Source organism: Arvicanthis niloticus, chromosome 12 (assembly GCF_011762505.2).
Source record: "Arvicanthis niloticus isolate mArvNil1 chromosome 12, mArvNil1.pat.X, whole genome shotgun sequence".
NCBI classification, from domain to species: domain Eukaryota; kingdom Metazoa; phylum Chordata; class Mammalia; order Rodentia; family Muridae; genus Arvicanthis; species Arvicanthis niloticus.
In genome coordinates, this window is record NC_047669.1 from 49,342,078 (window position 1) to 49,486,256 (window position 144,179).

The 144,179-nt window shown below is 36.9% G+C and overlaps 1 protein-coding gene and 1 pseudogene across 3 annotated transcripts; both read left to right on the forward strand.

Annotated features, from left to right (window-relative positions):
* Nucleotides 1-20,913: 20,913 nt before the first annotated feature.
* Nucleotides 20,914-72,227, forward strand: Vgll3 (vestigial like family member 3). Of its 3 annotated transcripts, none has more exons than XM_034515649.2 (4): nt 20,914-21,588; nt 33,791-34,076; nt 45,377-45,895; nt 66,458-72,227. In XM_034515649.2, exons 1-4 carry the CDS (start codon nt 21,463-21,465, stop codon nt 66,499-66,501), a joined length of 975 nt encoding a protein of 324 aa, XP_034371540.1. In that variant the 5' UTR covers nt 20,914-21,462; the 3' UTR covers nt 66,502-72,227. The 3 variants fall into 3 exon arrangements, with proteins under 3 accessions (XP_034371540.1, XP_034371541.1, XP_034371545.1); XM_034515650.2 differs by having other exon boundaries at nt 33,794-34,076; XM_034515654.2 differs by having other exon boundaries at nt 20,915-21,588; nt 33,959-34,076.
* Nucleotides 72,228-138,841: 66,614 nt separating this feature from the next.
* On the forward strand, nt 138,842-139,827 carry LOC117717630 (diphosphoinositol polyphosphate phosphohydrolase 1 pseudogene; annotated as a pseudogene).
* The last annotated feature ends 4,352 nt before the right edge of the window (nt 139,828-144,179 follow it).

The window sequence follows — 144,179 nt, forward strand, 5'->3', positions numbered from 1 at the left end:
TTATAGGTGAAAGGATACTGAGGATCCTATTTTAAGAGATAGTCAGGTCTGTTTCTTTAGTCTTCAGCATCTTCATTTGAAAATCAAGTACATTTATTATTAGAGCATACAGTGCTAACAGTTTATGAACTAACCCAGGCCTCAGTGTTTTGTTACCCTTTATCACAATGACATTCTAACAATATGTAAAAATTGCTCTTGTTTATTGCTTGCAGACACTACAGCTTTATAACAATGAGATTCATACAGCCTCCATTAAACAGCCACAAGAGCATATCTATCATCCATCTATCTGTAAAATTAATTTGGCCCACCTTTATGAATCAAACATATGTGGACCAATAGTCTACTGATTCTCTCTTATCCCTTAATCATGTTTGAAGCCCTTTTGGTTCTTATGACGGTATAGGTGATGTAACAATGTAAGATTCTAGTATTGTAATGGCACACAAATTTCAAAAAGAGATCTAAGATTGAATTTTAACTTTCAAACTTTGAATCTAATCTGAAGATGCAGATCCTGGGTAAATCACTGTAAGGCACTTCTGAAATTATTCAAAAGGAATTAAATTGGCAGAAAAATCCAGCATTAACATTCAGATTCTGTAATGCGACTCTTTCCAAAGTCAGAGCAAAAGTGTGCCCCAAGGCTATCTCCACAAGTCCAGAGGAAATATGAGCTGAGTCACACTTTCGTCAAAAAATTTCATCTCTCAAGATGTTCTACATTAGTGTTTTTGGAAAGAGAAGGAAGGAAAGAAAGAAGGAAGGATGTAAGGAAGAAGAGAGGAGCGAAGATGGGAGGAAGGGGATGAAAAACAGACAAAAAAATAATTGGTAGCAAATGTGGTAACCATGGAAGAGCAGCTTAAATCTCTAAGCTAAAAGAATTCACTTCTTGAAAGTAATGATTAAAAAGCCAAGAATACCATAGGAAATGGCTACACATATAAAGACTGATAATGTAATCTAAAAAGGCATATCTAAGGTATTCTACATAAGTATTTGTTTTAAAAGGCATGTGTAAGGTATCGTACACAAGTCTTTATCTCAGCCCGTGTACTGCCTTATACCAAGCCCTTTATAAACTGGTCTAACAAGCCCTAAAAACATATGCGTGATATATTGATTAATCACACAAAATAAACATTAAACTAAAATATACAAACTGAAGAGTGTTGTTCCATGCCTCAAAACTATTTGTAGAATTAGGCAGTACAATTATGACTACATGCATTTGTTTTTAGTTTTTGAATTATTTCTTTCTCTCTCACCTCTCTTTATATATTTTTATATTAATACACAGCAACATTCATTTTTTGTCTCATTCTACCTAAGTGTATGCCAGCTTATTTTTGGAAACCTGGCAAAAAAAAATAGATCATTTGATGAATATGGAGATTATACATACAAGAAACCAGACCTCACTTACTGAAACCAAAATTTAAGACATAAGGCAGCATTCATTTTGTGCAGCTATAGTCCTATCTCTGTCCAGGGACAGCAACATAGCCCAGGAATGACTTCTTTCTGTTTTACTCGTGAGCTAGTTTTTCCATTGTACATTTATTCCACAACTAATAAAGCAGAGCAGATCCACTTTTTTTAATGTCCTGCCAACGAACATACTGCTAAAAACAAGTATGAAATAATTCTTTTTCACAGAGAATTAGTTTTTGCCATGAAGTTTATCCAAGTTGGGCCAATTAAGCTTACACTGGAGAACTTCAGTTTGGTATAAAGTAACATAGATGTCTCTAAGATTTCTTCTTATTTCAGAGATCAATACATAGATCAGTCACGATGGTTCAATGGATAAAATGCTTGCTATACAAGCCTGGGAACCTGAGTTTGGATCCCCAGCAGCCATGTAAATGCTTAGTGGGAATAGTGGTCCGAGAGTAACCCTACAGTAAAGGAGACAAATAAAGGGGATCCCTAACCATCTAGAGAGTTAGCCAAATTAATAAACTCTGAGGTTGACACAAAGATCCTGCCATAAAAAATGATTGAGAGAGCAATTGAAGACATCTGACATCAATCTCAGACCTCAAAATATAAGTACATACACATGCAACAACACACATGAAAATAAGTATACACACACACACACACACACACACACACACACATTATGTCATTAGATGCTATGATGTGTAAGTTCACAGTCTTAAATCTCAGTCAGCTTTTAAAGGTCTATAGATGGAGTGCATTGCAGTCAAACTCTTTAAAGTTTAATTTTAGATTTATTTATATTTTCATGTGTCTGACTGCTTTATCTGAATGTATGCATATGTACAATGTGTGTTCCTGGTAGCCATAAGGGTCAGAAGAAGAGTATGAGATCTGCTAAGACTGGAGTTACAGACAGTTATGAGCTGCCATATCAAACCTGGGTCATCTGCAAGAATGAAACTCAGTCAGCTAGTGCAAATACTGATATTTTTGGATACTGATATATCTGTAGATACATAACGCTTTGTTTTTGTCTTGAATATAGCTTAGCTTACTTTTGCTAGTGCGTGTGATATTTGGGAGCGCTGACTTCTTGCTGTGCTAATAGGATAAAAGAAATATAAAGCATGTCTGTATGATATATTGATATATATGTATATGCGTGTGTGTCTATGTGTTTGTGTGAGTTTGTTTGTGTATGTATGTGTCTGTGTGTGTGTTTGTGTGTGTGTCTATGTGTGTTTGTATGTGTGTGTATGCGTTTCTCTGTGTGTGTCTGTGTGTGTCTGTGTGTGTGTCTGTGTGTGCATACTGATGCTTATAAGAAAACTAGTATGCTTTAGGTGACTCATTCAGAAAGCTGTAGGAATAGGATTATATTAAATTATTGCATTGATTCTAACTCTTTAAAATCAAAATCAGTTGAGGACCACTTAATGTTGCTTATTGTGCAGCTATGGTAGGCAGTCATAGTAACTTTTCCTACCACCTTCGCTACTGTATATAGTAGAGTAACTAGCATCCAGTATCTACTTCATGAATATATACCCATGGCTACATAGGCGTAAACAAATATAAAAAGAAACTTTACATGTAACAAATGCATTCTGCTGCTTGACATTTCCTGAAAAAAAAAATTAGGTACTTCTACATGAAAAATCCAATTATGGAGCAATTTTTATAGGAAAGTCCTATTTAATATGAAATTAAAAAGTAAGAATAAGCTCTAAAAAATAAAAAAAACATAAACGGTTAGTGAATGACTATTTGATATTTTAGGATGTTCATCTTTCATGTCTTCCTTGCCTTCCAGAGATGGCTTAGAAATCTGGCTACTTTTATTATGTTTTACTCTAGAGAATGAAAATGGTAATGTTATCTCCACCTTACTTAATGAACTAAAGTTTGATTCTTTAATATTAACCATTTTATCCCCATAACACTCATGTTTCTATGTGGTTTAATAAATGTTTATAAATATAATTTTAATAAAAATATTACTTAGTTCTTCGAGAATTATATACAATGTATCTGGTTAATAATCACCACTCTTCCCCAACACCCTCTAGACCCACCCATAGTTATGGAACCCATCCATCTTTGTCTCTTTTTTGGTTTTATTTTCTCAACCCATTAAGCCCAGTCTGTATTATTCATATGTTCTTGGATAAATGGACTTCCATTGGAGCATGGTTAATGAACCAGCAGCCATGCCCTTAAAAAAAATTGACTCTGCTGTTCCAAATACTTATATAATTATTTCCCTTATCTAAGGTATGAAGACCTCATTAAACCATAAGAGTAGCCACACCATGTTGACGCCTTTCTTCTAAGCTTCCTGTTAGTTTTTAATGGCATGTGATTTGGCCCCTCATATTATGTCAGCTAAAGAAGGTAACATGGCCTTATTTTCTCATGATTTAAATGCTAGAGAGTCCAACTGCTCTTGACCTTCATATTATATAATGAGAATTCCAAGTCACCAGCAAGGAAGTTGCTGAATTGCCCTGTGATAACCTTTGTTCCTTCTGTCTCACTCTGTAACCTTTCCTCCACTTAGGCCTTCTAGCCTTTAGATCGGCCTTACCCCCAGGCAAAGTGGCAGCTGGAGGCTGGAGAATAAAAACACCAGATTCCTGACTTTTATGCTTTAAAAAAATGTAGAAGGTTACTTGAAAATCAGGTTTTCTTTGCCTTAAAGGGATAAGAATTCTCAGGGGCCTGAAGATATGGGAGAGAGTTGGAAGGGAAGTAGATTCCTGGTGCTAAAGAAAACTTAGGAAATAGTCTCCTCCTAAGATTCCCCTTGGAGGAGTCAGTTCCTCCCAACTCAGTGGAGCATTAGAAGTTCTTTCTAGAAGAAATTTGATAGGATTCAATGTTTGCACCCCTTTGCCCCAGCTTCTGTGTAGTAGTAGCCTAGGAAGACCCAGGAGCAAAGAAAACCTATAATTTCTAGGTTAACCCTAATTTTTTTAAGTTTACCCAAGGAAATTGAGCCAACTTGGAGTTGACTGAGTTAGTTAATACTTTATGCCTTCAAGAAATATAGATTGCATAATAGAGAATACTTAAAGATTACATCAATTTCTTTTTGTTTTGAGGACATGGATTAACAATATTCTGACACTAATTGGTTATTATTTATCCAGTAATATGAAGACATTAATTTAAATATGTACATTTAATGACCATTTTATTTGACTTCATTTTTAAGTGGCATGACCCAAAGCTTTAGCATAAAAGAGAATACAAAAGATTTGATAGTGCATTGTGATTCTCTAGATGTAAATAAAAGACATTGCAATCCAATGATTCTCAAATTTTGATGTGCATGAGGACCAGCATGAGACTCATTGACCTGGACCCCTGAGATCTCTCAGACACTGGACAACCAAGCAGGCAGCATACACCAGCTGAGGTGAGGCCCCTGACACATATAGAGCAGAGGACTTCTGGGTCTGAGTTCAGTCCTAACCCTCAAGAGATTGGAGGCCCCAGGGAGTTTAGAGGTCTGGTTGGGTGAGGGGTGGGGACATCCCTGTGGAGACAGGGGTGTGGGGAGAAGGTGTGGGATGTGGAACAGTCAAATGGTGGACTGGAGGGGGGAATAAAATCCAGAATATGTATGTATAAATAAATAAATAAATAAATAAATAAATAAATAAAAGATTAAATTTAAAAAATCATCCAGAAAAAAATTCTCAAGTGGAAACACATATTTGCCAAATTCAGTCTGAGATTATCTACTTATCCCTTATAACAATGATTTATTTATTTGTACTTTGTATGAATTGGTGTTTTTTTTTCTGTATGTATTTCTGTGTGAGGGTATTGGATACTTTGGAGGTGGAGTTACAGACAATTGTGAACTGCCATGTGGTGCTGGAAATTGAAGCAGTTTCCTCTAAAGAAATAGTGCTCTTAACAGCTGAGCCATCTCTCCAGCCATGGGATTATCTACTTCTTACCTATAGAATAATAATACTCTAGGACTACAGTCCACACTTTAAGAAGCAATATTTTAATTAACAATTATTACTTAATATCACATTTCACATTGCCCCAGAACAGATTCCCCATTTCTTCTCTCCCATCTGTTCACATCAAGTTTCTCATATTCTCAGCCTATCTACAGCTGACAATGTTATGACCTGATTATCAAATATCTGAAATTACTTTTAGGTTTTGAAAAATATATTGGTTATTATCCATACAGTGCATGGTGTGCTTCGAGGAAAAAAACTATAAACACAGTTCAGCCTTTGAGAATTTATAAAATTTTAATTTCACAGAGTTGGCAGCTCAGATGTCGCTATTTCGGTTATTTATTTTTAAGAAAAAAATAAAATTTATGTTTGGAAACTACAAGTAAATGAACTAGCAAATGTTGAAGGAATAGAAGTATGGTTTTATCCTTAAGTAAGATTTGCAGTTTGTGTTGTTTTGGGGTTGAAGATGTGATATTGCAGGGTATTGTCATGTTCCTCTGGTAAAGTCCATTCTCATCTGGAGTGTGGAAGATCACTGCAGAGTTAAAACAAAGGTATAGACAAGAAATTGAAGGTCCTTATTGTACAACAGGCAAAATGACCTGGATCAACCTAAACTATATGTCAGTTTTCTTTACGTCTTCCTTAAAAGAAATATGCACACTGGATAAGAGCTATGTTGTGGAAACAGATTTCCCAAGTGGAGAATGGTGAACAAATCATTTCCTGAGTGGATAATGTTAAAAAATTACATAGCACCTCTATTTTCTAATCTGTATAATGGTGATAATTATTGCTTTCATCTAATGAGGTGCTGTGAAGAGGAGATGAGTTCAACTGTGTAAAGCATGCAAGGCTTACCTAGAATATTGTGGGCCCTTCGAAGGTTAATTATGATTCTTTTAAAGCATCATCATTAATGCTCTCATGCTTGAGAATGTCTTGTTCAAGATAATATGATGGTTGGATAATCTCAGTGAGTTTGCCCTTTACTGCACTACCAGAATGAACCTGAGTTTGCAATGAACAAGATTCTAACCTCTGAATGACGAATTGCTATCATTCATGTATATTTTCTTTAAGTCTTTCAAATTTTATATCTTCAAGTTGTGCTAGGAACTTCCTTATATTAAGGAGGTTACTGTCATAAATGCCACACAGGATTAAAAATTAAGAACCATTATGCCAAACACCTTAATATTGACATTATTCTAAAGGAAAAGAATATGTTTCTAATGTCTTATAAAATTTCTTCACCAAAGACTAAAATTAGCCAGAATATAATATCATATAAAGTTGACATAAAAAGTGCTTAGCACCCTTGTTCTTATTTGGAGGAAAGAGACCAAAGCAAGAACATTAAAAACCATTTATGGACTAAAATTTCCACAGCCTTCACTGATTAGACATCATAGCTAAATTTAAATTAAACGTGGCAGGTTTACACTCTTTACCTATCATTGGTGCTGTGTGAGTCACTAACAAAGTATTTAACTCTGCCTTTTTCCTCTTGGAATTTATCTTTTCATAAGGGGGGCAATTATTATAATTGAAATGATAAGAACAACATAAAGAACAATAGCAGTAATTGCATACAATTAAGTGTCTAAATATAAGGTGCAGGCAATAGAGCATATGATTATATAGAGGAAGTCTATTTTCCAATATTGAGATTCGTTGCTACAGAAGGTAAGACTTAAAATGGACCATTGGAAGTAGGTGGGTGTTGAACATCTACCAGTTACCTAAAGGCAGGGGGACAGTACTGTTAAAACCTCTGTCCTATTTTTATAGTGAGAATGAAGTGGGTAGCTGGAATGCAATTAAGTTTTAGGATTCAAAGATGCATGCCCACTTAATTTTATAAAGCAAACAAACAAATACACCTGAAAATAGGTACAAAAGTTATTTGTTTTCCACAAAAGTTACTGGATTTCAAAATAGCTTTAAGAAGTTTTCTCTAAACACAAAGTCTTATTTATGCTTACCAAATATATTTTTGCATGTCTTTTCTATGGAGCAACTGATATACCTAATATTTCATTTGTTTGCTTGTTTAATTTCAATACATCCCCACTGCAGTTTTCCTTCCCCAATTCCAGTTGTCCACCGTATCCCATCTCTCCTCTTTCACAGAGCCACTTTTCCTCCATTTCTCTAGTTGGTTTGAAACTTTGGGGTGATTATAAGTTGTTTAAATTTTTCTTAGAATTTTGATTTCTCTCTCTGTTCTCTGCTGACACCTTTTGTGTACAGTTAGTCCTTGTGTCACCTTGCCCATTGGGCTGATGACAATCTTTGTGGGTAGCTTTCCTCTCTGCTTTCTCTCTTTGAATGACAGCAGCACAGACCTTTGGCTTCATTTATTCTAAAATATTTAAATCAAATTATAAAACTAATGTATTAAAAATGAGAAAGAAATTCAAACCAGATCCCTCTGGCTGCTGTGACTTATTAGTTCAATTGGTCTTTGTCTGTGGCTAGTTAGCCCAGTGGGTTAGAACACAGTGCTAATGATGCCAAGATCAAGGGTTTAATCCTCCCTGGCTTACTTAGCCTTGTTCCATTCCACAGGCAGAACCAGGTTCATACCCAGCCCAAGCTTCATCTGGACATATTCCACGTGTCAGAGGCAGACATCAAGACTGTCAGTGAATTAGCCAAGATGTGTCTTTACTAACAAAGGAACAAGGAACAAACTTGTGGACATGTAATTAAAGATTTATTACATAGGTTAAAAATAACTTGATTTTTTACTCACAGGTAAGTTAATTCATATGTAAGCTTTTGACTGCACATGGAAAAAATGAAGACATCCAAACATTCATTAGATGGAGTTGAGATTTTAAATGTGCTGAGGTTTGACCTGTTGCTACCTATTGCAATGTTAAATACTGAGCCCCCAAGGTCTGCTTGCCTCAGGTATGACAAAATCCTCACACACAGCAAGTGATGCTATGTAGCTTTGCTCATTAATTTAAAACTAGTGGTTAAATAAAAAAGCCAACAGCTTCTAGCTGGGCAGAAGAGAGGTAGGTGGAACTTGGTTTGCCAGAAGAGGACAGCAGAAGGGTGAAAAGAGAAGATGCCTTGGGGTAGATGAATACTGAGAACATGGCCACAAGGGCTAGCCAGTTGGAGTAAGAATGTCCCAGGCAGAATGTGTCAAGTTATATCAGGGAATTATTGACCGGAGAATAGACAAAATAGCATAAAGTATTGATATCTGCTCAGCTTTCATGCTTTAAGGCTTATTATAAATGTAATTATTTGGGAGCTAAATTATCAAAGGTAGGAAAGAAACTTTCAATTAACATTTACCATATGTAATGGCTATTCCTGGTTGTCAACTTGACTATATCTGGAAGAACTACAATTCAGAATTAGACGGCTCACTTGTGATCCAGATCTTGAGGCCGGGAGATACAAGTTTCTTACCTGAATCTTGGCATGGAGATCTTGAGGCATAGTGGCTATGAATCCCAGGCGGCTCAAGCAAAGAGATCTCTGAGTTCAAGATTGGCCTGTGACAAAACAAGTTGCAGACCCAGTCATGGTAGTACAGACCATTAATCTGGGTCACACCTTCTTCTTCTAGAGACCCACATTAGGACATTGGAAGAAGAAAGATTCACTCTTCTTTGCCTGCTTGCATTTATTGCCAGCACATCTGTTGGATCTACTAGCCGTGTGAGACTGAGCACCTATTAGATCCTTGGCTCTCCCATTTACAGCTGTCCATTGTTGGGGAGTTGAACTACAGACTGTAATTTGTCATCATAACAAAATCCCATATTGTGCTGTATAGAGACCATCCATAAGTTCTGTTCCTCTAGAGAACCCTGCCTAATACACCATAAAATAAATGTATTTTAATTGTGCAATTATTCAATCAGGTTAATCCATATAGCCATCTTCTTACTCTTCACTTGCCTTAGTAGCACCTTGATATTCTTTTACCTTAGATAACAGAATCTTCTGTTATTAAATAGGAGATTTAATAACAGAAGGTTTAATAATAGAAAATATAAATAAATGTATTTACACTTAATAGAAATAATAATTTGTGTTTTATGAAAATGCTTCAGTAATATAGAGGTACTAAGGAAAGATGAGAGTAAGTCTTGGCGGAGCATCCAATGAGTCAGTGACAGGGTGAAGTGCTACTAATTGCTATGTGCTTCTTTTGGGAGAGCCAGCATTGTTTATTAGTCCACACTGAGGCTCCAGTACTATTACTGTGATAGAAATCACAAAAATACTGTTTTTAATAGAATTACAATCTACATATTGGTAACTACAAAAGAGTAAAATGAAGGATTTGAATCTATCATTCTTTAGTCTGGATTCCTATTTGGCCTTCTTACATTATGCCTTGATCTTGTAATTATGGTGTGATTTCATAATTTGCAATTTTAATTAACATATAGTTCCTAAATGTAAACAGATACTTCATCTGGCAATCAACCCAACAAAAAATTCTTTTCAATATTAGATGTTATATCATGTGCTGTACGTGTGGGAATACAATATATATTTATTCAGTTCATTTTCATAAAATGAGGAAGATTTCAATGTTGACTTAAAATAAATATGCAATAAGCCCCCAAAATAAAACTGATTTGCAAAAGAAATTAAAATTATAATTTAGAATATGTATGACTTTATGACTTCATTTACTTTAGTTATTAATTTCTGAGACTATGTAAAATGCATTCTTACAAGTCATCAACTATGACTAACATACTGGACTTGAGGCATTGTCTAAGTTAAGTGGAAAAGTGATTTAAAGATGACAGAAATTTCTTAAGAATATAAACTAAGATGAGAAAAGACCAAACACTATATCTAAAGTTTAAGTACATGAAAAATTTATGAGAAACTAAGGAAGACTAGAAAACATGTCAACAAGCAGAATAAGGCAAGAAAATGTCAGGGAAGTATATCAGTGGAAGATAAACTTAAAGAGAGATTACTCTTTGATATGAATATTTGTGAAGCATCCATTTAGATTGGGTTAAAACGATGAACCTTGTGTTTGTTTGCATGTCCATTACTGTTCACATTACACATTTGCTAGTGAGATAACATAGAAAAATAAATGGAAAGGGTGAAAGTGAACAAAATTGAATTCGAAGGATAAGAGAAAGGTAAAGAAGACAGAGACAATCTTTGCACAAGGACAGAAAGAAATCAATGAAGTGTATTAGTTGCTAGACATTAAAAAGGTCACTTGAGACATATGGTATGAAGGAAAATGGAATAGCCTAACTACTTTACATGTGAATTTTTGTCTCTCAGTCATTGTTGCAATTTCACCACTCTTGGACTAGGCAATTGGCAGTACCTCTAAGCTTCAGAGTTCTCCTTACTAGATTTTTTTCTTTGTGCCTACCCATGGTCATCACTATATTGGGACTTTCTCTGCCCCTCCAGCAATATGAATGACATAGAAGCCTATTAATATTTTTTAAGCTTAGGCCTTTTGCCAGGCAGTCTCCTGACTATTCTAACCTGACCAATCCTGGCACTATGTCCCACCATGTGGCTAGGTCTACCTTTCTGCTCCTCTCTGGCCTGTCCATTCACCTTCATATCTTCTGGTTGAATCTTGTAACCAACCTTTGTGTGTGTGTGTGTGTGTGTGTGTGTGTGTGTGTGTGTGTGTGCTGTTCTCATGAGAGTTGTGTGCAGTGTATCACTCCTCATTTTGTCAAATCTTTCTCTGATTTGTCACTTTGTCTGCCCCTCAATTAAACATCACTTTCAAAGATGGCTGCTTCCTTTTACAAACTAACCTTACCTACATTGTTCTGTGTTAAAAGTTTGTACTAAGGGTCTATCTACATTCTAGTTAGAGAAATTAAAGGTGCATCTATATTCCAGCTGGAGGGAATAAAGGTGTGCTCTAAGGGCATGTCTGCATTCCTGCCAGATCACACAGATCTAGAAAGTCTTTGGATGTTAGCCCTCACCAGACCAGCTATGTTGCTGGATTAAAATTCTTTTACATCTTCCTCCTTTCCAATTAAGCTAAAAATTGCACACAATTTAACCACTACAACAGAAACAATTATCAATACTACAAACTTAAGAGTCCAAATATCCTTATGAAGATCCATCAGCCATTTAAGAAATCATCCTCCATAACTGCAGTTCTGATCATCTATCCTTCAGAAAATGACCAATTCTCTATCACTGTTCTTCAGTTTGCCAGTCTGATGAATGATTTGTCCTTTTCCAGCCAGTTTGGGAACTGTGCCCATGGAGGGGCTTAGCTATCTTTGTTGTCTACATTGCTGCCCTTTCTCTCTTCCTTCCTTGAGTCAGGTCTTTCATGTAGAAGCTTCTCTTATTCAGATCAGACTTTATCAATTTTGATGGAATTCATATTGTTTCATCACTTATAGAAATATAAACAAAACCTCTTCCCCAAAGTTCCCTGACCTCCATTCTGATGTTAAAACATCTTTAAAGTATACTAGTTGATATAATTCAGATTTTTTTTTCCTACAATCCAGTGTCTTTGGGCTAATCTTATTCACTCTTTCAGTTTATCAAGGTACAGTTAGATCTTTATGAATTCACACATAAACTAGACACTTAGGCACTTGCATTTTATGCCCGGGCTTCTCATCCATTTAAACACAGAAACAATCGGGCCATATTACATAAGATGTCAGTATACCATGTCTCCAATACCTAGTTTAGTTTTCTCTAGTTATTCTATGGATTGCTGACAGGAAATGTTCTGGTTCATGTTATTTGATGCTGGGTTACAAATGAACTACTGTAGGGGGTTTCCTGTGGGTCAGGGATTACTTCTCATATCTTTGTCTTCAAGGCCTACCCTTACTATAACTTCTACAAATCTAGGAAGGCTGAGTTCCTCTAGAAAAGTCTCTAGGAATGCCTTGTCTACAATCCATTTACAAATGACCTCATCTCTCACAGTCAAAGGCGTGGACATTTTGATATCAAGCATTATTGGCATTGCTTGTCTAATTACGTAGTGATCATTAGGATGAATATCAGCAGTAGTTCTAATCTACTCCCCCGTGGGTACTGATTGTGTTATAACTAAGAACTTTTCTATAGTCTGCATTTGTATTTTCAAAAACCAAAGTTTCCATTAATACCTGTTTAGTATCCAGACCTGATATTGCCCTGCTTATAGCAGATGTTAATCATGTAAGAAGTCAATAAAAGTCTGTCTGGGCTCCTCATAATCTTTATGAAGGACCTTTTTAACTCGTTCTTCTACCTTATCTCTCTAAAATCTTCAAACATACATTATATAATGATAGAGTCATCAAATTGTACCTTATATAAGCTAATTGACCTTCACCTAACAATATTTTTCATGATATTAACACCTTTAGCCCTATTAATACTTTCCATAATTGGAGCTTCTCCTGGCAATCATGTCAGCCATTGTAATTAAGTGCCAACTTCCAAGTACAGCTGCTGCTAAATCTTTTCGGTTTGGGAGGTATAATCCTGTTTTGAGTAGCTCAGATATTTAACACCTGTATCACATAAAATGAATGCATTTCATAAGTTACTATTGATTATTTAAATGTTTAAGATCTTGTTTTTTAACAGGATTCTAATATAGTTGTTCATTTTGTGAATTTTTATCATTTTCTGGCATTTGTTCCTGGGTAACTAGGAAAGGCAGTGGTGTGTGTGAGGGGTGTTGCCTTTCCTTAACTTCATTAAGAGGTGGCACGTACATTCAATGGGCTGTGTCTCTTTGATCCTTAACTTCATTAGGTACTATTGGTTCACAATGAAGTATTTCCTGCTCTCCTTTGTCTTTTGTCTCTCAAGCCTCGTACTATCATAACCAGTTTGTTTTTTATTGTACAACTATCTCTTCAGCCCTTTTGGAGAAGAAGCATATAAAGACTGCAATTGAAAGTAGGGAGGGGTTTACTCTAGTGGCCACAGTTGTAATAAGTACTGCCATGACATTTTCAAGTAATAATTCTATCCCCTCAACTCCTACCCATTTCTTTAAGGGGTCTGAAATGGGGTTTCCCATGCAAGAAAAGCCTGTCTATCTAATTAAAATTGTCTGTTGGATTGGATTACTGTGATTTGCTGCCCCAAGGGAGGCTTTCTTGCTCTGGGTTCTATGCTTCTAACACTTCTGAGTCTCCTGGGTCCCTCTGGGCATGCAGCTAAACTCTAATATTTGATACTTCCTCTGGAGTTGATCCTGGGAGAATTTCTCCTTTGCAGCTTCTGGCAGATGTCTCCTGTCCTCTGTGAAGTTTCTATGATATGTCCTCTGCTTTCTGAAACACTGGTAGGCTTTTTTCTTCTACAATCACTTTGGGTACCAGATGTCAATATAACATTTACTTTCTCTGATAAAGAGATAAGATGAGAGCAATATCCATGCCATGTGAACACAGGACTTGGGCTGAGCCCAGAGTATTTCCTTCTCTGCTCTAACTATTCCTAGGACTAGGCTTGGAAGCTTCTAGCCTTGCCAGTTTTAAATGTAACTTTTATTCATCAGATATAATTGTCATCTTAAAGGTTTATTGCTGAATAAGCTAACTCTTTTCTGAACTTTGGCTGTCTGGATCAACTCAGCTGTTCTGGCTTAAAATCCTTTCCAAGCTGACTAATTTAAACTGGGTTCTCTCAGCTTCAGACTAAACTGCTCTGCTTAGCCTTAAACTAACTTAGAAAATCTTCTGGCTTCTTCTCGCTTTTTCTGGCTTCACCTGCAACCTGTATCTGTAAAACTGTTTTTGTAAAACTTCCCTTTGATCTCTGTCTGACTGTCTGTCTGTCTGTCTGTCTGTCTGACTGTCTCTCTCTTTCTGTCACTCTCTCTGTCTCTGTCTCTGTTTCTCTCTGTCTCTTTGTGTGTGTGTGTGTGTGTTGCTCTTGTGAGAGTTGGACATATCCTGACCTGACTCATTATGTCAAATCTTTTTCTGATTCATCATTTTGTCTTCCCCTCAACATCACTTTCAAACATGGCTGCTTCCTTCTAGAAACTAACCTTACCTTCATTGTTAGGGATTAAAGGTATGTACTACAGGGATGTCTGTATTCCAGCCAGATCACATAGACATAAGATCTTCGAATGTGATCCATTGCTAGAGCAGCCATGTTGCTTGATTAAAATTTCTCTACACATCACTTCAAGTATGTCTTGACCCATGAAACTATTATATTATTTTTATACTGCTGCTATAACCATTTACATAAAACATAGTGACCTCAAACAGTGCACGATTTCTTATTTCAGAGGGAAGAAGTATAGAACTTCTGTTCATCATTGGTGTCCATGTTTTAGCCTTTTCAGTGTTTACAGGACTCTTATAATCTGGTTCTCGAGTCCATTCTGTCCTCACAGTTAGTGACTACATGCAGAGTGTGGTTTTTTTTTTCTTACTTTTTATGAATATGACACTCACTCTGATCTCCCTCTTTTGAGGCTCTTGGTAATTATATTGGTCCTCCATAGATGTTCAAGATGGATGCTCTTATTTTGGGTTCTATTAATTTGCAGGCTAATTTATTTACAATTTTAACTCCTTTTTGCTATGTTAAATGATATTCTCTAGCCAGATGTGGTATTAATAAGCCTGAAGACCTAGGCAGGAAGATATTATATTGCAAACCTATATGAGCTGTTTAGTAAGGCTCTGGTTATCATTACTCAGGCAAAATGCTCCCCTACCTTGAATGTCAATTGATCCCAAGAGATATTGGGGAAATCCAGTACAACCTATCCCTTCTGAAATTTGCTTGAAGATTTATCTCATTAAGTTCCAGCTAAAATTATTCCTAGAAATTTAATAAAGATCAAAATTATATGTTTCCTGCATCCCCCCCCCCCGAAGTAAGAAATATTTATGGCTATTTGGGATCTTTGATGAGCACTTCAGTGGCTGGATTGTAGAACACATAGGAAGATTTAGATAGATGGGTTGAGATTCTACATCAAGACTCAAAGTGAAGAGGAGGTAATAGTGCATACAGATGGTGATGAAACAAAAGGTAAACTATGCAGAGCATTATTAGCTTATCAGTCTCTATGATCAAGTTATATCCATGGTTCTTTATCTAATTATGGCACCTGTATATAATAGTGATGAGAATCAGTGCCCCGGTGCCCAGGCTGCATTCTCTCTTCTGAATGACTCACTGATACTAAATGTTATTGGCTTACGTATATCTTAAGCCATTATTTATACAGAAATCTGACAGAGGAGCTCTTCTTTGTAATGTATTTATTTTTTTATGTGTTTTCATGAGTGAAAATGTCTGAATATGTATGGTCATCTGTAATGTATGCAGGCATACAAATTATACCCATTTGTTTATTTAGGTATCTCATTGTAGGATGATGGGAAGCAGTTGAACCAAGCACTCAGAGTTTTAGGCCTCTTCCTCTCTCAATTCTGTCCCCAGTCTCCTAGAAGACCTCCATCAGATCATTTGCTTGTTTATTTGTGAAACAAACTGTTTTAAACTCACGACTCTTAGTACTCTTTAGCGGGAATCACCCTGTGTTTTTTATTAACAAACCAATGAAGGCTGCGGCTTTAGTTATTATTTTTCTCTCTCGTTTCTTGGTCCATACGTTGTCTAGAATCTAATTCTGGACAGAACTTTGCCAGGTCTGGCTTGTCCATGTAAGGGACAGTATGACATAGTTTCTTGACTCTAGAACAGAGCTAGCAGGGCATGGGCCTTCACAAGTATTGATGGTTGTTGTGGGTGTAAGGCTGGTTTGTATAATAGTATATATATATTTCCATGTTCCTCCTTGAAAGAATGTCCTCTCTGCCAAGGTTGATGATTTCGTGATTATCAGAGATAGCACAAGTCAGGGAAGACAAAGGTGTGTCTATGTCGCAGCAAAATGGTAGAATGCTGTGACGTTCAGGACAGCCCATAAAGCTGTGGGAAGGAACTCTGAAAACATGAGTTCAAAAATATATAATTTCTTAACTATGTAAAACATAAAGATGCAATATAAATTGTATAAGGAGCTTCAGAGTTCTAAAGGAACAGAGGCAGCTACACTATGAGCTAGCTTGTCAAAAAGATACTAAGGAAGGAAGTAAAGAGATTTAGGTGATTATAAGGCAAGATCTCACTAGCTAAATTTTTATTGTTTATGCTTACAAAGTCAAGTAGATTCCTGAGTTCAAGGTCAGCATGAGATTGAAGGAGTTTACGTCCAGGCTCAGGTGTGGTAGGAATAGTAGTTTCCCCCAGCTATCTTATTGTCTATGTCTGTGCTTGCTGTTTCTTTGTAAGAACCAAGGTGCTGGTGTCATGGGATGCTGATTCATGGGATAATCCAAACAGAGCCTGTGGTAATGACTGAAGATATGTAAATAAAATCTGGGCTTTTGATATGCAAGGGATGAGCTATCCAGAGAGTTTTTAGAATAGCAAGAGAAAGTTGTCTCCAGCAGAGCAGAACACAGTGAGCAGTCTGAAAAGCTGTCTTGATCTTGAGCAGGAGAGAGTGATAGAGAGAGAGAGAGAGAGAGAGAGAGAGAGAGAGAGAGAGAGAGAGAGAGAGAGAGAGAGCGCACAGTCTAGAAAACAGAACATAGGCCATCAACTTGGAGCCACAATTTGACTTCAAGTTGTTTGGTTCACTCCTCCCAAACGTGTCATCTCTCAGGAACCTCTCTCGAAGCCAAGGCTGGTCCTTGGCAGAACTTAGATTTATATACATTTTCTTTGCTATCACTGCAGAATAGAAATAAAATATCATTAAAAATTATTTCCTTGTAAGAATATTTGTCAAACACTTCCAGGCCGTGTGTGACCTTTTATTAGTATCAAAAAGTATTCTTTACTGTTATGAATGTTCGTAGTACTGTCTTCTGTCTTCCTTAGTTTTCTATTGCAGTGAAGAGACACCATGACCTATGCAACTCTTTTTTTTTTTTTTTTTTGAAACAGGGTTTCTCTGTGTAGCTCTGGCTGTCCTGGAACTCACTCTGTATGTAGACCAGGCTGGCCTCGAACTCAGAAATCCATCTGCCTCTGCCTCCCAAGTGCTGGGATTAAAGGCATGTGCCACCACTGCTTGGCACCAATGCAACTCTTATAAAAGAAAGCATTTAATTGGAAGCTTACTTATAGTTTCAGAGTTTTAGTCCATTGTCATCATTTTGTCATCATGGGAGCATGACAGCATACAGGCAGGCAAGAAGCTGGAGCAGAAGCTGATAGCCACATCTACAGACCAAGGGACAGGCTAGGCTTGTCTTGGTCTTTTGAAACCCCAAAGCCCAATCCTGGTGACATATTTCCCACAGCAAGGCCACATCTCATAATCCTTCTAATTCTTTCAAAAAGTTCTACTTTATGGTGACTAAACATTCAAACATTAGGACAATATGAGGACCATTCTTCTTTAAACCACCTACACACAAAAGGACATGGAAGACACAGCAGTTTGGAATTTATCCTGGCTTCATATCCTTAGTAAAAACATACACTGAACACCTTGAAAATCTTAATTTTAAGGTAAAGAAGTCAATCAATTCTAGTAATTATCGTGTGGAAGAGACAGTTATTAAGTACATCATTTTGAAAAAACTAGATACAGTAGTGAAGTAAAAGTTGTCTAACAAGACAGTAGTGAAGTAAAAGTTGGAGTTGTTAAGATTGTTGGACAGGATGTCTGACCTTGGGGGGGGGGAGGCTGTCCTTGAATGCTAGCTTTAGTGACTTGCTCTCCTTGATCTTAAGATCTCTCACAATCCAAGGAATTTCCCACTTTGCTTACAATAGGAAACTTGAGCAGTTTGATACCGAGTTCCACAGTACAGTCTTCAATGATCCCATGTGCCCTCTAATCTTTTACTAATTTATAAATTATTCTAAGAGACTTGTTTGTCTTGAATACCTTGCACAATAGATACTTATTAAGCCAACTTTAACATTTTGGAATTCAGAGATAAAACCCTCGTGTTCCTGCACTGAAACAGCCATGGTTGTGATGGGGAGACTTTAAAAGTCATCAGCATCGAGGATTTTAAGATACAAACCCTTTACAAACTCGGAAGAGTTAGCAAGTGAGGAACATTGATGTGTATTGGTGGTGCTGGGTTCTGTTGATTTCTGAAAGGAAATGGTGGTAATAGACGATATAAAGCTCTTTCTTAACTTTATTTTTACTATTTTTTGAGGTTATAACATAATTACATTTTCTTCTTCCCTCAAATACCTCCCATATGCTCTTCCCAGTTCTCTTTTCTTTCAAATTCATGGCCCTTTCTTCCACTAATAGTTATTTCATATATATATATATATATATATATATATATATATATATATATATATATATATATGTTAGCTCAGTCCACATGATTTTATTTGTATGCTTTCAAGGCTGACCATCTGGTACTGGCCAGCTAGTCTGTGTGCTCTTCCCTAGGGAAGACCACCTGTCCTGAATTCCCCTCACCCCCACTTTTCTCATTTGCCAATGATTGTTTGTGTATGGATGAAACCTCGTGGATTTTTCCCCATCCACTTTGGCTTATCCATTGGTGTCACCCTTGCTCAGCTCCCGTTTATACAATCATGCTGGTGAGACTTTATGGGTGCAAACTTTCTGATCATCATACTCTTACAATCTTTCTGCTCTTTCTTCTGAAATGTTCCCCAGCCATAATTGTGCGACTGTTTTATAGACTTATCTACAGCTATTGGAGAAGACTCTACAACTTCTAATTTACTAAGCCAGCACAATCTCTAAAAACAATCTATAAAAATTTGTCCTTGTACATTTAGATAAGTATAGTCTTCATCCAGCATCAAGGAAACTTCTTTTGTGACACATGAAAACCATTACAGAAAACCACAACTTATCCAAATGCAGAAAGTTGTATGAATGCAGGTGAAGGTAGCACATTCAAGTGATGCAGGTGTCAGAGTTGGAGGGTTATAGAATTGGGACTATGGCATGTGAGAAACTACTTTAAAAATGTCAGACAAAGCAACAAGGCTCTGGCTAAATCATCATTGAAATATGTATCCTGAAGAATGGATCTGAAGATGTTTGACTATGGGGCTGAATGCATAGCTGGACAAACTTGGGTTTACAGCAATAGATGTAAGCAGAAGCATTAGAAGAAGTGTAAATTTTAGGATATACTGAAGGTTAAGACCAGATGTGGGCAATGTGAGAAGCAGGAATGTTGGGAGTTTCCCAGTTCAGCTGGGAGGTGGAGTTTTATTATCTGTGACAGACACCCATAGAGGAAGCTCAGGTTGGAATGTGGGTAGATGGATGCTCTTATGATTCTGTACCTCTCAGAACTGCCTGGAGAGTGGCTGTAACCGATAAGTGTAGATCACAGGAAAAGGCTCTAACCAGAGTATATCAGCTTGGGACAAAGGAGTCATAATCATATAAAGCAAGTTCTTCTGTATCTCCTTGATAGGAGTAGTCTTCTACCAGAAAGAGTACAGTTTAAAATCTGAACTACATAAACTCGTAATAATCGTATTTTAAGATTTGGCTGATCAAATAATAAATGTATGAAGAAATCTCATTATGCCATAACAAAAAACCCGACACAATCATTATAGTTTGTGTGAGTGTAAGGGAGATATAGCCATGCACACACCTATACTTGCATATGTCGCCTCTTTAAAGAACTGTCCCCCAAAACAGAGGTGGTCCTGGTGGGAGGGTGTAATGGCTTCAAAGTATGAGCTTTGGTGTGTGTGTATGTGTGTGTGTCTGTGTTTGTGTCTTTATTGAAAAAAATTCTGTTTGTCAGAGAGGTAAAGGTTGAGTTAGATTTGATGATTATACTGGAGTATAATTATATTCTTAAAAATAAGTTTTTGTTTCATCTTGTAGAAGATTTTAAGCTATTTGCATATAAACAACACATTTAAATGGTAGTTAAATGGGTAGTCAATTATTTTCTCTGGCTGCATTCAAACCAGCTGGCAAAGGTCAGAAATGATATAACTACATCCCGCCAGGATGACAAGCCACCAAGATGTGTCTTTTAAGTGAAGATGTTGCAAGGAAACAAGTATTGTTAGCCTGTGGGTACTTCAAAGGCACTGTTAACTTTCACTTAGGTTTATTTTTAATGAAGGAACGAGTTCCATATTTTTCCCCTGGCCTGTTTTATAACTCTCTTCATTTACACTTGGCCTTCCTATAATCTGGTTCTAGCATCATCGGAGTTGATGCTCTCTGAAAAAGCTCCCAGAACTTGGGCAACTCTGGCCAGGCCGCCAGGTGACCGAGACTGGGTGGGGACCGGCGGAGTTTTGAGGGCGCGGAGCCTCTCGCATACCAATCTCCTCCCACCAGCATCTCTCGCCTGGAGGCGGAGAGGGCTGCAAACTTCGCTCCAATCCGCAGCCGCCCTCCCCAGGGTCCCCCTGCTGGGCGACCCGCCCGCTGTGGACCTGAGTTGGTGGAACTTTTCTGATAAACTGCTCCTGAGAGCTGGGGAGGCAAGCTCCCCGCCTCCCCACATTCCGGCTACCCTGCCCCCGCCTCCCGGTCCTCGCCCAGCCGCCCGCGCTGGTGATAGGACGAGTCCCGGGTGTGCATTGTGTGTATGCAAAGCACCGCTCCGCTCCTGGGGCGGCTCTAGCGGGGACCGGGCTGCAGCAACGGCTGGCGGCGCGGAGTACGCTCCCCTCTCGGATGCGGCAGCCTGAGTCTGAGCCCAGCGCTGTCATGCTCCTGCCGCGGGGCGGGCTGCAGCGTCGCCCCGTCGCTATATAAGCGTGAGGAGAGGGGGCACCCGGAGGGGCTGAAAATGAAGGTGCCCGCGCATGGGCCGCCGCTGATTGCCAACCCCTCCCGAGCTCGCTCCCGTCGCGGAGCCCGAGGCCGCCGAGGACCCGCCTCAGCCGCAGTAGCAGCTGGTTCAGCGACGCGGACGGCAGCTGCGGCGGCGGCGGTGGCGCCCCTCGCGCTAGCGCTTAGAGCAGCGGCGGCGACTCCGGGGCCGCCGCTGGCCCCGCTGCCATGAGTTGTGCGGAGGTGATGTATCACCCCCAGCCGTATGGAGCGCCCCAGTATCTGCCCAACCCTGTGGCAGCTGCAACCTGCCCTACAGCCTGCTATCATCCGGCTCCCCAACCTGGCCAGCAGGTGAGTCACCGGCCGAGCAGCCTTCCGGGGGCGGGGACGAGGGGCACCGGGTATCGGTGTCAGGCTCACACGGGTCCCGAGGCGTGAAGGATGCTTTAGGATTTGCTGAGAACCATAGGAAGAAAAAGACACTCCCGGAAGGGCAGAACTGAGCATGGCTGGGCTGGGATCTCTGGAAAGGCTTTACCTGGCCGGGGGCTTATTTAAGCTGTGTCACCTGGACTCAGAGACTGTTGCTCCCAGCTGCGCTGGTCCTTAGGACTCAGTTCCCTGAAGCTCACAAAAGGCATCTATCTTAGGACTGTGTGAGTAAACTTTTAACTCAAATACTTTGGTTTCCTTGGGCGAGTAGAATATTCCAGCCTTTTCTGGAGTAAGTGGCGGAAGTGTGCGACTGAGATAGCAGAGGTTACTTGAACAGGGAGCTCAAGTAGGGACCGGGTCTGGGACTTTTAGGGTGGGACACTGGTCGGGTGTAAGGCACATTTGGTGTTTCTAGAATTTATCCATCGCTTTTCTCCCTGCGGCTGTGATTTAGATGGAGATTCTCAAAAGGCTTTTCATTCACTTTCTATTCCTAACAAAGCAGAGAGCCAGTTGGTGTTCATCAGTGGACTTGTGTTTCTTAGCCCAAAGGTAGCCAGGAGTATCTGCATGCCTGGGCCCCACCCAGCCAAGAGAATGGAAATGTTGTTTAAAAAAAAAGGACCTGACAACTAGGAGACGATGAAAGTAGACACTGAAAAAACTAGCCACTAGGAATTCTTGAGATTACTCTGTGGCCACATAGCAAGTGCACCAAAATGTAGTTAAAACTATGTTAAAAACAGTAAAACGTGCCTGTGACAAGGGGCTATACTGAATCCGGGATTAGAGTAGGCTAATTTTATTGAAACTTAAAAATATGGCTAGATGTAGTTAGAAAATAGTGATTTACAGGATTCTTCAGACTTGTTTTTCATTTCTTAGGAACTGTATGTTTTATTCTGGCCTTCAGGGTTTGACCCTTGGAGCAATCTGACCTTTGAATTTCTATTTTTCCTTTGCCCCTGTCCCTTTTCTTGGAATATAGGGCTACGTTTTGGGAAGGAGACTACTGCTCTGAGATTTAGTGGCTGTCAGATTCAGCTAACTCCGAAAGGGTACAAGTCCAGGATTCACCATTAAACAGCCCCATCTTCATGTAGACCAATGAGACACAAGACAAAAGAGCCCACTTCCTTACTACTATTTATTATTCCTTTTAAAATTAGACAGCTTTACCGCTTTAAAACAAAATTACCTTTGATGGGGAAAGCAGGTTTTTTTTTTTTTTTTTTTTTTTTTTTTTTTTTTTTTTTTTTTTGTATTTTGTGGTCAAGAGTGAGTGGCAAACAAAAACATTTTGACTGATCTTGTTTTCTTTGACGTATACAAAATAGTACTGTCGTAGGTTCAATCCAGGCAAAGAGACCTTGGGTACTGCTTCAGCTCTTATGCTATAGAGGCCTTCAATTATCAGTCAGAGTGTGGATGAGCAAGAGACTTAGATGTTTCTAAATATTCAGAGAGATCACTTTCTCTCCTGAAAAGTAAGGAATAGTAGGTGTTGTGTGTATGGTAGTCTCTTATGGAATTGTAAATTTAATTCCATTGAAATGAGTCTGTAGTAGAGGTCGGCATAGTAATTCTCCTTTAGCAAGAAAAATCAAAGGCTGTATTAGACAAATTAAAAATCATTAATCATGAAAGCTAGTTTTCAGTGTGAACTGTCTATGTGTGCTTTATCTCAGTTTTCAATAGACCTATGTTCGAACCCCAAATTCCATTCTTTTGCTAAAACTATCAACAAGCTGACGAAGGAAATAAGAATAAAGCAGAGAAAGAGCCTAACTGTCTGTTGTGAAGTTTCACGAATGCTCAGCTTCTGCTATATTCTGAGCTGCTAAACACGTCCTTTACGTAATGCCTGAGTCTGCTGTAAGGATTTAGTGGAGAGGTGTACATGGAAATTTGCACACATCTCTCATTAAATTGGTTTATTTGATATTTAAATTTTCTCTAGTACATACACTATTTGACTGTTATTGGACTAAAGAGACTTGACAGCATCATTACTGTTCTTCTACTGTCAGGACTTATTTTGATGACCTATATTTTCTATTGGAAAAAAGAGTAAGTCAGGAAATTCTTATCAGCCTGACAGCATTTTTAGACTATGCAGTGCGTGGGTGAAGTGGACCTAATATTGACTTGGCCCTAATGCAGTCATCTGAGAATACGTATTTTTGTTGTTTTTGCATTCCGTAAAGTTTTATCATTATTATCCATGAAGGTTGTTTGCTTGGTACATGGGATGTGACCCCTAATGGCATTTTGCTTGGGAGACAAAAGTGAGGGCTACATCTCTTACTGCATTAAACAACAACCACCACAACAATAAAAACAACTTAATTTGTTGAGGAGGAAGAAAAATTGAAACATAAAAGGGACAGTAATCCAAAAAACATTGACTGTGGTCATTCATGAAATAATGATGCCAGGACATTGACATTTTCGGCTGGGACTTCTGCATTCAATGGCAACAATGTATCCCTTAGATGTTCTCTCTCCTCAAAAGTGGGGATCTTAAGTACTTGTGTGTTTGTTTTTACTTTTTCTGGAAGGCAAGGGGATGGAATGCAGGGTCTCACAAGTGCTAGGCACTCAGCCTACCAGTAAACTATACACACTCCTAGCTCTGAAGGTCTCATATGTTAGTTTATCAAAAGCTCATTATAAGCATGGGGTTCATTTTTCCTCTCTGATTTTTTTTTTATTTTTAGGAATGAAAAGAATTTATTTTCTAGCCATATGTTCTATCAGCTTTTCTGCTAAATCTAAAAGTTTGAAGCATAGATTTTTTTTTGAACATATTGTATGTGTTGGCAGGTAGTAGATGAGTGTTTAAAAAACACCAATAAGCTACATATAAATGCCACACTATAGTGTACTAATCCAGTTTAACCAATCAAACTAATCTGCAGTGTCTGAAGAGTACATTTATAATCCTTGGAATTAATTCCTAGAAATTGTGTGCTGGGCTTAAATCTTACAGGGAGCTTTACAGAGGCAGAATTTAGTGAGAGGTTCTGTCAGCTTAGTCCTCAGCCTCACCATCTCTCCATAACCTCTGGACAGCCCTCCTCCATCTCTCTCTGGGAGAAGTCTTGACTCAGTCTCAGTACATGCTCTGAGGCTGATGACACTGCAGAACGTGAGCAGAAAGGAATGTGCTTGTATTCTACTAGTGACAGTAGGAAACAGCACAAAGTTTCGAAATACGACGTGTCAGGAAAAATTGAGGGCAACAATATGAAATCATAAGATTCTCTTCATACCCAGTGGACTTCTCATCTGAAATGCAGACGGTCTGTTGTCTAAATCCTCTCCCATATTAAGAATGTTAAAATCAGGAGGTCACTTAAAGTCAAGCTTTCAGACCTACACGGTTTTAGAAGAGATGACAGAGAGAACAGTAGCTGAATTTCCATGTCTATATAGATTTTAGTGGTCACCGTCATCTTCCTATAAGTTAGAACATGTTTACTCTGTCTTCTTTAAGGGTAGGAGCTATGTGAAAAAAAAAAAAAGTTTCTTTGATAGGCAAGATTCCAATGATGCTTGTCAAGAGTTTTCAAACTCATTGTCTGTTCTCTGTTACCTTGGTGAAGTTTTAAAATGACTCTGAGATTCTGTTTCTGACATGGGAAAATTCTAGGGGATAGGAAACATATTATAAATGGGAAAATACAGATCCATGGGGTTGAAATTCCTGGCTAAAATTTCTGTGCTGATTGGTAACAGAATAAGGACCAGCAGATCTCCTTTCCTGGAGTAGTGTCATTGTACCATGTCATGCAGTTTCCCAGACCTTTTTTGTCTCCTCATTATACAACAGGTTATTATTTTTTTGTCTTTGCACCCCAATCAGCTTTTTTGATAAGAAAGATGAATATGCAGTAGATTCTTTGGCCTTGGGGCTTGATATTCTTTCCAAGTCTTGGGTAGTGTACTTTTTTTTTTCCCCTTAAGTTTAAAAATTTCAATGCCTCTTTGCAAGCAGTTGTGTTAGGCTAATGACTTTTGCTCTCTATGTACTCTTAAAGAAGTTGTGTATCTACTTAGAAAATGAACATTTGTTTATTTAAAATAAAATGCAACCAATGGCTTAAACAGTCACATTTATGTGTCTTAGATTTCATTAGTGTTCAGATATAAGATTAGATTTATTCGGAGGTAAGATCTCAGTTTTAATCTAAATAGTTCCATTGCCCAGTCAAATTATTTAAGGCAGAGGATTTAATTGTCTTGAAACCGTAAGCAGGGTCTTAAGTATATTTGTAAGGATTTATACAGAACTTCTTTGAAAAAGAACAGCCTCTCTAATTCCATGTTACACAAATTACTTGATGGCAAAGACTTGAAAGCTTAGGTTTTCCACTGTCTCCTGTTCCTAGTGACTTCTCAGCAAAAAGAAGTCCAGGACAGAAATAGTTAAGCTTAAAAGTAAGCAAACTATTGACAGAGCAGTGATTTACCATGGAGATCACAATGATGCCAGAGAGGACCGGACTGAAATCTTCAGAGTCTCACAGAGCAAGCATGTATTCACCTAGAAGTCAGGCCAGCAGGAGGTAGTACCACCAGAAATTTAAGGGAATGGATTTGACTGATGTGCAAAAAGCACCCGTCTTACCGAGTATTTGGTAGACCCTCCCCACAGCTTGAGATGATGCAGAGAGAACGAACACCAAGGGACACGGTGTTGGAGCAGTAGCCCAGCTGCTTTGCTTTACCATCTCGTCCCACTACCACAGGTGAGACACTAAACTAACCCCACTGACCATCTGCAGAAAGAGAATTTTCCAAGATACAAAAGCAATTATGAGCATGACCTGCTAGGGCAGGTCCCAAAGTAAAACTGTCAGGTAGAGGACTGTCATCTAAACCATGTTCCTGAATTGGATCTCCTCCCCAAAGGTCCTGTTTCCAGTGACCTTCTTCATTTTAAAATCTCAGAATGTATACAACCAGCAATAGATTTAAGGGGAGGAAAAAAAGGTATTGTCTCCAGAAGAAGGTTCCAATATTTTCATTTGAAAACCTAGTACTCCGTAGTAGATGAGATTCAGTTGACAGACTGTGAAGGCAATCATCCAGGGCAAAGCTCTGCCTGCTCTGAGCTTTTCAAAATGCACCGCTTTAAGCAGCTGGTTTTATGCTTTGTCGACTCATTTAGACCGACCCAGAAAGTGCCTTGAACCGCTAGACCTACACAGCTGTTGTTAGAACAACTCATAAATGCCATATTTGTAGATAGCTCAGTGGATTCCAGATTAATGCCAGTAATTTACAAGTGTAGTCTGAACTGGGGGAACCTAACTATTTTTTTTACTCCGTCTCCCAAAGATGAGCAGAATGAGATGATGACCTGAACTCAACAAGTGTCTTTTCTTCTTCCATCTCTACCGTTCCTTGAGGGCTGGGGGAGGTCTGCAAAGATGTATTCATCTTTTCTTGTTTATGTGGAGATAGATAAAAGAAGCACCATAGCTAATTCCGAGGAACTGAGCTGGAGGACCCACAGCTGGAAGTAAATCAGGCTTCTGTGCTCTGTAGATTTGGAGTTGTGGCCAGTATCCTGTAAAATCGGAAGAGGTGGCCAATACAGGAAACCAAATCAAATGGGAATATATCTAAGATACAACATGTTGCTGATATAAAGATTACACATTGCAATTATATGCATATGTATTTATTATGAGACCTATAGGTTAATGGAGTCAGTATTCCCTCTCTTCAGAAGTGGAAGCCAAGGGCTACTGCATTCTGTTACTTGCTACTGAGATTCATGGACTTAGTTTTGGTCAAGTGTTCTTTGTCACATTGGTTTCTAGCATTGTTTTCCTAAATAAACCTCCATAGAGAGTTGAAATTAATTCTGAGTTAGCCTAATGTTATTGCTTTGCTTGTCTTACTTGCAAAGTTCGGAATACTAGACACTCAGAAAAATAATACAGTTTACTACAGTCATAATCCACAGGGGAAGTCTCTATTTATTGCCTCCCTAGCAAGGCATTTCCAAGTATGTGAACAGATTCAGTTCTGGCCCTGGCTGAACCTTTCATTCTGTACATCTAAATATTTGCAAAGTCATGGACACAATGTATGAATGTATGAATGACAAATAATTGTAATAGAGGTTGTATCTTAAGTCTAACTAAGAGATAATACAAATATACCAGAAATTTATACAAGGGAAACTTGTTTCATTCAAAGTAGTCTCTTTGAGAAATAACACATTCCCTAATGATGTGATCATAGTTTAAAACATTTTGGGAATGCAAATTTTGAAATTGCTTCTCAGCCTGTGGCACATTTTTCTTGAACATTGTAAAAGTTAGAAAATTTTCATTCTTGAGGGAGGTAGGTTAGATTTTTTATAATGAGTAGATTTATTTGGAAGCTATGTGTTTCAACTCTATCTTGTTGAGTAACGATGTATTTTTGATTGCTCTTCTCTGCTATTAAGAAAATAATTGAAAAAGAAAATAAGCAAATATAACAAACACAGCATCCTGAAGTATGACTGACTTCTTTAGAAACTGACTGTTCACATACCCAAAATAGGATTTACAGAAAAATTAGAAACAAGTGCAGTATATATCAGACATATCTATATGTCTACAGTCTACTTAGCCATAGAAGTTCATTGTCATCTAGAAGTATATATATATTTTAAGGTCATTATATTACTTAGTAGATGTTGTTATGTTTAAGCTAAAGTTATCTTTCTTTTGTGGTATGAGGGATCAGATCCAGAGCCTCATGTATGCTAGGCAAGGGCTCTAGTTCCATCTCAGGCTCACCCATAGTTCTATTTCTAGGTTCCTAAGGTTGTAAATAATTGTGGACTGTTCTCATCACAAGATGCCATATTGTTGGCTTCAATTTGTTTCTTCAGTCAAAATAATCATTGTATAGCAACTCAAGCACACTGGCATGTTTTCTCAGCATATGCTTTGTAGACAGAAACAGGTTCTAATTCATAACTGTTAGTAGTCAACTGATCCTAGCTAAGGAAAGAAGTTTTTGCATATGCAAATAGAGAGAAATCATTCTGGGAAGTATTTGTATATAGGAGAAAATTAAGTGAAACAAAAGCTGTTGTTCTCATGAGATGGTACTGACCTTTAAGCCTCATGACCTAGATTCCATCCTTGTCCTTCCACCAGCTCCTTTAGGAGGTCAGAGAACATCCGAGTAAAAGCTATGGTACACATTCCTGAAAATACACACATGTACACATATATACACATAAACACACAAACACACACACAGACACACATAGAAACACGCAAAAACACATGCACACATGCTTAGACACACACAAATAAATAAATGTTTGAAATTTTAATATAACGAGAGATGTTCTGTGGCATATTTTCTTTAAGCTAATTGAACTACATATTTCCTTATATGCCCAGAGATCTCTGAGATATTTTAAAGTAACTCTTCTATAAGTAAATTCTAAAATCATGATAAAAGATCATTGGGTTGGTTTTATGAACTTAATGCTTTTGAAATAGACTAGTCATTCAAACCTTCACCCCTTTTCCCTCTCTCCCTCCCTACCTCTCTTCCTGTCTTCTTCTCTTTCTCCTCCCTCTTCCTTCCTGCCTTCCTCCCTTCCTGCACCTTCCTGCCTTCCTGTCTTCCTTCCTTCCTTCTTTCCTTCCTTCCTTCCTTCCTTCCTTCTTTCCTTCCTTCCTTCCTTCCTTCCTTCCTTCCTTCCTTCCTTCCTTTTTCCCTTCTGTCTGTCTTTCCTTCTTTCTTTCTTTCTTTCTTTCTTTCTTTCTCTCTCTCTTTCTCTCTTTCTTTCTTTCTTTCTTTCTCTCTCTCTTTCTCTCTCTCTTTCTTTCTTTCTTTCTTTCTTTCTTTCTTTCTTTCTCTCTCTCTCTCTCTCTCTCTCTCTCTCTTTCTTTCTTTCTTTCTTTCTTTCTTTCTTTCTTTCTGTTTAACACAAAACAGTCACTTCATTTAAAATAGTTAGGAGAACTTTTGCCTTTTTCAGATCATTTTTCTAAAATATCTAGTGACTTCAGGGATTCATTAAAATAGTTATCTTTCCTTAGGATGAAACTTTCCACACATACACAATAAGCATTTGGTATTTTGTGGCTTAAGCCTTAGGGAGTTAGTGGTATTTGGCTCCTGACCTGGAAGTCTTTCTCCTGTCAGACAAAATCCTTTCCCCTGTACATTCCTGTTGATGTTGGTTTCTGCTGGGCTGATAGCAAACACTGAGGTGATCACTAGGGTTTGCATTGCCTAAGCCAACTTTTCTTCATTCTTGTACCTTTCATTTTTGTGAGCTGGCCTTAACTCTAGCTAGTAACCCCTTGCTTGCTTCACCAAACTGGTATCTTTTGGAGGGGAGAAAATGGCTTCTACTGAGCAGTGTGTATTACCCAAACCAAATTGTCATGTGTGTTGCTGTGTGTGTGTGTGTGTGTGTGTGTGTTATATAGGTGTGGCTGTGTATGTGTGATGAAATGATTGTTGATATACATGTGTATAAGGGGATGCTGGGTTGTGTGCTTAGGTGTGTGTGGAGGCCAAGAGGTTGAGTTTGACTGTGTTGCTCCATTGTTTCCCACCTTAAACAGTGAGGTGGGGTATATTACTAGAACCCAGAGCACACATATTTGGTATTCACCTGGGGTCTTCTGTTACTGCTTCCCCAGTGCTTGGATTAGAGGCTGGTTCCTAAGCCTATCCAGTGTACTGGGGACCCAAATTCAGCTTGGCAAGTGGTTTTCTCATTGAGCTATCTCTATAGACCCAGCTCATGGTTCTTAAGAGCTTTCAGTGACTTTTTTGTTTGTTTTGTATTTTAAAAAAATTCTTCACAATCTTGTAAGAAGAATACAGTTACTGATCTGATATTTGGATATATTATAGAAAGTGATTGCATTTGGAAAAATATACGAATTAGGTGACATTTTTGTTTTGATTCTGCACATTTATGTTCTGACACTTTGATATTTAATCTCCACTTTTAGATTTTTTTTTTCCAAAAAAAAAAAAAAAAAAAAAAAAAAAAAGCAATCCTAGGGGGAGTAGCATGAAAGAATCAAAGTCCAAGAGCATATAGAATTTAGCCAAAGATAAATAGGTTCAAAGAACAGGCAGGAAGCACTGGTGTCATAAGTGGTTGGTGCTCAAGTCTGAGAAGTTAGATTATGTGATATCAGCATGGAAGCCACATGAAGCAGCTTAAAGGATGTGTTTCTGTTTCCTTCTAGCCTCCTCCCTGCTGCTCCTTAAATTAAAACACTTATGCATATTCAAACTTAGCAGTCTTGGTAATTATCAGGCCATTTGTATACTTTAAAATTCGTACTTCAACTGGTGGTATTTCAAGGCTAAGTATATGTCAGAAATGTAAATATTCAGATAGTCTTACTATAGTTTATGAAAACTAGAGCAAAATATGAGGGAAAGTATAAGTAGAATTCTAAGTATTTGTATGACTCTTGTTAGTACATCATAGGCTCGGTTTTGACTAAACTAGAGGTATCCACAGTGTTAACAGGATATTTTGTCATGTAGAGTTGTACAAGGAGAGATATGTTTTCTATGTATGAAATATGAATGCAGAGCATCAATGAGTGAATCAACAAAGGAAAGATGTTTACAAATGAGATGAATGATAGTTCTTTTTATATAAGACAGCTTATTCTTTTCCTCACTCCCTATGGATAAGTATGTGATTTTAAATATGGATGTATGTGTAGTCAGCCATTCCATAGTTAGTAGAAAAAGCCCCGCTGAATTATGCAGAATTGACAAAACTGTACAACCATAAAATGAAAATCTATTGTTTAAATACAACTGCCAGCAATTAATCTTGAGATGGCTTGTGGTGCTTATCACCTATCACTTATCACAAAGCTATTTTGTATTTATGTTAGGTTTTATAAAGTTTGTTAAGATTTTTGCATATATTTAATTTACTTAAGATGCAATTGTTGTTAATTGGCTGTAAAAGAAACCCTTTCCTTTATTTGGGTAATTAACATAAATGTTAAAAAGTAAAGATAAAATAAAGGTATAGAAGAGGTTGGGCAAACACACCCGCATTAGTCTCATGGGCAATGATGATCACTCTGAACACAGAAACTACTCTGGGGATCAGCTTCGCATTGATTTCAGTATGAAGTGATCTTTCAAATAAGCCAGAATAGTCAGGACAGAGTTATGCATAGTTATATCCATTTAAGGTTTTTAGTAAATATTCATGCACCCAGAAAAATAGCACTGTTATTTGAAGAGTAAATTATAGTGTTTGTTTAATTTTATAAATGAAATTAAAAACTAAAAGTTATTTAGCTCAGTTCCTCCATTTACATAACGTATATTTTAATGTGGTATTTTGCTATTGAAGTCAAATTCGAACAAAAGCAGATTACAAGAAGTATAACCAGACACCATTATAACTACCTGTTCATTAATAAGAAACCTTCCTTCACATGGACTAAATGATCTACTTGTAAGAAAACACTAACCACATGGACACAAATATTAAATAAAAAATGGCAAATATATTTTTAAATAACATCTCCCATGTATTCATCAGTCATGTATCATGTGTCCATTTCTGCAACCACCTGGAATAAGAATCATATAGTTGTTGCTAGAAGAAAATGATAGATTGATTAAAGATAAACTTATGATTTGTGGTTATTGGTTCCAAACCTAGTAATTACATAAGAAACATTAAATGGGAGTTATATAGTGATAACATATGTAAAACTACTGAGGATTTCACAATTATCTGGCTTTGCTATTCAGACTTATTTTTCCAGCATGTATAATTTTTTTACAGAAATAATAACAAAATGATATGATAAGATATTGAATTAAAAAATTGAATTTTGTTGTTATGTTATTCATAGAGAATATTTATGTGGTCAACCAGAGTCTATTCTTATATATTATTCACAGAGAAGTTGTTGTCATTATATACTCAGTGAAAATGTTTGGAAAAATTGAAAAGCTGATGTAATAAAAATAGCAATTAGCTGCCAAATTTCCATTCAGTAAAACAAGGTTGATCATGGTTATTTGGAGACTCCCCCCCCCCCATACTCGAGATTGCTACCTTGTCTCCCAACATGGCTGTACAATATATGTCTACACGTGTTACTTTCTTTGCATTGTCTTCACCAGACATATTCTTTGTGACTATTGCCAGCTTACTTCACTTCTCTGTACCTCAGTTACATTGTCTTTTAGAAACATGCAGCTATAATAACCAAGTTATAGATATAAAAATCAACTCCAGTCATATAGGTGAGGTTTTAGGACACTTTTTTGGGTAATATATAAATGATTACTGTAGGTATGACCTTATGTTGAAATACTTTAAGATATCCAACTCTGCTCATTGTTGTTTGAAGAGCTAATCCTTGCTAGCATTTTGTTGTATTTTCAGTAAGCCACAGTAAACTGTTTCTCCCCCTCTATGATAATAGTAGTGAGTGGAACATAGGAAAAACATGGTCCATGCAAAATGGATCTTCACACAGACTTAGTCTGTCATTTTAGTTTGATGTTTGAGAAATGAGTTCAGCACATCTGCCAAATCCTTTCATAAGATGGTGCATTCCTGTTTTTATTTTAGTTTATTTCATTTATGAAATGCTTTGTTTTTCCTCTCCACCCTTCCCTGGACAGTTAACGCTCATGTCTCCTGCACTGTCCTAAAGTAGAATGTAGTTAAATGTACATTAAACGTTTAAAGTACATAAAAATTGAGCCTTAAAAAAAACCCAAAGGGAATCTGTCACATTTTTAAAAAGTTATTCATTTAGTATATTTGTGTTTAAAAAACAAACAAACAAACAAACAAAAACTCTGTCTGACACTCTGAAATTATACAATTTGATAATAGCCCTCTCTCTTTGCCAAATTTGGAATAACAGGCTTTTTTTTTCTTAGTGTGGGAGGGAGGCAACTGGTTTGGGGAACGGAAAGATGGAATAAAACAGATGAAGGAGAATCAGTTTGCAAACATATGTTAATATTTAGATTCTGTTTTTTAAATGAAAAGTTAACTAGTTAATGCTTTGTCACAAACTGTCTTTGATACTATGTTTTGTTTATTCTATCCCAGAAGAAGTTAGCGGTATACAGCAAGATGCAGGACTCTCTGGAAGTCACGCTTCCCAGCAAACAAGAGGAGGATGAGGAGGAGGAGGATGAGGATGAGGAGGAGGAGAAAGACCAGCCTGCCGAGATGGAGTACCTTAACTCTCGCTGTGTCCTTTTCACTTATTTCCAGGGAGACATTGGGTCAGTAGTGGATGAACACTTCTCAAGAGCTTTGGGCCAAGCCAACACCTTGCATCCCGAATCTGCCATTTCAAAAAGCAAGATGGGGCTAACCCCCCTATGGCGAGGTAAGAATTTGAGAAAGCAGATGCCCTTTGGAGCACGCCATTTCGCAACTGCTTCTACCATGCTCCAGCTGGAAGCCTGCCCCTGGAGAACGGATATCCACTTGCTTTTTAATTTTTAAGGACAGCAAGGAATTTCTTTCAGACAAACAGCTGGATCGGTTTTGTCACATGTGGAATGCAGGGTTGGAAAGGATGCAGTCACACCCCTTAAATTCCTCATGGAAAAAGCAGTGATACAAGTGGCCCCAGTTTATAGTGGCCAGACTGAGCTCGAAGCTTCATTCCTAAAGCTCCCTCCCCCACCTTCCCCGTGGACCAGTGTGGATCTGTGGATCTTTAAATAATAGGTGTAAGCTTCTAAACATATATTCTAAAAGCTTATTCTTGTTCACTCCACTAGGTTACCCGTGATGACATAGCTGAGTTCTGATTCTGACCCAGGAAAACAGAATTCGAAAGCTGCCTGTGTTCTCTTAGTGGGTTTCTGTCTACTGAACTTCCACAGGGTACACACCTCTCATAGGTAGTAACTCTGTGACTTAATGCCAGTATTGGTACCTCAGTAAACAAAAAGCTCCAGATTGAATGGATTCTTTATTTCCTTCTTTGCGGTGAGCAGAGAGACTTTCATGTTCTAGTTTTAGAGAGTCAGTGGGTGAGTGACATGTTAGACAAGGCTGGAGAGGAAAAATAGTGCAACCCATTTAGGACAATTTCAGTGAAATGTATTATATGCAAATACTGTGTTCCAAGCTCACCTGGTTCCAAGAAGTGTCCAGTAAAATTGATTACAACTATAGGCCTCAAAAGAGAACCTTTTAGAAAGCAATGTTCTGGTCCCTCATCCTAGCTCTATGGGGTGAGAAACTGGTGTGGGTTAATTTGTGTTTACTTAGTGTTGGCTGGCCAGGTAAACAGAATCTGGCTCAAGTTGGCGAATCAGTGACATGGTTGTCTTGGCTTGTGAGGCCTCTATAGAGTCAGAATACCTGCAGGAAGGTGGCGGGAATTACAAGTCACAACTGTCCTGGGTGGTACCTATGACAAGGAAAGACTCTCCACCTGCAGAAGGGTCTTGTGATCTGTGACTAACGACTCACGTCATTGTCACAGGCACGGCTGTGCTGTTGCACAAGAGGACCTCAGCTGACACTGCTGGCCCTTATCTACAGTTAGACTCCTCTTCTTCCTGCTCATGTTTCATTTTGTCATTCTCTCCTTCCTTCCTACTGCCCCTTCTTTCTTCTATTTCTCTCTTTCTCTTTATTTCCCTCCTTTCTCTATTCCCTTTGCTTCCTATCAAATGTATTCAATACTTAGGAGTCATTATAAAAGGGAGAGGTAATAGAATGTAAGCTCAAAGAGAGCCTTGGGATAAGTCATCCACGTGACTCTTGCTTAATTGATGAGTATGTCCTGTGAACTTTGCACAGGAACAGAGAGCCCTTGAGAGCTCTCTCAAAGAGTCAGAAAGAGGCAATATCTTATTTGATAATTCATGAGAAGGAATGTGAATAATTTGATGAAATTGAGAAAAATTCCATGAATCAGATGGTTTTAGGTAATCAATTTTATGTATAATATAATTAATCACATCCATATAAATTAGTTACAGGAGAGTAATAAGTACAATGGTTCCTTGTTCAGAATACTGGCTTATGTAATCCTGAGATGATCTAGGCTGGAAAGGAGAAAGTAGGGCCACAAATTATCTGGAGCTGACCAACATCTATAGTGCCAAAGCCAGAAGACTTTTAACATATGTATAATTACTGTAAAACAGTTCAACTGTTCTATGTAGAAATGAGAACAACCAGAAGAAAGCATTGATTAGCTCTCTCATTTTTATACAGAAAGGAAGAATGGCAGTCATGTTTTTATTTTTTTATTGGATATTTTCTTTATTTACATTTCAAATGTTATCTTCTTTCCTGCCCCTCAAACCTCCTATCCTATCCCCCCTCCCTGCTTCTTTAAGGGTGTTCCCCTACCCACCCACTCCTGCCTTCTCCTACACTGGGGCATTGAGCTTTCACAGGATCAAGGGCCTCTTCTCCCGCTGATGCCCTACAAGGCCATCTTCTGCTACATATGTGGCTAGAGCCATGGGTCCCTCCATGTGTACTCTTTGGTTAGTGGTTTAGTCCCTGGAAGCTCTGGGGGATCTGGTTGGTTGATATTGTTGTTCTTCCTATGGGGTTGCAAACCCCTTCAGCTCCTTTAGTTCTTTGTTAGCATTGTCTTGGTATCATCTTAAATTTGGCCTTCCCATTTATCTGCTGACTCATTAATTGACTTTGACACAAATGTCTCCTAAGCATATACTATATATGCTGTGTAAATTTCAAGGAACTTTGTTCTACATTCATGGAGTTACTAATAGTAGAGATGGAATAAACAAGAATGTAATAAGTGACATGTGAGAATTTACTCTACTGAAAGTGATTTACTCTACTGAAAGCCTTCACAAAGATAGTTACAGAGGCCTGAAGGTAATGAGGGCGTTCAACATGTGATTTTCTGGGAAACTGACCTACACAGAAGGAATAGCTAGTGAAAGCATCCTAAAGATGAGAGAAACTTATAATGTGCACTGAGAAAGAAGTATGGTCATATATGTGGAGTAGTATGTCCACCCAATGTCTCATGTCTTTTTGTCTCTTGCCCTGCAAAATCTAAAAATACTATATCTATTTATTTTACATTGATTCCCTCAGTACACAAAGTAGCACTTTTCTATGTGAATACTCAAAGATAATAATTATAATTCAGTGACTAAGAGATGGAAGTATGTGCATGAAGTTCATTCCATGTATCGAATATTTTTAAAAAGTCTTCAAAAGAGCATTTTAAAAAATTAATTGGTTGTATGAAGTCTTTGAGTGCAGTTTCCTTCCTTTCCTACCTCTCTTTCTCCCATCCTCCCTCCCTCCCTCCCTCCCTCCTTCCCTCCCTCCCTCCTTCCTTCCTCTCCTTTCCTCCCTCTGCTGCTCCCTTTCTTCTTTTTTCAGTTCTTCAACTGTATATGTTTTTCTGGCAAATGTGTACACGTATCTGTTGGTGCATGGGCCTGTGTATCTGCATGTAGAGGTCAGACATTGAATTTGGGTGCCCTGTTTTATCAAGTTCTGTCATATTCCCTCATGACAGAGCTTCTGTCTAAATCTGGAGCTGCACTGACAGCCAGCAAGCCCCAGCAATCTTCCTGTCTGTGCAACAATGCTGAGGTTATAGGTGGGCATATTGGCTGCACTCGTATTTAAAATTAATTCACAGGATCAAGTAATTGTTGATATCGCTAATTCTGCAAATTTGGAAAATGTCAAGTGGATTGTCTATTTTCTATTCATAAACTAATGGTGCTATTGTTGCCTCTAGTTACAAATTGTTTTTCAAATCAACATTAAAACTTGACTAGAATTTATGGGAAAACCACAAATGTAATTAAAAGTATAGAAACTTTCTTAAGTATAATGATTGAGATTCACATATCCAGTGAAATGAATTTGTAATAAGTCAATATTAATTGAAAAAGCTACATATAATTAGACGAGTCAGTTTCCGTTTTTTTTTTTTAATTTATTCATTTTATTATTTTTTTAAAAAAGATTTATTTATTTATTTTATGTATGTGAGTACACTGTTGCTATCTTCAGATACACCAGAACAGGGCATCAGATCCCCTTACAGATGGTTGTGAACCACCATGTGGTTTCTGGGAATTGAACTAAGGACCTCTGGAAGAGCAGGCAGTGCTCTTAACCGCTGACCAGTGCTCTTAACCATCTCTCCAGTCCCAGTATCCAGGTTCTATTCATTATGGATTTTGCTCCTCATCTTATTCCTTGATATTTGAAATGTCATGTTGGAGCAGCAACTTAAAATCTCTGTGAGGAGTGGGGCCTGCGGATTCTCTCCCCATCTGAACTGACTGGGTTGATCATATATAGGTCTTGTACAGGTAGCCACAGTTAATATGGGTGCATGTGTGCAATAGCTATACCTATGCTCTGAGGGTAGTATTTCATAGCACATCTCTCCATCACTAGCCTCTGACATTCTTTCTTTTCCCTCTTCTGGAAATTTCTTTACCTTTGGTAGAGTACGAGGTTGCTAAGAATACCCCACTTAAGGCAAAGCATTTAGTACTTTGACCAGCTCTTTGACCAGTTCAAACATTCATTTTATTGACTGTAGTGAACTCCAGTCTCTAGTCAGATCAAGTTTATATCTTCCCCAATGACTCACCAAAGCTATGTTCCTAGTTGCCTTTCTTGCTTGGAAATGAACTTTATAACCATAATGGAATATCTCCTAAAGTTCACATATTGGTTTTTCAATTTTAGAAATGGAAATGAGTTTATATTCTCTTATACACATACCCTGGTCTGCAAGCATAGCAGAGTATCATTAATAGTATCAAGGGTTGTCTGTGTCCCAGGGGATGAGTCTCAAGTTGGGCCAGTTCTTGCTTGGTCAATCAATGTTTCATCTTTATCCCTTGTAGTTTTAGCATGCTTCAGTGGGTGGCCCCATACACATACATACATGGATAGTCCTTGGTGTTCTCTTACATGGTACCAAGGGTTTGACCTAACTGGGACAGAGAAGAAATGAAGAAAATACAGATGTGTACAGAAAAACTGGGGTTTTGAGGGTCTAAGCTCTCAGATGGAGAAGCCACAGCATCCCGGAAGCTTGGTGTATTTATTGCACACGGTTGATGAGGGAGGTCACGGTGTTACTGCATACAGCTGCACAAGAAGTTAGGCTTATCTAATCTTTGTTGGAGTCTCGGTAGGGGAAAAGTCAGTCTTCAGGCTATGAACGTCAAGGAAGGAGAATGCTATAGTGCACATTTTTGACACATACATCCGCATCTGCACACACAGTAGAGAACAGCTTGCCATTTCTTTGAGCCCCACCCAGGGAAGGCTTTGACATTTTCAAAAATTAAGGCACTCTGGTCTTTTACATGGCTGAGCTCATATCAAGAACAGACATTCACTCAGGACTTCACAGACTCCATATACGCACTAGTTGGGTTTGTTAGGCTAGCCAAAGAAGACAAAGAATTTGAGAGACAGAGAAGTAGTTATGTGAAGAGTTGGCTGGGCCGAGGCAGAGATGAAAATGTGGTAAATACAGTGTGGTCCTGTATGCAATTCTAAAGTTTAAAATTAAAATAAAAAAGAGCTAAAGATTAAAAAAAAATCTCTTCATATGCTCGATACTACTCACAGAAAAGGGTTATTATAAGTAATGAGTAGATGCATACATGAATGATTTCATGCCGAACTGGAAGCAGTATAATCACTAAGGCAGATGCCTTTTCTTTTCCATAGATATCCCACTTACTTGGCAGATGGAAAACGAATGTTGAGTTTTTATCTAAAAACTGTTTTTTTTTTTTCTAAAAGCTCATATTTGCAGCACAAAGCAATGTCTAGGATATAGTAAGGACTGAAGGCTCTTGATAATGTTAATGGCATGGTTTTGAAAGAAACTGCTGGCCACACCACCTGCATTAAACACTCTGGCATGTAGCATAAATTTATTATAATCTACTGGTGTGTGACATATAAAATCACAACTGAACTATGTTTGAATAATATATTTTCATAGTCAATCTTTAGACAAATCGTGCATATCTGCTAAGAGATCAATAGTTACAGCTGAATTGAATTCTTCTAGATAGGGCTGGGAAATGTCTTTTGAGATGCGCAGCTGTTAGGAAAACAGTGACGGGGACAACAGTTTTGCACCTTATTTTGGTACAATATTTTGGGAGAAGCATCTAGAATGAAATATCAGTTTCAGATACATTCATGCTTTGGTTTTTATGGAAAGTGTGTGTGTGTGTATGTCACTGTATGCATGTGTATATGACTGTGTATGACTGTGTATCTGAGAGACTATGCCTGTATGTGTGAGTGCATGTGTTTGTGTGTGTGACTGAATGTGTGTGTGTATATGACCATGTGTGTGTGTGACTGGGTGAGTGAGAGACTGTACCTGTATATACATGTGACATTGTATGTGTGACTGTGTATGTGTAACAAGAAGCCATAGTAGGGCAGTTATCCCAATTAAAAAACAGGATTTAAAGCAATTTCTGCCATTTATTTACTTTTCTTATGCTTTCATAAATAAATGTATCTGTCTGTTAGATAATACAACTGAGGTCTACTTGGAAAACTCAGCCATATTAGAAAGACCTCTCAAAATGAATAGCACAGGTTAAGCAGAGCAAAGAAAAAAAGGAAAGAAGGGATATATCCTGAGGTGTTTGGTCAGGAATAAAGTTTCTGAACAGACTTTTCATGGAGGCCCTGGAGGCTGCTGCTTCCAGGAAGTTGGAACAGTAAGTGAGAGGAGATGAGGCCTGACTCACCTCATGATAGTGCCCCAAGGGTTAGCTGCGATTGCAGTCATGAGGCCAATTTTGAGCAGTGCTGCAACAAACTCCCTAGAGGACAACCTTTGGATGGAATGACAGAAAAGAATGGAACACATTTCATTTCTTTTCTCACCTGGCAATTGCTTTTTATAGGAAGCAGAAGAATCACGGAATGGGTCTTAAAAGTATTAAGAACCTACAGATTAAGAATTGAGTTTAAATAGTGTTCTTGCTTTTTTCTTCCTTTTTTAGTCCTCCTCCTTCTCCTCCTCCTCCTCCTCCCCTCCTCCTCTTTCTCCCCCTCCTCCTCTTTCTCCTCCTCCTCCTCTTTCTTCTCCTCCTCCTTCTCCTCCTCTTTTTCCTCTTCTTCCTCCTCCTCCTCTTCTTCCTCCTCCTCCTCCACCTCCTCCTCTTTCTCCTCCTCCTCCCCCTCCTCCTCTTTCTCCTCCTCCTCCTCTTTCTCCTCCTCCTCCTCTTCATCCTCCTCCTCTTCTTCCTCCTCCTCCTCCACCTCCTCCTCTTTCTCCTCCTCCTCCCCTCTCCTCTTTCTCCTCCTCGTCTTCCTCCTCCTCCTCCTCTTCTTCCTCCTCCTTCTCCTTCTTCTCCTCCTCTTCCTCCTCCTCCTCCTTCTTCTCCTCCCCTTCTTTTTCCTCTTCCTCCTCCTCCTCCTCCTCTTCCTCCTCCTCTTCCTCCTCCTCCTCTTCTTCTTCTTCCTCCTCCTCCTCTTCCTCCTCCTCCTCCTTCTCCCCTTCTTTTTCCTCTTCCTCCTCCTCCTTCTCCTCCTCCTCTTCCTCCTCCTCTTCCTCCTTCTCTTCTTCCTTACTGAGGCAGGGTCTTGCTCCTAGCTCTGCTCACCTGGTGGACACACTTAGTCCAAGTTTTTAGAGAACTTGAGGACTCCACTACCTGGCTCCTCTTCCTGAGTACTGAATTCAGAGGCATGAACCCCAATGCTCTAAATAATGTTTTCTTTAGTGTGAATTTTAAAAGAAAACTATATTGGATACTAAGGTTTTTCATCTGTATTTGCTCTAAGGATGTGTCAGCAGAACATTATTACAGATAATTTATGGTGGCATTTCTTTGTTTTATTTTTCACTTAATGTCATTTTTATTATTTAAAAAAATTAAAATTTGAATCTTTCCTAAATTGTTTCACAGTTTTTGCCCCTTCCCTCTCTGGTATGTAGGGTTGCTATAAAAAGCACCCTAGTGTTGTGCAATTCGAAAAAGAACTTAGATCTGAAATATCTAAAAAGAACACTTGGCTTCTGGAATCTATGGCTAGCTTTTCTGTTTCTTTATGAAACAAAAATTTCCCTGAAAGTCAGATGTGACATTATTTGGCATACTTTGGAAAGACTGTATTGGATAACATATCAATTTCACCTCATTGTCCGTTTTTATAAATAAATGTGTATGTGTTCCTAAAAGTGAACTCAACAAAATCATATTTAGGTCATTTTGTATGTACAAGACTATCAGTATTGTCACCATCTGAATGCTAATATTATATGAATGTTGAGGAATGATGGCTCTGGAATCCTAGTGGAGTCAGTCTTAACATTATCTAGTTCCGAGTCATCTCCACTAACCTTAAAGGTAACGTTACGTGGAAATAGCTCCTGCAGCTCTTCATCCGCTTTCTTATCCACCAAATGTGGCTGTGATTAAGTACTCATAAGCAAAAAGTCACATAATGAAAAAAAATTTACATACATATGAAATAAGCGTGCTGGTTCTCCAACACGAAGCACAGTGTAGCATCTGTTTCTCTGTGTCACATTTTTTTTCTTTAAATAAGCAAATACCAAAGAGTGATCCTGAATCATAGATTTTTTTCATGAACATATTTTCCATTCAATATTGTTTCACTTACTTGTAAAATTCAGTATTGTTTGTTGAAAAGGGCCATGTAGATCCCTACAAACTTTGTATTAATCTCAGGAGACCCTTTGCCAACTGGGAAAATATTAAGTTGCTTTTAATATATTCCCCTTGGGGAATTTTAAAGAGTGGTTCAATTTTTAGACAGTGTCTTTTAAAAAGTAAAGTTCTTCATTCAATGATAATATGTTCACTTATCACAGTAGAGTACTTCATGTAAAGGACAATAATATTTTGGTAGGGAATATATTCAATATGTGAATTTGTGTGTGCATATTTACAATGCTTATACAGTTATAGAATAAGAATAGATCCATCTTGATACAAATCAAGAGGAAGATATACAGATAAGTGGAATACTATCTCTGTACTTTGTACAGTTTCCTCAAAAGGCTCAATAAGAAGAACTTGTGTCCCTGACACATCTTTGTGTATCAGGGGTTGTCAGTTTTTATATTCAGATTCTGGTTGTACCAGGAGACACAAATTAAGAGCAGAATGAAGGATTTCATACCAAAGATGGTAGGTGTGTCAACAAAGTGGAAGATTGGTGCCTGGCAAGCTGCCCTACAATGCTCTCACGGCTGATTCCTAAGTACTGTCTTTTAACCAGTGGTGAGCGTTCCCAAAGAGTAATTCATTTAAGAGCTTTCTGGGAATGGCCGAAGGCTTCAGCAACCTTTCTCTCCTTTTCTTTCTTGAAGAGCATTGTTTTATAGATTTATTCAAGGGTTCTGAGATCCATAGTAATGCTGAGGAGATGAATTTGAAACTGTGGGTCCCTGATCATAGGAAGAAGGAGTGAATCATGCTACCACTGGTGCAGATCTGACAGAGAAAGAATGGATGTTTTTCATGCTCTCATAATACCAAAATCATTAGGGAACTTAGACAAGATGTCGGACTATGACAGAGATAGACTGATTTGGTTATTAACCCCATGATACACATGGCAGGTGATTCAGGTAACTTATATTGAGGTAAGAAAAACATGTTCATGTCCTGGAAGCATATGAAGTAATTAAATATATATAAGCATGCTAGATTAAATATTTCTATCAAAGAACACCTCTTAGGATATCCTTTGTTCAAAAGAAAAATCTAGATTCTTTTATTCTGCAGAACCTGGCCTAAACATATCAGTGCATACTCACAAGTAAAGCCTCTTGCAACCTTATGTCCAATTTTAACATAAATAATTAGTAGCATATTTCCCAGAATGAAAAATATTGAGGAAGATGTGTGTTATTAATTAGGTATATGAATTAAAGTGTATGAATTAAAGTAAGTTATTTTTATTTTAATGGAAGAAATGACAAAGAAGAGATCAAGAAGTCCTTTTATGACTACAATATGAGAAAAGACAAGTCTGTAATAAAAGTGAAGATTTCACAGGGCAGAGATTATATAAATACACATTATTATAAGAAGGCATCTATTGTGTGGACAGAGACCTTTCTAAGTACAGGTCTGAGTTGGTCATTCTCTAGATTAAATAGTTCTTAAGATCCCTTGGATACACATTATAATTGACTTCAATTCTCTGGCCAGAAAAACCATACTACTCTGAGTCTTTCATATCTCCATAGTCAGTCAGTCAGTCTGTCTGTCTGTCTGTCTGTCTCTCTCTCATTTCTCTCCTTTCCCCTTTCTCTTTCTCTCTGGCTAAATTTTGCCTATTGAATTTTATTGCTTAAATGCTACTGATGTTGGTTACTATTGTGGTGTTTGGGTGCCTTTGTGTAGACTGTGTACATATGTTCATATTTTGCCTTGTATTCCTTCAACCTCGAACTCTACCTCACCTCTTCATAGGCTTACCTCCTATTCAGCTAATCTAATTCAACATGGTTATCACATTTCCAGCTCTTGAAAACATCTTCACAGGTTGTCTTCCTTCCCTGTGTTCTTCCTGATTGTGATCAACAGTGACAGCTATGTGTGAATGTTAGATTTCTCTATGTCTAACCCAAAGTAGTTCACCCATAAATGTTGAGGTGATAAAGACACTGAGTTGAGGGTGCTGATGAAGTAGAGAGGGTCCTCCTTCCTTTCTTGTTTCAGTGTGTGCACTCTAGTTGTCTATAAGATCTACAGATCCTGAAAAGTACAACTCAACCTGGACCTATGTTATTTATCGCTTCTAGAGACTCTCTAAGTCAAGGTGATTAGGTTGTCATCCAAATTGTTCTCTCTTGTAGTCATTGTGAAGTCTACTGTCCTTTGTCCACTGAGGCACAGTCCAGAGTCTTAATTGGTCTCTCTTATGGCAATTATGAAATCTACTCCCCTTTGACCATTGAGGCAGGCTATCTGGTTTTGAAGAGTAAGCATATGCTTGCCAAATCTTGAACTTTTGCCTGTCTCCATTTTCTTATGGGACTAGAGTGAGAATCAGATGAGCTCATGAGTGGCCTTCAGGAGATGTTGGACATTTGGCTACTCTCATTAAATATTAACCATCGTTACTTCCAAGACCACACTATGAGTCTAGGTTTACTCAAAAGTAAGAAAATAAAATATATTCTTTTTCATGATCCTTGATATGGTGAGGACAATTGTATATAATCTTGCTATAGTTTCTTACTTCTGGCATTGAAATGTTATGTTTAAATAAAAATTGGTTTGGTATTTAAAAGAAGTAAAAATATATTCAATCTACACATACCCCATCAGTGGCACACATGTTAAACAGAAATCTATAGCAATGACCTCTGTTTAGAACTAAGAGCCACAAGGATCCCAAGAGGAAATGAAGATTTACAGTTATTAACTTGATGTAAAAACTGGGAGAGCAGAAACCCAGGAAGCAAATTCAGGGGACTCTTCTCAGAACTTTGAATCTTGTCCCATTGCCCTGATACAGGACCCCAGATGTTAGCCCAGTATCAGATCATTGGAGAGAGAAAAAGTGGATGGTAATCCACTTGCTTGTAAAATACTACTGGACAAGCAAAGGCAATCAAACCCAGAACAATATCTTATGTAAATAACGTGTTTTCTGTCTTCTCAGACAGCTCAGCTCTTTCAAGCCAGCGGAGTAATTTCCCAACTTCCTTTTGGACCAGCTCTTATCAGCCCCCACCTGCGCCCTGTTTGGGGGGAGTTCATCCTGACTTCCAAGTCACTGCACCCCATGGCACCTTTACAACAGCAGACCCCAGCTCTTGGCCAGGACATGGTCTTCATCAGACTGGCCCTGCCCCACCCCCTACTGCTTCTGAATCTTGGCACTATCCTCTGGCATCTCAGGTGAGCCCGTCCTACAGCCACATGCATGACATGTACATGCGGCATCACCATCCTCACGCTCACATGCATCGCCACCACCACCACCACCCAACTGCTGGCTCTGCCCTGGATCCCGCGTATGGGCACCTGCTAATGCCATCAGTGCGTGCCGCTAGGATTCCTGCTCCCCAATGTGACATCACAAAAACAGATCTGACTACAGTCACCACTGCTACCTCAGCATGGGCCGGAGCCTTTCATGGGACAGTGGACATCGTGCCAAGTGTGGGCTTCGATACAGGTAAGCAGACAGATTTTCTCCTCTCTAGAGAAAGAAGAAAATGTTGAGACATCATTTTTGGAAGATATTTGTTGTAATAGGTTTCTCTTGAAGCTAATATGCTTGTAGAACAGAGCCATTTTGCAATAATCCCTGCATTCCTGTGGAAAGGAGAATGACTAGTTCGTGAAAGCTTAGCCTGAGAAAAGTCTCAGCACTTTTCTCTCATCTGCTTTGTGGGGAATCTGTTCCTTTGAACATAATCCTCTCATACCTTATGTTTACAAATAACTCACCCCCTCTGTAAATCTCCCATGACTCTGCACTCTATACCATGTGTTCTGCCCAGTAGATTTCAAACGTAGTGGTATGCTTCAGTTATGCATTGTAAAACAGATTGTTTTTTGGAATGTGGTCTACAGACCAGACTTTTGAAAAATAAATAGGGACCATATTTTAAGAGTAGACTTTTTTTTCTCTCTCTCTTTTTTCTTTGTCCTGTCTTTGTTTTCTTTCCCTTTTCTTCCTCTTCCTACATTCTCTGGTTTAAGTACCAGAGAACATCAATGAGTACTGTAAAGTTAATATTCAAAATACTTAGAAGTAGAAGTGAATATGTATATATACATATTAGAATAATATAAATATAATATATATTATAGAACACATGTCTCTGTAGTTTGCTGGTCCTGAAGATCATGGTGCTGGCACTTCAGGTGTCATTGTTGTCCCAAACCCATCTTAGCTTCTGGTTGAGTCTATGGTGGAGACTAGGTTTTCTCTCTCGGTGAAGAGTGTGCTATGGGCCTAAGCATCACGGGCTAGCCTTTGTCAGTTGTAATGTTTTAACAGAAAAGTTAAGCTGAAGTCTTTCAGTGTCAGGAGCCTAGATATTGTTGGGGTCTCAGTATAGTAGCTGCTATCCTGAGATATGTCAGTTGGAAGGGTTCCTGTGTTTCACCTCTGTGGCCTCTGGGGAGTCAGAGTAACTGTGCTCCTAATAGGCAAGGAATGATTTCTCCTTCGGGTGTTCTGTCAGTAATAAGAAGAAAATGGGCATGATTCCTTGTTGCTTTCTGTTAATCTTTGCTTATTTTTTGTACTTGTAAAATTGGTAATGAGTCTGGATCAAATAATTTTTTCAGAATTCTAAATTGAAATAGTTTCATAAAGATGAAAAACCAGGTTCTTAGCTATGGAAGGTACACAAGAGGCTTTTGTTCCACTGAAATGTCTTGAGAGGATCTCCTTAGGCTTATTAATCCACAATAACATTTACTGAGCATTTACTATATGCAATTAGTAGTTTTGTCTTTCCATTATATATGTATGTCAACATATTAGTATATATGTATATTACACATAATTTTTTTTATGTTAACATATAACCCCTAACTAGAATTTCAAATTTCCCAAATTTATCTTTGTACTTGCTCCAAGAGATTGATAAACTAGACACTTTGTGGTTATCCATGCAGTCAGAGTACCAGTGGTGTTAGCAAGCAAGGCAGTAAACGGTGTTACAATGATTACTAGGGAAGGGAAGTTTCCCTATTGGATGTACAAAGGCTTCTCAGTGTAAGCTTAGTAATTAATAATAATTATGATTAATGACTAGTCTATGTTTGCACCCAACTGGAAAAACAAAGCACCCACACAGATTAAGATCAACTATTGGCATAATCATTGGAAGTCTCTGGTTAGACTAATCTCCACAATAAACTTTTTATTATCTTGAACTAAATGTACATGCAGCAGCAGGGAAAATTTGGACTCCAGAGAATCTTCCTATAATCATTTCTATCACACTTCAGAGTGCCTTGATTATAAAAAAGAATGACACTTGCTATAGGTGCTTCTGACAAGAATGACTGAAGGCACAGCATAGTGTGTTTATCTTGCAACAGGTTGTAAAAGAAGCGCCAGCACCTCTTGCATGGGCCAGTGATGAGAGAGTAGAAGATACTGAGTCTTAGTAATCATTTTCCAGTCTGAAATTCAGACATAATATCAAATGCCACATTGAAACCCCAACTGGAAGAGCATGACAAGCATCAGTTTTTACAGGAAACAGCCTTTGGGCCAGTTTTCAGATAATGTTTTAGGGGATCATATTTTTGGTATGAGAAAGATCCTCGAGCCAAGGGGTTAGCTTTCATATTTTAGCATTTACAAGTTCTTGGTTGTGGCTTGTCGCTGGGAAAAGGGACATGACACTGGATAAGATGTCTTTGTTCATTTGAAGCTAATTACCAGAGCGAACAGTTTCTGAGAGAATCTTGAGGTAATAATAGGAACAGATAGGTAACAATAGGAAACAGATGTTTCCATGTAAAATTCTAAAGCAAGGAGTGACTTTTACCAGGTCAGAACATTTTCCCAAATCTAGGTATCTGAGCTGACAAAATGTAGGTAATTATCATCTTTCATTAGATGAGAAGTAAACGAATTTAACTACTTCAAGAATAGTTTGATTAAAAATATATAGTAGCTTCACCTATAAGGGAAGGGACTTGGGATTGCTGTCACAATATTTTTTGTAATAGTTTTCTCCTGAAGCTAATATGCTTATAGAAGTGAGTCAAGGGTATTACCTCTGTATGTTAGTGGAGAGCCTGAGTTTGGAGTCAGAATGCTCATTTTTCTAACTCAGCTTGGTCCATAAAATAAAGCAGTATGGACATTGAACAAGGTGCTTTATCTTCTTCACCTATAAAATATGAAACAAGTCAGTTCTACAAAGGTGCAAACCCAGGTTGGTACTGTAATTTCTATTTAACTAAAACCAAACTTGGTTTTTAACTTTAAAAGTTATTGCTTAGTTATAATTCAGAAAAGCATATGCTCCATTTTAATAAATATGATTCAGTAGTTCTTAGTTATTTACCATCTTGTGTAATAATCTTTAACGCCTAATTCCAGAACACTCTAACCTCTCAGTAAGAAGCTGTTTACTTGTTAAAGTGTACTCCCTATTTACTCCCACTCTACATTCTTGATAACTATTTATTTACTTGAAGCCTCTACGAAGTTACCCTTTCTCTTCACTGAAGCCAAATAGAATCCTACATATGGCTTCTTTCACTTAACATGGGGGTATCAAGAGTCATCCAAATTATATGTGCATAGAATTCCTTTTTTTTAAGGAGTGGATCTTATTTTATTGAATGAAAGCATATTTTTAATTCCATATTCATTAGTTGAAGGAAATTTGATTTAATCTAATATTTGATTCAGTATGATTAAATGATAAATTAATAGTGTTAAATAAATTAAATTTAATGTGATAGCTATTACTGTAAGCTAGCATGTACAAATGTTTGTGACTATATTTTTAAATCTCTTGACAATATATCTTGTGATGTTGAGATAATCTCACTTAAAACTTTTATGTTGCTTAAAAACTAATTTACTATGATTGTAATAATTTTGTTTTAGAGTATATTTCAGAATTTAAATTAATGATCACATATCATAATAGAGTTCTGAGGTTGGTAGGTATAATTCTTCCCTAAGAATAAAATTAATTTCCTTATTTTTCCGAAGTGATGAACTCCCTCAAGGATGGTCATTTGTGTACGTAATTTAAAGTTTGCATTGTTAGAGTTGTGCACATTTATATGTCCCTAAAGTTTGTGTTGCTGTCACACTTGACTTACTCGTGACCTACTCTCCTTTCTGTGGAACAGGTTTTACATACGTACATGCTGATACAATCACAAGTGACCCGTATCTGCCCTCCTTGCAAAGATCCCAAAGACTGTTAGGAATCTTACATTGGCTTTTCCCCTTTCTATTGGTAGTTTAAAAAATGGGTTCTGCAAGTCCTGTGGGAACTGTACTCTCATAATGTAGGCTTGACTAAAAACAAGATCAATGGTCAAATGAGCTTTTCTGACAGAGTATTCTGTGACTCTCTTAGAGATCACCATTAATTTCAACAATTTGAAAGCTTTTATCTGTTCTTCAGTAAATATACATGGTAAGTTTTGTACAGGAGGAGAATTTTACATTTTGCTCTTTTAGGACCCTGCTGAGTTTTAAGCATACTTTTCTCAGAATATGCTTTGAAAAACTCACTTTCCTTAACTTTTTCCTCGTGTTATAAATGTCAAAATTGTTTTGATTTCCATGAAAAACTGTGAAGGTGTATAAGGTAAGAAGAGTAGTTAGGTTGAGGATAATATGTAATTGTTAACCATGAGAAGAAAGGAAGATGAACATCAAGCAAACTCAGAACTGAACTGGGTTTCTGCGTGCAAGGAGTTAAATGTGGGAATGTTTGGATTTGTACTCTCACACATACATATTAATGCTCAAAGTGATTGCAACTGTGTGCATTGTGTTATCAGACATACATAGGATCACACTAAGTATTTCTAATCTTCTCACCTTTTTCCCATATTGATTCTCATATTTCTGTGGAATCCATTCTAACTTATAGTTCTTATTCATAATTTACCTAGTTTAAGATGTATAATTTTGTAATCCACAGTCTTGATTTTTCTTCATTAGCAAAGCTAATGAGGCATTTTTATTGAAATATAAAGCTAACTTCGTTTGTAGCTTTCTTGTAGTTCACTACATTTGAACTTACCAAAAGTAAAAGGAGTTTTGCTTTGTGATGAAGCTTCTCTATAAACACAAGCTGTTCCTGGCTTCAGCTTGTGTTCCTCTGAAGATCCCCAGATTTATTTCTCTTACAAGACCTCATGTTATTTCTGCTACAAGTTTGTTATGATTTTGTTTTTTACTAAGATGAATGTCAAATGCCGTGTGTGTGTGTGTGTGTGTGTGTGTGTGTGAGAGAGAGAGAGAGAGAGAGAGAGAGAGAGAGAGAGAGAGAGAACGAACAAGTGACCTAACATTAAAATTCAAAAGAAAATAAAACAACATTCTGTACCACATCATATGTTCATAAAATCTGATATGTATGAAAAGTAATAAAAACATGTTGATGTTATTCTGACTTCTTAAGAAATACATCTAAAGACAAACATAAATTTATATAAGCTGCCACTAAACATTTGGATTCAGTAAGAGACTCTTTACATGAGCCTTCTCTAAACTATAATGATTGCTAAAATTTGCTTCATTTCTTACTAACCAAGATATTATGGATTTCATATCAAGATTGTACATCACAAGATATTAAGGTGTTGCCTGGTAGAGAAGCAAAATCATTCTAAATGTTGGAGACACAGATTATTTGTGAAATGAAGGCTTTGAAGTTTCAAAAAACACAGAAAACTATATTTCTATTCCTCCATTAAGATATTGAGGCATAAACTGTATGATTTCTAAAGAAACTTTCTGGGGGTCAGAGTGATGGGTCCTTTGGGTAAAGGAAATTTGCCCAATGACTAACATCACAGAAGGACTGACCCCAGTCCCCAAAGTCCATTGGCCTCATGTCATGCTTTTTCTGCTGTTCTCTTTTAGTCTCCAGGGGCACTGTATTCACATGTACTAACCCACATACAATCATACATGTACATACACTAAAAAATAAACCTGGATGTCTTTAATCCCAGCACCCAGGAAGCAAAGCTGGTGGATATCTGAGTTTGAAACTAGCTTCATCTATACAGTGACTATCAGGTCATCCAGGGCTACAAAATGAACCCCATTGCAAAACAATTTTTTTTTTTAAAGAAAACCTGGAAATAATTTCTTTGAGTGCATAAGTTTACATATAGGTAGAGAATACTGGGTACCATTGGAAAATAGTAAACAAATGTTTTTGATTATTTCTCTTCAGAGGGACTAAAGCTGATAATGTTTTTTTTTTTTTTTTTAAACATTGAACATAGGTTCAGGTTCAATGTCTAGCATCATCTTAGTCCTCCATTCCTGCTGAATTGTCACTTAGTCTATAGTGTTCCTTTTGAATAGACTAAACTATGTCCCTGATTAAGGTTATGATAGTCAGTACTAAAGGGTTGCTTTGCCATGACATGAATTGTTAAAGCATATCTTTGTTTTTATAAAAGACAGAGAATAGAAAGCTAGGATGTAAACAGTTTATAAGAACGAATGAGAAAACTTCCATCTACTGAAGAAATGGGGGGAATCAGGTTGTAGTTTTCTGATTCCAATCCATACTGTAAATTTTACATCTGTAGATTACATCCTGAAATCTATGCTTACTTGGTGGCAATTGGTAGTCATCTGCTGAAAACCCAGGCTACAAAGATTGGATAAATGTCTCTGAAATGACCTATTAATTTCACCTAGCCACATTAAAATATTATTAACTCTAGTCTAAATGTAAATTAGCTGTAATTTATATCTAATAACTTTAAAAAAAATTCCCATTTATAAAAATTGGCTAAAGAAAGCCAAGCATTTCTCATCCAAGACCCGTGAGTATCTGTTGATAGTGCAGTGTTTTATTCAAGGCCTCACAGTTAAGAAGGGATGTTGCAAGTTTGGAGAGGAATTGTCAAGGAGACACAAGAGTCATCCTTATATCTCAATTAAAACACAGAGGCACCATGATAATTTTACCTTAGACCATAGAAAACACCAAAGAGACAAGTAATATAGATGCTTCCTTTAAAACATTCACTCTTCTTCCTCTCTTCCCAAGAAACATATTAACCAGTTGAATTCTGAATGATTAGGAACACACTGATACTTTTATTAATAGTAATGGTAATTTTTACAAATGATTAGCAGGAAATTATGAGATTTTCTTCTGTTTTATCAAAAAAAATTAGTATTTATAAATGTTTCCTCTCAGCATAGAGAATAAGTAAACCAAATTTTGATATAGAAATCAACCTGAACTATATGGTTTCTAATGACTTTAATAACATTTACTAATATTTACTATTTATAGTATTGGATATTTACATTGTTGGTGTTATTTCAATTAAGGTAGCTAAAATGTCACAAATATGCATGTAGATTTTCTAATTACAATGGGCAGAAAGCTTTCAAATACAGCACAGTGAATGCTGTGTCTGGACTCTTATTTTGAAATTTATTTTTATTTAGTAACAGTAAGAAGATTAGTGATCATCAACTCATCATATCCCATTTCTACAAAGCTGTTTTCTTCCTTTTTGGCATATGCTGTAACCTTATTTTTCACTGAAGAGGGGGAAATCATTACATATATGTTTAAAAGGATATTTACACCCTCTTGAGTGATATGGTTGTGTTACGCACAAATCCAGTGTCACAATTTTATGACCAGAAGGCCAATGGCAACCATCTTTGATGTATGTGAAATATTAGGATGCATGCTAAATACAGCCAAATAATGAAGTCTGCATGAAAACACACAGGATGGAGAACCAGAGAGAACACATGCAAACATAGTACAGCCCTGTAGGCTTCACAAACCCAATCTGGAATTCTGTAAACCCTTAATGAAGCTTCTACCTATCTCATAGGAGTAAACACTACATTCATACTCTTTCCTGGACTTCCCTTTCCAGAAGAATCTCACAAAGTCACATGTTCCAATTGCAGAATTCACTTTAGACTTTCTTCCTCTTATATCACATGTGATTGGGAATCTTCGGGAAGAACTTTGATCATTAGAGAAAAACAATTTGCATACAATATGGGTAATCATGCATTTGTAACTTTGAAGCCTTGCAAAAGCCAACTTGATTAAGGGAAAGTTCTGTTCTTCAAAGATATAGCTGTTAGAAAAGTAAAGAATTGTAGTCTTTTAGAAAGCTATCCTGGAAAGTAAATTAGCATTAGTACTTTAACTTTGTCTCAGAATCCTTTACTTCATGACTTTGCCATTCATAGAAAAAAATGAAAGGCACACAAAATATTAAAATAATATTTTGATAATGTTTAAAATAAGTAAAAGTGATATTCAAAAACTGCCATCAAGCAGGACCTATTAGTAAGTTAGGTTTGATGTGTTATGCCCCTGTGAAAAATATGCAGAAAATGATGTATACATCCTTAAAAAACAAAAGTTGACTATGACTTATATATATATATCTTGGTATGGTGTATACAAGTATATAAAGAAATACAAGTATATAAGAAAACCGGGAAGCTACAAGTAATAAAGTCTCTATTATGAAATTAGTAATAAGAAAAAATAAAGGTTTAGAAAAAGAAAGTTTATATACATATATGTATATTTATACACACACACACTCACATATATATGGATGTAAGAGAAAAGGACAAAAATTATGTACACACACATAGTATGTATATATACACACATACACTTATGTGTATATATTGATGATACGAAGAATTGAAACACAATCCTTTAACAACTTCTACCTAGAAGCAAAGAAAGTAAGTAAGGGGAAATAAAAAAGATTGGTTTTATTAGTAAACCTCTTCCCTAATCACTTGGGGCCCATAAAAGGTACACTTCAACATGAGGATCATTTTAAACTTCAAATGAGATGTAGGATATGAGTCTAGAGTAAAATTTAAATGGAACAGACTACAATCAATTCCAAGACTCCTCTTACCACTTCATTGCATTGATCTATGCGAGTCCTACCTGTAACCCCTGACTTCTTCATTTTTCCAACCTGACTGAACTACGGAAGTCAATGACTCATGGAATACGCCTGTTTTTCCAGATAGTCATTGTGATATGAAATGAACTCTGCCATGACCTGTAATAAAGATAGAACACATAAAGCTGAAAAATTCACACTGAATGTGTGAAGCATCTCGAGAAGCTGATGCAAGTTTGGAATACCTCTATCTCATTGTGACTATCTAACTAAATCTATTTCTATTCCAGAAGATTAGCTGTGATTTTTGTTAGCCAGTTACCCTGAGTGGTATTTAGAAATGACACACACACACACACACACACACACACTTATATTTATATTTGTTTATGTTTATATTTGTTTATGTTTATTTATATATTTACATATTTGTATATATGTATATTATTTATATATTCATATTAATATTCATATCCATATCCATATTTGTATTTATATTTATATATGGGGAGTTGTTAGGAAAAAAATGAAAATGGTGAGACAAAGAAAGAGAAAAAGAAACAAGAATTTGTGAGGTTAGGAACAGATACATCCTAGGAAATGTTTAGGATATAGCTTTCTTTTTCTAAGTTATTCTACAGGTCCAACGTGAAGAAATGAGCCCACTGTTCTCATTGCTATGTGCTTACATACAATGGAGATAGCCATAGGACTCAAGTAAATTTTATATGGCAAGAAAGTTAGGCTATGAATTAGTCTCAAAATCACTGCACTGGTTAACACTGTTCTTTGAAAATGTTTTTGTGTTTGCTTAACATTAACTTTGTTCCAACTGAATTTTAAAATCTTTAGGATTGCTGTCCAAGTTAAGTAGCACCACCTCCTTCTGAAAACATTTTCTCAAAATTGTTCACCACCATCTTTTCACATTTATTTATTTATTTATTTATTTATTTAACTTATTTGTCTTAAAAACAAACCCTTCTTGTTTAAATAATTATATCCAAGAGTACAATGTGATATTCCCACAGGCAAATGGCTTGTACCAATCGAACAGGAAATTAGTGTTTCAAGTCTGTATGTTTAGAAACTCTTACAAATGTTTTGTAAGATCTTCTTTTCCACTGGCTATGGCTGGGAGTTTGAGATGTTTTCAAATCATGATTTCCCTCAAAGAATCAGATGTGCTTTGGTGACAGAAATTGTGTAGGTTAGAAACAAAACCAACCAACCAACCAAACAAACAAAAATGCAAACAGATAATCATTGCATGAATTTCAGTGGAGAACAACCCACCAACTGAAGCGTATGTTTTGTGAGTCAGGGTTTTTGTCTATCAGCAAATAATTTTCCACTGTCGCTCTGCTGTGGCTCGTAGCTCACGCAGGAAAACATCTAAAGGGATGGCTCAAATGGAGAAATCTGTTTCACAATCCATTCTCAGCCAATTTTGCATCAGCTTTCAAGTAGGCTACAAACATTATGGAAAGGCATTCTCTGTGGCCTGAGGAATTTACAGCTATCTTTATTTCTTTTCAGCTATTTATCAACAATATAAGGTTTCACGAACAGTTGTCTGCAGCCAATATGTTCTGAATTCTTTGGTGAAAAGATGACACACCAAAAAAATCTTGCAAAGGACTGATGAGAGGCAAAATGTGCCATTTTTTTTTCTTGTGGAAACAACCTGATATATGGGCGATTTGAGTTCATTCTTTGAAACCACAAGCATGTGTTCTAAAACTTAATTCCTGCTGGCTTTGCTTGTGCTTGTATTGAGTGGCCCTAGCATCTTCAGTATCACTGAAGTCCTGTTTCTATTTGCTGAGATTGAATAGACTCTTCTGGACCATGTCAGAAAGCAAGTGTGCATCCAGATCAAAAGAAGGTAGAAAATCCTGCTGATGTCACTACAGGAATTGACACACATGTAGTTCATCCCATTGCAAAGTCTCTTCTAATACATTTTGGTTCAATAGAGAGATTGATGACTTAGCCCAAATTCATATTAAAGTATGCTTGTATTTCAGCAGTTCCAAAGTTATTTTTAAAATTTGGAATTTTTAAAAATAGTTTATACTCTCAGATACCAAGCTTTCTCTTTTGGAGCAGTAGGGGCCTCAAGCAAGGCTCTCAAATTATCTCTTCTTGTAGTTGGATTATCTATTTTCTGAATCGTAAAGCTGTCATGGTAAAACCTAGAAATCTCTTTAAAGATGCATATTTGGCTGCATGTGCATGTGCTATCCAACAGATGTCTGGATAGCTAGAATCTCTTGAGAGCATTATAACGTGTGGTTTTAGTTATAATAAATGATCCAAACTTTTTTGCTCCCTTTGGTCTTGCTTTTCTCAGTTCTAGGAAAAAGTCTGTAGTTTGTAGAGAATTTACAGAACAATATTTCATTTCATTCTTTATTCTTTTATTAATTTTATCCCTATGTTTAAGATGACTTTATATCTGCTTTTGCAATGAGTTTGCTTGATTGGTGAGCAGTGTCTACATTCTGTATCATGATCCCAAGATCTTATCACCCGAGAGGTGACCAATCCCATTGATGATCATGCTTAGAACTCAATATATGGGCATTATGATCAAAAGGAAACTACCAGTCACTGTGATGTATAATTTGTCATAATTTGTATAAATGTTCAGTTGTATACTGATGGTCTCACATGTGTGATGCTTTAAGTACCTACCTGATGGATATCTGTCCAGCTGGACACTGGAGAAGATGCTAAAGGCAAAAGCTAGAGGGCCCTGCACAGCAGTTTGTGGTTTTGAAGACAGGAAGGGTTTAAGATTGACTACTGTGGCTTGTTGTCTCAATGGCAGACACCTGGCAGTAAACAGCTTGTCACCCACAGTGTTTGCCTCAGGTATGCAGGTGTTGCCCTTCTTACGTTAACACAGTAAATTATGGTCTAAAATTCAGGTTTGGTGGGTTTTACATTTCTACTCTTCTTGAATCTGAACTTTAAGACACCCTGAGAAGTTCGGGCAGTTTTCACCTTATTGTTCTTGATAGTACTGTTTTTGTGGATATTTGAAGGCAATTCTAAATGTGCCTCTAGAACAAGTCTCTGTAAGAACAAAAAAAAGTCTTCCTTTACTTCCTGAGTGAGATATCATCCATTATTAATGTGCAAGAGTTGTAATCAGGAGATGCCGACTGTTACTGAAATGTCATAAGGAATAAATTTAACTCTATATTTGGTTTTAGAAGAAGGCATTTTATTATTAACAACTTTAAAACATTGTTAGTCATTTATGTATAAGTATGAAGTCAAATCATCAAATAGTCAAAAATCCTTATAACATGTAAGAAAACATACTCATGTCTAATGCACAAAAGTTGCAGAGAAATCAAGAACTTTAAGTATTGAACTTGATCAATGATGAAGCACAAAATTCGATCAAAGATAAAATAAAGAGAAAGTCATAATCATATGGTGCCCATATTCATTAATAGTAAAACAATGGAAATCAATTAGACATGTTAAATCTATAATGACCAAAATAAAAATTTTTATTTTTATTAAAATATTTTATTATTATGTTTATTTTTTACAGTCCAGTCTTTAACCGACTCCAAGTCCACCCTCTCACAGTTCCTCCTCCCCCCATCTCCAAGACGATGTTTTCCCCTCCCCCCTCTATGCCTCCCCACTTCCTGGGTCTCTCCAGGGTCAGTCCTTCTCCCACTGAGGCTAGACCAGGAAGTTCTCTGCTATATATGTTTGGGAGGCCATGGATCAGCTCCTATATGCTTCCTGGTTGGTGTCTCAGTGTCTGAGAGATCTCAGGGGTACAGGTTAGTTGAAACTGCTAGTCTTCCTATGGGGTCACCCTTCTCTTCAGCTTCTTCCAGCCTTTCCCTAATTCAACCACCTGGGACCCAACTTCAGTTCAATGATTGGTTGTAAGTATCTGCATCTGTCTCAGTCATCTGCTTGTTGGGCCTCTTAGAGGACAACCATACTAGGCTCCTGTCTATAATCAGACCATAGCATCAGTAATAGTGTCAGGCCTTGGATCCTTCCCTTGGAATGCATCCCAAGTTAGGCTGGTTACTGGGTCGTCTTTCCCTCGGTGTCTTCTCCATTTTTGTCCACGTGGTTCTTTTAGACAGGAACAATTTTAGGTCAGAGTTTTTGACTGTCGGATGGCAACCTCATTCCTCACTTGATGCCCTGTCTTCCTGCTGGAGGTGGGCTCTATAAGTCTCCTCTCCCTACCGTCAGACATTTCATCTAAGGTCCCTCCCTTTGAGTCCTGAGAGTTTTTCACCTCCCAAGTCTCTGGTACATCCTAGAGGGTCCCCCCACCTCCTATCTCCCGAGGTTGTCTGTTTCCATTCTTTCTGCTGGCCTTCAAGGGCTTTAGTCCTGTTTTCCCCAATACCTGATCATGCTCCCCCTTCCTCTCCATGTCCCATCTCCCACCCAGATCCCTCCTTCCCTCTGCCTCCTATGGTTGTTATCTTCTCCCTCTCAAGTGGGACTGAAGCATCTGCTTGCCTTTTTGAGTTCTGTGGATTGTACCCTAGATATTCTGTACTTTTTGATTAATATCAACTTATAAGTTAGTACATACCATGTATGTCCTTTTGTGTCTGAGTTACTTTACTCAGGATGATATTTTCTAGTTTCATCCATTTGCCTGCAAAACTCATGATGTCTTCGTTCTTAATAGCTAAATAGTATTCCATTGTGTAAATGAACCATAGTTTCTTTGTTCATTCTTCCACTGTGGGACTTCTGAATTGTTTCCAGCTTCTGGCTATCACAGATAAGGTTGCTATTAAGCACCTTTTACTGCAGTATGGTGGGGAATCTTTTGGGTGTATGCCCCAGAGTTGTATATCTGAGTCTTCACATAGATCTGTTTCCAATTTTCTGAGGAACCTCCAGATTGATTTCTAGAGTGGTTGAGCCAGTTTGCAATTCCACCAGCAATGGAGGAGTGTTCCTTTCTCCATATGTGCTGTCACCTAAAATTTTGATTTTAGCTATTGTGATTGATGTAAGGTGGAATCTCAGGGTAGTTTTGATTTGATTTCTCTAATCACTAAGGACTTTTAATATTTCTTTAAGTGCTTCTTGCCTTTTCAAGATTCCTCTGTTGTGAATTCTCTGTTTAGCTCTATCCCCCATTTTTATTTTTTTTTAATTTGGAGATTAGCATCTTGAGTTCTTTACATATTTTGGATATTAGCTCTGTATCATGTATGAGGTTGGTGAAGATTTTTTTCCCAATCTATTGGTTACCAATATGTCCTATTGACTATGTCCTTTGCCTTACAGAAGCTTTTCAGTTTCATGAGGTCCCATTGATCAATTCTTAATTTTATATTTAAAAAAAAAATGAGTGTCACAGTCATTGTGAGCACATTTTGGCATCATAGTTAAATATGTAACTGTAACTGACTATATATGTGCCTTCAGCAATAATATAAATATGTTTCCAAAACAAGTTTTATGTATATGTTTATGCATATGTATGTGCATATGCATGTGTATGTCCATATGTATGCACACTATGTACATCTGTTGAGTATTGTCATACTGTAGAATAATTGCAATGAAGTCTCCCAAAAGAATAAAGATATGTATGTAGTTTCCTAAGATATTTCTGCTCTTGCACTCGTCTGCCCCACAGTATAAACAGTGGTGATTGTTCACAGATCTAAACTGTACTTTAAATTGAGAACACCAGTGGAAAAGAATCTTACTTAGAGCTTTTAAGCTCTCCAAATAGTAGTGATAATGATTTTAAAATAAAAATTCTCTGATGTTTTGAGATTAAAATAATTTGTTTTAGAAGTTATAAAAGAAGTATGGTGATTACACATGATCTGTTCTGATACTCATTATCTTACTGTTAATGGGTAGCTACTGGGTAGGCAAATGGGTAGCTATTGCTTCTAGTCTTCATCCGTCCTCTAAGTTAATAGTATGGTGTTATGTTCACATGGATCATATTTTAAAAGCCCCAACTTGTATTTAACCTGATTTTGCAAGCCTCCGGCAAACAGATGCAATTGTATTATCATTTGCAGTGTTAATTTTATGAAGGCATAGAAATGCGTATGACTGTCTCTTGAACATTTGTGTGGTCATCTGTTATTCTGTCAGGTGGGAGAAGGTTGGATATTTGCCACAACAGAATGCTGTATGTATTTAAGTTGGAAACAAGTACTATTTGCATTTATTATAGCAGAGTATTTATTTTCATTTACAAGAATAACTTGCCAGTTTGTTAATCTAATAGCAAGTTTTCCTATGTAAATGACTTGCATTCAAACTCTTAATATCTGTGAAATGAACAGTTTATACTTATTAAGTACTTTATTTTCTTTAAAGACAAAATATATTTTACCCACACTGGGGATTTATATCTTATTTCTCTCTTTTCACCAGTATGCCTCTCATTGTACAGTTACTTCTTTTATCTCTAGAAATGAAAAAAAAAACAGATGAATATTTGATTTAAAGAAGTGTGGCCAATGTCATTTTTCAAATCATCATGCTCCCTTAGAAGTGAAACATGTTAATGTAGTGTGTTATGACTGGTAATTAGCGTCTTCCCAAAATCCAGCTCTGCAACAGTACACAAATTTCACTTCGGTTTATTACTTTATGACTTCTCCCTAACATAGAATAATGATACCTTAGTCTTGCTGTCCTTTTAAATATCTGACGCTTTTATATGTTGTATTTTGATCATATCCATTTTCTTCCTCCATCTCTTTCAAGATCCACACCTCATTTAGAACTCATCCAACTTTGTGTTCTCATTTTAAAACATCCTATCAAGTTCTGTTAATGCTACATTTATACTCTAAGGTGTATTGATGTACTCTTAGACCTATCAGGAGATACATCTTTAAAAAAACATACTCTCTTCAGACAGCTATGGATCACCAGTAGCTGCTCGGCTGGGTGAAATTTTTTGCCCACTTCCACCCTCCATGCTGCAAAGTCTAGCTAATCTTTGGCTAATCTAGTGATACTGTCATTGCTCCAACTGTAAAACAAAAATCCCATTTATAGTCAAAATTTATTTTCAAGTGATGTCTTCATCCTCTCCATGGCACTTAATACTCGGTTCTATAAAGTTATGCAAACATATAATTTCTAGGTTGCAGTCGGCCTTTTGGTGTCATTCGTTCATGTCATATCATTCCTATACCACCCCTGCTTTCAAGGCTTCCCCTCCCACACCTTATGCATTCTCTATATATGCATCATTATTTACTAAACTTGGCAGCAAGCTGACCATTTCATAGTGATCCCAAGATGCCCATCTCAAGCTGCCCATACCATCTTTTCCACGGCAGGGAACAAGAGCTCTAGCAGATTCAACAGGATCCTCTCTGAGCCAACCCCTGTGTTTTTCCTGGCAGTTTTTTGGACCTTCATGATGTTTTCACAAAATGCCTTGGCATTGAAGGAAGTTAGGGAGGGGGAAGGCATTAGACTTTTCATGCTTACATACATGCCCTTGCTAATCAGTTGCTTCTATCCATAATCTTAGCCTAACACCAAACTTTGAAATTGTTGCCTCTTGAAATTTAGAGCATGATTTTTCTCATGTGTGGGAAAGTTGCTCCCAGTAACATCTTTGTAAGCTTCTGTCAGCCCTGTGGTCTCGATGTTGGTATCCTCCTGAAAGTTTGTGTTGAAATTCTAACTCTTAAGGTGTTGGTTTTAGTGAGGCCTTTGGAGGGTGGATAAATGACAGGGGCTGAGTCCTTAGAAATGTGAATTTATTCTTTTCTAAAGGGCCTGAGAACACACACACACACACACACACACACACACACACACACACACACACCCACCTACCTTTCTGTTTTATGAAACAGTGAGAAGGAACCCCTATGAACCAGAAAGCAAGCTTTCGGCCAACACCAAATCTTCTGTTGTCTTGATCTTAGATCTGAGCCTCTCCGATGGCGCTGAAGGAATCTGTGCTGTTAATCAGCTGCCCAGTTTGCAGCATTTGTTTTAACATCCTGAACAGACTGACTGCCAGACTCATAGATTTTTTTGAAATGAAAGCAAACTGTGATCCTCTTACATGACCAGATTTCTCTCACATTCCTAATTATTTCAAGTTTGTTTGCTTGGGTATGGATATTGTTTCTTCTTTTCTGTAGTGATCAGGTGGTGTTGGTGTTGGAACTGAAGTGAGGAAGTGTGCCTCTGAGCCTTTAGTTTCTTTCAGGCTCTAAGTACACCTCAATTCAAACTCTGAAGATAATACTATAATAACTTTGTTTCCTGGTTTACTGCTGATTTACAATAAACAAGAAGAAAATAATAAAGATAGAACATAAAATACAGCAAAAGCCTTGAGTCAAATATTCTCCATTTTAAGAAAGGTCATGTAGGGAAGTGTGTGGTTCTAAAACAATTATATTACACCAATGCAATGGTCTAAAGCATTGCCAGTCTTTATTATATCTTAGAAATAATTAGTTATATTTCAGAAATAAATTTCAAGTTAACGTAGTTGTTAAAAAGTTATCGAGTGACTCAACTTGTTAGTCTTGATATCAGCACTGATTTGTATGTTTTGTGAACTAATTTTATGAGAGGCTGTTTATATGGGGATTAGTCAAGTGTGGCTAGTGTCCTCCTGCCATAACTTTCAAACAACACAGGTCACATAAAGTGTGCATATATGTGATCATTAGGACTACTGTCTCTGCTATCAGAACTCCTGTTTATAATGCTGCTTCTGCCATCATTTCCCCTAATTTCTGCCCTCTTGTTGAGTAATCCATATTATTTGGAGCATGGTTGAGAAGATTAAGTGAATGATTCCATGTAAAGTTCCCAGCACTTTCTGTAAATGCAAAGCATGGTATATACAAATATACAAATGTTAAGAATGTTAGCTAGCCTTGTCCTCTTTCTTTACTTTTTCTTTCTAGTAAAATATCTTATGGACTGAAAAATAAAACCAACATGGACTTACTTACATCGCAAATCTGGTGATTTCTGTCAGCTGGTGGAAATCGCAGAGTGTTTTAGGCCCTCATTTCATATAGATTTGATTGACACTGAAGGAGGAAAGAAGTTTCACTAGGAACAATGCTTATGGCAGAGAATAGTCTCTTCTCACAAGGAGTTTTTGAAAAATTGCCATGTATGTAGACCATGCAAGGATCATGATGAACACTTTTGTCTTCTTTCATTTTGTTGGGGTAAAAAAAAAAAAAAAAAAGCTAAGTAGCTGGCTCTTAAGTATCCCAAACCACTATCAGCAATTTTCTTCACTAGAAATGTAGCAGCCTTGTTTTCATGAGACAACATAATAGTAAGGTCTATTATCATTCTTTTTTTTAAATTAGTTATATTTATTTTGAAATTTACAAAAAGTGATGCTGAGAATTAAAGCAAAACTATGATTTATGTCTTCCACTGAAAAGAAGCAAAGCAATCAATATCCAATAGTTATTCAATACCTGAAAGATTATAGATGAATTGTCAACTGGCTTGGATTTGTTAAACTCTACTCTTGAGTGACACAGAGCCATGGAACTGAACATTGAAGCGATGCATTTATAATGAGTGAATGATTTCTGCTATTCTGGTTGAAAAGTTGAGGTCCATCTTAAATAATTCCATACTTGGCTACAGCAAACATTTACATGATCTGAGGGAGTCATATATCTTTGCACATCAAACTAAGGATTGCCTTTATTTAAAAAAAAAATCCAAACCACTCGATGATTGCAGCAGTATTCATGACTTGCAGTGTTGACAATCTATAGATTGATGTAGTCTTCAGCTCTGGAAATACTGAGTCATCTAGAAGATGAGAAATATTAATAATGAAAAAAATATTTATGTAGTCAGCAAATTGTCAGTAAACGTGGCTTAGATTATACAAGTCACCCCACAGAGACCATGTCAGGTTGCAAATTATTCAACCCTCAAAATTATCTGAAAATAAGTAAAGCAAACTTGAGTGTTCTGATACATCCCCAACCCTTTTTATTTATCTTCCTTTCCTGTCTCCTCTTTTATCCTCCTCCCCTCTGAAACTGGAGTAAAAGTTCTATACCAGGTGAAATAGCTAAACCATTCTTTTGACACTCAGGACCTATTGCCTGTAGTCAATACTTTCATGTTTTATGCTGTGCAGATTATGCCTACAGTTTTGATGTGGTTTTTTAAAACATTTTTATTTATTCTCTCTCTCTCTCTCTCTCTCTCTCTCTCTCTCTCTCTCTCTCTCTCTCTCTCTCTCTCTGTCTCTCTCTCTCTCTCTCATACACACACACACACACACTTTTTTTTTTAACATTGGCTCTTAGTTTCACTTCCCTCCTCTTCTCCTAATTCTCTCCTATCTCTTCCATATCTATTCCTCCTTCATTTCTCTTCAGAAAAAGCAGACCATCCAGAGGTATCAACCAAACAAGACATATCAAGTTGCAGTAAGACTATGCACATACCCTCAAATTAAGGTCAGAAGAGGCTACTCAGTAACAGGGAATGGATTCCAAAAGCACCCAAAAGAGTCAAAGTTAGGGGTCTCACAAAAAGACCAAGCTACATAATCACATATTTGCAGAGAGCCTAGGTCAGACCCAGGTAAGATCACTGATTGTTGGCTCAGTGTCTGCGAGTCCCTGTGCACCCAGGTTAGTTGATTTGGTGGGTTTTCTTGTGGTGTCCTTGACCCATCTCGCTCCTACAATCTGATGTGCTTTTTATGTTCCTTTATTTATTCTGTCTTGCTATATTGCTGTCATTGAATGTTGTTTTAATATGTGCTTCCAATGACAATACTTATAATGATGCCTTTAATTATTAAAAAAATTATTTGATAAGCAGAGAAACAAAATGCTATTATAGTAACAGTCAAAATATAAACTATTTTGGATCATTTTGTTTTGTTTTTATGTGTCTTATATCTACTATTAATCCCAGAATGATAACACTTTTAAACAAAGGGTCAAAAGAATAGTGTAAGATCCTGTCAACAACATGACAATTGTTATGTCTTTCTGCCCACATTTTGGAGGTCTCATTTCATGTTTTGAGTTTTGATTCTGAATGATGTAAGAATTTATTTAAAGGGCTCACTCTTACAAATTACATGCCTCAAATAGAAAAATAAAGGTAACTAATAAAGGTAACTAAAAGATGCAATAGCCATGAAAACAAATTGATTGCAACAATGATTTCAATATATATGTACATCAAAATATTTTAATACATAGATTACATATGTGTGTTTGTCAGTTTATCTCAAAAACCAAACCAAATAAAAAATATACACAAAATGAAACTTGACTTCAGATGGGTTTGGGCAGCAGCTCCCCTGCTAATTGCCTGTATCAGAAATTGGTTAAATGATTGTAATAAATGCAAGTCAATTTCATTACTTCTATACATTGTTTATAATAAACTTTCTATTTTAACCTATCAGTTGGAATTCAGATGTGTTCATCTGTTTTAAACTTATTTAATCTCACTTGCTTGCAATGTTCCTTAGACTCTCCTGAGCCACTTTAAATTCATTATGGGAAAAGATATTAAAAGAAGTAAATTAATAACTAGAATATAGTACTATTTACTATGACCTACCAGCAGACCAATAGTACTAAACTTCATGTTTTATTCATATTATACCATTCTCTATGATTTTAATGATAACTCTCTGAATAAAATAAATTTTAAAACAGCCGAATATACTAGTCCACAAGTCTAATTGCACTGGTTGCTAGAAATTGTAACTGAAGCATTGTTTAGATGTTTCTCAAGTTGGTTTTGTTTCTCTTCTCTTCAACTATCATCTCCTTAAAGTTAAGGAACTATTTTTAATTTTTACTGAACTTATAAATCACTTCTAATCTAGGAAAATGAGAAAAAAAAAAAAACAGCAAAGATTGTCTATGGTATAAACAGCATTATTCTAGTACAGAGTTCTTTTCATAGAGTGTGTTCCTTGGCTTTTTTAGAGGATGGGTTCTCTTTAAGACCTGTCTCATGTTGCCTGCATTTAATTTTCTGTACTCAGTGTATTGCAGTTCATGAACATTAATGAATGTTACGTGTATACTTATTCTTCATTATTTTTTTATTTTCATCATTTTAGGTCTTCAGCATCAGGACAAGAACAAAGAATCAACTTGGTACTGAAGCATGCTATCATCAGGTCATATGGCAGCATGAATCCAAGGGCCCACTGGGAAAAAGATGCCATTTGGGATATCCCATCCAGGAATGGGACACAGGAAACATGGACTGAGAAGAGGACATACAAGGCTGTTGTCTTTAGATTTGAACCTTTTCTGGAGAAAACATAGCGGGCCCTCCTAATCATTGAAGAAAAGCATTTGATTTGTTTTCCCTTATCTGAGCCTTTGTCAACTGTGCAACGTCTTGTTTTGCTTGCTTTGTTCCAGTACCTGGGCTATTTTTTTTTTTTTTTTTTTTTTTTTTGAGCTTTTTCTTTTTGCTTTTTTTTTTGCCAGCCACTTGTAAGAAGATGATCTACCAAATGAAAATGCTCATTCCTTCAGGAAAACCATTAACTCCATCTTCATCTATTTTTGTGGAAATACAAAACAGTTGTTTTAGCATGTAGGGGATATTTTTGAAGATGTAATGTTTTGTTCATTAATGTTGTAACAATCGTTGAGTTCTGTTTAAAGAACTTGCTCTCAGAAAAGCACTGGCCAAAATGTTTAAGCGCTGATCTTTAAAGTGTTTGCGATGCGCTGTGACTGTGCTTCAGAGGGTACCTCAAGGGTTTCATCCTTTCTACAACAGTGACACTACCATAGACAAATCCTGAAATGTTGTGTTTATGTTGAAACTCAGTGAAGATTTAATTCAATGATAGCTCTTTTAGTTTGCAGTTGTATATGTCTGTGCAGCTTGAAGGGGCATTTTCTTTTAAAGGGACACAAAGTTAAGGGTATTTTTCCCAAATAGTTCTTGGAAGTTGACTAACAATGCTTCTCTGTATAGTCCAGCCTATCATAACAATTAGGAATAGAGCATACACATTCATTTAGCCATGATAAATGCATTAAACCAATGCATCTAGCCATGATAACTATAGATCCCACTGACAAATTTTCCTAATTTTTAAACCATTCATTCATGGCTGTTTCAAAAGTCATACTTTAGATGACTTTGTTTTCTGGAGTGAATGCAAATGAGTAATGTCAGGGTCAAAGTGCTGACTGTCCTTCATCTTTGTAAACTGAAAAGCAATGTATTCTTTATGTAATGTTTTGATTTGATCATTTTGCAAAAATTTTCATTTGCTTTTAAGTGTAGTTTCTCAAAAGTTAGTGCAAAATAAAAGTGGTTATGGATTTAAGTTTATGCTTCAATTTTACAAACTGGTTAAAGACTGAAAGACTGAGAGGTGAATTTCACATAGCCCACAAGATACAGAAAAAGTGAAGTTGGAATTTACATTAAGAGAAGATTAGGCAAAGGTTGGGATTATGAAGGTAGTGATGACTGACAAATCAAAGACACGGCCTAGGTCTTCCTTTCAGTTGCTCCCAGCCATAGAGGACCTTAGTGTAGTATAGATGCTAATATTTGGTAATATTTCTCAATTTCTCCCTTTCCTCTCAGCCCACACAAAACAGAAGGTTAAGTCACGTGCTATGTTCTGTTTTTAATTGTGAACTTCATGGGTGTGAATACTTTACACATTAACAACACAACAAGCAGCTACACAGAATTCTCACAACTCATTTCCAAACATTTCTCTTGGCTGTATCTTAGGCATTTGTTTCTCTTCCTGCTGTGTTTTGAATTATAAACCCCCTTCATCTCTTGTATCTCCAGACTCCATCATTTCTTCATTTTGATTTTTTTTTTTTTGGACACAGTCTTCATGTGTTATTATCAATGTAGTCTAGATTTAAGGTAGCTTCTACTCACCAGTTTAGGAACCTTATCATCTAGATAATGGGCCTCATTAAATTCCTTGCATGTTTATCCAGATTTTGATAATGAATAAAAATTGTTTTATTTGTTATCTGTATCTGCATAAATATGTGAACCATAGAGTTGAATGAGTCTATCAAATTCGTGTTGTCTTGAATCCTCCTGAGTTGTGAAAACTGAGCACTTGGCAAATCCCATGAGGGAGACACATTGGCTGTTATCACATCCTCCCTTGGGATATTTTAATTTACATTTCAGTGTCTCTTAGAATGGTGCCACACTTGAAATCACTGAGCTCGCTCCATCGAATTTTCCCATATAAGAGGAGGATAGGAGGACTAACTTTGTTTCTTTTCTTCTTTATCTTCCTTCTGGATTGAAAAAGAAAGTAAATAATTTAGTGATTTTGCTCTGATATTCTCATAACTATGGCCAAAACATGATTTGTTTCAAGAACAAAGGAAAGTGAAGAATCTGATTTTATTTCATGCAACAAAGGTGTGAGTTCCCCCTTTGAGAACAGGCATAGGTATCAGTAGGATATTGTTACCAAAGGAGTAGACCAAAATCTAGTAAAAGGAGAGGGAACAATTCTCTCTAGTTGTCCAGCATCTCTCAGTGTTTTGACATTACTGTAGCAAGCAGAAGTAATAAAGGGAGCTATATCATATCAAAATAAATAATCTGAATTTATTTGCTTGTAAAGTGCTATTATATTCTGGATCTGGATTTCTCACCTTTAAAGTATGGCTGCTATACTGAAGGGTGGCTGCCTCCTGCCCCTCTGAATTCATTAGACTCACTCTACTTTGGCTGTTTTGCAACTTCAATTTCTTTTAGTCTATTTGAAAGCCTGTACATTTGACACCAGAAAACATTATTATTATATTATGTTGCATATATTAATCTATATGCAATCTACTATTCCACCAGTGAACTCTCTACAGTAAGGAACCACATAATGCTGGCAATTCGAGTCCCCACAGGATAGTTGATCTTTCATTGTTAATTTCTAAAGAACCTCTGAAGTTTATAATCTAAACATTTTTATAAACCACATTGATATATTATCTTTCAAAGGTTACCTATTCTTTTTAACTCTTCCAACTTTTCTATTTTGAATTCCATATTGAGATTTGCATTTCAATTCCCCAAAATAGAAATATTATCCTAAAATTTGTAAAATGAGAATGAATGGATTTCAAAAAATACTAAAGAACACATTTTCCAAAGTTGTAGCATTAAAATAAAATGTTCTAGAGAAGCACAGCATTTATTGTATTCTTCCGATAGTATTCGCCTGTTCCTAAGTTCGCAGAACACTGGACAGGAAGTAGCCTAAAGATCACTATCTGACTGGATGTCGCAGTTGTGACAGAGACTGCACTTGTATAAATCCCATGCCGTTCCTTATGAGAAGCATCCCTGTGTGAAGTAGCATTTGCTGAATTAGTCAGTGGGAATGGCAGTAATCGATGGATGAGCCAAAGACACACATTACTGTTTTGACTGAGAAAGGGTGGGTCAGCAGGATGATTTAGTGTGAGCTCAGTTGTTCACTGAGTTCTAACTCAGCTGTGGTTTATTGTTTCAGAACTTCATTTACCTCGTGATAAAAATGGGATAGTACGATCTAACGGGATGGCTGTGAAAGTTGGGAAGCATATACAGATGTACCTGACTTACAGCATAGATGTTCAAACAACTAACAGCCTCCTCAAATGACCATCAATTCAGCAAGTTGGTTATTAAATTGAGCTCTTAACTATCATTTCCCTTAATGTTGCATGTTTATTATTCAACACTTAAATAGACCAATGACTGCTTTTCTGTAAAGAGTCATTGAAAAGGGAATCTTTCTTTCTTTCTTTTTTTTTTTTTTTCCACTCACGGGAGATAAAATGTTAACTTCTTAATGAACTCCAAGTTTTTAATGTGGTGTTTCTGAAGAAAAGCTAATTAAACATCTAGCTGTATGTAGCCAGAGTCTGAGTCATATTCACCCACAACTCTGTATTTTGCTGTCTCCAAAATTAGGAGGGCATCCTCACCAAGCCACCAACCTTTGTATTTGTCAGCTATACATCGTGTTTCTGTGGCACTGGACTAAGAATGTTCTTCTACTTGGCCCCTTTTGTTTTTCCTTGCCTCGGAGGAAAAGCTGCACAATATGGTGTAGAGAATAAATTGTCTTTCACGGAAGTGGGGGGAGCATTCCCTTTACAATCTCAGTCAGCAGATTTACTCTACTTGAGAAAAAAAAATGAAACAACTTTATTGGAAGCAGATGTTGACACTGTGTCGGTTATTGAAGATGGAAAGAGTTCACTCAATCATTGTAGTTACAAAAGGGTATTGATGGCACTCAAGGTCCCTGTGATGGGTCACCTTCCCAGCTGTGCGTGGACAGAAGAAGCTGCATGGAACCAAAAATGAAGTCAGCCTGTGATTTCAACATGCAAGGAACATCAAGGACTGAGCTTGTTTGGTGTATTTTTTCCCTGCAGAATGCATAATATATATCTTTCCTAGAATATTAAGGTTGGAAAGACAAGTTAAAATCAAGAATCTTAAAAATACTACAATTTGAGGTCATCGTGAAACCTACCATGATATCACGAAAAGTTTGATTAAAATTATTTCAGAAATAAATAGACTGATATTTGTGTCTCAAAATGAAGCTGAACACTCACACATATATACTATGAAGGAAAGATGGATTTGATGTTTGGGGAATGAATGGAGCCAACAAGGGAATCTCAGCTTCAATAACTTAATTGCCATGGTTATGTGGTCACAGGACTAGGTCACAGATCAGACTTGTAGAATATTGAATAGTATTTTTTCTCTTAGTGCTTTCTGGGGAATTTTAAACTATAGAATTAGCCATTATAGTTAAATGTCTTACACTTTAATTTTTTGTTTTGAGCTTTTGTTTGTTTGAAACATTTTGTGATGTCAAGCGATTAGTCAAGGAAATAATCTTGAAATTTTGACCACCACCCTATATTGATTCAAGGACGTTTTCTAAAGCTCCCTTTTAAATTTCAGGGAATTCTAATAGGTTTTAATGTAGTTTTTCAATTCTGTTGTGTTGTGTAAATAAAGAGGGCCATGCGATCTTTTAGAAAGGAGTTCACCATCACCAATTAACTGCTTTTCTTAATGACTTCTGACTACTAAGTTTGAGGCTAACATTAGTTCTCTTGAAATATAAAATTTGTAACGAAGCTTGCTTTATTTTTACCTAAGATGTGAACTTTTCTTTTTATACTAATAGGCGTAGGCATTTTTTCCCCTTCTGTTTTTTGTGGCTAGAGTCACAAAACAGAATGTAAAGGTTTTTACACACTAGGCTTAATGTGTAGAATATGTATACTTGTGAACATCCTATCTGATTTACAAATGCTATTCCATATAGGTAATTTTCAAGATGTACAATGTAGGGAAAACCTCCATGTGAGTTCTTTGTATCATTTTAAAGTGCATATATTTAAAGGGAAACATGGATTCCTTTTGTTTTCATTGTGTACACCTAGGTAAGGTGAAATGTTTTTGTAAACAGAAAGATGCCCAATATGATAAACTTTATATTTATCACTGGATAAGGTAAACTGAAAACTAATAATAGAAGTCATATCTTACAGCATCCAACCTACAGTGAGATTCTCGATTTGTTAGTTCAGAGAGAAATCACGCCATCTTGATTTCCTATTTCCAGAAAAGGAAGCCAAGCAATTTCGGTTATAATGTCATCAACTAATGGATAACAGATAATTCTTAAATCTTTTGACTGCATAACTATAAAATCATATGATTATTTTGTTGTCATTCTTCAAATGCAGGACTCCTAACTGTGTCATTGATATACAATCACGGAAGGCTTTGTGACAAAAACAAATGTCATTTTTTCTGTAATTTGTTCAATAAATAATTTAATGTGACTTTAACGATTGGGTTTGCACTTCTAGTAACTAAACCTTTGTTTCCTCTGTGTTTAAACACCTTGTAGATATCATTCAATCATCTCATGTTTGATTTTTATAAAATACAAGGTTAATTTCTAGAGCCATGACATTTATTTGTTACAGTTTGGAGTGGATTATGAAACATGTGTTTATAGTGGAAGAGCAAGTGAAATTGATTAATGGCATAACAGCAGGAGTCTTGAGAAGTTTTTCGGAATGATGCTGCTAAGTCATTTGCTTGACCCTTTGGAAAACATGTCCTGATGGTTTTGTTTCCACATTCATCAGCATAGAACTTTCTATGAGCAATGTGAAAAGACAAATGGAAAACAACAATGATAAAGCTTTTCTGCCATTGCCTGACATGAAGGAAGTGGGTCTGTAGACAGATTTCTAAGAGTTTCTATTGTGAAGGAAGTTATACATGCTCACTACATAGCCCTCCCTGCCTTTTGTCCTTACTACATGTTCTTTGTTACAAAAATGTGCTTTTGGAAAGGAGTCAATAATATCCTCTAGCAATGCAGGTGAAATAATTTGACACATCTTCCTTACAGTCTGAAATAGACTGGGGTAGCATATGACAGGCTTATGGCTGCCATAAAAATATTACTAGAAATACGATGACTTAAAACAATGCAAACATCATTTTACAGTTCTGCACCTGTTGGCCTTCTAGCAGAGGTTTTGTACTGGGCTACAAACCATGTACTACATGCTGTTTGCACACTCCAAAGAGCATCTGTGTTCTTCCTGCGTCCAGTTTCTGCAGTCCTCCAGGCATTGGCCCCCTCATTCTTATTCAAAACCAGTCGCCTTCCCATTCTTTCCCATTCTTGTCTGCCTCTTCCTTGAATAGATGATGCCCCTCCGTGGTTATACATTGATTCTACTTATGGAATTCAGTACAGTGTCTTGTGTTTTACAGCTGTTATCTGCAAGGTCCTTATTTCTGTATGAGATACAATGTGTTCTCAAATTTAAGGGGAAAGACTGTAGACACATATTATTCTACCACAACTATTTATGGCCTTTAGTGTTTTTTTTTTTTTTAAACCAGTTTATAAGCAGGAAGGACCTACTACTTCATCAGAAATAATACAATATAATCTTTGCTTCAGGGTTTGTGTGGAATGTCTTTTTATTAGGTAATAGGTTATCAAGAAAATTTCTGCTGTTTCTTCAAATACTTCGTGAAGTATCTGGGCCCCTTTTGTCACAGCCAGAACTCAAAAGGGTTAGAGAACAGTCCCAGATAGAGTGTAGTTTCTTACTCACTGAATTTTTTTTTTTTCTCTTTGGGCAATCAACAACCAACCATTTGACAGTGTTGCTCGGGGGTGGGGCTTATGTCCATCCTGTGATGTGCCTATTCTCCAAGTGTCTCATTGGACTAAATAGCAATGAATAACCACATTGGAGTGGTAAAGTCTTGACACTTCTGTCCCGATTGAACCACTCCAGGTGCTATCAGTTAAGTAGTGGAAAAGTGTTACAGAAAAGCAAATAGGCTTTGATAGATTTCATGTGCAAAGTAAAAATCCATATTGTGGAGTGCTGCTGATCGATAAATGAGTTATAAACTACTGGAAACAACATCCAAACACAAGTGCCTTACTTTCCATACCAAGTTTGGCTGTGGCTGAATGAAGAACACCCAGCATCGATCTTTGCCTTGCACTTGTGCAAGCCGCTATTTACAGAGAGACAAATATAGCAACAGAGGATTTAATATCTTGCCAAAAACTACAAAATCTGTTCCCCCTTAAGCTTGATACTCTATCCTTTTCTTGTAGATCTTTCTAAAAGGAAAATATAGCTTTAAACTACCCAATCCCTTCTGTTGAAAGTTCCCTAGCCTGTTTTCGAATGAGTTATGTGTGGCTTTGTGGTGTTTCAAGTTTCCAGAAGAAATTACTTACATGAAAAATCTGTCTTGTGCTGGGTTTTCTTACAAAGAACAGAACAGTTTTAATGATGGATATGTTAATGACTTTGATGGTAGTAATTATCCTACGATGTGTCTCTGTGTGTGTCTGCATCAAGCTATCTTGTATACATTGAATTTAAACAGTTTTTGTTTTGTCAATTAGGCCTCACTAAAGTTTGAGTAAAAGTACTTAAAAGTCAAAGACTAATAATAATAGCAAGAAAATCCCATTTTGTCAGTTGAGAACTAAGCAAAATTACTGAAATATATTTATTTATATTTTGTTGTGTATAGAATTTTAACTAAAATAATTAGCTTCAACTATTGTATTTTCTCCACTTCTTTGGTCTTAGGTTATATCTTATTTCTAAGCATTAGTTGTGAAAAGTAGATTAATACAGATTTTTCTACAAAGTTGCTAATTACAGTGACTATTTTGCTCATACAAATATGCATGAACGCACACACACACGTGTGTGTGTGCGTGTGTGTGTGTGCCTGCATGATTTTGAAAACACTTTTGTGGACTTCACTTAGCAAAAGCTTTCTACAATGACAGCTTTAGCAGACATCTCTGTGGGGGATTTTAAACAAACATAAGCCTGTGTGGAAATACTTGGTGTATGTAAATATGCAAAATATGTTGAGCAGTGCAGCGGTGTTAAACAGCTGCAGGGTGTACTCCCCCATCCCAGAGAAGAACATTTTGGTGGTAATGGTATTCATTTTCCCATCTTGGCTTTGCCCTTCCCCCATGAATCTTCTGAAAGCACAAATCTAACACACTCTCCCACTTACATGCTAATTCCAAGAGGAACATTTCCATGGATTCCCACTGGAAAAGGTGGGTGGTGCCTTGAAGGAATGTTTTCTTGAGTTTAGAGATGTTGTAAAGGCTGAACTTGGGGGAGCTTGCTTGGACTTGCTTTGACACCAGCCTCACACAGAACACAGACACTCTGCAGGCCAGATTCCATTCAGGCTTGTCATGGCAAGGGAGGGTGAGAAAGTCCTGTTGTGAGTGGCCTTCCGGGGATGGTGGTCCAATCTTTCTATCACAAAATAACCATTCAAAGTGTGTCATCACATTCTGTAACACCAGGCCCCAAACTGTTTGTGACAGTAAACATGTGCCTGTCTCCTGAGAACCCATAAAGGAAGAGGGGACCTCAGAGAAGCTGTAAAATGTGAGTATGTTATTAAAGCATTTTGTTGAAAGACTATACAGAGAAGGACTAAGAATGTGAAGAGGGACAGCCTCAAGTATAGAAATAGAGTTCATGACTACATGTTTCAGTCATTTAACAACGTATTTCCTCAGTTTATCACTGAGAATCACTGGAAAGAAATCTAAATTATTTTGGAGACTCTAAAACTACTGGCAAATACAAAGAGGAGATAATTATAAAATAACCCCCAATTTCTCTCTGTAAACAAGTACCAGCCACACTCACCAAATCTTCACAAACAGTACCACACAGACTTATGTTGAGCTTTAGCAAAATAAAATTGGGGTTTGAATTTAGGCAATGTTACTTCGAAGCTATATATTCTCAGATACTCTCCTTGGTTCTTAATGGGATCATCTGAAACATGAAGAAGGTATTAAGGCTCACAAATTTATTGCCTCAGTTTGAAAGTAAATAGACTAAAAGATGAAGGATAAAGCTGAGGTTTGCATGGCTGCTGAGTAGTAAAGACATACCAGGGATACATGAAGTGTTACAAGTTATAGGGATAAGACAGAGAGGAATAAAGCAGGACACACAAAAATCCTCTTCAAGCCTTGGTGAGCTTCGTCTGAATTACAGCATTCCTACACACACACACACACACACACACACACACACACATCACACACACACAGAGAGACAGAGACACACAGAGACACACACAGAAAGAGAGTGCATGAGAGAGAGAGACACAGAGAGAGAGACAGAGAGAGATAGAGAGAGACAGAGATACACAGAGACACACACAGAGAAAAAGAGTGTAAGAGAGAGAGAGAGAGAGAGAGAGAGAGAGAGAGACCATTACCACTTCAGTACATTGAACTGTGGCTTTGCATCTTTATGTTTCCTATCTGTTGCAGTACATTCTGCTGGGAATTTGCATAAGATCACATGACTATATTCTGGATAACATTTTTTAAAGGCTTCCTTTGGAAGGAAAGAGACAGAAGCAAAAGCTAAAATGTTTTGGAAGGAATTCATACAGACAAGGAGAACATTTGTGAAGATGACACTGAATGAAGAATTTGTGTGCAAATATCTTGAAGCTGAACAGAGAGAGGCATGAGCTGTCTTCTGGGTGGAGCAATCCTGTGTTTGTTTCTTAAGTAAAACACACACTAGGAGGTGTTTGGGACTATGCGTGACCACGAGTAAGGACAATTATAACACTCTTCAAGTACCAATGTCTTTTGATATTGAAGTAGTACAGAAAGTATGTGCTCCAGACTATCTGAATTTTAAAAAAAAAGTTCCTGACCTACTTGTGTTGCTAACGACCCATGCCCTCCTGGAAAAAATTACTACATGTCCTTGTTGTGTTTCCTCTTCTATTAAATTGGGAAAGTAAAACTAGACATTCTAGGCTTCTTCTCCTTTGAGAGTTCAGTGATCACATGTCTATTTTCTTTTAATATACAACCAAAGCCTATTTAGGCATCAGAATTATTTTTTTCCTGGAGCTAGAACGATTTGGAAAGAACAGTATAATCGGAAAAAACCCATTTGACAACTTCTTTAGATGCTAATGGGAGTCCAGGCTAAAACAGTTCAATAAAGACAATCTGCAGAGTAGAACAAAGAAAAATTCCAAAGAATCCCTGCAACAAATGCCATTGGTATTTATGTAATCTGGAAAGGGAAAAAATGAGACGGAAGAGAGACATGATTCCCTTAGGGATTTGACATCCTGGAACTCGTATTTTTAACACAGTTTATCCTTCAAGGAGCCAATATGCAAACCTGTGTGTAATTTAGCAGTTTTCTCATCCCACATGGTGGTTTGAATTACTCAGAATGGAAAATAGAAATGGGGGGATAAAAAAACATTTACAGCATCCCTATTAGTAATTATGCACAGCACAATAGACATTACAGATACATCACTAAAGGCATAGCCGGTTATCTAGCTCCATCTCCCATCCATTTAGCTTTCTCTTATTTGAGAGAGTCAAAGCCTTGTGATTTTCTCTAGCTTAATTTTAATAATCTACACTTTGCATTGGCTTCCATAGTTTCTGCTGGCAACTTAAGTGAAATAAATTTTAATATACTTTCTCTGCATTTGCTAACTGATTAACTTCCTCAAATCTCATATCCTCATGGTCATCAGGAAGATAAATTTATTTCAATAATCCAAAAGGATTTAATACCTCTTTAGCATATGATCTGGTGTCTTGGATAAAATTTAATGGATATGACAACTTTGCCCTAAAGAAATTCTTAATCATTTTGGTCTGGATGTTCCAAGATTTGAATCTCCATTATATATCTACTCATCAATACATTCACCAATGATTTATATTTGGGATTCACTTTTTATGATTAGATATCTATTTCCTCTCAAGTCATTGTCAACTGTCCTATTATATCCTTAATCTGTTTTTATTCTTCCAATGTGTTTCGTTTTTCTTATGTGTCACATACACATAACACGCTCACTTTCATGTTCTCTTTGCTGAGGAAGGGAGGTAACACAGAGGGATCAAACTATTGTATCTGAAGTAGAGGGAGGAATAGTTTCTCTTCTTGGATCAGTCACTCAGCTATGTGAAACACAATCACAGGCCCTGTTCTTTGCAGGCTTAATGGCTATTTGATTATGGTAGATGCTTTTCAAATCTTGAAATAATGCAGGAACACATAAAAAATTAAAGGTTAACGCCCAGGTGATTGGTGACCAGTGATAGTACTTTTTCTCTTGTCCTCCTTTGGATACCATAGTTTGTAGAAGCTGGGGCTGGGTCTCAAAGCCCAAAGGCCTCTGTCCTAATATCTTCTATCACATACCCAAACTCTCAACTTTTCCCTGGTACCCAGGATTTAGGACATTTGGAATCTGCTTCTTTCCTTTGTCCTTCAAGTGCTACTATCATTCTTTGATTGCTAATCTCTGGTTGGTTTTACCATCTTAGATTTTCTATCACTCTTTCTTTCCTTCCTTCCTTCCTTCCTTCCTTCCTTCCTTCCTTCCTTCCTTTCTTTCTTTCTTTCTTTCTTTCTTTCTTTCTTTCTTTCTTTCTTTCTTTTTCTTTTTTGTTTTTTGAGACAGGGTCTCTCTGTGTAGCCCTGGCTATCCTGGAACTCACTCTGTAGACCAGGCTGGCCTCAAACTCAGAAATCCTCCTGCCTCTGCCTCCCAAGTGCTAGGATTAAAGGCTTGTGCCACCACCACCTGGCTACTATCACTATTTCTTGCATCCATACCACTGTTTTTAGAAACTTGGAGTGTATTTTCTTATAAGGTTCTAGTTTATAGACATAATTTTTGACTATATGCCTGTCTTAATTAGGATTTTACTGCTGTGAACAGACACCATGAGCAAGGCAACTCTTATAAGGACAACATTTAACTGGGCCTGGCTTACAGGTTGAGAGGTTCAGTCCTTTATCACCAAGGCGGGAACATGGCAGCATCTAAGCAAGCATGGTGCAGCAGGAGCTGAGAATTCTACATCTTTATCTGAAGGCTGCTAGCAGAATACTGGCTTCCAGGGAGCTAGGACAAGGATCTTTTTATTTTTTTATACAATGAGAGTCTTAAAGCCCACACCCACACTGACACACCTCTTCCAACAGAGCCACACCTTCTAATAGGGCCACTCCCTGGGTAGAGCATATATAAACCAGTGCAATGTCCTTATCTCAGGAAATAATGTCTCAAAAAAGGATTATAACATAGAGTTGTCCACTTCTCACATCATAGTAAGAATATTCGCCTGCTTACGGGGAGAAGGAGAGAATTTAGTAATCCCTGGCACGCAGTAGTGGTGCAACTTTCTAGCTTATCGAGGCTTGAGGAAGCTCAGTTTTCTGCTCTGCTCTGTTGATATAACAATGATAATGATCACACGTTTGCTAGAATCCAGAAAAGCTATCGATATAGCACTAAAGGTCTTCAAATATGGAAAAACATCAAATCAAGTTTTTAAACTCTCAGTTCAAATCACAGGTAAAACATCAAAGAACTTCATGGCAGTGTGACATGGGTCCTAAAATGTATGAGAGATGTGCGGAGGCATAGCTGAAGAACAGCTCAAGCCTAAAGTTTTACAGCACAATTTGGAAAATTTTAATGAAAATTATTCATTTATTTTTGCTAAATTCCTTTCGTTAATGTTAGAGGATTAGTGAGAGAACAAGGATTCATTTAGACAGAGAAACACTAGAGCAATACTATATGCTTATAAGGAACTGAGTCTTAAAACAAATACTAAAAATTCATCTTCCATTTGGAAGTATTTATCTGTTTGTTCCATGCCCCATTCTAAACCACATTTCTTTACCTATATAGACCTAAAACTCAAGACACATTCCAGCAACATCATGGAGAGGTGACTAAGTGACTAGTTATCTTGGGAGAAGACAACACACATCCCACAAGAGTTGCGGGAACACACAGACACACAAGCACACAGAGACACATACACACACTCTAAACCCATTCTGTGTGTGTGTGTGTGTGTGCGTGTGCATGTGTAGTGAAAGTTAGAGGTTATCTACACATATGATTCTTAAGTATTTTAGACTAAGAAATGAAATATATCATTAAGTTGTGTTTCTCTGTTGACAGCACTGTTAAATTCACTAAGTGGATCTGCTGGAAATGGCCCTAACAGCTTGCTTGGTTAACTGACCAAAGCAGTGGTTCTAAGAGCTATTGTTAATGAGGTTAAGATGCTAAAGTTTTCCCTCTAATTATTTACAAGAAGAAATACAACAGACTTAGAAATTTGGCAGTGTTAGTAAAACAAAATTACATACAATTTGTTCCTTTCCCTCTGAAAAATGTGGCACAATAATTGTAGAAAGCTCTCCCATCCATGGGGCGTTGCTAAATGCTCTAGGTGGATTGTTCTAAAAGATCTGGCACAGCTGGACTGATAGCTTGTACCCAGAAAGATGGCATTTGACTTTTGTATGCATTCTGCAAACTTTCCAGACCTGGATAATTTCTGTCCGTTCTCTGTTCATACTGGGGTCCAGCCAAGATACCTGGCCAAGCTTCTCATTTCTTAGGAATAATCACTGTCTTCTAGTCTCATGCAAGCTGAAATTATGGTCTCAAGGCTCATTTACATCTTGACATGTTCTCAGGCTTTAAGCCTCTACCTCCAGAAGTCCTATGGGCTATAGTACATTAAAACTACATATACCCTGTCTACCCAATAAAATCACAGGCTTCATAGACAGTACACACTATACTATTTCTCTAGTGTGAAAGTTCTCCAGTAACTTAATATGCATGCTTCTCCTATAAATGTTCTTCACTATTTACTATGAACATATGTGTTCATGATGTTTTGTGACTGTTATTATTTTTAATATTAGCCCAATTCATGAATTTTCACTTCGCTTCTCTGCTAAACTGGATGCTGCTTTGTCAATGGTCTCCATTTCTTAAAAGGGGAATGGGTTCACTAGCGCGCATAGAAATTACTACCATAAAAGATAGAGGCTGTCACCTGTTTATTTTGAACTTGTATCACTGTGCCTGCAGAGTTGGAGGAGGTTACAGATCCAAGGGAGAAATGCATTACTGACAGTGAGAGCAAGAAGAAATATGTACAGAATCCAGGGGACTTCTAAGAATGTATTTTATTACTTCCATATTTCATAGTAAAGATCAATGGAAAACTGTATAAATCTAACAAAGCCCAGGAAAAGAGAAACCTCAGATATGATCGTTAGCTTATCTCAGAAGATAATGTACCTAGCCATCTGAGGTCTTAATTTTAAAAAATTAAAGAAAATAACTCGAGCATTAAGGTCTTGCTCTCACTCGCTGTGAATAGCGAGTGTGATTGGGCAGTTCCACAGTGACTCTTGCTGTGTCTCGGTCCTTGAGACCAGCTTTCAGATGTGAGAAATGATTGAGACCCAAGTGCACCTCACAAGAGCTGAGTACTTACAACATAGGAAATCATATTCAATTTGTTTGCTCTTATCATTCAGATTTGCAGCAAAAGGGTCAGTGTGGTCATTTCAGCACACATTCTGAAACATCTGCTTCCTCTCTTTATTATGGGTTTGAAGGTCTAGAGATCTTCAAACCTCCAGACAAGACTAAAACCCATTTTGCTCGTGATTATTTTAGGCACCAAAAGAGCCACAAAGTTTCCTATTCTGCCTCAGTGATTATGTTGGCTTATATGAAATGTTCTCTGGTTAAGACATCGTTTTGTTTCTGAATTAGGATTGAACCACATCCCTCAGTATTTGAGTCATTTCATTCTGAGCTCGATTGACTCCTCCAAGATGTTTTATCTTCTTGCATTGTGGACAGGAATTCAACATCATACTTCACCTTTTTAAAGCTGTGCTCAACTTCACTTGAGGCCATCATAACCCAGTCCTTAAGTATATAGATACACAGTTTGAGGTAGACAATTGCTTATTTTTTGTTTTATGTCAACATCTTATTGCTAGGTAATATGAAAGACAGGACTGTATTAACTAGATAACTAGTTAACACTATTACTGTAGTATTTACATGAATTTCTATTAAGGTGAGGTTTTAGCTTTTGAGGTAAAGAGTTCTTGATTGTATGTGACTAGAACCTCATTTAAATATGTTATTAATTAGCAAAGCTCACCTTTGTTGAAAGTGACTAGCTGTGGTGTTTCCTTGTGTCATGCAAACCAGGATTGATAAATTATCTTGAATGCATTATTTTTTTGAAAAGAGTGAATAACTTGTATTAGAAACACAGACACATGTGCATATGAACACTGGAATTTCTAAAACGTTTGAGGAATTAATCTATTTCTTTAATTATTCCTTTGGTCTAATTGTTGTGTAGCAAGGTCTTCTGAACTAAGCCAGTCTGTCTGAAAAGAGAGGGTGGATTCCTCAGAGCCAAAAAATAAACCACTAACTATCTTTAGATTCTCCAGGCTACAAGTTTTACAGGGCTCCTCCAAAGAGTCTAAGAACAGAAAATGATTGACAGAGAGAGGAGAAGCACCAGCCACCAATCCACCTGATGTCTGGAGCTGCCTGAAAGTCAAACAGAAAGCTTCACAATTGCAGCTTGAACGAATTGACACTCAGACTTGGATGGCTTTTCAGCCATCTTGTCATCCATACTTCTGTAAGAACCCTTTCTCCCACACTCTTGCAGGCAACCTGAATAAACTCACTGCTTCCACTAAGTTTGACTTTGGTGTAACTGCTACTTTGATCTATCATAAGTGCCCAATCTGGGGTGAGTAGAGATTTGCTTAAGTCTGCCCAGGGAAAGTTAGCAGAACCCAAGATGTGGTCCTAACCTTTATGTGAAAGTGATTTTTTTTTTATAAATTACTTTTGTTAGACTAATATGTGGTTTATATGTAATAATGCTCACTTACCTTATAGTATAGTGTTAGCTACAGTTTGGAAACAATTTACAGTGTCTCCCAAAGTTTCATGCATTAGGATTTTGATGCCCCTTTGATGAGGACCCCAAGACTACAGAAATTTTAAAAGGTTGAACCTACTTAGGAGGTCAGAATTCTCACAAAATATTATGGGATTCAAGTCATTCTTCATTTTTTGAGATGAGATCTTTAACCCTCACAAATACTTCTGTCATATTCATAGGCTATTGAGTGATTCAATCAAAGATTTCCTTACTAAAAACTGTACAGTGCTACATAAACATTCATCTCTTAAAACTGTGATTGAAAGAAAATTCATTTTGTATAAACTTATCCTGATTCATTACTTCATCATAGTAATAAAAATAAATGATTAGATTTTTTTCATTATTTATTTATTTTTTCACTTTACATCCTGATCTCAGCCCCCTCCTGCTCCCATCCAATCTCACCCTCACATAACCCCTCTACCTATCCCCTTCTCCTCTAAGAAGGGGGTGCCCCTTTCAGGTACAACCCATGCTGATATATCAAATCACTGCAGAACTGGTACAGCCTCTTCCACTGAGGCAGACTGGGAACTCAGTTAGGGGAGGAAGATCCACAGGCAGGCAACAGAGTCAGGACAATGCCAGCTCTAGTTTTTAGGGGACCCAGTTAAAGAACAAGCTGCATATCTTTCTACTACATATGTGCAGGGGGTTGGTTGGTAGTTTAGTCTCTGGAGGCCCTTAAATGTCCAGGTTAATTGACTTCCTATGAAGTTCCTATCCCTTGTAGGTTGCTCACTCCTTCCCACAATTCTTTCACAAGACTACATAGCTCTGTCTAATGTTTGGTTGTGGGATTTTGCATATATTTTAGTCAGCTGCTCTTGGATCCTTTTATATGCTAGGCTTCTGCCTGTGAACATCGCAAAGTATCATTAATTATGTCAAGGATTGGTTCTTATCCAATCCTTGGATAAGTTGGGCCAGTCATTGGTTGGCCATTTCCTCAGTCCCTCCTCCATCTTTGTTCTGAAAGGCTTAAAATTTTTCAAAAACTCCTAGCAGGCAGAGCAGAACCAAGAGAGGTCAGCTTGGTCGTAAACTCTGTGTTTTAGGAACTTGGCTGACCACAAGATAGATGGTTGATTATGAATAAGGTCTTAGAGAATAGCCTATACAAAATGTTTCCCATGACTGTTCCTTGGACCCTGTCACAAACTGAATAATGGGCTGGGACTTTCCATAGGTACTCTCCAATATCCCTCCTTTACTTCCCCTGGGTTGTGGTTTCCCCCCTGAGTTGTGGTTTTCGGCTTTAAATTATCTCTGTCTCCAAAGCCCTGGGGTCAAACCCCACTGCCCCTGTGTGGGTCATGGGTCTTGACCTCAACATGTTGATCGAAATATACCTCTTGCTGATTGCATCAAGTTCGGTGTCTTGTGAGTTACTGGGTGGCCATGAATTCCTGAGGCTTGGGTGAGGTCCTTCCTTTGTGGGGGCCTTACAGTTCCAGCACTTCTCGTAGGCAGGACAAATATTGGGTCAAAGGCTTTTGGGTGGATTTGTGTCCTTATGCCTTAACTGGGACTCCTGCCTATCTATAGGAGGTAGCCACTTCAGGCTCCAGGTCCCCAACTGCTAGGAGTCTCAGCTTGAGTTATCCTCATAGACTCCCTGGAGCTTATCCAATTCCAAGGCTCTGCTATGTCCTAGAGGTGTCCTCCTCACCATCAAACAACAATTACATTCACTCTCCTGACCTACACTCTCAGACTCTCTCCACATCTGATCACATACCCCTACCCTCATCCTGTTCCCCTTCAAATTTCTCTCCCATTCAGTTCCATTTCTCTATCCACCTCCCATGACTATATTATTTCCACTTCTGAGTGAGATTCCTCTCTTAAACCCTCCTTGTTATTTGGGTTCCTTGCCTCTATGAGTCACAGCCTAGTTATCCTGCACTTTATAACAAATATCCGCTTATAAGTGAGTACATACCAGGCAGTGACTTTTGGGTCTGGGTTGACTCACTCAGGATGATATTTTCTAGTCCTATTCATTTGCCTACAAATTTTATGATGTTCTGGCTATTATAAATTGAGCTGCTGTGAATACAGTGGAGAAAATATTCTTGTAGTATGGTGATACATCATTTGGTTATATTCCCAGGAGTGGTGTGGCTGAGTCTTGAGGTAGAACTATTCCCAATTATCTGAGAAACCACCAGATTGATTTATGGAGTCATTGTTCAAGTTTGCACTCCCACCAGCAAAGGAGAAGTGTTCCTCTTGCTCCACATCCTTGCCAGCACCTATTGTTGCTCGATTCTTTGATCTTAGCCATTCTGATTGTTGTAAGGTGGAATCTCAAAGACATATCTAATTGCATTTCCCTGATGACTAAGACATTGACCATTTCTGTAAGTGTATTTTTGGTCATTAGAGATTAAATTCTGTTGAGAATTCTGTTTTGCTATGTACTCCATTTATTTTAATTTTTTATTAATCAATTGTTTTATTTGTTTATATTTCAAATGTAATCCTCCTTCCTGGTCTCCCCTCCACAATCCCCCTACCTTCTCCCCCTCCCTTTTGCCTTTAAGAGGGTGCTCTCCACCTACTGACCCACTTGTGCCTCGCCTCTTTAGTGTCCCCCTTCTCTGGGGTACCAAGCCTCCACAGGACCAAGTGCCTGCCCTCCCACTGATGCCAGATAAGGCAGTTCTCTGCTACAAATGTAGCAGGAGCCATGTACTGGCCCATGTTTACTCTTTGATTAGTGGTTTCGTCCCTTATGTATACCCATATATGACATATTCAGGAATATATCATCATATCATATTATATATATATGTATATGTATATATATATATATATATATTTATTTATATGAATGCATGCATGATAAGTGTGTGCAAGATATATGCACTCTCATATCTATAGGGCCTGGAATTTTCCAATATCAGGTTCCTTGAGGACAAGATGCTTGAGACAAAGAACTATGTTTTCTTCATAGGATGGTTAAGTCTGTGAACAAACCAAGTGCTCTAAATTTCATTTTGACAAGATAAAAAAATAAAATTCATTTTCTATCAGAGAATATTTTTGTTTTGTTTTGAAAATAGTTAGAAATGATACCATTAACACATACCAACATACACACAAAAAACAATATACGCACATAAATAATAACACAAAAAATACCCATCACAACAAAACCAAAAAAAGAAAGAAAGAAAGAAAGAAAGAAAGAAAGAAAGACATTGGCACATTGACTTACTAAAGAATAATGTCTTACATGTAAGTTTTATGTCAAAATTACATTCTCCAGCATTCTGGCTTAGCAGCTATATATAGTGGTTCAAGATAATCATCAACTGGACACAATCTTGAAGCCTCTCAGAAAGGGGAATCTCAATAAAGGATTATCTATGTTAGCTTAGTCTGTGAGGAGTGTTTGTCAGATTATTTTGATTGCATTCATTGAAGTAGAAAGTCCTGCCTGTGCAAGAGCTCCTGGTCTATGAAGTAGACTAGGGAACTGAACCCTGGTGTTGACATTAACTCATTGCTCTCTGCTTTGATTGAATATGACTGACTACCATGTGCTTCGTGCTTCAGTTCTGCCACCTTGCTCTCCCTACAATGATAGATTGTAAAGTGGAACTGTGAACCAAGTAACCCTTTTTCTCGAGTAAGTCACTTTCGTCAAGTGTTTTGCTTCAGCAAGAAGAAGCAAAATGTTGACAGTGAGACAGTAAATGTTTCGATGCACATCATTTATTGCTGAATCTAACAAAGGAGATATGGACCAGTAAACTTCAAGTTTGGAAAGGTCTAAGGTTGTTCTTCCTTGAAATATCCCAAGACAATAGCAACATTTTATTTCTCCTGAATTAGCTTGGTCCTGTTTTGCATAGGGAGATAACTTCTTTGAAGAATGATGAGTCATTATGTGATACCTTTCAATTGCTTGGCCAATTTCAGATGAAAGATCTTATTTGGAAATTATTTAATTAATTAAGAAAGCCCAGATGCTCATCATAAACAGAAACCTGCTGTTGCTGTACATTCCTGTTTCAATTGAAAGGTTTTTTTTAAATGATACTAAAAATTTTGAAAGTACTAACTTCCTCTGGCATTTATGGCTGGCATTTGTAACTATTATCCTTGGGATTATGATTGACAGGTTGAATCAACCTAAATGTAATATTAGCAATCAAGACTAAAATATATCAAAACCTCCACACCCAGAATGAATGTCAAACTCCCAACATGATCCACAGTTACAGCCTCTCCTACAAATCATAAGCTTGTCATTTTTAAAAATCAGAACTCTACAAGCACAGTAATTGCCTTTTGGTAAAAAATTTTTGTTGTTGTTTTGTTTTTTGAGGGGTCAAACTTAAGCCATCTGTAGACAGATGGAAGGGAGAGGAGAATGAGAGCTGTTACCCAAAACTCTGCAGCTGTTGGGGTGTGTTTGAGACAGTCCTAATGGCTCATTAGCAACAGGCAATGCTGCATCCTAAGGGAACAAAATGGGGTCAGTGTAGAGATGGCCTTCTCATGGCTGTTTATTTATACAAATATGGTAATGATGTCCAGACTCATAATTACAAAACTATATTCTTCTAGGCTGGTGGCAGACCCTACTCAAAATTGTTGCTACCTCTTTACAATGCTCAGGTATGTAAGAGAGAACTAACCAAGGCTCTGAACACTATAGTGCACTCATCTTCTCACATTTGTCCCACTGTGATCTCCAGCCAACTGTTTTCAATAGTTTCACCATTTGTAGTAGAGAAGGACAGAATCTAAGGTATCCAAGAGGAGGGCTTAAGCATTTTGTGAAATTCAACAATGCTGAACACAGGCAGAAGCTGTCTGGAGATATGAAAATCTATCTTCTGTATTTCATGTTGGGCACTCCACAGAAACTCATCCCAGGGTCTGATTTCTTTAACTGACAGTTTGGGAGAGTTACTTATGTATTTTATTTTGCTTTGTATGACCCCCATTAAACATTATTTTTGATCAGGATAACCAGAATATCATGCAACTGGCTCAGGTGTGACAGATTCTTTGAATTTCATTAGGGGTCAATGTTAGAATAGAAAACACAAACATATTTGTGAGGCAGCCATCATTTTATAACTTTTGTTGGTGTTCTTGTTCTCTTTCCTTAAATAAAACCCCACTGTAATGTTTGGTAATATTGAAAATGATTCTATCTTCCAATTTCCATGGATTAGCTGGCCATTGTTGCATTTTACAAGTTGCATACTTCCCCAGTAACTGTGTCCTTACTGGAGCATTCTCTATTGAGGATGCCTCCATAGATATTCTTGCTTGTTACAATTTATTTCATCTTTTAAAATTCCTTAAAACCATTTTATACTTTACAAACACTATTTGCTTCCTGCTGTACTTATAAATGCCATGGAAAAAATTCTTTTCCTGAGATTATAATATTTCTGTGGTTACACAACTTTTCATAATTTCATAACTTAGTGACCAAGATTCTTTGATATGCCTTAATACTTATGTTATCTTTAAAGTTTCTTACATAAAAAAAAGGGTTTCCTGGAATGACTTTCAGGGTAATAATTTGAAGTCCCATTTGGAATGTTACATTTCGAATGAAAAAAAAAAAAAAAACAGCTTGAGAATACTTTGGGAGATAATTGTATCACAAAATATTTTCAAGATGTCAGAGTGAAAATATGCTCAAAGATAAAAATCCTGTGGGCTTAGGATATTCCATTTATCATGACTAAGTAGTATTCAGTATTGTCTTTTATGTAATAGCAGATATCCTTTCAAGCAAGAGGGTGGAACACAGTATAGCTCTCGGGGGCGGGAGGGGCAAAACAAAAAATGAAAAAGTAATTTAACCCTTACCAAGCTGAAAGATGATTAATGGAAAAACAAATGGAAAGACAGATGGGACTTTCTGAAAATATGAAGTGTTTGTAAACAGAAAATATGTTGCTTCAAATATACTATTTGAGCATAGGGTTAAAATGCATTTCTATATTAGAGTCTGGGGTCACTTGGCATTTGAGAGTGAGTTTTTGGTGCCCCTAGCTGCCTAAAGACAGAACAGAAGTTCACTGAATGCCAATGAGCTTCATGGATTACTTAAATAAGAGCAAGTATTGTTATTAATATAACAATTGTCCATACCATACTGATTCAGTGATTAGTCATAAATTTACTGATTTCTGAAAATAACAAGGTGTTCATCAGCTGTTTGTCAGTATGACTCAATACCCAAGAGTGTTAAGAAGACTGGATTTATGACAGCTCATAGTTTCAGCCCAACATGACTGAGAGAATATCATTACCTTTACTAAGAAGAGAGGGAGATAACCTTCAGAATTCATCTTTATCTATGTTATTGCATCCAGATTTCCAGTTTACAGGATATTACTCACACATAGTTCCAGCCCAACATGACAGAGAGAATATTATCGTTAGTAAGAAGAGAGGGAGATAACCTTCAGAATTCGTCTTTATCTTTGTCATTGCATCCAGATTTCCAGTCTACAGGATAGTACTATGCATATACTGAGTAAGATTTCCTTGCTTACTTAATCATCCCTAGACATATGAAGAGGGGACCTTCCATAGTCAGCTAGAAATATCCCAATCTATTTGAATTAACAGTTATCTAGAGTAACCACAAAAAATCCTTCAGTTTTCAGCTTGATATCTACGTGTATCTGCCTCAACTGTGCAATCCCATCTCTGGTCTCCCAAAAGCTAGCGTCCACATCATAATGCAAAGATATTTCCATCATCAAAAGAAGGAATAGAATTGAGTCACAAAGCAAGACCAAATTCCATCAAGGAAACCATTAGATCCAACAGATTTATGTCCTACAATGTTTTATATATATCCTTTATGATCTTAATGTTTGTTTATCCCCAAGTCTGTATGTTTAAGTCACCTCTTCTAGTTTAATGGTATTAGGAGGAGAAGCCTCTTGAATGGTAACTAGATCTATAAATAAGGAATTGACTACTCACCACATACTATATCCACCAGTGCTTCACTGTAGACTTACAAACATACAGAACAAGATAAAAATAAATCTCTGCTGTTTATAAACCACCTTTCCTTAGGTATTTTGTTATTGTAGGCCAAAAGGAGTAGGATCTCATTACAAAAGTTTTTTTTTATAAATTGTAAGAAAATGTAAATTAAAGTTTATGCTTATAAAATTTCCAATCAAAGATGTTCAAGGGTGTACATATTTATTTCATTTTTTTAAAGGAAAACTCGGGAAAATGAAAGTACCACCTGTCAGGATGATATTGTGTTTTCTGATGTGCAGATAAAAAAGCTATCATTAGAATATTCATTTATTCCTGAATGATTTCAATGTATTGCAGTTACTTGACCATGAATCATAGGACTGCTGTCCAGTTTACAGTCAACACAGATAAAATTTTCATAAAACAAAATGACTATAATAGATGAATAGAGCAATACATGTAATACCAACCTAAAGTATTGAAATAGATCTGAAGTGAAGGTCTACATGATTACCAGAGTATGATAATTCTAGAAAACAGGACGATAGATATAGATGGTAAAGACAATTATTTTGAGATACTTAGAGTTTGTGAAAGTGGTAACTGAAAAAGGCAAAATAGAGAAATTGGAAGGCGTAGCAAACAGAATATTTCTCAAAGATGTCTAAGCCACAGATCCTCCAAAAAAATGACTGTTCAAATGAAAGCTGAAAAAAATGTAGAGAAGCCAATGTGGATGGGGGAAAGTGTTGAAGGTGGAAGGAATAGTACTCTGCAGGAATGAACAAACCTATTGGTTATTCAATGCAAATTGCCAGCCTTGCAAACATACAGACAAGTAACAAGCAAACAGAGTAGATTTTATTTATGATTGTATATGTATCTATACATATGTATATGCATATAACAGCAATCTAAAAAGGGCTATGACTTTGAAAAGGGTGGGGATGGGGCTATGGAAGAAGGAAAGGGAAAAGGAAATGATATAGTTTTATGCTGGTGAGGATGTGGAGAAAGAGGAGCACTCCTCTGTTGCTGGTGGGATTGCAAGCTGGTACAACCACTCCGGAAATCAGTCTGGCAGTTCCTCAGAAAATTGGATATAGCATTACCTGAGGACCCAGCTATACCACTTCTGGGAATATACCCAGAAGATGCTCCAACACATAACAAGGACATATGCTCCACTATGTTCATAGCATCCTTATGTATAATAATAACTAGAAGCTGGAAAGAACCCAGATATTCTTCAACAGAAGAATGGATATAGAAAATTTGGTACATTTACACAATGGAATACTATTCAGCTATTAAAATCAATGACTTCATGAAATTCACAGGCAAATGGATAGAACTAGAAAAATATCTGTCCTGTATTAGATAACTCAGGCACAAAAGAACATTCATGGTATGTACTAACTGATAAGTAGATATTAGTTTCCAAACTTGGAATAACCACACTACAATACACAGAACATATACAGCCTAAGAAGAAAGACCAAAGTGTGAATGCTTCAGTCCTTAGCAGGGGGAATAAAATACTCACAGAAGGAAGTATGGAGACAAAGTGTGGAGCAGAAACTGAAGAAAAGGCCATCGAGAGACTGCCCCACCTGGGGATCCATCCCATATACAGTCACCAAACCCAGACACTATTGTGGATGGCAAGACATGCTTGCTGACAGGAGCCTGATATAGCTGTCTCCTGAAAGGCTCTGCTAGTGCCTGTCAAATATAGAGGCAGATGCTCTCAGCCAACCATTTGGCTGAGCATGGGGTCCAGTCGAGAAGGTAGAGAAAGGACTGAAGGAGCTGAAGGGGTTTGCAACCCCATAGGAAGAACAACAATCTCAACCAACCAGATACCCCAGAGCTCCCAGGGCAAAAGAGTACCACCAACCAAAGGGTATACATGTAGGGACCCGTGGCTCCAGCTGCATATGTAGCAGAGGATGGCCTTATCTGGCATCAATGGGAGGAGAGGCCCTTGGTCCTGAGGAGGCTTGATGTATCAGTGTAGGGGAATGCCAGTGCTGTGAGGTGGGAATAAGAGGGTAGTATGAGGGTGAGTACTCTCATAGAAGCAGGGAGAGGAGGGATAGAATAGGAGGGTGTGAAGAGAGGAGACCAGGAAAGGAGATAACATTAAAAAAAATAGAAAAGGAAATGTTTCTAGGGCTTAAAAGATTAGTCTTAATCATCCAGTGACCCTAGAGTGGTTACAAAAACCCTTTTATGAAGATGGGTGAGGATACAGAATATACAGGATATAGAGTCAGAAATCAGAAGGAGGCAGGAAGGGGGTCTAGAGACAATAAATAAATAAAGTCATGAAAGACAAAGAAATGGAATTTGTCAAATCACCAGAGCAAATGCAGCCCTGTTGACATTCGAGCTTTAGAATTTCTGATATCTTTCCCAGTGATAGTAAACTCGAATTGTTTTCCCTCTCATCTCTGTTACATCAACAATGGAAAATTAATACTCCGAATTACCAAACGCTGTGTGCTTTCATTTCTAAGCCACTCTTTTGAACTACCTGTTAGCCTAATCTATTCCTTGATGTTGTTAGGCAAGGAGTATGAAATAATCTTTAAATCTACTGGCAGAAAGATTCCAAGTGAGAGTTCAAGTTAAAATGTAACCTCTGTTATCAAGGATTAATGTCAAGGTTGGCATCCTATTTCTCTTAAGCATCATCGGATGCTAAATGCTGACACATGGTTTTAAACTTATAACATATATGATAGTAAAAGTGGATATTAATATTGAGTCAAGCCATTAATCAAAATGAGACGAAAAAGTATTCTGAAAAATTAAACAAACTTAGGTATCAAGTTATTCATTCTTCTTTAAAGAAACACATAAGACCATATTCTAGCAAAATAAGCCATGGATCAGAGTAAAAAGAAAAAGAGCTTATTTGAGAATTATGAAACTAAGAAAACAATTTTATTTGTATAATAGGGACATACTAGAAGTAAAACCAAGATAATCAAATTAAAATAAATAATTAATACATTTTTGAGTAAACAAGACCATGAAAAAATAAGTACTTTGGAATCAGTGACATATAGGAGAAATTAAGTGACATTGGGAACAAAATTGAAAAAATGCTATTAGGTAAAAAATTAAAATACAACCTTACTATCTGTGTTAGTCTGAGTTCTCTAGAGTTACAGAATTTATGGAATATCTCTATATATTACAGGAATTTATTGTGATTACTTACAGTCTATAGTCTAACCCAACAACGGGCAGTGTGGATAGCAAGTCTAAGAATCTAGTAGTTGCTTAGTGTCATGAGGCTAGTTGTTTAAGATGGTCTTTTGTGAGGTAAATTTCAACAGATGTGCTGGCAAGTAAGTGCCAGCAGTTGAAGAAGAGTGATTCTTCCTTCCAATGTCCTTATGTAGGCCTCAAGCAGAAGAGTGGCCCAGATTAAGGTATGTACCACCAGTCTGGGATTTGCTTTGTCCCAGACTGACCTTGATCTCAGAGATCTTGTCTCAGTTTCCTGGGATTAGTGGCTTCTACTATCTTGCCTGAGCCTAAGCTTTTCATAGCCACTATACCTCAAGATCTTCATGTCAAGATCTAGGTCAGAAACTTGTGTCTTCCAGCCTCAAGATCTGGATCACAAGTCTGCCCTCAAATTCTGGAATGTAGTTCATTCCAGATGTAGTCAAGTTGACAACTAGGAATAGTCACCAGACCATCTCACAAGTATTGGGTTATTTTTGTTTTGTTTTATATTGTTTATTTGTTTGTTTGATTGATATTTTTCTTCTTGTACATTTGAATGATTAATAAAATGTCTGGTTGGTTATGCTTGATCAGGAAGCATGTATTGGTTGACAATGTTTTTCTTTTGCAGGGCTAGTTGGGTTCAGTTTGATGTGAACTTTATTTATGGTGAACTGAATATTGTTCATGTAAAGTGTTACTTTATCATCTTTAATTTTGTACCAAAATATAATTTATATCCAGACATTAATTACTTTAAATGAGAATGACTTTAAGGAAGGGATCATACAAAAATCCCCTATTTTAAGAAGACAGTATAGGCTATTTATCTCTTTATTGTACTAATAGAAATGTAAGTTTTCATGTCATTATCTATTTTCTATCTTAAGTTATATCTCTGAGTCTCATAGTGTCTATTTGAAAGAACTTACGAGCTTATACAGGCTTCCATTTGGAGTTCAGTTTCTTTTTTCCTTTAGTTATTTGACTTAAAATGTAATTTCTTCATTTACCATTTTCCTTTCCTTTCTCCAAACTTCCCATGCCTCCCTTGCTCCTTCTCAAATTTGTGGCTTCTTTTTCTTTAACTGATATGCTTACATGTAAGCATATGTATATAAATAGTACCTGCTGAGTAGATTGAGTGTTTAATACACACACAGACACACAAACACACACACAGACACGATTTTGAGGCTGAGCACTTGGCATTAGATAACCAATTAGGGTACTCAAACCCAGGGAAAACAAATTCTCAGTCTCTCTCTCTCTCTCTCTCTCTCTCTCTGTCGCTGTCTCTCTCTCTCTCTCTCTCTTTCTGTGCAATCATTAGTTGGCTATGGTTCCTTTTTTATAGGTGGGTCCCATGCTATTTCTTCTTTCCATGTTAACAACTCTTTTGCTGTTGACTTAATTTGGATCTCGCTTGGGTAACCAAATTGTTGCATTGTCAAGGGTTTAGCTTTCCTGTCATTTACAGAAGACAGTCTCAAGCAGACTTCCTAGTCCTCTTTTTCTTACAAACTTTCTGTCTCATCTTCAGCAACATTTCCTGAACCTTAGGTGCAGGAGTTGTGTTGTAGAGGTATCCATCAGGGATAGCATTACATTCCTACAAGTTTCCTTTAGGAAGCAGCTCCTGTTTTATTAATGTGCCTCCACTTAATGTCAGAATTCCAATACCTAACACTGGTTAAAGGATAATTCAGGTGAGAGAATAGTTTACAGTTTCAGGTAAGAGTATGTTTCTTAGAGTAGTTAAGTGAATGGTTATTTAGGAAAGCAGAAACATATTAAATTCTTTCTCAAACTTGTTCCTACAACATGCTGTTTGCTCAGTTTGAAGGAAAGCCCCACTGGGTTTGCTTACACAGTTTTAACATCTGTAACTATGAGTGATTATATTACTTTTATAAATTTTCATTCAGGTGAGGCTATTAGAAGTATTAGCACTATTTGTGATTTCTGGGTGTATTTCAGAGAATACAGTATAAGCTCAGAGGAGGCTTTCTTAACATGCAGCCCCTGTAACTGTCATTGCCATTGCCACCCACATATGGGGACTCACAGCTGTGTGTGGGTTCTGGAACGTTTGGCAACAGTAAGGTTTTCTGGATGTGCAAGAATCAAAATTAATTGAAATTAATTCCAAGTCAAATGTGTAATGAAAACAAGATGGTCCTCCAGTGCTCACCCACTTGGCAGAGTGATGTCACTGCAGCCTGGAATCTGAACCCACAACTTTGGCCTCTGCACTCCTTGCTGCATGTGACAACAGCACTGTCTTAAACAGCAGAGATCAGATTTCAGACCCTGGGATGGTACAAATTGCCACAATTTCATTGTATCTACATAATTAAGGGAAACAAAGATTATTAATATTTCCTTACCATGATTCTTCAACTTGTAAGTAGCAATGTAGGATATTTTCAACTGTATTGTACTAGTATGATTGATTTAAATTTCTTCATTTGAGTTATTGACTTGAGTTTCATTAAAAACTATTAAGTAATTTTTTGTTTGAAATTAAAACAGAATTTCCAATAATTTCTGAAATGTTCCTAAGCATACTTCTGCCACTTTGTACTATGAATTTGAATGGAGTGACATTTTTAGTATTATTCATTACAAAATCAAAATTGGAATCAACTCTGAAAAACATTGAAGATATTCGTAATCTATAGTATTAAATATTCAGCTATTATTTTTAGTTGTTTATGTAAAAAATTTAGGAAAGATAACTACTGTTTTATTAGTATGATGATTTGCTTTTATCCTTAGTAAGTGGTTAATTATATATATGTACAAAAGAACAGTTTTAAAACAAATTTCAATATGATTTAGTATCAGTAAATGCTTAATTCTATTCCTGTATTAGATATTTCTTTTTCTCGGGTTGCAAAACTTTGGGGGCAGAAAGGAATCATGTAGAGAAACTGATGAAGAAACTCTGCTTTAGACCACATTTGATGAAAACATTATAGCTTCCATTATCAGACATACTAAGTCATTTATGAGTTCTTTTGGTGATTTTTGTTTCCATCTTCAATTCCTTACCTGGATTTCTGCAATGTGAATTCATATTTAGTAAAATGCTTTTTATTAGAGCAGGCGTTATCTTTTATTATTTGATGACCTCCAAGTAAACCCTTTTTTTTTTCTTTTCTTTTTTTTTTTTTTCCAAGCAAACCCTAGTGGCATTTTTCTTCCCTCTTAGCTCTTTGGTCAGACTCTGCTGTGGTTCTCTGGGGATGATTAAGATGCTCTTCGGTGCCGTTCCAGGTCCAGGATTCTTTTCCTTTATGCCAGTGGTTGGTTAGAGGTCCACTGTAGTAATGTGTGTGTGTGTGTGTATGTGTGTGTGCGTGCGTGCGTGCGTGCATGCGTGTGAGAGAGAGAGAGAGAGAGAGAGAGAGAGAGAGAGAGAGAGATCTTCCCTTGATGTTTCTAGCCATGTCAAAGCTCAAAATCCTCCTAAATATTATGCAATACTCAGAGGTTTATTGTCTTTAAATTTTACAATTGTTTTCACACTTGAGTTTGTTGATGTAAACACACACACACCATGCACACACAGAGGAAGGGGCTGTTATTTTAGGACCTACCTACAGGGCTTCGATTTAACTTAATCATTACATTAATGACATTATCCCAACTTCCAGTTATATTTAGAGTTGCACCATTAGTTTCTAAAAGACTCAACCTAATCATTAACACCTACTTGCTAATGTAGTTATTCTGGGATAATAGTTAATTACTATGGACCTCCGTTTTACCCTCTCTAATATTAGAACAAATGATACTATCTACTACTGACTCTGTCTGAACTACATTAAGTAAGAGACTAATATTAGACTACTGTCTGAAACATGAGAGCTGTTTTATGTCATTTTGTCTATTCTCCATTCTGTCTTATGTTCTATCAGGAAAGATCTTTCTGACTACACAAGCATAAATATTCACAGATTTCCATTACATCTCTCTTGAAAGATTTCCTACCAAAGTTTATCCTCACATATTAATCTGATAAATAGCTTACAAGAGTTACCAACATGTAAAAAATACATACCTTCTCTTTTCTTTCCATGGTTGTTTTTTAATTCCTTTGGGTTTAGTAGCAAAACTCCTGTTTGGGACTGTTGTACCCCCAAAGACTATACCTGAGCTATTCAAACTTATTTTGCAGAGAAAAATAAACTTAAATTTAAACCCCAATCTGCTAAAATACATTTTGAATTTAGGCAAGCAAAAAAATATAAAATGAGTTGAGATTAAAAAAAAAAAAACATGTGCTCAGATTCGTGTACTTAATTGCATGGCTACTTTGGGAGCCATTTTGACTGGGATAGTTAACATTAGTCCCTACACAATACTTTAAAGAGCAATCACTCATGAACTCAGTGACTGCAAGACTAAGTTGCAGAGGTGTTCTTTTCCCTGGCCTGGTATACAGAATACATCCATAACCTCAGAACTTTGTGGCAAAGGCAGGAATTTGAATTTGGTATTGAGATGCTCTCTCAAAATATATGAATAATATCTCTCAGAATCATCGCAAGCAGTACAGATTTTAATTTTTTCTCATAAATACAGAATTTTAATGAGAAGTAACACTGTGATAAACCATCAAGAAATGAAGTCAAAGTAGCAGTTCGATGGTAACAATGACTCGTAACCTTGGCCACATCCTTACGTTTTCTCAGGATTCTTTTTTTTTTGAAAAGGTTCTTCTATAACTTAATGAATAGTGTTTAACTTGAGTCTGTTTCATGTTTCTTTGTGTTCTGGTTCATTTTGATTGTCCATTTTTATAAACAAAGTAGCTCCTTGGAAGGAACCGAGTCAAGCACACCTCTGGGTATCTGTTCTAGACAACTAACTAAGCATTCTGAAATTGCTAAAAAAGAAAATCCATTGTGTAACAATCTTCTGTGCTTTGCCTGCCATGGGGTGAAGAGCTCCACTCCACATCCCTGCTTGCCTGATGCTCTGCCTCATCTTGGGCAGACAATGATGGGACTTGGTGACCATGGACTTACACCTTTGAAACCATTAATCAAAAAAAGTTATGTTTTAGTTCCTTACGTCTGGCATTTTGTCACAGTGATAAAAATTTGAAAAATAAAAAAAGATTCTTCTTTGATCTCAGTCTGGTCATTCTTTTACACCAGTGATTAAAGTGTATGTTCCTAATGGATCTGGGACTTTCCTCAAGTCCATGATCATACATACAATCATAACAATGGCCTCTACCTCTTAAACGTGTTCCATAGCTTTGGTTTGCTGAGGAAAGAAAGTTCCTTAAATTTTACTTACTGTATTTTGGTTCCTACCTTTTGGTTATATTATTTTATCCATTGCTTGTTTTGGGAACATACATTCATTCATACTTCAGTGGAGTCTGAAATAGTTTGGCATTCCTCTCAGGCTTTTTAGTATCTTGAGGCCAGGAAACATGACAGTTATCTTTACATTTCCAGTGTTGGCATGGCCATTGTATACTATTGTTATTATCTTCATTACATTCATGAGAAAGGAAGCCTATACCTAGGACCAAAAATAAGGTTGCTATGCTTCAGATGCTGATGTGCAAGTTCAATGTTATCTAGCTTCCCCTAGACAAAAAGAAGGACAGCAGGACAAAAGGTAGAATTGGATGTCCTTTGAGGTCATTCCTCTTCTGACATTTTGTGATTCTAGGATTTTTCTTAGAGCCTTTAGATATAATATATACAGATGAAACATGTAAAAATGCCTTAAAATGTTATGAAAGACTCTAACTATTCATATTTATTCACTGTGCATTCCTTGTCTGATAAAATGATTATGTTTCACATCAATTAGCCATAGCATGCCTATTCATCCTCTCACCTACTTACAATTCCATTCAAGTTCATTTCCCTGAGATAAGTGGTTCTGTTTTAAATGGAATCAATTAGATAGGAGTCACCTTGCATATGGAATTTGACAGTTCATGAAGCTGAAGTTCTGTCTCTTTCTCAAATAAAAGTTTTATTTCAGATCTTAGATTTATACATGTTAAATCCGACAGAATTGAGGAAGATGCTCTGGGGAAGATCGTAGGATGTACCAATGAAGAGATATTCGCTACAGAGTTTTATCCAGCTTCAGTATTTCTGTAATAAATTTATTTGTATATGCTTTTTAATTAAAAAGTTCCTAAAACATTTTTTCCATAGTATATTATGTGAAAGGTTTAGTATGACTTTCTGGTGGCAAAACTTTTTGCCATTTTTTTCTTTTTCTTGGTAACTACACAGGCAAATGTTTAACTGTGATGGTGTTATAACATCTGAGTCTGAGTGGAGCACTTCTCATAGATAGCTGAATATAAGCAGACATAACCTATATACTGCTTACTAAACAGGTCTTCAAACAGTTTTAAAGCCATACTTGATCTTACATTGGGTTTTCACTAATCTGCAGTTAAGGCTGAGAACCTCACCTAAGACATTAGGTAGCATTCATCAGGGATTTGGTGATTGACTTTTAATTCTAGTTTATTTTTTGAGATTTATCTATGTTTTTACTTTTGAGAAAGGATCACGCTATTATTTTCAATCTTATCTAGAACTCACCGTACTTGTACCTCAGTATCTCAAATAAAGTGATTATAATTGTGTGCCACCTCAGTCTGGAAGTTGGCCAAAATATTTAGGAGTGACTACACCTCATTGAAATAACACTTGTACAGAATGCTTAAAGCACTCTGTTCTAATGGATTGATGCTCTTTATCCTATTCAAATTATTGGAAGGAGGTTCAGAGTTTAAGGGTAAGGAGCCATCTCGAGTGTCATGCCAAATACCATTTGATTCCTGTCAGTTCCAAAATTTACTATGGTGGTAGTCATTATAATTAGGAAAAAGTTTAAAGACACTTGCAGTGTATTTGGCATAATTCTAACACTCTCTGGATGTTTAACTTTGCAAAGTAAGCTTATGAATTTAAAGAATGCTGCTATTCTGAGCTCTGATGCAGCTGGTAAAATTACCAATGGCCTGAAGTCAGTATTTCTATTTTGGTCAAGCTTCAAGAATGGCATAGATAGCTTGATCATGCTAGCCCCTTTTGTCCTGGGAATACTTTTATTCCTGCCCATCATGTTAAAGCTTGTCTTTAACAACATTAACATGTTGGCAGCCAAAATACATGGCTTGAAACTGAAAATGGATCCCCAGACAGAGTTATTAAATTAACAGAGCGCTGGCAAGCCAAGGATGGGTAAGATTCTGCACAGAGCCTTACCAACCTAAGACAAAAGGGCATTGCTTTTGATAATGCATATTCTATGACGGGTAAGACATTCTTGTCAGAAGTACCTAAGACAGGCTCAGTCTTGTTTATGAAATAAAAAAAGAGAGATATGTGGAGAGCTTTTGCGGCTCCTTGGCAAGAATCTGACATGGGCCAAGGACAAGGAAATGGGCTGCTTGGAAGGAATGTGACATAGGCCAAGGACAAGGAAATGAACTGCAGGCAGGAATCTGACATTAGGCTAGAACAAAGAAGTAATTTCAAGCAGGAATCTAAATATTACACTAGAACAAGGAAGTAGGCTTCAGACATGAAAATGACTTTGGGCTAGGACAAGGAATATTTTGGTCACCCTAGTAAGCCCTTAGAAATGGTGATCATGGGAATGTTTACAGAGCTTTGCATATTGCCTTGCTTGTTCTTTGATTATTTGTGTTTATTGTCTTGCTTGTTCCTTGACTATTTGCATCTATTGTATTGCTAGTACTTCAACCTAGAACTGACCTTAATACTTTCATGTAATTAAAATGGTATAAAAGCAAAAAGGAGAAGGGGGGTGGAATAAGGTTTTTCTAGGGAGACAAAATGGGGAAAGGCGATGACATCTGAAATGTAAATAAATAAAATATCCAATTAAAAAAAAAAAAAAACAAAAGAAGCCAACTCAGACTCTTATACAAGAAACGGTTTTCATGGACCATGCTGCAAAAACATATACTATGCTGACCAAAATAAAATATCTTTTTCTCTTGAACAATAGACATTTATAAACAAATGTTTACATTAAACTAGGGGGAAAAAAGTAAGACAGCACCAATATCTGGTCAAATCTTAAATAACATGTATTATTTACTTTATTTAAATATGGGATTTGATAGCAATGGGCAGCGGTATTATATTCTAGGAAGACTTTATCCAAAATATGTATGGTTTTGAGATTTTTTATTTTCTTTTGAGTTCAAAATATTAGCTTATAATAATGAAGCATCTTAACAGTAATAACATCACAACCCTGTGCTATCATTTATAGAGTGTTCAAGCTTCATGTAATACCTACATGAACTAGTGTGACAAAAATCAAGAATCACCACTGAGGTGAGATGTTATAGGAGGGTAGAGAGGCTCTTCGCAAATTCCATTCTTGTCTGGAGACTTTCACACAGGAAAAAAATGTATTTTGTACAGCAGAATGCCTTTTCACACATCAGGAAAGTTTTCTTTCCATGTTAAGCTTTATTAATTCTTCAGAGTAGGAGTATTAGTTACTTGTCTGCTGTTATGATAAAACTCCATGGCCAAGGCCACTAATAGAAGGAGGGATTTATTTGAGGCTTATAGATCAAGAGGGATGCAAGTTTATTACCATCATATGCTGGGAAGCATGACAGCAATCACCAGTTATGACAGTGGGAATGGTAGCTGAGCCACTCACTTCTGGAACTCCAAATAGGAAGTAGGGAGAACGAACTGGAAGTGGCCAAGGACTTTTGAGACTTCAGCGACTGCCCCAAGTGATTTAATTCCTCCAGCAAGGAACAGAACAAAAGCAGTATTACAGCAAGTTTCTTGAAATGGACTGTTATAGTTACATATACTAAGATCTACAAGCAGAGCCACCAAGAAAGATGTCAGCTCATTCAACAGCCTCCAGAATTACTGCTTTCTCCATATAGCTTAGCTTTTAGAACTACAGTACAGGCCAAAAGTTTCCTCTCTCTATGCTATTGCAAAACATGCTAATGAATTAGTAATTCTGAAAACAGAGTTTGAAAGAAGGGTTTATGAAAAGTTGGTTTACGGAAAAGGTGATCTCACGCAACAAAAATGACAAGAGGAGAGTGACATGGGACAGAGAAACAACAACTAGAATTCAGTACTGGGGTGAGCTTGGCTCTCCCTGAAGGTCTTGAAGGAAGAACAAAGATTTGTGACCTTTGTTATCTGCCCTTCCCTGTGATTTAATTCCTTGTACTTGTTGCTTTGATGGTTTCCTCCGAGTTTCAGTAACTAAGGAGAAAAAAAGCACGGTTGGCATTTCATGTAGAATGTAGAATGTGATGTACTCTGTCAAGAACATGGTGGAATTTGAGCCAAAGTGATGTGGAAATAGGGGAAAAAATGTTCCCATATATCCTCATTCAAACTTAAACTTATCTGCTTTATAAATGAGACAATTTAAGAGCTGAAGAAATTTGCTCATGGCCAAAATAATGAGTAAGCAAAACTCAGCAGTAATGAAGAGATTTTAGCTTCATACTGAATCAGAGTCTGTAAGTGTAACAAGACTTCCAGGTGCTATGAAGATAGATTTAGGTTCTCCATGCACACAATTAAAATGGCTTCCTTAAAATATTCTTAAATAACAAGATCATCTCATGTATGGTATCAAGTGATTCACAAGATTGTCCTGGCCAGCAGGGTATTAAACAGGGCACCAGGGAGATCACCTGAAAAAGAAAGTGGGGGAAAACAGGGTGACACAAAGAATGATGATTTGTCTATAGTCTGGTCAAATCGTAATTTTTACTTTTTCTCTTGGGGTTATATACACAAAAAGGCAGGGTATGGGGAAGGAGATGACGCAGGAGCGTAGGTATTCAGGGCGAGTACAGATATCTTCCAGAACAGAGTGTCAGATGGGTGAAGTTTCAGGGGACAGATAACTATGACTCCACCTATTATTCACTTGTCCTTATCTAAATTGTTACTATCCACCAAGTTTACCTATCTACAAGGTCTATGACTATTCAGCCTGGTAATTTTCCACCAAAGCTGCCTGTCTACAATAGCTTCTAGCCATCTGTTTCTGTGTTTTCCCACAGGGATCCACAACTTTGTGTTAGCAGGCATATATGTCAGGCCTATTGCTGTTTTTAGGCCTATGGCTGATTCCAGGCCTTCAGTGTATAAGCAGGGCTGCCCCTGACATAAGATGTGCTGTTCTTTCCAGCCAAATCCAAACATATTTTTGTAAGAATTTTGTTTTTCAAAATTTAGCTAAGGCTATTTTGCAGAGAGTAATTTTTGAAAAGATTTCCAAGACAATCTTGTGAAATGGATGGTACGCTATAGTCATTGGTAAATAGTGCGGTAATCTGAGGTGAAGAAATAATAGGATTATTCATTTCCTATTACTGTTACTAACACAATGCAGCAAACTGATTTATCTCATGACTAACTTGGTGATTTCTCTGCTCTATGTTTCAATCTTTGCAAATGGCTAAAATAAAGGTATTGGAGGGCCTGGGAAGTCTACACCTCAAAACTCACTTTGAATCCTGACTTGTGTTGTGTCATTGAGGTGTCTGTTAGTTTGATGTTTTTTTTTGCTCAGAGTTGTCCTTAGCTCCTTGTGACCTCTGAAGTCTTTATGTGTAGGGCATTCTAGCACAGAGCTAGTGAGGCCACATCAAATCTGCTTGGAGTTACTCTGATTTTCACTTCTGCCATGTATGTTCACTCATCTGCTAACAGTTTGTGTGTGTGTGTGTGTGTGTGTGTGTGTGTGTGTGTGTGTATGCGTGCACGCATGTGTCAACTAGGTTAAAGCTTACTAAGCCTTTGGATAGTTAGACTGGCCCCCATCTAGATAATATATACTCTCTTTTACTATGAGTACCCTTAACTACATCTGTAAAAATTATAGGAAACATATTAGCAATTTTCAAGGATAAGCATATGGATGAATTTAAAAAGCCATCCTTTCTTTTACAGAAATTTGGATGCTTTAAGAAGTAGTGGCTGTAGAATGGAAATAAATGTGGCTATGTTTTAAGTACCATGAATATAAGGAATTCATTTTTTTTTCTTCAGGACATATTTATTGAGTAAATATTGCTTTTGAAAATTCCAACTAGTGCTTAAGCTTTTGATCCATAGGTGATCACTAAAGTTTATAAACTTGAAAAGCAGTCACTTTCCACAGGGCATAGAAGCAAGAATCTTCTCCCTGGAAGCAGTACATTATTTCTGAGATCCTTCCAGCCACTGTGCTTTGTTAGAAGTGTTAAATTTCTCTCAACTCAGATATGAGAATATATTAAAGGGAGGAGAGAAACTGATGGCTTCTCTTTCATATTCCTGCAGCATAGTGGCTGGAATAGAACAATTTTCAGCCATGTATGTATGTTGGATACATACGTGACAAGAGAGGTGAGCATGGCACAAGGTGACTGGGAGAACCTAAGGTGAAGCATGTTGGTCAACATCACACTCTGTCTGCTGAGAAAAAAAGCAATGGCTTCAAGTGCTTTAGATGAAACCTTTGAGTAAAGGTACCACATGAGTCAGATAAAAAAAGCAAAAGGGAAAGCATTGGACTTTGGTGTATCGTGATTCCATTTGAAGGCTGTCAGCAGAGAAGCTGCCTTCCCAGCACACCCTCCATCTTAACTTATCAACCAGTCAGTTTCAAAACATCCAGACTCCCAAGTATCTTTACAATCTTTGCCTACATATAGGAACAAAATGTCATCTCGGAAAGTATTGTTCTGACTAATATATAAGGAGAGGTCAGGATTAAACAAGGCCAAAAAAATATTTTAAAAAATATAATTCAAGTTTAGAATTCATTTGAATCAATCTGAGAGTACAAGTTGTGGTTAAATTAATCCTACCACTAGGGGAGGATTGACATTTTTCTTACACACATTCAGATGTTGTCTCTTCTACTATGTGAAATAGAAACATCATGAAGAAATAATGAAATAGACATAGAGCATGACACATGTGGTGGGCATTTGTTCGAAAGTTTAGGATGAGAGATTACTTTTAAAAAGAGAAACTCAGTACAGACCCTTAAAATGTTATTTATCTAGAGCCACACCTGATGCTGGGTTTAGTATTTGAGTTCTCTTGAAGACAGCGTTAACTTTTAGAAAGATTTATTACCCAGAAACCAGAAATGCTGAAGGTCATACTACACTCTGAAACTTTCTCAAATGCTTTTGGTTTGGCTTCACCAAAAATGCATTGTGCCAAACACTTTTTCTTCTTAATTTTTAAACCCTTGTGTATTTTTAAAGAAAATTCAATCCACATGTTTCTTATGCATTTACACTTAACTCATCACATTCCTCTTGTGTAAGAGCAACTTGGTGACTAAAGAGGCTTTGGAAATTATTTATTTTCTTTGAAGCATCTTGGTACAAAAATAATAGCATGCTTTTGGTGCAATCCATTTTAAATATCCAGGTATTTAGTTTTTTTGTTATGAAAAGCACAGAATCTAGAATATATTTGTCCTTTGGTCCTGGGACCATTACTCAATTAACAAAATAATAATAATAATAATAATAATAATAATAATAATAATAATAAATAATTAATAATAATAATAATAATAATCCATCATTACCAAAGACCTTAACAGCTTGAATTAGTATTTGCTATTTTGTAAGTGTTGTAAACTCAATGATTATATTATTGATTATATTATATGATTATATCAATGATTATATTATAGCATAAGAATGTGTACTTTTCATAGCTTGTTTCTTAAGAGCATTGAACTGACTTGTGAGACTGGAGTAGAAATCAACACAGAGGGTTTGTGATGAACTATTCTTTTTATTTTTCAGTGGTATTGTCAGGCTCAGAAAGGATTTCAAACAACTTTCTGCAAGCTTTCAAATGTTTTAAGTTTTGTGCTTATGTCTTTTACTTTCACGACTTTGTCATGTTCATTTCTATGACCTATTTTACCTTTCTTGATTCAAATCCTTGATGACTCTCCTGTATTATCTCAATTAAAATGAAGGCTTTTCTAGAATATGTACATATTAAGTAAAACAATTGTGCTTATACCATATATATGTTTACTATGCTATTTTAGCTTCTTAATTATGTTAATTATACATAGTTAAATGTCTCTAGTTATTCTTAAATAACCATAAAAGGGTGTGTTGCAGAACATGAGTGTTCCAAGCATCCTGCAGAGAATTTATGGGAATGTTTCTTATTATAGTTTCATTGTGCCCAGTTGTAATCCCTATAATGTATGATCTCAGGAGTTGTGGATTATTGAGTGTTAAATTTATTGAATTAGTTATATAACTTTTTCTACCTTGTTATTTCTATGAAAAATGTATAGTAAAGCTGATAAAACTCTAGATAAAATAGATTGTAATTCTGTCCTTTTAAAAGTAGTTTGTGTTATAAATTATAATTAGGTAACTATTAACTCTTAAAATATTATACTTGATGTTTTAAAAACACATTCTACATCAAAACACAAGGGATGAATTGAATGGGAACTGTCAATTGTGAATATTGTTTATTTACAAAAGAGACACACTACCACTAATTAATAAGACAGTGATCTTTGTGCTAGAGGTTGACAATAAAGAGTGAAAAGACAAACAATACTTTTGGTTAACTTTGTTTAAAAAGCCACAGATGAACACATTGCAACACTGTGAAAACTAAGAAGAGAGACAAGCATTGCAGTGTAGACTCAACATCCGTTTAGTAGAGATCACAAAAATGAAGTAGGGATGGAAGGAATGGGCAATCAATAAACGGCACAACTTGAGACCCATCCCAAGGGCAAGCAGCAATCCAAGACACTACTAATGATACAGTTATGTGTACAGACAGAAGACTAGCATAACTGTCCTCTAAGAAGTTCTAGTCAGCAGCTGACTGAAACAGATGCAGATACCCACAGCCAAATATTGGATGGAGGTCAGGGACACTTATGGATGAGTTGGGGGAAGGACTTAAGGCCTTGAAGGGAATCGGAACTCCACAAGAAGAACAAGTATCAACACCTGAACACTTGGGAGTTCTAAGAGAGTGAGCCACCAATTAAGGAGTATACATGGGCTAGACCAAGGCATCAGGCACATATGTAGCAGATGGTTATAAGGAGTAAACTCACTTTGAAGACATGCATTGCAAAGAGCACCTAAGAGATCTGCTTGAATAATCTGACTTCATGTGTTACATACATTTCATTAATTTCTCTGTCACTCAGAAGTGCTGCAGACATTGCCTAGGTATCTGATGCTAGCAGAACTTGCTGTCACCTTCAAAGCTAGGTGTCTAGATATGCATCATATAAGACATACAAGGTCATGGAACTTTCACCCATACTTCAAAGGGAGCTGTGCAAGGCCAAGGACATATGTGTCATTGGAGTGATGTACATTAAGTAGCCCTGGAGAGCACTGCCAGACTTGTGGCAAATGGATCCCAAATTCAGACTCCAGAAATTTTTTGGCATCATGGAAAGACACAGGCAAGCTGTGGGAAAAAAAAAGCACGTGGGCTACAAAGAAAAGGGACCAAATACATTACAGTTTATCTCATTCTACCTTGAGATGATCCCTGGATGTTGAATATGAAGCTATAGGACTTCAAGTATGGCCTTACTGGGTTTTGATCTTGCTTTTGTCTTACCATTCCTTGAAAATTGGCTATATTTCTATTTGGGAATCAGAGTACATAAGCTGTAATATTAAGAGAAACATACCTTCATTTTGACACAAAACCACACCCAAGGCTGTATCAGTCTCAAAGAAGATTTTTGGAACAACGTTGACACAGTTAACAAAGACACTCTTTAAGATGGACAGGATCTTTGCAAGCCAGGGCCAAGTTTTTCAATTTAAGGTAATGTATTTGGTTTTCAACTTGAGAAATGGATTTTTGATGGTTAACTGTGACTGTTAACATGACTGGATTGAGAAGCACCCAGGATATTAAGAAAGCATACCTCTGAGTATGAAGGTATTTTTAGAGAGGTTTAACTGAGAGACCTTAGCTGAATGTAGAAGGCACTATCATATAAGCTGGATAATGGTGGAATAACAAATCGAAATTTAAAATGCCACAGCACACACACTTTCCCTCCCTTCAGGTTCTCCCTCTTTTTGACTACTCACTCCCGTGATGTGAGCTGAGCTGTGCTGTCACCGCCTACCTGACATGACTGACAAAACCTTTAAGATCATGAGGCAAAATAGGTTTTCTCTCCCAATAAGTTGTTTCTCTTGAATGTTCATCATGGTGAAGAAAATATAAAAGAGGCAGTATCTATTAATATGATGAAAGAAAAAAATGAATCTCTTTTATATTATCTTTTAAAAACCATACATTTAATAAGCTGGTAGAGAGAGAAGCAATCATTCACTGTCAGTGGTAAAAGATTTCAGGAAAGTATATCATTTTTCTTGTATTTTTTGGCAATGAGCAAAAAGTATTTTCATTAAACTAAAGTCAGTAAAACTGAAAACATGTTTTTTTCTGTTTATTTTCTTTCAGCTTTATTGGCATATAATTTATAAAAGTGTATATAATTTATAAAAGGATATATCTTCATGATATTCAAGGTGATTTTTTAAGTTGATGAATTTGTTACTGGAAATAATTTAACAATAATAACTTAACATTTTCTTTAACACTGTGAATCATATTCTTGTAAGAAAGAATAAAGAATTTACTAACGGAACTTTTTTAATAAAAACTAAATCACAATTAGGGGAAATATGATGAGGTATTAGGGGGGACAGGACTGAAACCTCGAGGGCCAGTAGAAAGAATGGAAACAGTCAACCTTGGGAGGTAGGAGGTACTAGAGGACTCTAGAATGTATCTGAGATCTGGGAGATGAGAGACTCTCAGAACTCAAAGGGAAGAAATTTGAATATAGTGCTCTACAGTGGGGAGGAGGAATTTTTGTAGAGTCCACCTCCAGTGGAGGGACAGGACATCAAGTGGAAGGATGGGGTCGCCATCCCACCATCAAAAGCTCTGACCCAGATTGGTGACTGTCCAAAGGAACTGCAGGCACAAAAAAATGGAGAAGGACATGAGAAAAAGGAGGTCTAGTGACAGGTCCAAATTGGGATCCAGCTCAAGGAGACACCCGGGGTCCTGACACTGTTACTGAAGCTTTGGTGTGCTTGCAGACAGGAGACTAGCATGGCTGCTCTCTGAGAGGCCTAACAAGTAGCTGAAAGAGTCAGATGCAGATACTAATCAATGGACAGAAGTGAAGGGCCTGTGTGGTTGAATTGGTGTAAAGCTGGAAGAAGTAGAGAAGGGTGGGCCCATGGGATGACCAGCAATCTCAACTGACCTGGACCCCCAAGATCTCTTAGACACTCAGCCGCCAACCAGAATGCACACACCAGCTGATATGAGGCTCCTGACACATATACCACAGAGGAATGCCTGATCTGGCCTCAGTGAGAGAAGATGCACCTAACCCTCGAGAGACTTGAGGCCCCAGGGAGTGGGGAGGTCTGGTGTGGTGGTGGTGGTGGACATCCTCTTGGATGAGGTGGGGAGGTGTGGGATGAGTAGCAATCAGGGGACAGAACAGGAGGGGGACAAAGATTGGACTGTAAAATGATTAAAGAATAAATAAAAAATAACAGTAAAATAAATAAGAAAACAACCTTAAGGTAATAATTACTATAATTTAGTTATATATATATATATATATATATATATATATATATATATTGATATGTGATAGGTAACACTAAAACTGCTTCCATATTTTTCTTTTGGCCCAATGAAGTGACAGAATATGTAGACAATTGATTGTATATTGTTGTTGCAGTTGCTCTGATGTTTTATTTGTGATAGCACATAGCCCAGCATCTTAGTAACTGTACCATTTCTGTGACAAGATGGCTGACAAAGTGATGTAAGGATGGTTTCTTTTGGTTCACAGTTTGAGGAGATAAAGTCTCCCGCAGAGGGGAAAGTGTACTTGAGTCTGAGCTGACTGATGAGATTTCATCTGCACTCAGGAAGAGAGGAGGAGAATATAGGTGATCAACTTAGTGTCTCCCTTTTATTCAGTCAGGAACTCCAGACTGAGCAACGGTGTTACTCACAGTTATTGTAGGGCTTACTTCCGTCTTCAATAAAACTTCTCTGAAAATACTCTCAGAGATATGTCCAAAGTTGTATATCCATAATGATTCTAAATCTTATTCTTGGATTACAGATGTGATAATCAAAGTTAGCTGTCGTAAGTCTCCTTTCATCAACCAGACACCCAAATGCATAATATTAAAATGCCAAAATTCTACTCCTGACTCCTAAAAACAATATTTTGACCTCATTATGCAAAATGCCATTAGACTGTCTTGCAAGTTCCTTTAACTGTCTTTAACAGTTCCTAAACTTAAAAAGCAAAAGTACAAATTTTTTCTGAGGTGTATGGCAATGTCTTATCTATGAGTCTCTTGAAAGTATGCTTATATACATTCACTATGCAATGATAAGGTAGAAACATTCCTATTCCAAGAGAGAAAGGGGGAGGTGGCATAAGAAAGAAAAATGACAGTACAACAAGAGCAAACCCAGCAAGTAAACACTAAACCCAAAAGTTCCGCGACTAACATCTGAGCTTCTTGGTGGAATTACCTGGGCACCAAAGGGGATGGGAATCTGACCCTTCAGCTCTCCCACCTGAGGCATACACAGCCTCTTATTTGACTGGCTTCCCTCCATGCACACAGCTTTTCAGAGATGACATATCGTAGTCTCACTATTTCTAACAGCCCCTGTCCTCCAAAGTAATTAGAACTTCACCTTCATAGTTTCACAGAAAGACGTCTCCATACCTTCTTGTAAAGAATTGGACCCTGCTGCCTAAAAAACCTTCTGGAGTTCAGCCTAAGCTCCCACGACCTGCTCACTCTTGCATCTTTCTTGTCTGCAAAACGAGCACCACATACATGATGCTGATGAATTCGTTGCCAATTCCAGATGTAGTCTGATTCCTCATATCACAGCTGTAGTGACCTCTGTGTACCCTGTTGGTTGAATCTGACAATACATTTTTCCACACAGTTGTTTTTGATTAGGAAAACTTCAAGAGCATTGTGAAGTCAGGCTCCCCCCTTTCAATGGCTTTTCATCTTCATAAGATGACTCTTTGATGAGTCTGGTTGTGTCTCAGGTCACTGTTTCTATTGATCTATTTTATGATGAAGCTTTAATATAAAATAAACCTACTACCTATTGAATGAATACTATGTGCATGTAGTATAAATTTATTATCCTATCATAAGAGACATTACTTAGACAAAAATCAGACATAGGCTTACATATTAAAATAAGTTTTGTTCATGTGGTTTTTTTAACTGGGAATATTTTCACTAGGGAGGCAGGTAATATTGCCCTTCCTTGATAAACAATGGCATTCATTTGACAGGATATTAAAAGAAAACTCTACCAAAGTCCTATTATACAAGTTCAGTGTTGGAATCAAGATTCAAATGGGATTTGGTTTGAGCCTCCACGGCCACACTTTCATCAGCATCTCTGGAAATAATACAATACTTTTCATCTTTTAACGGCTCTTGCGAATTTGACATCTTAATGATTGATCCTAACCTTTAATGTACTTATGTTTCAGTACAGATACCTATTGAATACTTTTGTACTGCTCGTGGTTGTTCCTTCTGTGGTCATACTTTTCATATACAGCTGTTGACAATTTAATTTTTATAGTATGTAGCTTTCCATATGTTCTATATATTCTTCTATGACCATGATTGAATATAGTCATTTGGTATTAAGAAAAGGTATTTCTTTTCCAGAATTTAAAGGACAACTTTTTTCATGCCTGCCTCTTTTCCTCTTCTTTCTTTTATTTTTTTTTTTAATATATTTTCTTTCTTCTTAGAGTAGTATCACCATAGATTTTAAGTTTGTAGAATTGAAATGGGAGATATCAGTTGGAGATGCCTTAATTTTTCCTTCTATTATATATTCTATTCATTTTTTTATTCTGTGGGAGACACTTTTCATGCATGATTTCACAAAAGTATTTACACTGAATCTTGTTGACTTTAAATTTTCTTTTTCCTAAGAACTAAGGAATATTATCATGTTAAAGATGAGTTAAGTGAAATTGAGGAAGTATTTTCAAAAATAATGCAACTTGTTATCTGAATGTAGATTTCACTCTAGATCTCTTCTTTGTCAACACCTGTGAGTGTTTTCTCCTCATATTTTATCTCCTTTTATCACTGAACATATGATTTTGAGATATCTGAGATGAAAGAAGCCTCTTTATTCCATCTATTTCAACTTATGTTTCAAAGAACTCTGCCTCAGACAATTACTCTTTTTACTTACAGTCATACAATTAAACACCACAATACCTATTTATGTTCTGGTTATAATTGTTTATGTTGTTTTATTCCATATTTAGGAGTAAAGATTAGGTTGTTCTTTTGCTTGCTCAATTTGATTGGGAAAGCCTTGTGACTGGTGAAATTATTTAAAAATGGATGCACAACCTGATAGTTTGATATTGCTGCCACAATATCAGGAAATAAAGTACAATGTCTAAACATGTACTTCGACTCCTGTGTTTGTTGGCTATGCACACTTGTCCTATCTACAAAGTCCTTCCCTGCTGCAGCTGCGATCTGGACAGTGATAATACAAACAACTGTTCTGTAAGAATCTCTTCTCACATGGTGTGTCCTCTTGCAGATTCAACATGACATGTATCCTATTTGGAGCTATTGTTTAGGCATTAATCAGAGAATGTATTACTGCTCATTGGCATGCATGTAAAATTTCTCATTGGTTTGAAAAAATGCCTATGAAAATAAATACCTACTTACTTTAGCTCAACATTTGATCATGTGTGATTCACTGTGAGAGTAAGACATGGCATCATAACCAGATGGAGTTGGAGCATCATGAGTGTGAGGATGTGGTAACACAAAATCTCCATATTCAACAGAGAAAGATGAAGGCTAGTGTTCTCTGTATTCTCTACTTATTATATTGTTTGAAAATCTCAGTAAAAATGGTACTATCCACATCCATGGTAGATCATTTCTCTTCAGCGTAACCTACCTAAGAACACCCTTATAGACAAGTATAGGAGTTTGTCACAGAGGTGACTCTAAATCTAGTAAACTCTGGGTTTCACAGCTTAGTGAGTTAAAGCCCCTGTATGGTAATTTTAGTCAAGTTCCCTATCAAAATCAGCCATCATGAGATTGCTTGCTGGCATGGCAGTTTCAGCATGTTTGCATAAGAATGGTTAAGCAAGGCAGACAGTATCGGGATTCTGAATGTGGAAAATGATGGCTCTAAAAGCTTCAGCACAGAAGTGGATAAAGGATCCACTGACCTCAACTCTTCAGCTCCTGTCAGCAGCACATTCTACTTGGAAGAAGAAAATGAGTATTGAAGGACCTTCATTTGGAGATGGGTTCATTTGTGGCAAAGTAGCCACCCCCCAAAAAATATGCCTTAATTTTATCTACAGATAATGATGTCCAGAATGGACAAACTTAAACACGGTAGGCTACTGCTGGACTCTGTCAGGACAAGGTAAGCAACCTCTTCATAATTCCTGCTTCACAAAAATGTTTTTCAGCTATTCTTGCCTTAAGGCTGAAATGATGCTCAAATATGTTAGAATACTGAGTGGCTGTTCAGGTAGCCAACTGTCCATCACTTCTATAATTTTGGAAGTTCTTGGCTCCACTTCTTACATACTCAGATAATATTTATTTCCTTCTCAAGTTTATGATGAGGTTGAAGAATAGATAGTTACAGTCTCCCAATTAAGGCTGAGTTATTTAGGATTTAAGAAGATGACTTAGGTCTAAAAGATATTTCTAGGTTGGAATGAGTTAGGTGCAAAACTTTAAATACACCAAGATAAAATATTATATAAAAATTTCCTTAATTGCCAAATACTAGGGACTGAATATTGTAAATGTATATCATACCTTATAGTTTTATAATTCTTATAATTGTATTCAACTTATATTTGAAAAGCAGTCTTTTATTGGACTAAAAAAGGGGAATTGCAGAGAAAATATCTTGTGTATTATATGGATACATCACCTGTCAATTAAAAAACCTATGACTTATAGGAAAAGGTAGAAGGTGGGACATCTGGGATGCAAAAACAATTCTGGGAGAGAGCCAGGCAGAGGAGGAGACATGGCAAGATGACACATGGTACCTGAGCACAGGTAACCAGCCACATGACAGAATGCAGATTAGAGTCAATGGGTTATTATAAGTTAGGATCCAATCAGAGAAGAGCCTAGTTATATGACCAAGATATCTGTAAATATATTTTGAATCTGAGTCTTATTTCTGGGAGCATGGGTTTGGAAGGAAGATTCAGGACCAACTTCTACACCATTGCAATGTAATTAGGTAGTTGATAATACAAACATCATCACAACTGCTGGAGCTGGCTGGTATATACATATCATGTTTCATCAATTCTTAACAGATTTAAAAATTCCTACCTATAGCAATATGGTGATTTAGTATGTTGTCACTGTTTCTCCATTCCCAAAATATGTTATATTTAAAGACAAACTTTTTATTTAACAGTATAAGAAGTAGCGCCTATCCTGAAAAGTAATTTTACTGGAAAAAAATTGTTTCTTTCTTAAATCACAGGACACTTGCATAATATTATGTGGAAGTTCTCAAAGCAGTGCCTTGTGCTTGAATGGAAATTTATTCTATCTCTATAGCTGAAATACAGATTTAAGAGAGTCATAATGTGGCAAATTCCCTGACTCCGTGTAATCCACAAATTCTTTGGAGCATGTGGTATTGTAACAACAGGTGTTTTCCATCCATTAAGCACTGCTGTCCCAGTTATGTCTAATTGGTCCTGATGTTGTTGTTAGATGTGATTTCCTCTACTGCCATTTGATATCCTATACAGAGAGGATCAGTCCAACATGATAACATGACACGTGTGTCTCTTTAACAACTGGTGTTTGTAGGCTATTTGTTTCTACTTACATTATGCTATCTGGAGCTGCAATTCTGTACACTGTGGCATCAGAAAATTACTATGTGACATAGTATTCATATGTTGAAGATTTAAATTTTTGGTGAACATACAATAAATATTTATTATAACAACAAAGATACCAACAAGCATAAACTGGCACACAGGAATAAATGCACATGCATACAGATGCACAAGACTATCAATCTCAGTTAGGGCATGTGAATTGATGATAAAATCAGAAGGACTGCTTCAGTTTAACTATCTGGTAGGATGACAGGTGTACCCCTTCTTCATCTGTAGTATCTCTAAACATTTTCAAGAAAAATTTCCTCTTGCTATTCTTGGGACAGATACAGAAAATTCTAAATGTTCCTAAAATGAGTAAGCTACCATGCCAAAATTTTCATGTAAATAAGGAAGATATTAAATAATTTGTTTCTATTCACAAAGAAAATCTATTAATAAAGATTTCTTTTATAGTTTGCTACATAAATTTTGTTCTCTTCTCAAAGAATCCCATATGCTTTGATAGTTTTCATACAGTAAATAAATCAGGGATTGTTGCAACAATCTTGAAAAAAAATGGGACTCAAAATGCTTAAATAAATGGCATCAATTCACACAGCATTATATGACAGAGCCAGCTACCATCTAAGCCTCTAACTCATAAATCCGTCATCTTCAAGTCATCCAATCCACAAATGTCATTAATTAAAAATGCAAAAGTACTTTATGCTAAATCCAGAAGAGCTGAGAAGGAAAAAGTTCACACACACACACACACACACACACATTGAGGGCTATACAGAGGCGAGAGTACTGTGACAATGCCAATTAATGTGCCTTTCAGAATTGTGGCTTTACTCTTGGGTGTGAAAACATGCTAGTATCCTATTACTGCACATGTCCACCAGGATTTGTTATGCTTCTTGGTGGAATATCACGCTATGAATTCCATTTCCTCTCCAAGAAATGCATCTGAACACAGCCATGGCTGTGTTCTGACATCAGATGGTCCCCTGTGTATCTAGCCCAAAGGCTCAAGACAGATGGAAAAAGATGTAATGATTGTTCATCACTTGCTAATAGTGGATGCAGGATTTCTGTCTTGCTCTCAGTCCAGTTTTTTGGGGTATGACCTACACTTGGATTGAAAGAATCATGTATCTTCAGGAACTGACATTTTTACTATTTGCCAATTTTCAAGATATTTGACATATACACTTTAATATAAAAGAATATAGGACTCTTTTCAGCCAGAGAATGTCAATGGTTTTTGCACTAGATTATGACTCAGTTTAAGAGAATCTGTCCCTCATTTCAAGAGAGGAATATGTACTCACAGGAAAACAGAAAAAGAATCAGATAGATACAACATGCCTGGAATTAAGACAGAAAATCTACGAGTTTACACAAGAAAGGAAGTGGGCCAGTCTCTTAACAAACACAAATACATCTTCCCAGTGACAAAGCCTTGTGGCTTATCAAGGAAAGACTAGAAACAAGTCTCAACCTGTGGGTCGCAATTCCATTAGGAGTTGTATATAGATACCCTGCATATAAAATATTTATATTACAATCCTCCAAAGCAGGAAAATTAGAGGCATAAAGTAGGAGTTAAATGATTTTATGGTTGGGATGTTGTATCATGTAAGCATTTCTATGGCTTCAAATTAATAAGACCTGGTAAGCAGGAGGCTAAATGTATCTCAGCATGCAGATATGACATGTGCATAAAACTTCAGAGCTATATTTTTAGAAGGCTCTAGGAATGCTATAGGATTAAAGTCACATTGCCTTGTATCTTTTTTGATACAATGTTTAAGGAGCAACTTCAGATCTAGAAGGCAATGTACCTTATAGAGATTGTAGTAGGTCATCTAACAGGTGGTTTTGACATCAGAATAATAGTGGCTATTCAGAGTCCCACACTTTCTGGAATCTATGAATATAAATTAGCATTACTTGTCAACATGGATTTTTCATATGCAAGTAAGAATGTCAAGTTGAGATATTATCCTGAATTATACAGATAGGTTTAATCTAGTCTATATATTGTTGAAAATGGAATCTGTCCCTCATTTTAAGAGAGGAAGTTACAGTCACAGAAACAGAATCAGAGAGACACAACATGCCTGAAATTAAAGACAGGAAATCCAAGCATTTACACCAAAAAGGAAGTGGTCTCTTAATCAACACAAATGAGAAAATAGACTCTCAACCAAGACTTCTAGAAGAAAACATACATCTAAAAACAACTTTATTTTAGCTCAATAAAAGTCATGATTTCAAAATATAGAATTACATTTTAATAATTTCCATTTTATGCCTTCATGCATTTGTAATTTATTACACAGTAGGAGAAAATGAATACTGGAACATGGTATTTTTTGAAGCTAGTATAGGCATAAGTAAAGCATTTTCATTCTTGGGCCTAAAGACTCAACAGACTCAACAATTTTCTAATGTAGGCAGCAGAGAGAATAACTGATGAGCCATTTGAGAATTCAGAAAAGAACTTTGAGTCAAGAGGCAGACTTCTGGAAGCTTTTCTGGTTTTGTATTTGGTTTTATTACAATTAGACTTTCATTACACATTTGGTCGTTACACAACTGACTTCTTGACATTTTGAAAATCAGCTTCCAGATATGCTCCTGGACTCTGTTGGCGACCAAATATCCGACTTAGAATATGTGATTCGCATATTTGACCAATTTGGCCTCCTATGAACTGGCTGTAATCTGATCCACCAAATTATAATATTCATAGTTGTCTATGAATATTATATTCTATGAAGTAAAATAATCAGTTATGGGAAAAGGAAATAAACATATGTGTATACATATACATGTATTATCTTCTTGTGTTGTTCTATCACACAATCTGAACCTTACCTCTACATAAATTCAAACTAATAATGGGTTGCAGAATTAGGAAGGTTGTGAAACACTGGGTTAGAAGGTGTGACTGTGGACTGCATCAGGTAGTGAGTCTACTGGATAGACAGTGGGAAGTCTCTCATTAGAGAGAAGGGTTTAAATAAAAAAAAAAAAAAAACATGATCAAATAATCATCAAGAAGACCACCTGCCAGCCAGAAGGATTATTTTGGTTGGATCCAGGGAAATATGTTTAGACTGAAAGCTCTTTGGAACAGCGATTGCCAGCTCTGATCTTTTGAGGCACAGTGAAATAATGACTGACCCTTTAACATACACTTTGTATTTACATGACACCAAGCAATCTGTTCTTGGAATTGCCAGAATGATTGGGTTTAAATGCCTGAGACTTGCCTAAAACAATGTAGGTCACCCATTTGCTGTAGTTGGGTTTGGGTATCACCTGGAACTCTTGAATTAGGATATACTATCAGTAATGAGTGTGAACGATAAGATTGGTAAAAATATGGTATGTGTCTGAAATAGCATCACCATGTAATTGTTTGTGGTACATCCATGGGCAAACAAAGTTCAGATCTCTGCATACATAAAAATAGAGGCTGTGAACATATCTGTCAACAAAGCTTCAGACTTTCTAAGTGTGTGTTGTAAATGTTTTATGAAAGCTCAGATTGGGAACTGTGTCTTGCTTTGATAGATTTCCAGATTCTGACTGGCAATAGCATTGATCTAAGTAAAAACATTTCACCACTGGACAACTTAAGTAAAATTGGAATACAATCTGGAGAGAAATTGTTACACAGACTGGCCCCATTGCACAGTGGTTACCTCCTCCACGTGGTGTGTGCACTTACATTGAAGCAATATATAGCTATGCATGAAGCTGTATTTTTGGTTCTGTTGGGGAGAGTTGTTAGCACTAAGACTTGAGCTTGTGGGAGCTGTATCATGGTGGCCATAAACAACACCATAGTTGCTGTAGGTGTGCTCACTCTAATCCTGCTTTCCTCGGGATTATGGGAGACTATACTTCTACAAGACTCAGAAAACCCCAAAGAACTTACACGGAGAGTCAAGAAGACATGAAGTCTGATGTTGGTGATGTTAAGATGTCTTCTTTCTTCCAACCTTGGTTTGTAGTCTTAGAGGAACACCAAGACCCAAATAATGTGAGTTTTTCTGTGACTGCCAAGAATAACCGAAAACTATATGCTGGTCTGTCTTCCTCCCTGCTATCTGTATCAATGGGTATGACTTTATGGAGGCAGCAAACAGACACAGAATGGGTACACAGAAAACTTGCTAGATCTCACCACAAAGTAAAAAATAACCTGATCCCTCAGTAATGGAAAGGACCTTCTAGTTACCCTCCTACATGGAATGGCCTTTGGCTGTGGGGAACAGTAAGCTATATTCTCTGGTCAGCTAACAGATCATGACAACAAAGGGCTCCAGATCTACCCTACCTAACAGAGCCAATTCAGTAAAAGTGGAAGAAGAAGGAAAATGGGAAGGAACACATCAGGGCAATGGATAGGATATTTTGTTTTGAAATGTAGAGCACTGCAAATTTGATAGTCCCAAAGATGGATCCATAGCTGTGATATTTCTGCTCCTTTCAATCAGTCTTACTGAAATTTTCAAAAGAAAAGAGAGAAAAAATGTTAGACACCAAAATCAAGAGTGTTGTTATCTATCTGCTATTCAATAGGGTTTCTGTTCTTGTTGCCTCAGATTAAATGGTTAAATCAATCAATCACACTTATTTTTTGCATTGCAAATTGGTTTATAAGGTCGACATAGAACTCTTAGCTCCATTTCATGAAATAGATAGAACATTATAACCTATTGTGTAGGTACAGCATAGGCATTTAATTCATTTAATTTAATCATTTTGACCCATGTTCATAATTCTGAATTATGATAACTTAATAAAATAATTGTAACCGAGATTCTAATTTATTCAGAACAAATAAAGATTTGTTTATTTACTTATATACTTTAAAAACATGTCCCAAGAGACGTTATCTTAGTCAGCGTTTCTATTTCTGCACAAACATCATGACAAAGAAGCAAGTTGGGGAAAAAAGGGTTTATTCAGCTTACACTTCCACATTGCTGTTCATTACCAAAGGAAGTCAGGATTGGAACTCAAGCAGGTCAAGAAGCAGGAGCTGATGCAGAGGCCATGGAAGGAAGTTACTTAATGTCTTGCTTCCCCTGGCTTGCTCAGCTTGCTTTCTTATAGAACCCAATACTACCAGCCCACAAGGGGCCCTCCCCAACCCTTGATCACTAATTGAGAAAATGCTTTACAGCTGGATCTCATGGAAGCATTTTCTCAACTGAAGCTTCTTTCTCTGTGATAGCTCCAGCTTGTGTCAAGTTGACACAAAACCACCTAGTACAGACGTCAATGTTTCTTGCTCATTATTGTTGTTCATTCTTGCAATCTTTCCCAATGAAGATGTTCAATTCTGTTGTTTCCATAGAAATTTTTTTTCTATTTTAAAATATAAGACAAAATAAAACAAAAGGATTTTTCGTCTGTGGCATTTATGGGTTTGACATTGCAGATGGACACCAGCTAAATTGAGTTAAGTTTATCTATTTACTATCTGTTTCACAAATATATAAATTAATGGATGTAGGGGTTTGCTATTACTATACACTTCACAAATATTTTTATTTGCAATATTTTGTTTTGGTGACTTATAAATCAGTAAGTTTCATTGATTTATGGGATCAGTGTATTTGTATATGTAGGTTGTCAAAGGAAAATTGGTATTTAGAATAAAATAATAGAGCCGAGGATAACTAATTAAATTTTTGGTGATTTTGCTAAGTTGGTTGTTCTGTTCCAATGATAACAAAATGCATTTTTTGCTAATATGGTTATGTCTGTTGCTTTGGATACAACAATTATCCAGGTCAATATTTAGCTTTGTAAAAAGAAAACCTGCAAACATAATAAAAATGCAAACCCCCCAAAAGGGCAGTATTTATTTTTCCTCAGAAACAGTGTGTTCTATGGTTATGATGTGGGTCCTAATACAGAAGCAGCTAAGAGCCTTGAAATGACATAATTGGAATATAATTGCTACACTCCGGGAGCCTGCTTCACTACTACTGCTATTTGAATTGTACCATTTGGAGAATTAATGTGAGCACTTATAAGGGGGTAACTTAAATTCATGTGTTTTCTCCCAATTGTAGACAGTGATGTATTCAGATTTGTTTAATAATTTAGTCTTTCATATAAAACGTTTATTGGTATATTGACAACAATAATTAAAGAACTGTATGACAAAAATTAAACTAAATATACCTTTGCTCTGAAACACTATAATCTCACTAACAACTATCCACGTTTCCAAGCAGGGATTATTCCAGCATCTGAGAGAGCCAGGAGACACAATCAGAGCAAAGCAGTCACTGTATGAACAACAAATTTGGTGTTGAAAACGAACAAGATCTGTCTGTATTTTAGACTTTACAATCCAGACTTATGAATGCAGGAAAGGAAGGGAAAGTCTTACATATTAAAAGTACTGGAATACATTAGATACAAAATATTTAGAGAAAATTGACATTTCTAGCCATGTGCTTTTTTTTTTTTTAGTTTTATAGGAGTTAATTTCAAGAAATAAGAACTCTAAATAGTTTAATATGTAGTAAAAAAAAATAACACACACACACACACAGAGAGAGAGAGAGAGAGAGAGAGAGAGAGAGAGAGAGAGAGAGAGAGAGAGAGGACAGTGAGACGAGGCAGAGAGGCAGAAAGGCACAATATAGTACAGGTATTAAAATCCCAACAAATGTATTTTTTTTTACAAACACCATGGGGAAAAGGTAACAATTTAGTTTCCTTTTAAATCTATCCCTGTTACAAATAGATTGAACTGTGGTAGATATTTTTTTAATCAATTCTAGGCTTAATATGAACAATAACCACCACAACTATATTATATGATTTTGTGGCTAATACCTGATCAAAAAACGTTAAATGAGAATTTAATAGTGTGACAATTGTTGTAAGAAAAGTGCTTACAACAATTGGCATCATATATCAAAGCTTGAAATAATAGCTAAATGACAGAAAAGTCAACATGTAGTAGACTAAAGGGAACAAGTCTTCCTTGTGATTTAACCAAAGCCTTCCATGCTGAACATATTTAAGAAAACATTAAGGAAAACACTCGGTACTACGGGAATGAACATACCTGTCAAGAACCCTTGGACTTTTGTCAAGGGAAAATCTCTGCTGCTGTAGTCAGTGTGTATATTCATCACACTCAGTTCCAAAAATAACCTCCAACTGCTAGACCAGAATGCTTAAGAACATTCAGCCATTTAGGCATTTTCCATTCAAACACATATTTTTAACAGCCTACTATGTGTCAAAAATTGTACTACACTCAAGATGAGAAACATGTGGTTTCTCTATTAGAGAATTTATAATGTTCTTGTGGAGTCCTGCCAAGAGAGTGTGTTAAAAATTCATAAAGTTTCACATGCATACCTAAACTCAAATATCTCAAGGTAGCCATAGATGTTGAATTTTACACACACACGGGCACACACACATGTGTATACATGTATATACATATGTATATATATACACACACACAGGCACACACATGTGTATATATGTATATATACATACACATATGTACACACACACACATATATATATATACATATACATATACATATACATATACATATACATATACATATACATATATATATATATATATATATATATATTTAAAGATATATATCTTTAGTAACCAAAAGCTAAATATTTGATATTTGGAGGAAAATATTATTTACCTTTAAAGAATTCATAAAGAAAGGATAAAGATGTCCCTAACCTTTGCCATCAAAACTGGGTGCTGTCCTCTATAATATAAACTCTCTAGCACTGTGCAATGAACTTACAAAAAAATTACCACAAATCATGTTAAGTTCATTATTTTGTATTCTGCTGCATTCATAGGTTTCCTGGGAAACATGCATCTCATCGTCCTCAGGTTGGACACAGCTGTTTGGGCTCAGGTTATAGTATTTTCAAATAAAATTTTCTGTAATTTATTCTTTAAACCTGAACCCCAAATAATCAAAGCATATAGACAGTACAGTAAAACAAAAATGTAAGTATATTTGGGAGTCAATTAACATACAACCTAACTAGCAAGTAATTAATTATTAATGTATCAATACCAATTGCACAAATAAAAGTCATTATAGCAAGTAATAAAAAACCTCTGAGTTATTATCTTGATATTTCTATTTAACTCACTGAAAAATTTCTGTCATTGATAATTATATATATGTATATATACATATATATACTTAAATTTTTGACTTATCAGTATGAGTTAGTTTTTTTGTTTTTTAATGCTCCAGGGTTATGATAGGACCCTCAGTTTCCAGAAAGTAAAAATGGCCAATCTAAAGAAACACTTTGTACTATCATTGTTTTTGAGAAGATGTTTAACTGTATATTTTGCCCATGATTTACTCATTTGATTACTTCTAATTAGACATCTATAATGCTACAGCCCCAGAAACAAAAAGATAACTGCATTTGGAATGCAATACATCTGTTAAATTTTCTAGAATGCACAAATATCTAGATTCAGACATAAATTAGCAGTATTATTCTAGGTGGTTATATGTCTAGGTATTTCAATGGTTTTAAGTTATACTTTTCAGAAAAGTACAAATCAGTTGTAAAATTAATACCAAACTGTATATGTCAAAAAGAAAGTTGCCCAGTAGAAATAGCACTTCAAAGAGAAGAGGTGATTACATTAACTTCCTGTCCAAGGTCAGACTTCATGGAGTGAATAATGTAATTTTCTGAGACCAGCACGAGGAGCCTAAGAAGTAGTTTCTTTTTCAAGGAACTTTAACTGGCAGTTTCTTTTTTCTGGCTGATAGTGTCTGAATAACTTCGGTTTGTTAATTAGTGAAGACTCAGGGGGAAGTTTTGTTTACTGATTTATATAGATGTTTATGTTCCCAGTAACAAATCTAAAAAGAATAAATTATGAAAATTAAGGTATTGAATTATTGTCTGATTGAGGTAGACTATGTAATGTCAGAGAGACACCTGAAGGAACTATGTTGTGTAAAACTGAACAGTCTTAAGAGAAAAATTTCAAATTTGAATATATGAAATTGTTATTAAATATTAAGCAAATTGTGGTTAAACACACGTTTTTCTGTGAACATACCCCAGAAACTTGGAAAGTTTGGAAAACTGATGAAATACAGATAAAACTGTTTCTGGAATTTAACATGCTTCTATTAACATACTAAAGAAAAATGTTTGCTATACAAATATCATAGACAAACAATTTTATGTAGACAGTAAAAATAATTTCAACTGTTAAGAGGGTCCACTAGATGCCAAATTTTATGTCTTACAATCCTTCAAATTAAGAATTTATATAACTATGAAGAATATTAGAGTAGACTTAGTGAATAAAAATCAATAAAGATGGTTTGTATTTGTAAAATTAATAGAATTCTTTTATTTTTCTTGAAATGAAACTGAGGCCACACTGACTGGGATGATTGTTCATAGATAGCTTCATCAAGAATGGTTCTCAAAGTTATTCCAGAAGTCTTTTGTTCACAGTTGCTATTCAGGAATTTTCATTCACTGGGCAGACAACACAATATCAACAATGCAGACATTAAAATAAAGGAGGAGGGCTACTTGGAAAAAGTAAAAGAATTATTGGGAGTGGGAAAAAAACAAAGTGACTGGTGACTATGATAAATACCCTATCTCTATCTGTGTGAATGTGTGTATGTGTTTCTGTCTGTCTGTCTGTCTATCTGTCTGTCTATGTGTGTCTGTGTATGCAGACACATATATTCATAATGCACTCTATCATTATGTATAATGATATATAATAATGATATAATAATGTACTACTGCCATGTTGTATGTAATTATAAAACCATAAAGTTTTATATAAAACGTCAATGGAAGAAATAAAGACATAAATAAATGGATCCAAATAAGAATTAGAAAACAAAGAATAGATAAATATTATCTGTGACTATGGTAGAAACAGGAAACTGAAGTCACCCATCTTGAATCACTATGAACATTAGCTGAGATGACATGACAGGTGCAGGCTAGACCCGCAGAGATTGGCTCTCTAGTTTTACTGTCTTGGAATGTTCTTTGGCAGCAGATGTAAATAAGAATTCCGACTTCTGGGTTCTTTCCAGCTTCTGGCTATTATAAATAAGGCCTTCAACAGAGGAATGGATATAAACATGTGATACATTTACACAATGGAGTATTACTCAGCTATTAAATATAATGAATTCGAGAAATTCTTAGGTAAATGGATGGAACTAGAAAATATCATCCTGAGTGAGGTAACCAAATCACAAAAGAACACACATATTTACTCACTGATAAGCAGATATTAGCCCAAATGCTTGAAATAGCCAAGATTCAACTAACAGACCACAGGAAGCTCATGAAGAAGGAAGACCAAGTGTGGATGCCTTGGTCCTACTTGGAAGGAGTGACAGAATGCTCAAAGGAGCAAATATGGAGACAAAGTGTGGGACAGAAACTCAAGTAGTGGCCATCTGGAGACCATTCTACCTTGGTATCTGTCCCATGTGCAGTCATCAAAGATAGACGCTGATATGGATGTCAGGAAGTACATGCTGACAGGAGCCTGATGTAGCTGTCTCCTTAGAGGTCTGCCAGAGTCTGAAATATCCAGAGGTGGATGCTCGCAGCTACCCATTGATCTGATCAAGGGTTCCCAATGGAGAAGTTAGAGAACTAAAGGAGCTGAAAGAGTTGGTGGTCCCAAGAGGAGAGCAACAGTGCCAACGAACCAGAGCTCCCCAGGGTCTAAACCACCAGCCTGGAAGCACATAGGGAGGGACCCATGATTCCAGCTGTATACCTAGGAGAGGATGGTCTTGTCAGGCATGGGTGGGAGAGGAGATCCTTGGTCCCATGAAGGCTGAACATGGAGCAGAGAGGAATTTGAGGGTGGGGAGGTGGGAGTGGGGGGTAGGTGGGGGTACACACTTGTGGAGGCAGGAGGAGGGGGGATGGGATAGGGGGTTCCTGGGTGGTGGGGGGAATGCGCTGAGGGTATAAAATCTGAAATGTAAACATAATATCCAATAAAAAATAAATAAATAAACAAACAAATAATAAAAAAAGAATTCTGACTTCGAGAACATGTCCGTGCTAAGGTGGTGTCAATAGCTTTCCAGCCTTCTCCACCAGAGAGAGGCGTGTGGATGAAACTATCTCAGTTCTCCAGTCCATCTGTTTGCTGTCCACATTATGTGGAAGAGAAGGTCTAGCCAGACACTGACTCACACACTAACCATGAGACACGCAAACCAAAAGGATTCCCAGTGCTTCACTCAGTGTGTTGTCTATACAGATGAAGCCAATGGAGACACGTTTGTCTGTGCTGCCTGTGCATAGCTGAAAGATCTGATTTTGTATCTTTAAGAACTTTTAGCTGAGTACTGTATTCATATCATTTACAGCCCTCTTTTTACTCCTCAAATTTTTTCATGTCTCACTATTCCCTCCAAATTACTAAAGCTCTTCATATTTATTATATGTATATACATATGTGTATCTATATGCATGTTCATGATGAAAATACATAGATAAATGATAGGTGGAACCTTTCACATCCACTTTGTTTACACGTATACGTGTTGTGTGCATACCAAAGCAGGTAGGAAAAACACAATGTCTCCTCACTTAGAGGAATCTGATGTGATTTCCTATAATATAGGAAGCAAAATGTTATTATATACACAAATATATATATATGTATATATAACAAATATATATAACAAAATGTTAAAATATACACATGTGTATATATGTATATAATTTCTTCTATATTTAATCTATATAATTATATCTTGAAGAAATGTAAAAATAGACTCAAAATCTTACCTAAGCATTAACTTTCTTTTCAAATAAAAATGCAAATTATGCTAATTATTTAAACATGCATACTATCAAGTTATTATCTAAATCTAGAAATAGTTTGGTTTCTTAAAAAAAAAAAGCCCACATATTTTTTTAATGTTATAGTTTCCATGGTATTTTCTGCAAATACTTGTTAATATTTACTTTTGTAACTAATAGTAATTTTAAAACTAAGCTAATTTTAAATGTCATTCAAACTTGAGTATAGCTGTCTCTAGAATTTAAAAATCAACTGAATAAAAGATCTTCGCTTTGTTTTAAGTTTTTAAAATTTATATGACTTGGTATTCCAAATGAAATATTACCTTCCAACTTAATTTTTTAATTTATTACTTTTATGTTTGTATGCTTGTGTGTGTGCACACATGTACAGGCACACATGTGCACAAGTGCCACTGGACACAGTTGAGTCTCCCCTTTCATCATGTTGGTCTTAGGGATCAAACTTAGGTCCTCAGATTGGCAGCAACAGACTTCACAGGTTGAGCCATCTCAACTGGCCCCTAGTTTCCATATTTCACGGGATAATCTGTGCAATTCGTGATCAGGAGAATTTGTAGACCTTTATTTTTGCAAATGCAGATTTCTCCTGGCAAACCAAAAGGCTTTGGTGATAATATAATTGTCATGTGACAAAAAATAGAAACAACAACAAATCTTGAAAAGCCTTCATGTAAATGTAAAATTCACTATAAAGGTGCAAAACAAACAGTGGGTCCCGTTTTGGCTTAAATGAACACTATTATTGGGCTATTCATAATGTCTCAGTGTGGCACCACATCACTTGTAAGCCTCTATGCAAAGGTAGTGAAGCTATTTTGTATGCCTATCTTTTGTTCTTCACCCATTCTCTTTTCCTCGTGTTTACATTACAGGAGGGAACTTATGAAAATAAAAAGAAGAAGCCAACAGAGCAAAGCCACACAGAAGATTGTTGGCTTCAGGAGTAGAAGCAAGGAGCAGAAATCCTGCAGGAATGTTGCTTGCATGACTAATAATACATTTGAAAATTCATTTAAGTGACATGAGGAGCTACATCATTATTCTCCTGAATTAATTTCTCTTTCCCATGCAACAGTGACTGTTTTTCTTATCAACCATTCTCATAATGGAGAGTAAACAACCAACCACCTCAGCAACATATATTATTAAGATTCCTCTTTTTTAGGCCAGCTATCCCTGCAATTATATTTTATAAATACATTCTGCATAGCTCTTCTCAGTTGAACACAATAATGTAATTTTACTGAATGACTCTGCAGAAGGTCTAATTGTTTCTTGAAGCAGGGCTCCTGATGTTATTTTGCATTTAATTTGCAACCACATGCTGAAGGTTATTATCTATGCAACAACCAATGGAAATGTTTTCTAAGCTAAAAACATATTTCACGAATGTTTTAACCTGTGACTTTGAAACAATTGTATTTTGTTGGTCAAATACACTTGAGAGAGTCACTGTATTAAATTATGACCCTTACACACATAGAATCAAATCGATGTTCAACACAAGTATGTACTCATTGTAACATTATTGAAAATTTATCTGTATATTCCAATTATCAATTTGATTCATAGCAACTAAATTATTTAAATATGTAAATAAAAAGTCATGAGTACCTATGTCAGTGATAGCATCTTCTCTAAAAAGGTCAACTAAAAAATTGTGTTTTATGAATTGGACAGAAGTTCCAGTGGTTGAGTATTTACAGTGGCAACCTGACAACCTGAGTTCAGTCTCTGGATCACACAGTGAAAGAAGAGAGTCAACTCCTGAAAGTTGTTCTCTGGTCTCCACATGCATACAGTGCATGACACAGGTGTATTCTTTCCTCAACAGTACTGTCAAATAAAATTTTAAAAGATATATTTTAAAATAGTTTGTGCCAGTTGACAGTACCTTGTGGCAACTGCTGTATGCTACATTAAGCTGTGGTATCTTGCTTTTGCAAGGAGATGCACTTTTTTTAATTAATCATTTTATTCATTTTGAATTTCAAATGATAATACCCTTCCTCATTACCCATCCACAGACATACCATCCCATCCCTCTCTTCCCCTTCCCTTTTGCCTCTATGAAGTGCTCCTCCACCCACTCACCCACTGCTGCCTCACTGCTCAGGGCACCGAGCCTCCACACGACCAAGTGCCTCTTCTCTTATTGCTGTCAGATAAGGCCATTCTCTGCTACATACGTGTCCAGAGCCATAGATCCCTCTATGTATATACTCTTTGTTTGGTGGTTTAGTCCCTGGGAGCTCTGTGGGTCTGGTTGGTTGATATTGTTGTTCTTTCTACGGAGTTGCAAATTCCTTCAGCTCCTTCAGTCCTTCCCCTAACTCATCCACTGGGGGTTCTATGCTCAGTCTGATGATTGGCTGTGAGTATTTGCCTCTGTATTGGTCAGATGCTGGTAGCACCTCTCAGGAAAAGCTATAAGGGGCTCCTGTTGCAAGCGCTTCATGGCATCAGCAATAGTGTCTGGTTTGGTGTCTGCAGATGGGATGGATCCCTAGGTGGGGTGATCTCTGGATGGCATTTTCTTCAGTCTGTTTCATTATTTGTTCTTGTCTTTCTGTTGGACAGAAACATTTACAAGTCAAAAAAATTTGAGATGGGTGGGTGGCCCCATCCCTCAACTGGAGGCCATGCCTATTTACTGGAGGTGGTCTCTACAGGTTATATCTCTCCTTTGTTGGGTATTTCTGTTAAAGTCATCCCTGTTGGGTCCTGGGGGCCTCTTGCTTCCCTGGAATCTGTGACTTTCTAGTGGCTACATCCGGTTCCCCATCACCCACTGCTATGTATTTCTTTTTGATTTCCTGATTCTCTGTACTTCTCTCCTGTCCCTTCCAAATCCTGATCCTGTTCCCTCTTTTTGTTTGTTCTTTTCCTCTCTCCTTCCTAGGTCCCTACCTTCCTCTATCTCCTGTGATCATTTTGTTCCCTCTTTTATGTAGGACTGAAGTATCCACACATTGGACTTATTTCTTCTTTAGCTCCATATGGCTTGTGGGTTGTATTATGGGTATTCTGAGCTTTTGGGCTAATAAATACATATTCTAGCTTGATTTAAAATTATATGCATATAAAATGCAATAGCAAAAATAATAGTTAACATACTGAACATGCTTTCTATTTACCAAGAACATCGTAAACTTTAGATACATATTGTCATATATCTTCATATATCTTTAAAAAATTTTATTTTCCAAATAAAGAATTTCAAAGTGCAGAAAAAAATTACATAGCTTGCAAAAGTATAATCAGTTAATGAGTGAAGAATAGAGAAATCTGCAAAACATGCTTCACTGAAACAGACCAGGGAAGTTACACTATACTTATTAATTTATGTGTGTATGTGTGTGTGTGAGTGTGTGTGTGTGTATGTGTGTATTCTTCAAGATATGATTTATTTAAAAGGAGTATTATAAGAGTAGAATTAGAATTTCTCATATGGATGTTGGTCAAACAAACAGGAATACTTTTAAAGTGCAGTGCTAAATTCTATAAGACAATTTTTTTTAAAAATGATTTTTTCTAAGTGACTTCTTTATATAGTGAAATTAAATATAACTCATTATTTTTTACAAATGAAAATCATTTACAAACTTGCTATATTTGAGAAGAAAAACCTGCTTAATAATAACATTGCAAAAAATATTTATAGCGAAAATAAAAGAAAAATTAATTTGAAATAGTTTAATAATAAATATAACAACTTACTTAATAAGAGAAAAAAACTTTCGTTGTTACTTTAGCTGTTGTTGTTTTCTAGACAAGGTTTCTCTATATGTCTCTATCTGAAACTTGCTCAGAAATTCTAACACAGAAGTCACATACTATAATAGTTAGCTATATTAGGAAGCCTTGACTACAGAATATAGTTATTTTTATTACCTATGAAGCATCTGAGTCACATTGAGTTTGCTCATATCGAAATTTAAGTCTGAATTAAGATGGCAAAAAGTATCCACATTAATAAAATCCACAAAAAATATTAATTGGTTATGTAGAAATGAATTAACAATAGTGTTTTAGTTAGGGTTTTACTGTTGTGAACAGTCACCATGACCAAGGCTACTCTTAAAAGGCCAACATTTAATTAGGACTGGTTTACAGGTTCAGAGGTTCAGTCCATTACCATCAAGGGAAGAACATGGCAGCATCCAGGCAGTCATGGTGTAGGAGGAGCTGAGAGTTCTGCATCTTCATCTGAAGGCTGCTAGCAGAATACTGGCTTCCAGTCCACTAGGATGAGGGTCTTATAGCTCACACCCACAGTGACATGACTACTTTTAACAGGGCCACACCTTCTAATCATGCTACCCCTTTGGCCAATTATACACAAACCATCACATTTCACTCCCTGGTCCCCATAGGCTTCTTCAAACATATGAGTCTATGGGGGCCAAACCTATACACAGCATAATGAAAAATACATTTAGTCTAACTTCCAAAAATACCCATAGTCTATAGCAGTCTCAACAATATTAAAAGTTCAAAGTTGAAAGTCACTTTTGAGATTCATACAATCACTTAACTGTAGTTCCCAAAGCAAGACAGAAAACCAGTTGGGCAAAATCCAAATTCTTCATCTCTATGGTTGATGTCAAAGCAGTCTTCAGATCTCCAACTCCTTTTTCATCTTTGCTCAGTGCAACAAACCTTTTACTCCTCAGCTAATCCCACTCCATTAGCAGCTTTCCTCAGCAGATAGCCTGTGGCTATCTTGAACATCTTGGGGTCTCCAAGGCAACTTCAATGTTACAGCTTCTTGTTTCAATGTCTGGAATCCACACATGATCTCCTGGACTCCTCTAAAGAGCTGGTGTCACTTCTCTAGCTCTGCCCTTTGCAGCACTCTAGGCTCATATTGATCCACTCCACTGGTGCTGCTGTTTTTGATCATTTCATGGTACTGGCATCACCAATACATTGGGTTCATTTTCTGAAACTAAGCTTCACTGATAGCCTCTCATAGGCTCTTTTCAAGGTGTCAAGCCTGAACTCCTTTGCATGACCCTTTCAGTCCTGGGCCATCAATTGCCTGCACCTTCACCAATGGCCTTTCATGTCCTCTCAGAGTGCCAGGTCTCAGCTGTTCCTCATGGCCCCTTCATGCCTTTAAAGCCAGTACCACCTGAGTGATTCTTACACATTACCAAGTAAAGTTGATGCAGGAAGTATAACCTTGTCTATCTCTGGAACACAGCTTCTTTATGCTGTCAGAAGACATTTCCAGCCCCCTTTGCCTGGTCCTTTCTGCTGGGGCCGACTTCTAACTGGTCTGCTCCCAGAAAGACACTATCACAAAGGATCCTCTGCACTCAGAGCAGTTGGCAAGAACCCTTATTCACAATCTTGAGTCCCAAAGCTTCAGCTTGGAGTCCGGCACACTAGGGACCATCACTCACCAAAGACTTGTCCTCCTGAATACCACTCTCCTTCCGCACCCTTGGCCTGATCCTTTCTGCTGAGGCAGACTCTTAACTGTTCTCCTCCCAGGAAGACACCATATCCAGACCCATTCCAGAGGATCCTCTGCACTCAGAGCAGTTGACTCCTAGCTGGTCTTCTCCTGTGAAGACACCATATCCTGACCCATTTGCAAGGGTTCCTTAGGGTCTGAGCCAGTGGCTTGAGCAGATCTTGTGTGCTAGCACTGAAATCAATCCCACAACATCCAAGGAAGCTGGAGTCCTAGGAGCTCTAACATGACAAGGGTCATAGGATTTCAGGAGCTCATACACCCAGGATATCAGGATCAGAGGATCACAGAGACAGCTGGACTCTGAGGAGTTCTGACACAGGCAAGATGATGGGAGAAACAGGCTTGAGTCAGAGACAATGAGGGCAGGTAGAACTAGAGACAACCAGATGGATAAAAGTAAGCCCAAGAACATAAGCAACAGAAACCAAGGTTACTTTGCATCATCAGAACCCATTCTCCCACAATAGCAAGTCTTGGATACCCCATGACACCAAAAAAGCAAGATTCAGATTCAAAATCACTTCTCATGATGATGATAGAGGACTTTAAGAAGGACATAAATAACTCCCTCAAAGAAATACAGGAGAATACAGATAAACAGGTAGAAGCCCTTAAAGAGGAATCAAAAAAAAAAAAAAAAAAAAAAAAAAAAAAAAAAAAAAAATCCCTTAAAGAATTGCAAAAAAAGAAACAAAACAAAACAAAACAAAAAAAAACCAAAAAACAACAACAACAAAAAAAAAAAAAACCACAGCCAAACAGGTGAAGGAATTAAACAAAACCATCCAGGATCTAAAAACAAAAGTTGAAACAATAAAGAAATCACAAAGGGAGACTATCCTGGAGATAGAAAACCTAGGAAGGAGATCAGGAGTCATAGATGCAAACATCACCAACAGAATATAAGAGAAGAGAGAATCTCAGGTGCAGAAGATACCATAGAAAACATTGACACAAATGTTAAAAAAATGTGAAATGCAAAAAGCTTCTGATTCAAAACATCCAGGAAATCCAGGACACAATGAGAAGACCAAACCTAAGGATAAAAGGTATAGATGAGAGTGAAGATACCCAACTTAAAAGACCAGTAAATATCTTTAACAAAATTATAGAAGAAAACTTTCCTAACCTAAAGAAAGAGATGGCCATGAACATAGAAGAAGCCTACAGAACTCTAAATAGACTAGACCAGCAGAGAAATTTCTTCCATCACTTAATAATCAAAACACCAAATGCACAAAACAAAGAAAGAATATTAAAAGCAGTAGGGGAAAAAGGTCAAGTAATATATAAAGGCAGACCTATAAGAATTACACAAGACTTTTCTCCAGATACTATAAAAGCCAGAAGATCCTGGACAGATGTCATACTGACTCTAAGAAAATACAAATGCCAGCCTAGGCTACTATACCTAGCAAAATTGTCAATTACCATAGATGGAGAAACCAAGATATTCCATGACAAAACCAAATTTACAGAATATCTTTCCACAAATCCAGCCCTACAAAGGTTAATAGATGGAAAACTCCAATACAAAGAGGAAAAATACACCCTAGAAAAGGCAAAAACGTAATCTTTTTCCAACAAACCCAAAAGAAGATAGCCACACAAACATAATTCCACCTCTAACAACATAAATAACAGGAGGCAACAATTGCTTTTCCTTAATATCTCTTAACATCAATGGACACAATTTCCCAATAAAAAGATGTAAATGAATGGACTGGATACTTAAACAGGACCAAGTATTTTGCCTCATAGAGGAAATGTATCTCAGTGACAAAGACAGACATTACCTCAGAGTAAAAGCCTGGAAAACAATTTTCCAAGCAAATGGTCCTAAGAAACAAGCTGGAGTAGCCATTCTAATATAAAATAAAATAGGCTCTCAACCAAAAGTATTCAAAAAAGATAAGGAAGGACACTTCATACTCGTTAAAGAAAAATCTACCAAGATGAACTCTCAATTCTGAATATCTATGTTCCAAATGCAAGGGCACCCACATTCATAAAGAAACTTTACTAAAGCTCAAAGCACACATTGCACCCCACACAATAATAGTGGGAGACTTCAACACCCCACTCTCAGGAAAGAACAAACCAGGGAAACAGAAAATAAACAGAGACACAGTAAAACTAAGAGAAGTTTTGAACCAAATGGATTTAACAGTATCTGTAGAACATTTCACCCTAAAACAAAAGAATATAACTTCTTCTCAGCACCTCATGATACCTTCTCCAAAATAGACCATATAATTGGCCACAAAACTGTCCTTGATAAATACAAGAAAATTGAAATAATCCCTTGCATCCTATCAGATCACCACAGGCTAAGGCTGGCCTTTAATAACAACAAAAACAATGGAAAGCTCACAAACATGTGGAAATGAACAATGCCCTTACTCAATGATGACTTGGTCAAGGAAGAAATTAAGAAAGAAAATAAAGACTTTTTAGAATTTAATGAAAATGAAGGAACATCATACCCATACTTATGGGACACAATGATAGCAGTGCTAAGAGGAAAACTCACAGCTCTAAGTGCCTACCAAAAGAAACTGGAGAGAGCACACACTAGCAGCTTGACAGCACACCTGAAAGCTCTAGAACAAAAATAAGCAAACACACCCAAGAGGAATAGACTGCAGGAAATAATCAAACTCAGGGCTGAAATCAACCAAGTAGAAACAGAAAGAACTATACAGAAAATCAACAAAACCAAGAGTTTGTTCTTTGAGAAAATCAACAATATAGATAAACCCTTAGCCAGACTAACTAGAGGGAACAGATACAGTACCCAATTTAATAAAATCAGAACTGAAAAGGGAGACATAACAACAGAAACTGAAGAAATTCAAAATATCATCAGATCTTTCTACAAAAGCCTATACTCAACTAAACTGGAAAATCTGGATGAAACGGACAATTTTCTAGACAGATACCAGGAACAAAGTTATATCAGGATCAGATAAACCATCTAAATAGTCTTATAACCTCTAAAAAATAGCAGTAGTCATTAAAAGTCTCCCCACCAAAAAATGCCTAGGACCAGATGGTTTTAGCAAAGAAGACCTAATACCAATTCTCTTCAAACTATTCCACAAAACAGAAGGAACATACCCAATCATTTTATGAAGCCACAATTACACTCATACCTAAACCAGTCAAAGACCCAACAAAGAAAGAAAACTTCAGACCGGTCTCCTTTATGAATACTGATGCAAAATTCTCAATAAAATTCTAGCAAGCTGAATCCAAGAACATATCAAAACAATCATCCATCATGATCAAGTAGACTTTATCACAAAAATGCAGGGATTTTTCATATACGGAAATCCATCAGTAATCCAAAGTAATCCAATATATAAACGAACTCAAAAGAAGAAAACCACATAATCATTTAATTAGATGCTGAGAAAGCATTTGAAAAAATTAAACACTCCTTCATGGTAAAAGTCTTGGAAAGATCAGGAATTCAAGCCCATACCTAAGCATAGTAAAAGCAATATACAGCAAATTAGTAGCCAACATCAAACTAAATGGAGAGAAACTTGAAGCAATTCCACTAAAATAAGGGACTGACTAGACAAGGCTGCCCACTCTCCCTAAATATTCAATATAGTACTTGAAGTCTTAGCCAGAGCAATTAGACAATAAAGGGGGCTCAAAGGATTAAAACATTGGAAAGGAAGAATTCAAAATAGCACTATTTGCAGATGATATGATAGTATACTTAGGTGATCCCAAAACTTTCACCAGAGAACTCCTAAACCTGATAAACAACTTCAGCAAAGTGGCTGGATATAAAGTTAACTCAAACAAATCAGTAGCCTTCTTATACTTGAAAGATAAACAGGGTGAGAAAGAAATTAGGGAAATGACACCTTTCCCAATATAGTCACAAATATAAAATACCATGGTGTCAATCTAATCAAGAAAATGAAAAATCTGTAAGACTAGAACTTCAAGTCTCTGAAGAAACGAGTTAAAGAAGATCTCAGAAGATGGAAAGATCTCCCATGTTCTTGGTTTGGCAGGATTAATATAGTAAAAATGGCCATCTTACCAAAAGCAATCTATAGAGTCAAGGCAATCCCCATCAAAATTACAACTCAATTTTTTATAGAGATAGAAAGAGCAGTTTGAAAATTCATTTGTATTAACAAAAATCCCAGGTTATCATAAAACTATTCTCAACAATAAAAGAACTTCTGGGGAAATCACCATACTGAACTTCAAGCTGTACTACAGAGCAATAGTGATAAAACCTGAATGGCATTAGTACAGAGCCAGACAGGAAGATCAATGGACTAGAATTGTAGACCCAGAAATGAATCCACACACCTATGGTTGCTTGATATTTGAAAAAGGAGCTAAAACCATCCAGTGGAAAAAAGACAGCATTTTCAACAAATGGTACTGGTTCAACTGGAGGTTAGTATGTAAAAGAATGTAAATCAAATCATTCTTATCTCCTTGAATAAACCTGAAGTACAAGTGAATCAAGGACCTCCACATAAATCCAAATACACTGAAACTAATAGAAGAGAAAGTGGAGAAGAGCCTCAAACTCATGGGCACAAAGGGAAAGCTCCTGAACAGAACACCAATGGCTTATGCCCTGAGATCAATTATTGACAAATGGGACCTCATAAAATTGCAAAGTTTCTGTAAGGCAAAGGACACTGTCAATAGGACAAAATGGCAACAAATAGATTGGGAAAAGATCTTTACAAATCCTGCATCTGATAGAGGATTCATATCTAATATATACAAAAAACTTAAGAAATTAGACTACAGACAATCAAATAACACTATTAAAACAAACAAAGGATTCTCAATTGAGGAAACTAGAATGATCAAAAAGCCACTAAAGAAATGTTCAACATCCTTATATTCATCAGGGAAATGCAAATCAAAACAACCCTGAGATTCCACCTCACACCAGTCAGGATTGCTAATATCAAAAACTCAGGGGATAGCAGATGTTGGTGAGGATGTGGAGAAAGAGGAACACTCCTCCATTGTTGGTGGGATTGCAAGCTGGTACAACCACTGTGGAAATCACTCTTGCAGTTCCTCAGAACATTGGACATAGTATTATCTGAGGACCCAGTTATACCACTCCTGGACATATACCCAAAAGATGCTCTAACATATAACAAGGACACATACTCCACTATGTTCATAGCAGACTTATTTATAATAGACAGAAACTAGAAAGAACCCAAATGTCCTTCAACAGAGGAGTGGATACAGAAAATGTGATACATTTACACAATGGAGTACTATTCAGCTATTAAAGACAATGACTTTACCAAAATACCACAAAAACGGTTGCTAGGTCACATACTCAAATTCTTCCCTGAAACCTTTTGGGCCAAGCACAGTTCAAATTACTCACAGCAACAAAGTCTTCCATATTCCTTCTAGGATAGCTCATTAAGAAAAGCATTTCATGCCAGGCAGTGGTGGCACACGCCTTTAATCCCAGCACTTGGGAGGCAGAGGCAGGTGGATTTCTGAGTTCAAGGCCAGCCTGGTCTACAGAGTGAGTTCCAGGTCAGCCCCGGCTACACAGAGAAACCCTGCCTCGAAAAAACAAAAAAACAAAACAACCAAAAAAAAAAGCATTTCACAACGTTCCAAATCAAAAATCCCAAATCCACATTCTTCCAAACAAAAGCATGATCAGGCCTATCCTAGCAATACCCCACTCACAGTACCAACTTATATCTTAGGGTTTTGCTGCTGTGAACAGATACCATGATCGAGGCAAGGCTTATAAAGGACATTTAATTGGGGCTGGCTTACAGGTTCAGAGGTTCAGTCCATCATCATCAAGGAAGGAACATGGGAGCATCCAGGCAGGCATGGTACAGGAGAACCTGGGAGTTCTACATCTTCATCTGAAAAATACTGGCCTCCAGGCAGCTAGGATGTGGGTCTTAAAGCCCACATCCACAGTGGCACACCTACTCCAACAGGGCCACACCTCATAATTGTGCTACTCCCTGGGCCAAGTGTATAGAAACCATCACAAATAGTGATTTTCAAGGTTCCTGTAAATGATGAAATCAAAGGGTGTGACTTTTGCAATATTACATGTAGATAGGTCATTTACAATTTTAGTTTATCCTCAAGAACTGAAGGCAATACTATTGCCTACCAGTTGTTTTAATAAAATATCAACTTCACTAAAGGAGAGTTAGCAATAAAAATCGCTGCCATACAAATAAATAAACTCCGAAGTTCATTTTGTAGAATCAATAGACACACGACAGAGGTATGTGATTTTGGGAAACACTGGAGACAGGAACAATGTGACTAACATGGTTCCTCTTATGCTTTTAAAAAGCCAGGTAACCAAAACAATGACAGCAGTTGATGTGACTGGTAAAACGTATTATTAAGGATTCCTTATATATTAGAGCATTTTGTACCATGAAATATTGCAGGCTGTACATGGAGGAAAAGCCATACGTGGAATGAATGCAATCTTTCTTTTTATATCTTACTATGTTTTTAAAGTTGTTTTTCAATCTCAGAAAAATAATTATTCAGAAAAGTAATTATCAACCACAGAGCAATGAATTTTGGGGGGGGGCACACACTGGTTCTAGATAATTAGACTAAATTTTAATCTATCTCATAGAGTGAAGTTTTTACTGTGGATTTTGTTTGTTGACTAGACTTCTTTAGCAAAGTACAGTCAGGATCTTGTGATCTCTCTGCTCATTGGGTAGGACCTTGGGCTTTGGTTTTGGTGTTAAGATTTTGTATTTAGAGAGAGAGAGAGAGAGAGAGAGAGAGAGAGAGAGAGAGAGAGAGAGAGAGAGAGAGACAGGGAAGGTAGAGCAAGCAGGAGGTCTCCATTAGTCATATAGACCAGCAGCCTGTGCCCACGTGAAATGCCTCCTCAGAACACCAGACTGCTGGGACAGAAATAACCCAGGAAGATCCAGACATTGCCGCTTGTGAGCAATAGCTGCCCTCCAGACCAATGGATCATCCCTGGAGGAGGCATGAAGCCCTAGGAGGAGTCAAGTGTGGTTGTGGTCCGAGAACCAGGAGAGGAAGCACGGGACGTACACATATGTGCTTATTGTTAAGGAGGTGCTAGAAGACTGAGAAGACTCAAATCAACATTAGAAGGAAGACAAGGTGGCTTAAAATAGATGTCATAAAGATATTGTAGTGTCACAAGCTGGTATGGGTGTCATAATTTGGGACATTAAAGCAAGGATACCCTGCCAATAATGGCACCCCTGTCATCGGCACCACCAAGTACTCCAGCTCCATGCCAGGCATTAGATGACTGCAGACTTCTTGTAAGAACGGGAGAGTAGAAAGCAGACTGAAGTGTGATTCTCCTTACCACCCTTTCGCCCTCCACATAGCAGAGACGGTGCGCTGAGGTGCTGCTGTGGGGTGTAGAGCGAAGCGGGTGGGTGGGGCATGACTGGAATATTTTTTCTCTTTTTCCGGAAGGTGGACACTGGTGTGGAGCTCATGTATACTTAATGCTAAAGGACTTCAAAACTTAGTCCTAGGTTTCCTCTTTTTTCAAGCACTAATATCTTTGCTTCTTTATCTGACCCCATGGTTTTAAATATCTTCAAATCCCAAATTTTATCGAGCTGGACCAGACTTTTTTTTAAAACACAAATTCTAAACTTCTGCCCAACTTTTCCATTTGAATATGAGAATACACACTGTACTTACATGTCAAAATCCAGATTCCTAGTTTCTCCTCATCAATGTATTTCTCTATGGTAGAATTTATGGCTCATATGCTCTGTTAACCTGCTACAGAGTAGTTACTTAGATATTAGTTAAAGCCACATTAATAAAAGCAGCAACACCTGTACACAAATACCAAACTAAAGTATAATGCATCAATCTTGTCACCAATCCTAGGCAATTTTAGAAGCCTTATAACAAACTAACCATCAAAACACTGAGTTTTTCTATAAATATTTTTTATTCATAAAGCAACAAAATGTGAAGGAATTTGTATCCTAAGTCTCTTAGGTTCTTGAGTTCATGGCTTGCAGATATTTAGAAGAGTTATTTGGATCAAACTTCACCATCAATTAAAACCATGACCCACGTGTCAGAAAACAAGCAATGAATACCAGAAGAATTTTACATGGCTTAGAATTTATTTAGAAAAATAAGAGCAGGTGGCTTATTTCTGTATCTGAATTCTGGCTCTGTGGCTGTAGAGAGATTCTAAGTGATCGTGTTTATTTTTATTTTTTTATTTCTGTTTATTTTATATTTGTAATCATGATTTTGTTATACTTAGAGCTGGTGGTTATTTGTAAACTTTAAAACATATACTCTATAAGGTTAGATAAGTAAGAGAATGAATATACTGGTAAAATGGCATAATTGAATAATTGGAATTTATTAGTATGCTTTTAGAGAACCATTTACCATGGATTCTCGGCCTTTTGGCTAAGATCAACTGTAGAGAACCATTTACCTTTGCTTCATGGAAATGAGACATTTTTCAGCCAAAATCTGGGATAGATGGGGTGGTAAATAATCTCATGATAATGCCTTTCTTAGGAGCTATTGGGGACCGAGAGTTGCTGGATTGGGAGAGATTTTTATTTATCTTTATGTTATCTCATCTCATCTCACTTTATTTTATTATTTGAGAATGATCACTGGTAGGTTTCCTGTGTTCCAGTGGAAGATGGGGTATACCTGTGCACACATAGGCTATAGTAACTGACATAGTTTATGTGGTGGTTTGAATGAAATATTGTCAGTAATCATTGGCCTTTCAATGCTTGGTCATCAGTTGATGGCCCTGTCTGGGGAGGCTTAGGCAGTGTGGCTTTGCTGAAGGAAGTATGTCACTGGAGGCAAGGTTTGAGAGCTTAAACACTTGCATCATTTCAAGTGTTCTCTTTGTTTCCTACTTTGGGTCTGATGTATGAGCTCTCAGCTACTGCCGCCACCATGCCTGGTGCATGCTGACACTCTTACCACCACCACCCCCCACGATAGACATGGAGTACTACTGCTTTGGACCTTAAAAAGGAATTGGAGGCAAATATGATCATATTTAATTGTATGTCTGTATTAAAAAAGTCTTAAAACAATGATGACTTTCCACCCAAAACAATGCCATTAAATACATTAGATAGTATTTTCTTAGGTTTATGGAAAAAAAGGAAAGTGGCTCTTTGTTCCCGCTATTTCTCTTAATTAAAATGTTATTATTTTAATCTTACGGGACATAAATAATTTTCAATTACTAAACACAATTCATTTACATGTAAATTTTCTTATACACCTTGGGCACTCTTATAGAGCATTTAATTAATAATAGGTCAATTATCAAATCATAGTTTAAAAATATTATTTATATATTTGACCTCATATTAATAGTTTCACAATCTTTGCAAGCAAGATGCAATGTCATGTTTTCAAGTAAAACTGAACATTTTAGTCATGCTCAGACATGTGTAGTTAACTTTCATTACCCTCTGAGTTGTATCTACTTTATGCTTACACACACCCACATCCAATGAATATTTATGTCTGTGGGCCATAGAAACTTCAGTATTATAGGCCAGGCTGTACTGAATGCTACCCTCAGTGGTTTAAAAATTGTGCATACCACTGACATTTCCTGTTAAGATGAGAATTGAAAGGTTATTCTAAAAAGAGATGAGATAGTGTGCACTCATGTATGCCCAAAATAGTTTCAAAATATGTACATGTTTTCTCTTTCTTAAATGAAGATTTACAGTTTCGTGCTTTTTGTTTGTTGATATACATTGTGTATTATATGACTATAAATCTAGTTTATTCTTAATTTACCATTTACCATTACAACAAAACGTCCTTCCTTTTTTGTATTCAGGTTTTAGACTAGCTACATACATGAGCTGCTCAATTTTCAATTTGTAATGTAGATGTTAATGTAGCATACAACTCATTACTATTGGGTAAAAAAGTACATTAGAATGATGCAGAGGAAATCCTGATGCTTACTCCTAACTATAATTTATAGTAATGTGAACTTGTTAACATAAGATGACTTAATACTTTTGCATATTACATTGAATTACACTTTTAGAATTACCATAAAAATAAATACCATTGCAGTCAAAGGACAGGCCTGTAAACCCACATGCTGGAGACGCTGAAGTACAAATCATTTGAACCTGGAAGCTTCAGATCATGTTGGGAATGGAAAAGGGTAAAATAAAATTACCATGAGCCAGAATAATTAATAGAAACTTGGAGTTGGAGGCTGGCAGTTTATGATCAAATTGTAAAGGGTTTTGATGAGTTCCTTCCTTGTATGGAAGATGGCTACCTCTCATTGCAATTTGTGTGTGTGTGTGTGTGTGTGTGTGTGTGTGTGCTTTCTTTAGAAAACATGAGTCATATTTGGGTAAAGTACACCTGACTTGATTCATTTTAATGGAAGCAGATCTTTAAAGGAATTTTTTCTAGTCATTTTCTCTAACAATAAATAAATAGTACCCCTATGAAGCTAAATGGTTTTGTACAGAGTAAAAGATGGCAAGTGGGAGAGATAATAACATTAAAAGCTTTTAACAAAGGCCATATGGAAACCTACTATTATAGAATCTTTCCAAAAATGACTATGCACATACATGAAAAGAGTTAAAATGGATTTATCCTATAAATGGACAATAATTCTCCTATTAGACATCAGAGGCTAACAAAAGACACAGTGTCAAGAACATTACATTCTTGGAGTTATTTGCCAGATCTTCAAATACTACAGGCTATAATCATCCCAATAGTCATTCTTCAGAATATAACACTAAGAAGCTTGGGTAAATATACTACATCTTTGAGGCATAAAACATAGAACAATATAGCTGCTTCTGATATGGTTACTGATCTGGACTCTTTAATATTACTGGCTAGCTGTTGTCATGCTTGGAGTACTCTGTATGGTAGCAAGATAAAACAAAGTATTCACCAATTTATACCTGTGATCCTTGTGACTACACTAATGAGTGCCTGGGCAAGACATGCTCACTGGTGCCTTAGAAAACAACAACCTTATTATTGAATTTAAGGTTTGCATCATATAATAAAACCTATACCTGGTATCATTATTGAGCCACAAAACAACGTCTAGACAGATCATAGACCCTAGGAGAAACCTATTACTGTGCTTCATTGACAGACTATTAAACCAACCCCTATTGATGTTTTATTATAACTCTGACTAAGGCTTCTTTGAACTCTAATCACAGAAACTAATGTTTGCAGTAGATGATCAAGCTAGAAGTATGTACTTGGCCAAGGTGCAGAAAATAAGAGAACAAAGAATTCTCAGCCTTAAACAGAAATATAGCCTTCCCTCCAATGTCTGAGGAATCATTGTAGTACAGGGAGTACAAAGAGATGTTGATAAAGAAAATATGTCTTCTGCATATAGCAGGATATATGCACATATGAATTTGCTGCAGCTGTGACAGCATGCTAAAAACATGTGCTAATCCAAAGGCAGACCAAATCACAGCATAGAGACAGAGATGATATTTGGTCTCGATGGAGAAAATGACACAAAGTTGTCATCTGTGTATGAACTGGGAAAAGCTAAAGAAGGGAAAGCAAATATGACCAAAACACGTACAAAATTCTCAAAGAACTAATAAA

Excerpts from the sequence above, each read along its gene's own strand:
- Vgll3 (XM_034515649.2), top strand. The coding sequence starts at position 21,463 with ATGAGTTGTGCGGAGGTGATGTATCACCCCCAGCCGTATGGAGCGCCC. Across the intron at positions 34,077-45,376 it reads GCTAACCCCCCTATGGCGAG|ACAGCTCAGCTCTTTCAAGC; the intron begins GTAAGAATTTGA and ends CTGTCTTCTCAG. Across the intron at positions 45,896-66,457 it reads AAGTGTGGGCTTCGATACAG|GTCTTCAGCATCAGGACAAG; the intron begins GTAAGCAGACAG and ends TCATCATTTTAG.